Here is a 144179-nt window from a genome sequence, read left to right as displayed (position 1 = left end):
TGTTAGACAAGAGCCCACTCTTGGGCCCTGGCAGGGCTCCCCCTTCCTTTAACACTACTGTATATCACAGGGAACTATATTCAATATCCTGTGATAAACCATAAAGAAAAAGAAGGAGAAAGTATTCAATGTAGAATAGACAAAAAGCATGATTAACCAATTATTTAAGAACAAAAATAAATGCATATTAAGTGCATGAAAAATGTTTAAGGTGCACTGGTAATCAAAAAAAAAGAAAACAACTGTACAAATAAAAAGTGACATTATTTGTCACAGATCAGATAGTTCAAGGAGATATTATTCAGTGTTGTAGATGTGAAAAAATATATGTATTCCCATGTATAAGTCAAGAGGTACAAGTTGTTATTAAGTATAAATAAATAATATGTATATTTGTTTAATTTTAGAAAATACATAGAAGAGGGATTTCTAAGGAAGTAATTGGACAAGGAGCCAAAGATTTGAGAACATTTGTTGCAGCATTGTTAGATAATATACACAATTCACGAGTATAATAGATTAGTCTAGGTCTGGAGTTGAGTTCAATTCAATAAAAGAGATTGGTACAATGCTTTCCAAGTTTATGAGAATCCTAAGATTTCCCTTCTGTGTAATGTCTATATTATTGGAAACTCATTCACTGCCATCCACTACCAAGTCCTACCCCCAACTATGCCTAATTTGCTGGAAATCCTGTCAGCTGTTTTTGATAAGAACAAAAGAAAGTATCAAAGTTGAATAAGAAGGAAAGAAAAGAGGGTGAAACCAAGAGTAATCATCAGTTCTATTAAATGATAACTTGCTAAATAAGTAATAAACTGTAACCTGCTCTCACTGATCAAGCTCACTTTGTTTTTACAAAAACTTGCATATCCTCCAAGCATCATGTAGCCTAAACAATGTCCTGAGTCTTAAAAGGTTTGCCCAAGTTTGTTTTTCAGGAACTTGGAGTCAGCTGTTGTCCATTTTGAGCTGGTTAATACTGGCTGAGACCACGGATCCTCCAACTGGGCAAGTACAAGTGTCCAACTGATGACGTTTTGGTGACAGAGGGCCCCAAACTCCACCCTTAGAACATGGCTAATGCCAACATTTTCTGAACATTTGTTCCATAAAGAAGCCTGTAGCTTACTTTCACCTGTGTAGAACGATTACCTGATATTTTCCTTATTTCTAATTGAAGTGTTTGGTTTGCTGTGTGTCAGGCAAAGGAACTTGGTTTGGTAACAGGAAGAACTGGGATTTCTCAGTCTAAAAATTTTGACTTTGTCTGTGGCTATAAGGAACTAAAGGTCTTTTGTACTAACATGAGGGAAATTGTACTGGGCTTCACATGAAATGTAAGTATGATTTAATCATTTCTAGAAGGTAGACTCTTTACTGACCCTTTTCAGGTCATTACTAACAGCTCCACTTGGATCAGTTCATATGCCCTTGTTCTTTATGTATAAACAATATAATTTATCATCTAAGCCAAAATACTTGATGATGAAAGGGGATACTATTAATAATTATGCTGTGATTGTCCTGAGAAACTATTTATACACCATATGATTTTGCCATGTTTGGGGGGTGGGAAACAGGTCTAATTGACTGCAGATATTATTGGATGTAAATTGAAACACAAATCGGATAGACAGCTACCTCAGCTAGAGAAATAGATATTGATTGATTTGTGAAAGATATAGAGACACATGGCACAACAAATTTTAATAGATATCCATCTTATTTTGTAATATAGTCCACTAAATTTGCTTCTCACCTGGTTTCTGCTTCACAAATAGGCTGGTTTTATTATAACTACCTTTACAATTTTGAAAAATGCTGTTGCTAGTTATTTAGATCCTTATCCTTCTGTTACTGAACCAGGTTCATTTGCCAGGTAGATGCTGAGGTCTGCAGCAGATATAGGGTTTTATTCACCTGACAGTCAAGGAGGCAGGGGAACAAATCTCAAACCCAACTCTTTCAAAGACGAAAGGTTTCAAATATTTATGGGTAGAGGGCATAGGATGGTCAGAAGTGCAGGGGAAGGTGATTGGAGGTAAGAAAAAAGGAAGCAAAGTAACTGTTGCTCTGCACAGGTGCAGCTGGGCTTCATGCTCCTTCATAAGATGTGTGTTCAGAAAATATCAGTTTTGGTGTGATCCAAGGCTGGAATTTTTAGCCTTCTGACTCTAAAGGTCACCTATGGAGCACATGAGCAGGCCCAGTTAATGGGTCCATGGTCTCAACCGGCTAGAACTGGACAAAAGCTGACTCAGAGTTCCTGAAAAACAACTTGAACACACATCATGCCAGAGACGCTATCTGTAGCAGGCGGTGAAGTGAGTCTTATAATTCATTGTCCAAGCTACGTGAAGCTTGACGAGTATGCAGTTTTGCAAGCTTGATCAGTGAAGACAGATTATAATTTACTATTTACTAGACAAACAAATTATAATTTAATAGATTTAACTAATAGCCATCCTCAGTTTCGCTTTTACATATTTTAAAATCTAAAAGGGAAGGAGTGGCAGTTACAATAGGTTGGCTCATTCAGCCTTCCTTTTGAACTCTTTTTGCTTTCCTTCATCTAACTGTAGAGGCTTGTGCTCCCAGACCCTGTTGTTGCTGAGTGTGAGGGTGCAACTCAATTCAGGCTAATGAAATTTAAGTGGAAGTCTGCTGCTGCTTCTTTTTTTTCCTTCTTCCTATTTGGAATGTATAAAATATTTGATGCACAGCATTCATTAGTAAGAAAGCAGAAATAGGACTGCTAGGAACTGTTTTCTTCCTGCTGCATATGTGTGTTGGTTTTGTTTTTTTTGGGGGGGGGAAATTTGTACTTATTCATATTTCTCCTTTTTTATTATACAAAACTTAGCACACCATATATATTATTTTGTGGCTTACAATTTCTCTCCTTGTTAGTACATAGAGATCTTCTTTATTCTTTTTAATGGCCACATATTATTCCATTGCATGAACTTTAAAAGCAAACCTCAATTTTTAATAGAAAAACAAACTTCTAGTCCTTCCCTCTCCCACCCCTGGAAGGACTGGAAGTTTGGGATTAGCAGAAGCAAACTATTACTATATACAGGATGGATAAACAATGAAGTCCCACAGTATAACACAGGGAACTATATTCAATATCCTGTGATAAACCATAATGGAAAAGAGTATATACATATATATATGTATAAATAAGTTATTTTGCTGTACCACAGAAATTAAACACAACATTGTAAATCATCTATACTTCAATAAAATTTTGAAAAAGAAAACTTAATTGTATACCAATGATATAACCTCAGAGAGAAAAATAATTCAAGTAATTTTGAGTACACATTTCTCACTGTATACATTTAGTGGGATATGATTTGAAGACAAACAGAACTACAATGAAATCTTAAAATTTCACTTAGAAGATTTGTTGTTGGTAGTGATATTGGTGTTGTAACTCTGAAACTCTTGTGTGTGACATAGGGAAGAGAAAATAACTGAGACTGAAACCCAGAGTTTTCTCTGCAAGAGAAGGAAAAGGAAATATGGAATGGGGGAAAGTGAGGAAAGACCTTGTGATGTTTGATTAAATTGGAGGGGTCTATGTAAACTGATGGTTTTGTTTTATTTATTTTTTATAATTTTATGTATTTATCTATTTTTAGCTGAACTAGGTCTTCGTTGCTTCGCAGGCTTTTCTCTAGTTCAGTGAGCAGGGGCTATGTACTCTCTAGTTGAGTGCACAGGCTTCTCGTGTCGACGGCCTCTCTTGCTGCAGGGCCCGGGCTTCAGTAGTTGGAGCGCCTGGGCTCAGTAGTTGCGATTGCCAGGCTCCAGAGTACAGGTTCAATTTTTTTTGTTTGTTTTGTTTTTGTTTTTTAATTTTATTGAAGTATAATTGATTTACAATATTGTGTTAATTTCTGCATAGCTAAGTGATTCAGTTATACACACATGTATATATTCTTTTTCATATTCTTATCAGTTGTGGTTTATTACAGGATATTGAATATAGTTCCCTGTGCTATAAAGTTGGACCTTGTTTATCCATGCTAAATGTAATAGTTTGCATCTACTAACTCCAAACTCCCAGTCCATCCCTCCTCTTTCCCTTTTCTCCTTGGCATTCCCAAGTCTGTTCTCTATGTCTGTGAGTCGGTTTTGTATGGGCATGCTCAGTTGTGTCCAACTCTTTGCAACCCCAGGGACTGCAGCCCACCAGTTTCCTCTGTCCATGGGAATTTCCAGGCAAGAATACTGGAGTGGGTTGCCATTTCCTACTCCACAGGTTCAATTTTTTTTTTTTTTTCCCCACAGGTTCAATTTTTATGGCGAACAGATTTAGTTGCTCCACGGCACGTGGGATCTTCTTGGACCAGGGATTGAACCTGTTGTCCTCCGCATTGGCAGGCAGATTCTTTACCACTGAGCCACCAGGGAAGCCCCTGTTTTAAGTTCTTTTCCTAGCTTTTGAAAAGGCCACTGAAAAGGCCTAGAAGCAATGACAACTCAGAACAGTTTCTATGTATTATTCTCCACTATGAAGAACCAGAACTCCTTAAAGAAATGGCTGAATTGAGGTCTGGGGCAGAGAAAGCACAAGATAAGCCTGCAATGTCTGGTTGTGCCAGAAAGCAAGGAACTGTTCAAAGACTACTGGGAACAAAAGGACAAAGGAACCAATGTTAAGGGTCTCCCATTGTCCAGATTTGAGGCAATATGGGAGTCAAACAGCATAATGATGGGAAAGGGTTATAATATACTGAGATTATTTTTTAATTCCACAAGTTCACAGTGATATGAGAGCAAGAGGGAGAGAAGCAGATGCTGCTGAATCCCTGTTCACCTTACCCTCACAACCCACTTACATTTTTATTCTAGCCACAATTCACATCATCCTGACAATTCCCATCTTCTTGCCTGTTTTCTTTATCCTCTTCTTGAGATCTTTCTCAGGGACCACTTAAAGTACATGGCTTCTGAGGGATGAGGAAGGTGGGGTCACTAATACCTCCAGGACATGTCTTAAGTAACGGGTGTTGGGGTTAGTGAGACAATTCTAAAGCATTCCATGTGGTTTCTCCATGGGACAGAACCTCAATTATCCACAGCAGAACTGTTCATTGATACACTGTTTACTAACTTTTCTCCTTACCCTAACTATCCCCATTTTCTCTGTTCCTCCAGTATCATCTCCCAAATAAACTACTGACAACCAAGTTCCTATGTCAGAAACTGCTTTGAAAGATACAAAAAGTAGAAGAGTTAAAGAGGCTAGATAAAGGGGGACAGGGTAACTTTGCTTTATAAAAGAATGCCTGCTAATACATATAAAAGGAATAATAGAATTGGGAAAATCACCATTTTGCAACCTCAAATTAAAATTTGATTCAGGCAAGAACTATTATTAATTTATATTTATATTATTATGAAAGGTTAATGGGGAACAAGATATTCACAGTCTCAAAATATCACCCCTCAGTTTACTTAATGATTACAAGGAGATATACATGTTATATGGAGGAACGGGTCACCACCTCTAACAAGTGTATTAGTCTGCTGAGGCTGCTATAACAAAATACCATAGATTGGGTAGCTTGAACAACAGAAATTTATCTTCACCGTTCTGCAGGCTGGGAAGTCAAAATGAAGGTTCTGGCCAATTTGGTTCCTGGTCAGATCTCTTTTCCTGACTTGCACATGGTCACCTGCTTGCTGTATCCTCACATGACGGGGAGAGAGAGAGAGACTGTGACTAACTTCTGATGTTTCATTTTTTAATGACACTAATCCCACAATAAGGACTTCACATTCATGAACTTATCTAACTACCTCTTCAAATATCATCAGTTTATGGGTTAGGGCTTTAATTTATGCATTTTAAGTAAGTTTTATTTGTTTACTTTTGGCTATGCTGGGTCTTGGTTACTGCACGTGGGCCTTCTCTAGTTGCAAGAAGCAGGAGCTACTCTCTGGTCGTGGTGCACAGGCTTCTCTTGTTGCAGAGCTCGGGTTCTAGGAGTTGAGGCTTCAGTAGTTGCATCACATGGGTTCAGTAGTTGCCGCACACCGGCTTAGTTGTCCCTTGGAATGTGGAATCTTCCTGCACCAGGGATCAAGCCCATGTCCCCTGCCTTGGGAGGTAGATTCTTTTTTTTGGGGGGTGGGGGAGGTGGATTCTTAAGCACTGGACCACCAAGGAAGTCACAACTTATGAATTCTGGTGGAACAAAATTCAGTGCATTCACCTGAGATCACACTTAACATCACAATAGTTGAGCAAACTGACATTATGTACCTTCTAATGTTATGCAAGAAATAAATCCTGAATGTGGAACATTCAAGAAAACTGCCCCAGACTCTTCAAACAGTATAATTATTTTTAAAAAGCCAGGAGAACCGTTCTAAAAAGTTTCAAAAGTGAAGAGACATAACACCAGATGCAAATTGTGAACCTTGAAAAAAAAGCAGCTGTAAAAAAGATATTTTATAGACAATTGTGAATATTTAAATATGAACCTAATATTAGATGATTAGACACTATTTATTGTTCATTTTTCTAAAAGTGATAAAAGCAATGTGGTGGTAGGAGAATCTCCTTATTCCAAGGAAAAGGATTCTTTACCCGATTTACTTAGGAATAAAGTAACATAATACCTATAAATTACTTCCAAAAGGCTTAGCAATAATAAATGAAGTAATACAGAGTTTGAAAAGTAATACATAGATTAAAATTTTTTAAATAAGGCAAGTGTGGCAAAATATTAGCAACTGGTGAATCTAGGTGAAAAATGTTCATTGTGCTATTCTTTCAACTTTTCGATAGGTTTGAAATTAAAAAAAAGAACTGAGTTAACTATTACACGGAAGCCGTATGAATGTGGTTTTTTGTTGTCAAAGTGGAAAAATGGATCCTTGTGAATGCCTTCATTCCAAGTCTCCCAGGCCAATGTGTCATTTCTTTCATGCTCTATGATGCAGAATTCTAGGACTTTAATAAAATGTTTGCCATACTTCTTGACCACTCCTCTTAAAAGGTTCTAGGTCATTTCTAATGTTTCAGTATTATGAATATATTTTATGTATTATTTTTATACCCTTAAATAGTTGCTTAGAATCAGTTCAGTTCAGTTACTTAGTTGTGTCTGACTCTGCGACCTCATGGACTGCAGCACGTCAGCCCTCCCTGTCCATCACCACCTCAGGGATTTTACTCAAACTCATGTCCATTGAGTTGGTGATGCCATCCAGCCATCTCATCTTCTGTCGTCCCCTTCTCCTCCTGCCTTCAATCTTTCCCAGCATCAGAGTGTTTTCCAATGAGTCAGTTCTTCACATCAGGTGGCCACAGTATTGGGGTTTCAGCTTCAGTATCAGTCCTTCAAATGAATATTTAGGGTTGATTTCCTGTAGGATGGACTGGTTGGAACTCCTTGTAGTCCAAGGGACTCTCAAGAGTCTTCTCCAACACCACAGTCAAAAGCATCAATTTTTTGGCGCTCAGCTTTCTTTATAGTCCAACTCTCACATCCATACATGACTACTGGAAAAACCATAGCTTTGATTAGACAGAACTTTGTTGGCAAATTAATGTCTCTGCTTTTTAAATAGCTGTATATGTTGGTGATAACTTTTCGTCCAAGGAGCAAGCGTCTTTTAATTTCATGGCTGCAGTCACCATTTGAAGTGATTTTCGAGCCCCCCAAAATAAAGTATGTCAAGTTTCCACTGTTTCCCCATCTATTTGCCATGAAGTGATGGGACCGGATACCATGATCTTATTTTCCTGCGTTTTGAGCTTTAAGCCAACTTTTCACTCTCCTCTTTCACTTACATCAAGAGGCTCTTTAGTTTTTCTTCACTTTCTGCCATAAGGGTGGTGTTATCCGCATATCTGAGGCTATTGATGTATCTCCCAGCAATCTTGATTCCAGCTTGTGCTTCATCCAGTCCAGTATTTCTCATGATGTACTCTGATTAGAAGTTAAATAAGCAGGGTGACAATATACAGCCTTGACATACTCCTTTTCCTATTTGGAACCGTCTGTTGTTCCATGTCCTTTTCTAACTGTTGCTTCTTGACCTGCATACAGATTTCTCAGGAGGCAGGTCCGGTGTCTGGTATTCCTATCTCTTGAAGAATTTTCCACAGTTTGTTGTGATCCACACAGTCAAAAGCTTTGGCATAGTCAATAAAGTCAAAGTAGATGTTTTTATGGAACTCTTGCTTTTTCAATGATCCAACAGATGTTGGCAATTTGATCTCTGGTTCCTCTACGTTTCCTAAATACAGCTTGAACATCTGGAAGTTCATGGTTCATGTACTGTTGAAGCCTGACTTGGAGAATTTTGAGCATTGCTTTGCTAGCATGTGAGATGAGTGCAATTGTGCAGTGGTTTGAGCATTCTTTGGCATTGCCTTTCTTTGGAATTGGAATGAAAACTGACCTTTTCCAGTTCTGTGACCACTGCTGAGTTTTCCAAATTTGCTGGCATATTGAGTGCAGCACTTTCACAGCATCTTCTTTTAGGATTTCAAATAGCTCAACTGGAATTCCATCACCTCCACTAGCTTTGTTCATAGTGATGCTTCCTAAGGCCCACTTGATTCACATTCCAGGATGTCTGGTTCTAGCTGAGTGATCACACCATCATGATTATCTAGGTCATGAAGATCTTTTTTGTATAGTTCTGTTGTATATTCTTGCCACCTCTTCTTAATATCATCTGCTTCTGTTAGGTCCATACCACTTCTGTCCTTTATTGTGCCCATCTTTACGTGAAAATTTCCCTTGGTATCTCTAATTTTCTTGAAGACTTTCCAATTCTATTGTTTTCCTCTGTTTCTTTGCATTGATCACTGAGGAAGGCTTTCTTATCTCCCCTTGCTATTCTTTGGAACTCTGCATTCAAATGGGTATATCTTTCCTTTTCTCCTTTGCCTTTCACTTCTCTTCTTTTCATAGCTGTTTGTAAGGCCTCCTCAAACAACCCTTTTGCCTTTTTACATTTCTTTTTCTTGGGGATGGTCTTGATTACTGCCTCCTGTACAATGAGACAAACCTCCATCCATCATTCTTGAGGCACTCTGTCTATCAGATATAATCCCTTGAATCTATTTGTCACTTCCATTGTATAGTTGTAAGGGATTTGATTGAGGTCATACCTGAATGGTCAAGTCGTTTTCCCTACTTTCTTCAATTTAAGTGTGAATTTGGCAATAAGGAGTTCATGATCTGAGCTACAGTCAGCTCTGGTCTTATTTTTTTGCTGACTGTATAGAGCTTTTCCATCTTCGTCTGCAAAGAATATAATCAAACTGATTTCGATTTCAGTATTGACCATCTGGTGATGTCCATGTGTAGACTCTTCTCTTGTGTTGTTGGAAGAGGGTGTTTGCTATGACCAGTGCATTCTCTCAGCAAAACTCTGTTAGACTTTGCTCTGTTTCATTCCATACTCCAAGGCTAAATTGCCCGTTACTCCAGGTAGTTCTTTACTTCCTACTTATGCATTCCAGTCCCCTATAATGAAAAGGACATCTTTTTTGGGTGTTAGTTCTAGAAGGTCTTGTAGATCTTCATAGAACTGTTCAACTTCAGCTTCTTCATCATTACTGGTCGGGGCATAGACTTTGATTACTGTGATATTGAATGGTTTGCCATGGAAATGAACAGAGATCATTCTGTTGTTTTTGAGATTGCATCCAAGTACTGCATTTCGACTCTTTGTTGACTGTGATGGCTACTCCATTTCTTCTAAGGGATTCTTGCCCACAGTAGTAAATATAATGGTCATCTGAGTTAAATTCACCCATTCCAGTCCATTTTAGTTCACTGATTCCTAAAATGTTGATGTTCACTCTTGCCGTCCTTTTTGACCACTTCCAATTTGCCTTGATTTGTGGACCTAACATTCCCGGTTTCTATGCAATATTGCTCTTTACAGCATCGGAATTTACTTCCATCACCAGTCACATCCACAGCTGGTTATTGTTTTTGCTTTGGCTCCACCTCTTCATTCTTTCTGGAGTTAGTTCTCCACTGATCTCCAGTAGCATACTGGGCACCTACCGACCTGGGGAGTTCATGTTTCAGTGTCCTATCTTTTTGCCTTTTCATACTGTTTATGGAGTTCTCAAGGCAAGAATACTGAAGTGGTTTGCCATTCCCTTGTCCAGTGGACCACGTTTTGTCAGTTGCTCAGAATAGCTGCCATTAATTCTAAGAATCCTTAATTAAATTATTGTTTCTACTACAGAAGGCAATGAATACCACAGGTCCATGGTTACCAATGACACAGTTCCTTCCTGATCTGGTTCTGTGCAGGTTCATCTTACCCTAGCTTCGAGTTCATTTTCCATGCTGTTCAGCAGTTCTCTAGTTAGGTTCATATTAAGAGAACCAGAGTTCTCTTTTAACTCACTGTAAAGCAATCAATATATTTTCTTAAGATATGAGTTCCTGGGGGATCGGGATGGGGATTCATATGGGCTGATTCATATCAATGTATGACAAAACCCACTGAAATGTTGTGAAATAGTTAACCTCCAACTAAAAAAAAAAAAAAAAACGATATGAGTTCCTTAAGCCCTCATTACACAGCCATGCATTTCTTTTCCTAAAATTAATATTTATTGACAAGTAATACAAGAACATGTTATCTTTATAAGATGGTAGAACATTACAAATTTAAGCAACTTGTGAGAATTTATATCTTCTGCTTATTCTGTGCTAGGCACTGTTCTAGTAATAAATACAAAAGACAAAAATCCTCACTCTTGTAGAATTTATATGCTAAGCTGAGGGAGCCAGACCCCAAAATATTTAAAATACATAACTCATGATTGTTTTACGAGCCATATGGGAAATAAAACAGGGAAGAGGAAAATGGACAGCAGAGGAGATTATTTTATGCAATGTTCTCTAGTTTTCACAGTATAAGCCTTTTACCTCTTTAGTTAAATTTATTCCTCGGAATTTTATTCTTTTGGATGATATTATAAATGAAATTGTTTTCTTAATTTTCTTTTCAGATTGTTTATTTCTGATATATAGAAATGCAACAGATTTTTGTGTATTGATCTTGTATCCTGCAACTTTACTGAAATCATTTATTAGCTGTAAAAGTTTTCCTGTGGATACTTTAGGATTTTCTATGCATAAGATCAAGTCATCTGCAAATTTACTTCTGCCTTTCTGATTTGGATGCCTTTTATTTCTTCTTCTTACCTAATTTCTTTGGCTGGAACTTCCAGTACAAGTTTGAATAGAAGTGACAAGTATACTTGAATTGTTCCTGATCTTAGAGGGAAAAGCTTCCAGTCTTTTACCATTGAATATGATGCTAGATCTCAGACTTTATAAATGTCCTTTATTAGGTTGAGGAAATTCCCTTCCATTAGCAATGTATGCTCTTGGGTTGGATTATTTTTTTATAAAGTATATTATTGGGACAACTGGTTAAATTTGAATGGGGCCTGGGGTTTACATAGCATTAATTTCCTGATTTTGATTATTGCAGTGTCACTATATTGGAGAACATCCTGTTTGTAGGAATCACATGCTAATCTATTCAGGAGTGTTGTGCATCATAGGCTCAAATGAAAGTTTTCTGAAGTATTCTTGCTATATACTTGAAATATATTTTTCTGTAAGTTCAATATTATTGGGTAGGCTAAAATGTTCATTCAGGGTTTTCTGTAAGATCTTATGGGAAAACCTGAACGAACTTCTTGGCCAACCCAATACTTCAAAATAAGTACCTTTTTTTTAGGTAAACATTTTTGTTCGAAGAAGCCCACCACAGACAAATTTAACAAATGACTGAATGAGATATTTGCAATTTAAATTCAATAAGGGATAAACATCTAGAATATAAGTAAACTCTGGTAAAGCAACAGGGAACATTGGTAACTCCAACAGAAGAATGAACAAAGGATACCAACAGATAATTCAGAGAAAAGGAAACTCAGAAGGCTACTGAGTATATGAAGAAATGCTCAGATTCATTGATGATCAGACACATTTAATTTGAAACAAAATAGGTATGTCTTTTTAGTTATTGTATTAACCAGGAACTTCATGCCCTGCTGGTGGAGAATGTAGCTTGGTGCACACTTGTGGAGAGCATGTTTGCTCAAATTAGTCAACCTAAGGATATCTACCCTCCAACAGGTTCCCTCTGGGGAGTGTGTATATATATATATATGTGTGTGTGTGTGTGTATATATGTGTGTGTGTGTGTGTATATATATATGTGTGTGTGTGTATATATATGTGTGTGTGTGTGTGTGTGTGTGTGTGTGTGTGTATATATATATATATCAAATTGTCCCATGGGACTATGCAAGGAAATAAACAAAGATATTCACTGCAGTGTTATTTGTGATCATGAATAACTGGAGGCTGTCTGGATGTCCCTGGCTGGGAGAGGGGTTACTCACCATGAAGATTCATGTAGAACTTGGTAGCAATAGGCTAGATACATAATTAGCAACATGGAAGGTTCTTAAAAACACATTTTTAAGTAAACAATTGTAAGAAACTGAATGATACGATACACTTTTAAATAGTGAAGACAGTAAATTTTTTTTTACCACAATAAAAAAATGAAATCAGAGGTATGACCATACGTGATTCTCTATCTTTGTTACTCATACTAAAAAGCTGTATACATTTTGTAAAAACAACTACAAAGATGCACTTTTCAAAATATTTATTTAGATTATTTAGCATCTGTTGTAATTTCTCTGCTTCTTTTGATAGGTGTGTTTTCCTTCCCTACTTTTCCTTCCTTTTGGGTCAGTTCTGTTCTTTTTATTTTACCCTGTGAGTACGTATTTCCATGAGTATGTTGGCAAGTCTTTTTGAAGCTGCCTATTGGAAAAGGTCGGAAAGCCAGGCCATAGTCTTTGTCAACCCGAAGAAATATAAGTAGATAGAAATGGAGAAGTCTTAGGATGTAGAGCCATAGGTACTACAAAGCTAGTGGATCACACCACCTTCCCTTGCTCAGTCCCAGCATACACACCTATTAAAAGTTCAAAACAACCTTTTATCTGCTCAGGGGGTTCTTATGATTTGCTGTTATTCCCTGGAAACCCATAGTTTCTCCAAGGTTAATCCCAAGACTAAGAGCCAACAGCCTATCTATTTTACCATATCTGTCAAAAGATGCCATTAAACACATTAGAATGTGAGAAAAGGGGAGTTGGGGCTGGGTGATGGAATTTAAAGGGAATGAATGAATAAATTAAACAGGAGAGGGGTCTTGAATGGGGCAAAAAGCCACACAGTACTCTGAATTTTATCATTAAAAATAGTAAGTTCTGCAATTTCCACAATCTCGAGTATTCAACTCTTTCAAATTTTTCTTCTGGTACTTATCTTGTATTTCTAAAAAAAAGTTTAAAGCTCTTATTTCTTCTTTTTTTTTTAGTTCTTTTTTTCTCTGGCTGCACCACACAGCTTCTAAGACCTTAGTTCCCCAACGAGGATTTCAACCCAACCATCAGCAGTGAAAGCATAGAGTCCTAAGCACTGGACCATTTGGGGATTCCCTAAACTCTTATTTCTTAATTTTCCAATTTTAGATGCTTTCCATTGACCATAGAGGTAAATTTTTTCTTATACTAATACAGTTTGAGTTTGATTACCTTACTTGTTTAGATCTTTTAAAGGCCCCGTTCTTAACTCAAACATGTAAGTTTGTATTATTTTTCTTAAAGATCACCCCTCACATCACGGGTTTCTCTGACTCTACAAAACTCAAATGCATCCCTGATTTACTGCTGAGGCTTCCCTGGTGGCTCAGACACTAAAGAATCTGTCTGCATTGCAAGAGACCCAGGCTCAGTCCCTGGGACAGGAAGAACCCTTGGAGAAGGGACTAGCTACCCACTCCAGTGTTTTGCCTGGAGAATTCCATGGACAGAGAAGCCTGGAGGGACATGGGGTTGCAAAGAGGCAGATACAACTGAGCAACTAACACTTTGATTTTTGGGACAGTGAGGTCTTAGCTAACTTATATCCCATCCCCTTCAACACCCACCAAAACACACACTTTCCCCATTCTCAATATTCCATAATTATAGTCTGTTTTTACTGTGGGCAAGAATCCCTAAGAAGAAATGGAGTAGCCATCATAGTCAACAAAAGAGTCTGAAATGCTGTACTTGGGTGCAATCTCAAAAACAACAGAATGATCTCAGCTGGCTTCCAAAGCAAACCATTTAATACCACAGTAAACCAAGTCTATGCCCCAACCCCTAATGCCAAAGAAGCTGAAGTTAAACAGTTCTATTATGATCTATGCAATATTGCTATTTACAGCATTGGGCCTTGCTTCTATCACCAGTCCCATCCACAACTGGGTATTGTTTTTGCTTTGGCTCCATCCCTTTGTTCTGTCTGGAGTTATATCTCCACGGATCTTCAGTAGCATATTGGGCACCTACCGACCTGGGGAGTTTCTCTTTCAGTATCCTATCATTTTGTCTTCTCATACTGTTCATGGGTTTCTCAAGGCAAGAATACTGAAGTGGTTTGCCATTCCCTTCTCCAGTGGACCACATTCTGTCAGACCTCTCCACCATGACCCGACCATCTTGGGTGGCCCCACATGGGATGGCTTAGTTTCACTGAGTTAGACAGGACTGTGGTCCTGTGATCAAGTTGGCTAATTTTCTAGCCACAAGCTGGAATTAAGATTGCCGGGAGAAATATCAATAACCTCAGATATGCAGATGACACCACCCTTATGGCAGAAAGTGAAGAGGAACTAAAAAGCCTCTTGATGAAAGTGAAAGAGGAGAGTGAAAATGTTGGCTTAAAGCTCAACATTCAGAAAACTAAGATCATGGCATCTGGTCCCATCACGTCATGGCAAATAGATGGGGAAACAGTGGAAGCAGTGTCAAACTTTACTTTTTGGGGCTCCAAAATCACTGCAGATGGTGATTGCAGCCATGAAATTAAAAGATGCTTACTCCTTGGAAGGAAAGTTATGACCAACCTAGACAGCATATTAAAAAGCAGAGACATTACTTTGCCAACAAAGGTCTGTCTGGTCAAGGCTATGGTTTTTCCAGTGGTCATGTATGGATGTGAAAGTTGGACTGTGAAGAAAGCTGAGCGCCGAAAAATTGATGCTTTTGACTGTGGTGTTGGAGAAGACTCTTGAGAGTCCCTTGGACTGCAAGGAGATCCAACCAGTCCATCCTAAAGGAGATCAGTCCTGGGTGTTCATTGGAAGGACTGATGCTGAAGCTGAAACTCCAATACTTTGGCCATCTCATGTGAAGAGTTGACTCATTGGAAAAGACCCTGATACTGGGAGGGATTGGGGGCAGGAGTAGAAGGGGACGACAGAAGATGAGATGGCTGGTTGGGATCACCGACTCGATGGGCATGAGTTTGAGTAAACTCCGGGAGTTGGTGATGTACAGGGAGGCCTGGTGTGCTGCGATTCATGGGGTTGTAAAGAGTCGGACACGGCTGAGCGATTGATCTGAAGTGACTGAACTGACGGCAGAAAGCGAAGAAGAACTAAAGAGAATCTTGATCAAAGTGAAAGAGGAGAGTGAAAAAGTTGGCTTAAAACTCAACGTTCAGAAAACTAAGATCATGGCATCCCATCCCATCAGTTCATGGCAAATAGATGGGGAAACAGTGGAAACAGTGACTGACTTTATTTTTTGGGGCTCCAAAATCGCTGCAGATGTTGACTGCAGCCATGAAATTAACAGACGCTTGCTCCTTGGAAGAAAAGCTATGTTAAACCTAGACAGTCTATTAAAAAGCAGTGACATTACTTTGCCAACAAAAGTCCATTTCGTCAAAGCTTTGGTTTTTCCAGTAGTCATGTATGGATGTGAGAGTTGGATCATAAAGAAGGCTGAGTGCTGAAGAACTGATGCTTTTGAACTGTGGTGCTGGAGAAGACTCTTAAGAGTCCCTTGGACTGCAAGATCAAACTGGTCAATCCTAAAGGAAATCAATCCTGAATATTTATAGGAAGGACTGATGCTGAAGCTGAAGCTCCAATACTTTGGCCACCTGATGTGAAGAGCTGATTCATTAGAAAAGATCCTGATTCTGGGAAAGATTGAGGGCAGGAGGAGATGGGGATGACAGATGAATAGATGTTTGGATGGCATCACCGACTCAATGGACATGAGTAACCTCTGGGAGATGGTGAAGGACAGAGAAACCTGGGGTGCTGCAGTCCATGGGGTCTCAAAGAGTTGGACAATAGTGAGCGAGTGATCAACAATATTCTGTTTTTAAATTTTACATCGTCTGCCATGTTTTAACCCACAGACGTTCTTCTGTGCTATCTTTTCCACATTATCCTGTTTTGTCTTGTGGATCTGAAACCAAGCAGGACTCTGGGTCTCCTGGGCACAGAAGCCTTTCCATGTCCCCAATCTTTGTAGAGATCAGGCTCCAGCCTGCATGACCTTCTTTTAGTTCCAAAGGGCAGATTTGAACAGTTGCTATTCAGAGAAGGGAGGAGATATAAGACAAGGGTGGAGCAGCCAAGAAACAATAGTGCAGCCTTGGGGCAGAGTACTGGTTCTGCCTCCAGGGATACACATAACAATATCTTTGAGCTCTTTATAGAACTAAAAGCAACAGGTGGAAGATATCAGCATTCTTTATACCAGAGAAGACCTCCTGAGGTTGGGTTAAGGGAACCAAAGAAGCATGTCAGGAGATTACCTGTGATCAGATTAAAGAAGTGCAGGCCCTGTACACACACTAATCTTGTCAGCAACCCCACCCTTGAAGTGTTGCTATAAAATTCCTCACCAGATCCTGATTTGGACAGTTTTGGAGTCTGCTACATCCCTCTTTGCCTGGTAAAGCAATAAAGCTACTCTTTTCTACTTCATCCTAAACTCTGTTTCTGAGGTTTGATTTGGCAGTGGTAAAAAGAGGCCTTTTTGGACATCAGATCAATATTTTATCTCTCTAGTAATATTACAGGATTTGGTTTGTTTTGTTGGGCAGTTGGTTGGTTTTACAGTTTGATTTAGTTTAACTCCCTAAATTGTCTCTGTTTCTTCGAAGTTCCTTCCTTCTTCATGGTATGTTTAGGTCTCTCTCTCTTATGTTGTAGGCTTTCCTTAAATGTATGGTAATCCAATCACATTTAAAAATGGGGTACTTAAAAAATGATCAGGAACAGAGATGGGGGAAGTTTTGTAAACAGTGGGTGTGGCTGTTGTTGTTTATTCACTAAGTCATGCTCAACTCTTTGGGGTTGAGCCCACCAAGCTTCTCTGCTAATGGGATTTTCCAGGCAAAAATACTGGAGTAGGCTTCTATTTCCTTCTCCAGGGGATCTTCCCAACCCAGGGATCAAACCCACATCTTCTGCATTGGCAGGCAAATTGTTTATCACTGAGCCTCCAGGGAAGCGTGTTCTTTCTCTTAGTAGGCAGGCTTTAAGATGTCTCCTAGTGATCCTCAGGTCCCTCCCAATGGTCCTGCCTTTGCAGTGAATGATCGTTACTGCGTCCAAGCTTGCTCTGCATGCTTCATGATAGGCCAGTAAATCCAAGAGATGAGGTGTTGAGGCAAGGAATATGACTTTATTCAGACAGTCAGCTGACTGAGAAGATGACAGACTAATGTCTTCAAATAACCATCTTATGGGGTCTGGATGCCAGATTCTTTTATAAAACAGAAATGGGAGGAGGCAGGGAAATACAACAAAAAGGCTAGTAATCTTGCAAATATCTCCTAGAATAGTAAGCCTCATGCAAAGGATGTGTTAATTTCTTCCTTCCTACCATCTACAGGTGCACAAGGTTCTGAACATAAGCACTTTAGTTTAACTGCCAAGCAGAGGGGCAGGATTCTCTGAGGCAGGTCATTATGTACAATTAGAATAACAAAAGCAACCAAAATCAAGTCGAAAAAACAGTTCCAACACAGAGTCAGAATTGGCTTTTCCCTGCAACAGGATTATTTTTTCAAAGAGAGGTTGATCTTCGCCCTCAGTTCCTGGGAGGTAATTTCTGAGCTCTTGACATTTTCTGCCTGATAAGAGTATCTTGTTTATCTGGGGCCTATGGCCATGCCACATAGTCTATGCTAACAGTGTGATTTCTAATGGTGGCTCTGGACCATGTTCAACCTCCAGAGGGGCCAGAGATTAAGGTTAGCCAGACAGGCAATCAAGTTTACATGATTGAGTCCCAGTACAAATTCTGGACACCAGTGTTGGGGTAAACTTCCTCAGTTGGCAGTGTTACATGTGTATTGTCACACACTGTTGCTATAAGAAGTAAGCAGTATCTGTATAACTCCACGGGGAAAGGAAGACTGGATTGACTGCACTTAAAATTGCAGTGTCTCCTGGACACTGCTTTATATGCCTCTTCCCTTGGGTGATTTTGATCTCTCTCCTTTTGCTGTAATAACTCGTAGCCATGATTGTAATAGCTTTCAGGGAATTTTGTCAGTCCCAGCAATTTATCAAACCTGAAAATTTTGGAGACCCCTAAATATGCAATGCCTTTGTGTAATCCTCTCCCTTTGAGTGTGGATTGGATTTACTGTCTCATTTCTAGCAAAGAAAATATCCCAGGAGTGCTGGGATGTCCATTCTGAGATTAGTTTATACATGGGTTGAGGCTTCCATCTTGGGTGCTTCTTCTTGAATTTCTTGCCCAGGGAGAAGACAGCAGTCATGTCCTCAGACACCTCCAAGGAGAAGCTCACTTATGAGAGTCCAGCAACCACTGATATGTGCTTGGAAGTGGATCTCACTTCAGTTGACAGCTTGATTGCAGTCCCACAAGAGACCTTGAGCCAGAGGTACTCTGTTAAGCTATGCTCTGATTCTTGGCCTGGAAAATGGTGAGATAATAAATTTTGTTGTTTTAAGCTGCTGAATTCTGGAGCAATTTGTTACACAGTGGGTGACCATAAAGGTGATTAGGAGGATCCTATGTATTGAGTGTCCAGAATTGTTTTTAATCTGTAGGTATTTTTCCTGAGGCCATTCAATTTCTTTGAAGAAGAATCCTCCAATCTCTCAGAGAATATATGCCTGGCTCTCTGAGTTCAGGGGCCAGAGCTGGAAAAGGGCCCAAAGTTTCACTTATTCCCCCCATTTTTAGCCCCAAGGCAAACCTCTGCCTTCTAGTGCGTTTGGTGTACCTAATTCTGAAGTCTTTCCCTTGCCATCTGTCTGGAGAAGTTGTTGTAGCTACATCTAGGTGGAAAAGGGGCCTGGTGGGTCTAATTGCTTTGCATGTAGACTTTCAAAAAATTTCCTTATTTTCAGCCCAGATCCTTTTTCTCACCTTTTAAAATAACTATTATCATTCACAAAAATCAACCCCAGAACCGTTACAGATCTACCACGAAAAACAAAGCTGTAAAATTTTAGTATGTAACATAGAAGAATATAATGACCTCAGGATAGAGAAAGACATCTTAATGTAATTTTTAAAAATATAAATTACAAATAAAAAAATATAAATTGGCCTCCATGAAATATAAGAACTTTTGTTCATCTAAAAACATAATAAAAAGAGTAGAAAGACAAGACATATAGAGTTACAACACATATAATCCACAACAGGTTCATAACCAAACTATAATATACAAAAGTATTGCAAAAATCAGTTAGAAAACAAAGGCAACCCACTGGAAAAATATGGGCAAAAAACCCTCAACAGGCAATTCACAAGTGAGGACATTGAACAAACATGTGAAGAAATACTTAATATTTTTAGGAATCAATGAAATACAAGTAAAAATCTAAGTGAGGTACCACAACATATCCATTGTAAAAAATGCAAATATCTATGAGCAGAAGCATCGTTAGTAAATTGTTGTTATGTTTAGACAATAGAATATTATACATCCAAGAAAATGCACAAATTAAAGATACATGTAACACAATGGATAAATTTTGAAACACATTTTTAAATAAAAAAGAAGCAAGATATGAAAGAATAAATATAATATGAGTCTATTTATATAAAGTCCCAAGTCAGGAAAAATAAGGAATGTATACATAAATTGTAAAATTTCATATAGATTTTATATGTATAAAATATATGTGTAGGCACACCTCATAGATATTGTAGGTTTGGTTCCAGACCACCGCAATAAAGTAAATATCACCATAAAACAAGACATATGAACTTTTTTTGTTTTCCAGGGCATATAAAAGTCTATTAAGTTTGTGCAATAGCATTTGTCTAAACCAATGTACATACCTTAATTTAAAAATATTTTATTGCTAAAAAAGGCTAACCATCATCTGTGCCTTCCACGAATCATAGTTGTTCAATGAAAGATCACTGATCACAGATCACCATGACAAAGATAATAAGAGTGTAAAAGTGTGAAATATTGTGAGAATTACCGATGTGTGACCCAGAGACACAAAGTGGACAGCTGTTGGAAAGATGGGATTGACACATCTACAAACATGGACAGACATAGAGGGCATGATGCTAAGGGAAATCAATCAGACAAAGACAACTACCTTAGGACTCCACTCACATGTGAAATCTAAGAAAACTGAACACTCGCAGCAAAACAGAAACATAGTCAGATACAGAAAACAAGTGGTTGCCAGAGGGGAAGGGGTGGAGGAGAGGGAGGATTAAGTTCCTCAAGGGAGGGAGATTAAGAGATACAAACTTCCAGTTAAAAAATATATGAGTTATGGGTATCATTTTTAAGGTGGGGACAATATGGGCAATGATCAAGTAATATCTTCGTATGCTTACCTATTGTAACGTGAGCATTTTTGAAACACATAGAAATATCAGATTACTTTGTTGTGAAAAAGGAGCTATAGTAGTGTTGTAGGTCAACTGTACTTCAAAAACAAACTCAAAAAAGAGATCAGATTTGTGGTTACTAGGGTTCAAGGGAGGGAGAACTGGATGAAGGCAGTCAAAAAAACACAAACTTCCAGTTAGAAGATAAATAAGTCCTAGGGATGGAATGTACAACAGGATAAATTAACACTGCTGTATGTTATACATAAAAGCTGTGAACAGAAAAAATCTTGAGTTTTCATCACAAGGAAAAAAACGTATTTTTTTCTGTTTATTTAATTCTGTTTCTATATGAGATGATGAAGGTAGACTAAACTCACTGTATTAATCATTTTATGATGTAAGTCAAATCATTATGCTGTCACACCTTAAACTTACACAGAGCTATATGTCAATTATATTTCGATAAAGCTGGAAGAAAATTTTTAAAATAAATAAACTGAGGAGAAAAAAAATGAGGCTGATAGACTTGTTTGACACAAGGTTGCCACAAACCTTCAATTTGTTTAAAAATAATTTTTAAAAAAACCACAATATCAGCAAAGCACAATAAAGTGAAGTACAATAAAATGAGGTATTCCTGTGAAAAAACAGGTAGTTACCATAAAAGTCAGGAGAGTGGTCATCTGCATGGGGAAAGAGATTATGATCAGTAAGGAATGCTAGTAATGATGCATTTCCTGACATGGATAGTGTTTAAGGAGTGTGTGCTTTATAATGATTGGTTATTCTGTATATTTTATGTATTTTTCTGTGTGTGTTATATTTATAATCAGAAGTTTAATTCCCCCCCCCCCCCTTTTTTTGTCTTCTCGGCATTTTTGGTTACTGTAGTTCTGCTATTTAAAATGCTCCTATTTTATTTTTCTCAAGGCTACCTTTATCATGGGCTTCCCTGATAGCTCAGTTGGTAAAGAATCTGCCTGCAATGCAGGAGACCCTGGTTCGATTCCTGGGTTGGGAAGATCCCCTAGAGAAGGGATAGGCTACCCACTCCAGTATTCTGGCCTAAGAGAACCCCAGGGACTGTATAGTTCATGCGGTCGCAAAGAGTCAGACACAACTGAGTGACTTTCACTATCTTTATCATTGCACCTTTACATGCTATCCGTTCCCCCTCTTTGTTTAAGCAATATTTATTACTTCCCTGCCTTGCACAACGTGAGCCTGGGTGTTCTTGCTCTCTCACCTCGTTCTCTTCATCCAGGTTCAGTTAGTAATGTTACCTGACTCGTCTTAGGTTTGTGACATTAAATATGTTTATCCTATTCCTAGGCTTCCCTGGTGGCTCAGACGTAAAGAATTCACCTGTAATGCAGGAGACCTGGGTTCGATCCCTGGGTTGGGAAGATCCCCTGGAGGAGGGCATGGCTACCCACTCCAGTGTTCTTGCCTGGAGAATCCCCATGGACAGCGGAGCCTGGAGGGCACAGTCCACGGGGTCAGAGAGTCAGACACAGCTGAGCAACTCAGCATAGCACATCCTCATCCTGCTCAATCTGTCGCCCTTAAATGACACCTTTTTGATTCTGAGCTATTACAGATGAAGTTTTTAAAAACTTATTCTTCTTCCAAATTGTCTCCTTCCATTGTGTAATGGTTCTAGTTTTCTTACACTGTCAGAGCATGTAACACTGCATCACCCTCACTCATAAGTTTATTTTTCTTATCTGTACCTTTATGTTTGTTTATTTGTTTTATATCTGAGATGATTCTCACTGACAGCCCTTCAGCTAAAGTTTGCCCATGTTCTCTGCTGTTAGTTCTTGAGCAGTTTCCTTAAGAAAGGTTTGCATAACCAACATCCTTTGGGTTCCTGCTGACTTAAAGCTGCTCATCAGTAACTTTTATGTGTAAAGAACAGTTTGGCTCAATAAAAAATAATCTTTGCTTTTCTTTACTTGAGTATATTGTAGTTATTACTCTTGTGTTTTCTGGCATTCAGTTTTGCTGTTTGGGGAACTCTATGCCAATTTGTTTTTCTTTCCTTTTAAATGACTTTAACATTCTATGTGCGTGTGTGCATGCTAAGTCACTTCAGTCTAGTCCAACTCTTTGCGACCCTATGGACGGTAGCCTACCAGACTCCTCTGTCCATGGGTCCTCCAGGCAAGAATACTGGAGTGGGTTGCTATACCCTCCTCCAGGGTGTCTTCCCAATCCAGGGATCGAACCCATGTCTCTTATGTCTACCTGCATTGGCAGGCAGGTTCTTTACCACTAGCGCCACCTGGGAAGTGCTATCATTATGTGGCTCACCAAACAATTCTTCCTTGAAATTTGGATAAATTCACTTTTTACTAGAATTTACTTATTGATCATTGGTTCTAGCAGTTCTTCCGATAGTCCCTAAAATGACATTGCCAAGAATAATAACAGAGGTCAAGGAAAGGCCTTGATTGCTTATTTCTTTGAATACTATTATTACCCTGGTCAAACTTAAAACTCAACATTCAGAAAACTAAGATCATGGAATCTGATCCCATCACTTCATGGCAAATAGATGGGGAAATGATGGAAACAGTGAGAAACTTTATTTTGGGGGGCTCCAAAATCACTGCAGATGGTGACTGCCCCCATGAAATTAAAAGACGCTTGCTCCTTGGAAGAAAAGCTATGACCAACCTAGACAGCTTATTAAAAAGCAGAGACATTACTTTGTCAACAAAGGTCCATCTAGTCAAAGTTATGGTTTTTCCAGTAGTCATGTATGGATGTGAGAGTTGGACTATAAAGAAAGCTGAGTGCCGAAGAATTGATGCTTTTGAACTGTGGTGTTGGAGAAGACTCTTGAGAGTCCCTTGGACTGCAAGGAGATAAAACCAGTCAATCCTAAAGGAAATCAGTCCTGAAGATTCACTGGAAGGACTGATGTTGAAGGTGAAACTGCAATACTTTGTCCACCTGACTCATTGGAAAAAACCCTGATGCTGGGAAAGATTGCAGGCAGGAGGAGAAGGGGACGACAGAGGATGAGATGGTTGGAGGGCATCACTGACATTATGGACATGTTTGAGTAGGCTCTGGGAGTTGGTGATGGACAGGGAGGCCTGGCGTGCTGCAGTCCACGGGGTTGCAAAGAGTTGGACACGACCAAGTGACTGAACCGGCCCTGGTCAAAAGTAATCCTGCCCCTGTTAACTCTATTTTTCTAGACCTTTGATAGGTAGCAACCCAGAAAAAAAAAAAAAAGAGGCATAATTCACATCCAATAAATGCACATATTTAAAGTGTACTATCTGATGGGTTTTGACATAGACAGTTTTGGCATACATAGGCCCCACAGTTTTGGCTCCCAAAGTGTGTGAATACACACAATTCTCTTTGACAGCCTCATTTGATGACTAACTTTCTAAAAAGAAAAAGAAATTTCAATCTTCCTCCAAAGGAAAACTAAACAATACACACAACAGGATGCCTAGTATATCAGCTAAAATCCCCAAATACACATCTGAGGTTTTGTCTAAATATTTTTTAAAGTCTTTTCTTCGTCTTCTTCTTCTTATTTTTTTTAAGGGGGGACTCTAGTGTCTTTTCTTGTATTTTATCCTGAACATCTTTTTTTTTCCTTTAATATAATTTCTTTATTTAAAGTGTTTGGATAAATAATATATAATTTTGAAAAACTCTATAAGAATTTAGAAAATACAACCCACCACAATGACAAAACAATCATTACAGTCCTTTAAAACTGTTCAAAGATCCATATTTTTATAGTGTTAGTGTCTAGTTCTGAAAGAACCAGCTCATAGAGGCCACATAATACAGATTACAGCACATCTAAGTTATAATTTTATGTTCACATTACATATAGGTATTCCCCAATATATTCATAAGTAATCCCTGGACATTTTTTGTTCATCCCTGAAGGCTTTCATCCTTTTATAAAATAAATACTTTATAGTGGAGAATCCTGGCAGATATGAAGTGATCAAGGTTAACATTACCAGCAAGATATCAAAACATCATGTTGTATCCTCAGATATGATCATTAAGAAAGGTACATAACTTTGTAGTATCCTTCCGAATAATGCAGAGCCTTAATAATTGTAAGAAAATGTCAGAAAATTGTGGGATGATTGTCCCAATTGTGGGATAGTGTATAAAATAACTGTATTCTTCAAAAGGGCGTCCCCAGTGGCTCAGTGAGTAAAGAACCCGCCTGTGACACAGGAGACACGGAAGACACGGGTCCAGTCCCCAGGTTGGGAAGGTCCCCTGGAGGAGCGCATGGCAACAGACTCCAGTATTCGTGTCTGAAAAATCCCATGGACAGACGAGCCTGGAGAGCTACGGTCCATGGAGTTGCAAAGAGTCAAACTTGACTGAGCAGGAGCACAATAGATAGAGAGAGATGATTCTTCAAAAGTGTCAAATTTTGAGAATTCCCTGGCAATCCAGTGGTTTAGACTCCGTGCCTTCACTGCCAAGGGCCCAGGTTCAGTCCCTAATTGAGGAACTAAGATCCCAGAAACTGTGGTACAGCCAAAAAAAAAACAAACCGCCATCCAGTTTTGTGTGTTCATTATTCTTAACAGTTGCACTGTATTTCATTGTATGAATGCTGTATAAATTATTTAACCAGTTCTCCATTAACACACACTTAGGATATTGCCAGTTTTTCTCTAGTATAAACAACGCTTCTGTGAATACTATTCTATATATTTTGGGTCTTTTTGCAAGTAAATCTGTAGAACTCATTCTTGGATCAAAGACTATATGCATTCAAAAAATTTTTATAGGTATTATCAATTTCTTCTTAAGAAGCTAAAGCAATCAATAGTACTTTTTGCTCCAATCTGACTTTCAGCATTATTAAAGTTCCTTTTCCCCCAAATCATCTACAACACTGACTATTATCAATTACTTTTATATTGACCAATTTAATAGAATAAAAATTGATGCATTGGAAGGAGGATTTAGAGAAAAAGGTGAAGTACAAAGCACCAGAAATCTGTCTCCCTAACTGCACTGGCAAAATCTGTCTGGTGTAGCTATTTTGGAATTCTGACATCTATAGAAAGGCTCGCAACTTCCATGGGAAGACTTGGAAACTGTGGTTAATTTTGGTCAAGTTAAGCTCCTAGCTCAGCAGCAGTCACCTATCTGTATATCCTAGTCTCACAGCAGGCAGCTGTACACATGTTTCAGAAGGAACTTGGATGGAGCTTGTGGGAACCAAGGTAGGTAATAGGATGTTGTCCTCTGCTGCTGCTAAGTCACTTCAGTCGTGTCCGACTCTGTGTGACCCCATAGACGGCAGCCCACCAGGCTCCGCCGTCCCTGGGATTCTCCAGACAAGAACACTGGAGTGTATTGCCATTTCCTTCTCTTGTCCTCTAAATGTGGGGAAATCTGTGTTCTGACTGATGATTGCTGCTTTTCTTCAAGTAAGTGCAGACACAGGGTTGGGCAGCCATTGCTACATTCAGCCCCACATTGTTACAAGCCTCTCCAGCTCTGTCTGAAATGACTTCCAAGGTATTTAAAGGACTGATACTCTTTTTTTCTTACTCTTTATTTTTCTATTGTTTCCCTTTTGGGAGTCAGACTAGGACATTTAAGGACTAGGATATTCCAAAGCAACCACATATACAAAAGAATTTATAGTCATGCCGAGGGGAAGGTACAGGCTCAGAAGAGATAAACGGTGCTGCAGTATATACGTGGGCACATGTGTCTTTTCAAAATCTGGTTTTCTCACAATATACTCTCAGAAGGGGCCTGCTGGATCACCGGGTAGCTGAATTTTTACATTTTACAAGCACTTCTTTTTTTTTTTTTTGCATTTTATTTTATTTATTTTTTGTAGCTTTATTATTTTTTAATTAATTTTTAAATTTTACATTGCAGGTGGACATGACTGAGTGACTGAGCTGAATTAATTTATTTTAATTGGAGGCTAATTACTTTACAATATTGTGGTGGTTTTTGCCATACATTCACATGAATCAGCCATGGGTGTACATGTGTTCCCCACCCTGACCCTCCTTCCCACCTCCCTCCCCATCCCATCCCTCAGGGTCACACCAGTGCACCAGCCCCAAGCACCCTGTCTCATGCATCGAACCTGGACTGGCGATCTGTTTCACATATGATAATATACATGTTTCAATGCTATTCTCTCAAATCATCCCACCCTCGCCCTCTCCCACAGAGTCTAAAAGACTGTTCTTTACATCTGTGTTTCTTTTGCTGTCTCTCATATAGGGTCATTGTTACCATCTTTCTAAATTCCATATATATGCATTAGTATACTGTATTGGTGTTTTTCTTTCTGACTTACTTCACACTTAGAGGCACTTACTTCTTTACTGTTCTTTACAATGGCTGTTACCATTTACATCCCAGCAGCACCATAAAAGTGTTCTCTTTTCTCCACACCATCACCATCATTTGTTTTTTGTCAACTTTTTGATAATGGCCTTTCACACTGGTGTAAGGTGATCCCTCATTGTAGTTTTGATTTGGGTGTCTCTAAGAATTCATGATGTTGAGCAAGTTTTCATGGGCATTTTAAAATTTTCAACAGTGAGTGAAAGTAGAATTTACCTGTTGAAGTTGTCTTTTGAAAATCTGCCTATTTTGAAAACAATTATTTTCAACGACTTGCCATGGAAATTCTTTGAGAGCAGGTATCATTTACAGCCCAGAAGTCCTTGGGAATCTTGAGTGCCCATAAGCAATAGGTTTCAGGTGGAGCTTTTTGATAATGGTCATTTTGAGTGGTGCGAGGTGATGCCTCATTGTACTTTTGATTTGCATGTCTCTAATAATTCACTGTGCAGTGTCATTTAGTGTGCTTCTTAAAAAAAATCTTGTGGGTTATATTTACCTCTTGATGATTTCTTCATCATAGTTAGCCCTGTCTTTAATCAGCACAGAGATATCTATAATGATAAAAAATAAAAACAAAAGTTCAAAACGCAAACCCTGCAGAAGGTAGAGAATCTGATTTTTAGAATTACCACGTTACTAGGTTCAAAAGTTCAGTTTTCAACAAAAAGTCACAAAGCATACAAAGAAACCAGAAAGTACAGTCACTGAAAGGAAAGAAATGAATCGACAGAAATGTCCCTGAGAAAGACAAAATGGCAGGCCTATTAGTCAAAGACTTTAAAATAACTGTCTGAAAGATATTCAAGGAGATACGAAACATAAAATTAAACCAAAAAGAAATTCCAAAGCCAAAAGTTACAATAAATTAAACAAAACAGGTGGGGCTTCCCCAGTGGGTTGTGGTAAAGAATCTGCCTGCCAGTGCAAGAGACACGGGTTTGATCCCTGGTCTGAGAAAATCCCACAGACTGAGGAGCAGCTAAGCCTGTGTGCCACAACTATTGACCTGTGCTCTAGAGCCAGGAACCACAGCTGCTGAAGCTTGCGAGCCTGAGAGCCTGTGCTCTGCAATGAGAGGCCACTGCAATGAGAAGCCCGCGCACCACAACTGGAGCGGCCCCTGTTCTTTGCAACTAGAGGAAAAGCCCACAGCAACAAAGATCCAGCACAGCCAAAATAACTGAGCAAATAAATCATTTAAAATATGAGGGGAAAAAACGAAACAGTAACTAGAGGAATTTAAGAGCAGACCAGGTGGAGGAAAGAATCAATGAACTTGAAGATAGGATAACAGAAATTATCATGTCTAAGGAATAGAAAGAAAAAGAGGAAAATCTGAACAGAAAATCTAAACAGAATCTAAAGAACCTAGGTAACAACATCAAATAGACTAATACAAACATTGTAGGAATCCAAGAAGAGAGAAAAGAGGGCAGAGAAATTATTTGAAGAAATAATGGCCCCAAACTTCTCAAATGGAAAAGCGCTAAGTATAAACATCCAAAAAGCTTAATGAATCCAAGTATGATATAATGAACACAAAGAGACCCACACCAAAGTACATTATAATCAAACTGTTAAAAGATAAGGGCAAAGGACAAATGTTGAAAGCAGCAAAAGAGAAGTGATTGGTTCCAAACTTCCCTCAATAAGATTGTTAGCAGATTTCTCATCAGAAACTTTGGGGACCAGAAGGCAACAGGCCAATATATTTAAAGTGCCAAAAGAAAAAAAACACTAAACCAAGAATTCATGGGAAAACTGTCCTTCAGATGTGAGGGAGAAGTTAAAACATTACTAGATTTAAAAACAAACCAAAATTACTGAGGGGGTTTGTTATCAGTAGACCTGCCCTATGAGAAATGCTAGGAGGACTTTCCTGATAGTCCAGTGGTTAAGATTCCATGCTTCTACCACAGAGGGCACAAGTTCGAGACCTAATCAGGGAACTAAGATCACATATGGCGAGCCGTGTGGCCAAAAAAATAAAAACATGGCCTCTAGGAGCCACATTCTGATGCCTACCTAGCAGGACTGACAAATAAACAAGTAGTTCTAACATAAAATGTGATAAGTAAGTATAAAAGTATGTCTACAACTTAGAAAACAGGTACAAAAGAATGTAACTGCTACATGGTGATGGATATTAGGGAAGATGGCAAGGAGACTAAGACCCTTGCCTGCTCCTTGAAAGATAAGCATGAATTCATCAGCAGCAAGTGGAGAAAGTATTCTAAGGAGAGGAAAAAGCATATGAAAAGAGATAAAATAATGAAAGGGCATGTCATGATAGGTTTGGAGAATGATGAAAATTTCACTATGGCTTAAGAATTGCATTCAGATAATGAATTGGTAGATGAGACATAAAAGATAACTTAATTTTAGAATCTGTAGCAGAACTTAACATGTGCCACATATTGTTCCATGCATTCTATGCACTTTATGTATATTAATTCACATATTCCTTACAACAATCCTGTCAGACAGGTTCGATTGTTATATATATTTTTCACATGGGAAACAGACACAAAGAATAAATAAACTTGCCTGAGGTCACATAGCTATAGGTGCACATCAAAATTTACTCCTGAAGTTTGACTTAAGCACTAGGCTCACTATCTGCCTCTCTCTGAAAAGCTTTGTATGCCACTGTAAAAAGTTTAGGTTTTAATTATAGATAACAAAGGGCCAATTAAGAATTTTAAAGAAAGGAATGACTTATTAGGCTAACTTTGGAAGGACGATTACTTTGGTAGCAGCTTTGAGGGTGAGTAGTAGGAAAAAATGGTTACAAGGAAAATAGGGAAGAAGTTATTCCTATAGAGATAAGGAGGACCTGAATTCATGACAAATGGCAGTGAATACAAAAGAAACCAGGATTAGTGTGACATGTCCAAAGTAAATGAATAGGATTGGGTGGCCAGTTGGATATAAGGAGTACAGAGGTATTAACACCTCTCTTGCAAAACATCCAGGTGGAATTGTCTCAAGGTTACTGTGGAGAGGGAATTCCCCAGCGGTCCAGTGGTTAGGACTCAGCACATTCACTGCTGGGGTCTGGGTTCAGTCCCTTTTTGGGGAACTAAGATCCTGCAAACCAAGCTTCTTGGCTAAAACAAACAAACAAATAAATAAAAAACTGCTGGGGAGTCAGGCTTATTGACCTCTGACCCAGATTACTGAGTCATCAGCTTATTGGTAGTAGTTGAAGCCTATGGGAATAGTAACCTCACCTAAAACAACACAAGAGAGCTTTAGGGAATACCAGAATATAAGCAATAAGCAGAAGAAGAGAAGTAGTCCCTAAAAACACAGAAAAAGACTGGTAAAACAGGTAGGAAGATAATTTTAAAAAATAGAAAGCAATAAATACCATAAAAGAGTTACAAACAAAGTAATGTGGGAGTTCAGAGGAAGATTAAACATAATCTTTCTGAGCCTCTGTTAAGTCATCTGTAAAATTAAGTTGGACTAAATGGTCTCTGAAATCTCTTTTGTCTCTAAACCTCTGAATCTATTCAATGTCTATCATACACCCACTAATATGGTAGATGAAAAACATTGGAAATGACATTTATAATTAAGGAGTGAATTTTGTGGCAAAACCTGTGGGATGCAAATTCAGAGATGAGAGTAAGATAATATGTGTACAAAAATTAATGGAGAGAGTGGAATTGGGATTCAGATAGAGAAAAAAGTGTGGACAGAAATAAAGATGTGAGCCCACTTACTTGACTGAACTTAAAAGATCACAGTTGGGAATTCATGGGAAGTAGGGTTTTACTGGCTAGTGTAAGGTCAAATTATGGTGGTTCTTATAAACCAGAGAAGGGGGTTTAGAATTGACCTGGAGTGAGCAGAGAGCTACTGTAGATTCTTAGGGTAATTTTTGCACAGAATGTTTACTGCTGTCAGTTTCAGTGTGGTGGAGGCTGTGGTGAGCTTCCCACATCACCCTCCTCTAGGTCTGAAGCATTCCAGCTTCTGGGAGAGTAGACAACTGGTAACTCTCGGCTAAGTCCTTCTCTGGATCTTGCCTTGGGCTGAAGACAGTCACCTTGTCCAATGTAATGCTACCTCACAGGGAGCAGCCCACATTCAATAACTAGTTGACAGCATTTACAATGACCCAACCAAACCATCCCAGTTCAGAAAAGTCCAAAAGTGTCACCCCAGCTCCAGAGCTCCCAGTAGGGATTGACCGAAGTCTTTATTGCAACAGTTCAACTTCTTTTCCTGCCCAATACTTCTTTCACTCTCTCACAGGCGTGGATCCCAGGAATACTCCGTAATAAACTTCTTGTATGCTAATCTCCGTCTTGGACTTTTTTCCTGGTGAACCACATTGCAACATCCAAGATAACTATATTTTCACTCAACTTTTCATCTACGCTATTTAACAATAGAACTGAAGAAAGTTTTTGAACCCAGATTTTGATTTGAGCAGTTTTCCTCAATAATGTTGACATCTGTAGTCTAGAACACCAAGAACTACCTTTTATAAAACCTGTAATACCTATGATCACATACCTTTTCTGGCAATGTACATCAGTTCAGTTCAGGAAGAGAGTATAGCTACAGCTAAGCATAAATAATAAACACCAATCAAAAGGAAATATTGAGTTTGTTGTAACCATGGCTTGGCAGAACATACGCTTGGCTAATGGAGCACATTGTTGGGTGCCTTGTATAGTAATATTCTTGCAAGTCACAGGTGCTCTGCAGAGGCAGTCCATAGCTGAAGATTTTACAGAATGCTATTTCAGGTCACATAGAAATTGCAACACCATTTGATTTCTTTTTTTTTGCAGTTGTCCAAAATATCTTACTTTTATGTATTTTGCACTTAGCACTACTTAAAAAAAATCACCAACAATTATACTGCCAGATGGCTCTCAGCTAAACACATTACTGTCCTTCAATTTAAAAGCATCAAGAAAACAGTTCAGAAATTTAAAACTTGGAATAAAAATGGGCAACAAAAGACTGTCATTCTAAAATTGGTGGTAAAGTGGTTAGCATTGTTAGAAAGATTGCCTCAATGTGTCCACACCATCAAAGTGCCTGTGAAACGTATCTTGCTAAGACAATGACTGGTCTGGCAGCTTTTGGTTCTTTTGGCCACTCTGCATAGCTTGTGGGACCCTAGTTACCTGACAAGGGATTGAACCCAGGCCCACGGCAGTGAAAACTCAGAGTCCTAATCACTGGACTGCCAGGGAATTCTTGGCCTGTCAGTGTTTGAAGGAAAGAAGTGGTATGGACAGGGGATGGAGAGATTGGCCATCTATAATGCTGATGGGCTACAGACACTTTTTTGTCCTTAAGATGCCTTGTTTTTCAAAATGTCTTTTTCTAAACAATATTAATAGATATAGTTTAGAAACAAGTAACATTCATTGCTCACTGAAATTATCAAGTTTTTAATACTGAAGTAAATAGGCTTACATTGCACTCTTTGTAATACATACAAATTCAGTAAAGGGAAACATCTATTGAAAATGCTGGGTCTGCAATTGACATATTGCCAAAGAATAAATTATATCCTGTGCTGTAATTATGTATTCAGCAATAATGAATACTAGGAGAAAATAGCAAAGTAGTAATTATACCAATTACAATTGATTAGTTGGTATTAACATTTAAAAATGTGCTCATTTTATTATACTGTACTATCTTATGCCACAGGAAGACTCATGTATGAAGATATCTTGTTCCTCTTTAAAATCCCTTTTTATAGTTGATTAAATTCAGTGAACTTGGAAGAATACTGGGAATTTGTATTACCCATGATGAAATTTTACTTAGTTACGCCCACAACTTTCATTGTTTGATGTTACCATGATTTCTAATTTTCTAATCTGTTTCTCCTGTGCTTTTGGAATACTACCATTGCATTTTTTTAATCAATAAATTGCTATAAAGAACAAAATAACACAAAAGAACTGTAATAAATAGAGTATATCAGTATCCACTACTGTTAATTTTTTGTTAGAAATTGACATTAAAGGTGGCAAAGTAATTCTGTTCTGTATAAAGTAGAACTCTGCTTCTTTGCAGATCTATAAAGTATGCATTTGACTGTTTAGCAGAACAAAGTCATAATCCAGGAGTTATCTTCATAGTTTTTAACCCTGAAGTAAATAGATTTACCTTGTACTCTTTATAATACATACAAATTCAGTAAAGGGAAACATCTATTGAAAATGCTGGGTCTGCAATTGACATATTGCTATCATCAATAGCAATTAGTGATGAGCATCTTTTCATGTGCCTACTGGCCAGCTGCATGTCTTTGGAGAAGTTTCTGTCATGGACACACTTCATAGTTTTAACATTGAAAGTGAAGTCTTGAAATTAAATTTAACCTCTGAAAAAAACAGAAGGATCCTTCAATATGTGAAACATCAGAGTAAGTTAATTATCTCCATTTTCTCAAGTCATAAAAAGGAGAGCAGACAGGTATTATGAATTGCTGCATAAATAATTTACTTAACTTTTTATGACCTTGTGCCCTCTATGGTCAGACAAAAATATTACAAGAAATAAGCAGTTTCTCAAATTAAGAGAGCATAACAGAATGTGGATTGAAGGAAAGACCTTCAAACTTAGCGAAAAGTACAAGATGTAACATAAGGCAAAGAATATTTAAGCATGGCTAGAGAGATGTTCTTAGGGCCAGTTTTAGTGAGTGGTTAAGATTTAATTACGTATGAGTGCTCTCATGGCGCTAGTGGTAAAGAACACGCCTGCCAATGCAGGAGACACCAGAGATGTGGGTTGGATCCCTGGGTCAGGAAGATCCCGTGGAGGAGGGCATGGCAATCCACTCCGGTATTCCTGCCTGGTAAATTCCATGGACAGAGGAGCCTAGCAGGCTACAGTCCCTGGGGTTGCAAAGAGTCAGAAACGATTGAGCACACACAAGAATACTAGAGTGGGTTGCCATGCCCTCCTCCAGGGGATCTTCCTGACCCAGGGATCCCATGTCTCTGGATCCCATGTCTCTGGATCTTCCTGACCCAGGGATCCCATGTCTCTGGATCTTCCTGACCCAGGAGAACCCATGTCTCTGGTGTCTCCTGCACTGGTAGGCAGATCCTTTACCACTGCACCACCTGGGAAACCCAAGATTTAATTACAGCTATAGCAAAAGCCTAACATATATGGCCATTAACAGAATTCAATTTAACAAAGTTATTTCCTACGCTGTACATACATCTTTCCTTTGAAAGAGTTTGTTTGTACAGTATGGAGGATAAAAGGAAGACTGAGGGGAAATGAAGGTGAGACTTTCCCGCTAAGGTACAGTTGATTTACAATGTGGTGTCCATCTCTGCTATACAGCAAAGTGACCTAGCTATACACATACATATTGATACATTCTTTTTAATATTCTTTTCCATTACAGTTTATCACAGTATATTGAATATAGCTCCCTGTGTTATATATTAGGATCTTGTTATTCATGCATTCTAAATGTAATTATTTGCATCTACCAACCCCAAACTCTCAGTGCATCCCGCCCCCTTCCCTCCTCTCTTTTGACAATCAAAAGTTTGTTCTCTATGTCCATGTGTCTGTTTCTGTTTTGTAGATAGGTTCATTTGTGCTATATTCTAGATTTCACATATAAGTGATATCATATGGTATTTTTCTATTTCTGATTTGCTTCACTTAGTATAATGATCTCTAGTTGTACCCATGTTGCTGCAAATGACATTATTTTGTTCTTCTTCTTTTAAAAAAATACCTATTTATTTCTCTGCATCAAGTCTTAGTTATCCTTTATTTCAGAGCTCGGGCTCCAGACTGTGTGGACTCAGTAGTTGTTTACTATTATCGATGATCCTCTTTTTGATGAACCTCCATGCTGTTTTCCATAGTGGCTGTATCAACTTACATTCCCACCAACAGTGTAAAGAGGGTTCCCTTTTCTCCACACTTTTTCCAGCATTAGTTATTTGTAGACTTTTTAACGATGGCCATTCTGACCAGTGTGAGATGGTACTGCATCGTAGTTTTGATTTGCATTTCTCTAATAATTAGTGATGCTGAGCATCTTTTCATGTGCCTGTTGGCCATCTGCATGTCTTCTTATCTGTTAAGATCTTCTGCCCATTTTTCAATTGGGTTTTTTTTGTTGTTGTTCAATTGTATGGGCTGTTTTATATTTCAGCGATGAAGCCTCTGTCTGTTGCATCATTTGCAAATATTTTCTCCCACTCTGTAGGTTGTCTTTTCATTTTCTTTAATGGTTTCCTTTGCTGTGCAAAAGCTTGTAAGTTTGATTATGTCCCATTTGTTTAATTTTGTTTTTATTTCTATTACCCTGGGAGACTGAGCTAAGAAAACATTGGTACGATTTATGTCAGAAGATGTTTTACCTATGCTCTCTTCTAGGTGATTTATGGTGTCATGTCTTATGTTTAAGTCTTTAAGTGAGTTTATTTTTGTGCATAGTGTGAGGGTGTGTTGTAACTTCACTGATTTACATGCAGCTGTCCAACTTTCCCAGCACCACTTGCTGAAGAGACTGTCTTTTTTCCCATTTGATATTCTTGTTTCCTTCATTGAAGATTAATTGACCATAGGTGTGTTTCTGGGCTCTCTATTCTGTTCCAATGATCCATGTGTCTGTTTTTGTACCAACACCACACTGTTTTGACTACTACAACTTTGTAGTTTCGTTGTATTGTCTGAAGTCTGGGAGAGTTTTCCCTCCTCTTTTTTTCCCCCCTCCAGGATTGCCCTGGCAATTCTGAGTCTTTTATGGCTCCATGTAAATTTTTGGATTATTCTATTTCTGTGAAAAATGTCACGGGTAACTTGATATGGATAGCATTAAATCTGTGAAGCTGAGCTTTTCACTGTCCTGAATTATGTAATCTTAAACTCTATATCCAAATCACTTGAACAAAAAATTTTAACATCTAGAGAAAGAAAATCTCATATTGGGGGTATGAACACCCTTCCTTCTCCTCTTGTATTTAAAGCATTTCTTTTCACTTACTGAGATATAATAGTACATTTGCATTACCATCCATGTCATTGCTAGCTCTGCAGAGTGAGATTATACACTCACATGAACAAGATTTGGTTGTAACAAATGATGATGCCCATTTTAAAGGCATTTTTATCTGTAGCAAATTTTATATAAATTAATATTTTGAGCATACTTCTTTCTATTCTCAATTGGTTTGACATTCTCTTGTAGTCAATTTTTAACTGATGGTGCAAAATCAACTTTGGGAAAGCCAAAGTATAACCAAAGGTAACTCAAAACATTGCAGTTGACAGTAATGTCAGTTACTGTGCAGTAAAATCCCCTTTTAATAAATATGAATTGCTATGTTGTAGCCAAATCTTATTAAAATGAAAATTTCCTGCTACTGTACACAGACTATTTAATCATTTAAGTAAAATAAGTACTAAGCATATCATTCACATCATATCTGCCCAGAATTCTCCTTTTTCCTTGTCTGTATACCACCATTTCTTCTAATGTAGCTTGACAGTAATTTATGGTGTGATATTAGATATGCCATCACTATTCAGGTGCAAGATTCCTGGTTGGTAAAAAATTAAGAGCATGACTTGTACCAACAAGGACCTACTGTATAGCACAGGGAGCTATACTCAACATTTTGTAGTAACTTATAAGGGAAAACAATTTGAAAAAGAATATATGTATTCAGTTATATATACATATATATACAATTGAATCACTGTGCTTTACACTTGAAACTAACATGAGACTGCAAATCAACTGTACATTTAAGGAAAGAGCATGACTGGCAAGTTGTAAACATTACTCAGGTCCTATTTCACTGAACACAACCCAGTCACACGGCATACCTGAATGATGGGATAGGAAATTGGAAAATCAGTTTTTAATTGAGCAGCTGTGTGCCCAGCTAAAACTTCTTTATAGGAGAGGATAACACATACCAGAGAGACAAGTTATCCCTCCTACAGTAAGTCACTGCGAGAGGAAACTGAGTTTACCCCTTTCGGTTTTCATTCCAATCCCAAAAAAAGGCAATGCCAAAGAATGTTTAAAATACCACACAACTGCACCCATTTCACACGCCAGCAAAGTAATGCTGAAAATTCTCCAAGCTAGGCTTCACAGTACGTTAACCAGTGGGAGGAGAGTAGAGGTGAGGGAAAAAAAACAACAAAAAACAGTACGCAAACTGAGAACTTCCGGATGTTCAAGCTGGATTTAGAAAAGGCAGAGGAACCAGAGATCAAATTGCCAACATCCACTGGATCTTAGAAAGAGCAACAGAATTAAAAAAATAAAAAAATCTACTTCTGCTTCATTGACTACACTAAAGCCTTTGACTATGTGGATCACAACAAACTGGAAAATTCTTCAAGAGGTGGGAATACCAGACCACCTTACTTGCCTCCTGAGAAATTTGTATTCAGGTCAAGAAGCAACAGTTAGAACTGGACATGGAACAATGGACTGGTCCCAAATGGGAGAAGGTGTATGTCATGGCTGTATATTGTCACCCTGTTTATTTAACTTATATGCAGAGTACATCATGAGAAATGCCAGGCCGGCTGAAGCACAAGTTGGAATCAAGATTGCTGGGAGAAATATCAATAACCTCAGATATGTAGATGACACCACCTTTATCACAGAAAGCGAAGAGGAACTAAAAAGCCTCTTGATGAAAGTGAAAGAGGAGAGTGAAAAAGTTGGCTTAAAACTCAGCATTCAGAAACTAAGATCATGGCATGCTCAGCATTTCATGGCAAATAGATGGGGAAACAATGCAAATAGTGACAGATTTTATTTTCTCGGGCTCCAAAAACATTGCAGATGGTGACTGCAGCCATGAAATTAAGACACTTGCTTCTTGGAAGAAAAGCTATGACCAACCTAGACAGCATATTAAAAAGCAGAGACATTACTTTATTGACAAAGGTCCATATAGTCAAAGCTATGGTTTTTCCAGTAGTCATGTATGGATGTGAGAGTTGGACCATAAAGAAAGCTGAGCACCAAAGAATTGATGCCTTTGAACTGTGGTGCTGGAGAAGACTCTTGAGAGACCCTTGTACCACAAGGAGATCAAACCAGTCAGTCCTAAAGGAAATCAGTCCTGAATATTCATTAGAAGGACTGATGCTGAAACTGAAGCTCCAATATTTTGGCCACCTGATTCGAAGAACCAACTCATTGGAAAAGGCCCTGATACTGGGAAAGATTGAAGGCAGGAGAAGGGGACACAGAGGATGAGATGGTTGGATGGCATCATTGACTCAGTGGACATGAGTTTGAGCAAGCTCCGGGAATTGATGATAGACAGGGATGCCTGGCATGTTGCAGTGCGTGGGGTCACAGAGTCGGACACAACTGAGCGACTGAACTAAGTCTTCAGAAGTAGGACACAGCAGAACACTTCCAGTAGGTCAAGGAGGAGGAGAAAAGGAATTTCATCAGGACATTGAGCAAGTCAAGTGTAAGTTAGAAATGTGTGCCAGCTCACCTGGGCATCCTGCTCCTCGAGGTATAAAGATGGCACCATGGTAGTGGGCATATTTGTGATAGCTCTCTAAATGCTTGTCTCGAGTCACACCATTCCAACCTGAACTGGTTACCCTCTATAGAGTGTACAAATATAATCCTGGGGTCTTTTCACCCATCTCCTTGGAAGCGTCCCTCTACCCTTCTCCTGTGTTAGATCAGAAGAGTTTATCTTCCAGTAGCTCCTTATGATGCTCAGGAAGTAAATGTTTTTAAGATCTCATTTGACTGAAAATGTCTTTATTCTGTTTATTCTTAACTGATAATTTGACCACCTGATGAGGCCTAGATTGTAAACTTTTTCTAAGAATTCTGAAGGCATGGCTCCATTTTTTTCTTTCTAGTTTCCAGAAATGATGTTGAGTGAGCTGGAAGATACTTTGACTGATTTATTTTTAAATATGTAACAGATCTCTCCTCCCTGCGATCTTGCAGGACAGGCTTTGCTGTCATTATATCATAATCATAAACTTACCTCTGCAATCCAGAAGGTAAAGAAAACATAGAACCCAAGGAACTGCAACAAAAGCACAAAGATTATAGGAGACTGTGAGCAGATGGGGGTAGAGGGTGCTCTCCTGAGCTACAGAAGAAATGGTCTGGGAGTCAAATTTTTGAGTTGTCCACAGTCAGCAATGGTGATCTTCCTGCTGGTCTCGCTATTATTACTGGACCCAAAATACTCCATGGCTTCCACAATATTCATATGCTTTTCTTTTTTTTTAAATTAATTTGGCTGTGCCAGGTCTTAGTTACAGCACTCAGGATCTTCCATCTTTGTTATGGTGTGTGGAACGGGCACGTGGGATCTAGTTCCCTGATCAGAGAACCTGGGCCTCCTGAATTGGGAGTGCAGAGTCTTAGCCACTGGACCACTGGTGAAGTCCCTTACTCTCTTTTCACCTTGCCAAAAATCATGTGCTTCCCATCCAACCATTCAGTCTTGGCAGTGCAGAAGAAAACTGGAGATGATGGACTTCTTATTAAAAAATTATGTAGTTCAGCTGAGGTTGAATCTGGGGAGAAGGGAGAGAAAGAATGAAGGAGAATGGAACTTGATGTGACAGAACAGTCATGTCTACCAGGGGAGGGATCTTTCTTGCATTATGAACCCCTTTGGGAATCTGATGCAAATTATACTCTATTAAAAATGCATACACACATATAAAACAGGATGTGAAGCAGTTCATGGAAACCTTGAAACTATTTATAGATCTTGAGCCAGTTAAAAATAGTGTATAACCTTTCAGATATTTGCCCATATGATAGAAAGTCACTTCCTTTTGTATATAAATTCCTAAGTAAATTTAGAAAAGTTAGAAGTGGAAATGGAGAGGGTGGGAGAAGGATGCTGTTTCCAGAAAACTAGAACATAGAAAAATCCTAAATCATACAAGTACTTTTCCCTTTGAATGTGGCTAACTTTGAAAAGTATACTATCAACCCATGGTGCTCAGTCATGTTTGACTGAGTTATGTTCAACACATCATAAAATTTAAAAAAAAATTGTTGAAATTAAAATGCAATTAATTCCCCTTCCCATCATAAAGACATACATAGCAAGCTTTATCTTCAACAATTTTAACATGTTACTGAACTTTTCCTAGGGTTTGGGCTATTGAGATGCATTTTAGATGCTGATTCTAATCTTTAAAGATTTTTAAACTTCACCACTTTACCTTTTTTTTTGGACATGTTTTCTAAGTACTTCATACATTTCTCTATTGTCCTCTAATTAAGCAGTCAACAGCTCAAGACCACTGGGCTTCTGACTGAAGTTAAAGACTTGCCAGTTTCAACAAATATCATATATTCATTTTCCAGTCACTTTTAAGAGCAACGTATGAAAATATTCAACACATTATATACATACTGCTATATAAAAGATGAGTAAAGCTGATGGTATAAGCTCTACCTAGTAATACTGAATATTTGATAGATAACAAATGAAACTCCATACTATTATATAGAGAGAAAAAGTATGAGTGTATAAACACAAACATTTTGATTTAAAAAAAATCATATACAAATTACAGACTTAGCTTTAAAACCACTGACCCTTAATATTGTCAATTATACCCCACCCCCCAAAAAAGCACTATACCTTCTGTAGAGTCAAAGCTATCGTTTTTCCAGTAGTCATGTATAGATGCAAGAGTTGAACCATAAAGAAGGCTGAGTCCTAAAGAATTGATGCTTTTGAACTGTGGTGCTGGAGAAGACTAAGAGTCCCTTGGACAGCAAGATCAAACCAGTCAATCCTAAAGGAAATCAACCCTGAATATTCGTTGGAAGGACTGATGCTGAAGCTCCCAATACTTTGGCCACCTGATGTGAAGAGGTGACTCACTGGAAAAGACCCTGATGTTGGGGACGATTGAGGGCAGAAGAGGGCAGCAGAGGATGAGACAGCTGGATGGGATCACCGACTCAATGAACATGAGTTTGAGAAAATCCCAGGAGATGGTAAAGGACAGGGAAGCCTGGTATGCTAGTCTATAGGGTCACAAAGAGTTGGACGTGACTTAGTGACCGAACAACAAAAAGCACTATTAATGTAACAGGTACGACAAGTTCTAGGTTTTAATGCTAAACATCTTCTAACTTTTTTCTGGTGGGAGTTCATCTCAGTGATTTGTAAAAGGTCTCTGTACAGGCAGACTATGTATCCTTTGATATGTTGCAAATATTTTTTTCTGAATTGGTTAGGAATCTTTTATAATTTAATTCTTTACAAGTGGAGGGATAAGAACACAACTATGGTGCTAACTACTGGTTTCAAAACCTTGATAACACTTTCTAGCTAAAAAACTTTAGCAAATTACTTCATCAGAACCTGTCAGTTTGTATATGAGAAGAATATATAATTCCATAGGCTTTTGTGAGGATCCATTTTTTTTTAACTCATGTAAGTTTAGTTCATCTATCTAAAGTGCTTAGAACAGTGCTCAGCACATACTAAGCTTTATGTAACTGATGCTTACAGTGATGATGATCACAGATAACATAATGGGAGCCACTGTATTAGTCTTATTTGGTAATTAAAAATTTGTTTAGAACTACCTCTTTATTTGAAATATTAATAAATCAAAATTTCCAACTTCTTGTACATGTTGAAAACTTTCAGTAAGGATCTCTTGGGTACAAAATATGGTCCCAGTGACTCAAAATTTATTTTATGAACATTATTCTAAAGCCATACTAATCTTGGAAGTCTAAAGTTCTCTTTTTTTAATAGCAAAAACACAAAACAAAACAAACCACCACCATGTTGAAGTTTTTTATTTTGCTAAAATGTACAAACAGAATACAACTATCCACATTTTATGGTTTCTAAACATATAACCACTGATGGCTTCCAAAAGATGCTGATGTTCTTCACAGTTAAGATGCCTGATGTTCTGTGAAAGCCCAACGTACCTTCCACTCTACCCACCAAGCCAGTCTACTTCAGAAGTCCTGCCGTATGTTTTCTTTGTTTGCCTCTCCGTGTTGCTGCTTCATTTGAAAGAGCTCATTTTCTAATTGTACAATAGTCCTTTCAATCTCATAATTCTTACTGACCAGGGATACCCAGCTAGAAAAGAAAACAGAGGGGAAAATTACCTAAAGCGAAATTTCTCTTACAAGATGTTTATAGTATACACAAAACTATACACATTTATCGTACACACATTTTCAACCAGTATATACATTTTTAACCATAATACTAACCTTCACTTTTAGCTTTACATTTTCAAAAGCTGAGGCACAATTAGGGGGAAAAGTGAGTAAAGGGTATGTATACAGGACTGCTCTGTACTACTTCTTAAACTGCATGTGAACCTACAATTATCTCAAAATAAAACATTTAAAAAAAGAACAAATTAGAAAGAGCTGAAGAGATATGAAAGAGTGATTGAAGTTAGTATTTAATTGGGTTAGAAAAGGATAGAAAATAAGGCAAAGGCAATAGTTAAAAATGAAGAAATTTCTACAGCTGCTAAGACAGAATTCCACAGATTCAAAGAATCTTCCCCTTCTCTCAGAAAAAAATCTCTAGGACAAATGAAATGAACACACATGTACATGCAGAAGATTATATCAATCTGAAGAAGAGTGTGGAAAGATGCAGTAATAGACTGATAACATGGGGTACTCAGAAGATGAGGGGAAGGTGGAATAAGGACAATGGTGTGGGTAATGGAGGCAGAGAGATTAGGGAAAGAGCAAGTCAAAAAAGAAAAGAAACGATTAAAAAATGACTATATTCAGAGATTTGTACAAATTTATTTGAATATATGAAGAACAACGTTGAGAAAACAAAATATATAAACAAGGGGGGAAAACTCCTGAGATATACACAAATGATCAAGAAAGTAAGGAATTTCCCTCCCATAAGAGTTTAAAAATAGACTTTTTATCCTTTTAAAGGGTAGAATTCTATTCAGAAGTAGTGGATGGAAAACAGGGGACCCTAAAATAAGGATAAATTAGCAGTGGTTCAATTTTTTGTTTGTAACTCTAACTTCCTTTCAAGCTCATACTTCAGAAACAGGCAGAAGCAGTGAAGACTGGGATTCCGGAAAAGCATTTCTTTGATACTTGTGGCACTCTATTTGAATACTGTTTGAATCATATTGTTGAATCCTGATCTTAACACATGCCAAACAATTTAAAAGGTGATGGAATTACAGATACTCACGTTGACTCCATTTCTCTTAATTTAGATCCAGCTGTGAGTTGCATGTTCTTTCGTTGCCAGTTTAAGTCTTGAATATGTTTCCTGTTAAAAAAAAAACAAAAAAGATATTTATACAGCCCACCTAATTCTAACATAAGATTAAAATCAACAGAAAAGTCTATAATTAACACGTCTTTAACTGCTTAAGAATGGACAGTCCCTCCTTTCCTGTGCTTTTCCTTCTCTCTGATAGCTTTCGTTCAGTTTTGGTGAGTATTCTTTCAGATACTTTTCTGTATGTATATATACATACAGAGGTTAGGGTGTGTGTGTGTGTTTAATTTAATATAAATCATATTATATGTATTATTCTACTACTTTTTCCTTCTAAAAGTATCATTTCAATAATTGCAAACTGCAAATGACCCCAGAGAGATGTTTTCAGATCTCACGTCTATTTCTTTTCAACTCAGGTAGGGCAAACCCAACACTAAACACTGGACAGAGTGGATCATCAATTATTTACTCTCATATGACTATAGTCCAGTGGTTCCTTTTTCTTCTCATTGTATTTACTAAGGATTCACCTAAAATTCATTCTAAAATAGAAAGAAAAACAATTTACCTTAACTTCTGAAGCTCTTTCTGTGCGTGCTCAATCATATGAACTAGATTTCTAAAAAAGAAAATCAGATTAATGTACATTAAAATCAAATAGTGCTAACTGAAAGTATACTGTCTAGTTGACACAAGGTCAAGTTTTTTTGCTAAAAATAAGCCAGTATTTTTTGAGTTCCCTGTGCCAGACATCATGTTAGACACACTACAATACTAACCTAATTCTCACAAGAGTTCTATGAGGTAGACATTATTATCCCCATTTCACAGGTTAGGACACTATATTCAGATTAAGTAACTTGGTCAAGGTAACAAACATGATTAAGTCTCAGAGGTGAATTCAGGTCTTATAAACTCTTGAACCCAAGCTGTTTACTAGAATTATGCTTTTGTTACTTGTATCACATCTTAGGGAATATCTCACGAGTGCACTCATTTTACCACTCATGAGTACACCTCCTTTTATCTCTATTTCTTCACCTACATTTAGTATGTCACTCTCTCCTCCTGTCTACTGCTAACCAGAGAGAAGAAAAGAACTGTTGTGGAAGGCTGCAGATTCAGATTCCAGTCCAAATCAGCTCTAACCAGCAGAGGGGAGAAGTTGAGTTATACAGAGTTCCCTGCAATTATCATTAGAGAAATGGCTCAAGGGTAGAGTTCAGTCTCTTTCTTAAACTACAGCTTTACTAAGATATAATTCATATACCCTATCAATTTCCTCTTAAGGCAGGAGAGTCCATTTCAACCATACTGGCTCTATTATGCTCTGGCTCTAGATCCAGTATTATTTTCGGGCTTTGTGACTCAAATTTCCTGCTTCTCTTCTGAGTTAATTCTCCTATCTCTACCAACTGATTTTCAAAAACTAACTCTAATTCTATACAAATTTGGTCTCCAAACAGTGGTGCCTCTCCAGGCTTTCTTTCAGCTCATCCCACTTTGACAATTATTCCACCCTGAAGACAATAAAGGTTAGTACTCTATTCCTGACCTCTGACCGTTAATAGGGAACTTTTCTTTGAATCACCTCTTTCTGAAAGCCCAGCTTATTTGTTGTCTTCTCCCTTCTTCTAGCTTCCCTCTTAAACACTCAGGTCCCTCCTCAAGTATTAAGAATGCTGAAATTGACCACATCGTACCATGGGAATCAGAAGACTTGGGGTCTAGTCTCAGCTCTGCCTTAAATAGCTATGCTTCCTTGGATGAGTCATTCGATATCACAAGGGCTAAATCTGTTTATCTGTAAAATTAGGGGCTGACCTTGAAGGTTTCCCTTCAGTTTCAAGTAAAGAATTCTCTCCTTATTAGAAACATCCATTGGGTTTGGAGGAGACAAAATAATGGGCAAAAGAAAGACCGACACTACAAAGTGTTATGCAATTAAATGGAAAACAAGTGATGCGCATAGTGATTTGTATAGTTACTCAAAAGATGGAGAGTACCAGAGGCAGAATTTTAATCAGGGAAGAAAAGGAAACAGATTAAAGTCATGCCTTGAATAAGCTGAATTTGGGTAGAATAGTTAAAAGGTATTTCAGGAGGAGGCAAGGCCTGAGTAAAGGCTCAGAGGCAGATTTTATGACAGTCACCAAAGAGGGGACTAGACTTTTGCTTTGAGTATCACGTTAAATAGCCTGGACCTTCCTTGGTCCACGCTGCCCGTAGCCGCAGCCCATTGGCCAACCCAGCGTCTGCTGCTACTGCAGCCGTGGGAGCGCAGGTGGAGACCATCTCTCCCGCAGACGGGCGCACCTTCCCGAAGCGCGGCCAGACCTGCGTGGTGCACTACACGGGATGCTTGACAGTGGAAAGAAATTCGATTCCTCCCAGGACAGAAACAAGCCCTTTAAGTTTGTTCTGGGCAAGCAGGAGGTGATCTGAGGCCGTGAAGAAGGGGTTGCCCAGATGAGCGTGGGTCAGACAGCCGAGCTGACTATCTCCCCAGACTATGCCTATGGTGCCACTGGGCACCCAGGCATCACCCCACCCAATGCCATGCTCATCTTTGAGGTGGAACTTCTAAAACCGGGGTGACAGGAGTGGCCTCCTCCCTGAGCTCCCCATTCTTGGAGGTGCCACAGAAGGATCTGGCGCCTCCAGACGCACACAGCGAGTCTGTATTCCACTACACTCTTTGTATAAACATCTTCCCAGACTGAATGTGTCCTGTCACCGGCTTTGCTCTTCCCCTTTCTCCTCGTATGTGTGTTGACCTGAAGTATATGCCATAAACCTCAAATTACTCAGTTTGTTTTTGTTCTGGGGTGAAGATTGAGTTTTAGTCCTTTGGATCTAGGTTTCCAATTAAGTATTAGTCAAGTATTAACAACACAAGTGATGAGTTAACTTTAGACTAGGAATTGGTGTTGAGGGGGTGGGGTGCAAGAATCTTTATTTTATTGGATGGAAGTTTTATCTATTATATATTAAATGCTCTTGCTGCTGCACTGCAAAGCCATAGCAGATTCAAGGCGCTTTTGAGGGCCGAATTATTCTCCAAGTTGAGAGATGTCATCGGGTTGAATTGAAAGCCCTACCCAAAACTGCAGTGGGAAGGGGGAGAGCACTTGCCTCCACTGCCCCACCCTCACCCTCCTTGTAGACCCTCTGCCTTTTGAAAGCAGATCGTTTTCACTGAGATGTTGAACATTGCAGATGTCTGTTCCCTGAGATCTCTGAAACCTTCATGGCCTGGCCTTTGTTTTTTGCTTCCATCCTGTGGTTTTTCTAATGGATGGATATCCAGGGTTTTTGTAACTGCATAGCTATCCAAGCTCTACTTCCTAATTTTTAAGAACTTTAATAGAAAGTTAAATTGAAGATGCTGTTTGTAGACACTTAACTCCCATGAAAGCCAAGCCATCATGACAAATCCTTGAGTGTTGTCTTAAGAAAATGATGCTGGTCACCACAGCTTCAGCAACTCCTGTTTTTTGATGCTCAGCTTCCCATGCTGATCTCAGAGTTTCCTGGCTTCTCCTTGCCCCCTTTCACCCCTTTGCTGTCCTGTGTAGTGATCTGGTGAGAGAAATTGTTGCCTACTCCCCCAGCCTACCCCTATACCCTGCACTTACATGATTGCAATAAAAGTGCTTTATGCTGGCTTTTCTCAAAAAAAAAAAAAAAAAAAAAAGCCTGGACCTTAAGTAAAGAATAATTATTAAAGCTTTACAGCTTTAATTATGAAAGCAATGTTCAATCCGCGGCATCTCTTTCCCTTCTGGCCCCCATCTGTGTTCTCCTCCATTCCTAGAATGTTCTCACTCTCCTCTAAACATCCATATTTCACCCTTTTCTGAAAACCTTGTACACTGCTGATGGGAATGTAAATTGGTGCAGCTACTATGGAAAACAGTATGAAGGTCCCTCAAAAAATTAAAAGTAGAACTATTAATACCATATGATTCAGCAATTCCACTCCTGGGCATATATCTGAAAACAAAATGAAAACTGTAATTTGAAAAGACACATGCATCCCAATGTGTGTAGCAGCACTATTTACAATAGCCAAAACATGGAAGCAACCCAAGAGCCCATCAACAGATGGCTGAATTTAAGATGTGGCACATATATACACATCAACAATGGAATTACTACTCAGTCATAAAAAGGAAGTATTGCCACATGCAGCAATGTGGATGGTGCTAGAGAATATTATGCTCAGTGAAATAAGTCAGAGACAAATACTGTATGATACCACTTATATATGGAATCTCAAAAAATAATACAAATAAAATATACACACAAAACAGAAACAGACTCACAGATATAGAAAACAAACTTGTGGTTAACAAAGGTGAGAGAAGCGGAGGAGGGACAAATTAGGGATAGGTAACAGATACAAACTATTATATGTAAAGGAGATAAGCAACAAGGGTATACTGTATGGCATAGGGAATTATACCCATCGTCTTGTAATCACCTATAATACAGTATAATCTGCAAAAATACCAGATCACTATGCCATACATCTCAAACTAACACAAAACTCAACTACACTTCAATAATCCCCACCCTCACATCTCATCTTTTTACAGTGGACCTAATCCTTAATGTCCCCTTCTCGGATCTCTAGTTTATAGACCACAATGCAGCACATGCCTCCATACTGCCAAAATGAACTCCTTGGTTATCTGGCCGAGAATATCTTGCCTCCTCAAGTAGACAAAGAAAGCTTCTTGAGAACAAAAATCACATTTTTCACTTTGTGAAATACATGCTGTTTTGGATTGATTTGTTCTCTTAAACTTCTTAATCGTCCTAACTCCCGTGTTCCTTTGTTTGCCTTGCAATGTTCTCAATAGAGACTAAACTGTTCTGCAGTTTCTTACATTCTGGATTTTGCCCACAGATCCTTATGTGACCAAAGAAGTTTAAACATGATTCTGAAAACTTGAGAAAAGCTATTTATCATTTTGTGATTTTTGCTTTACTGTTTCAGGAATCATACTCTAACAAACGGTTTTATACAGTCATGAGAGTCAATGGCCTTAAACTGTTAATAGAAACATGGGATTTTAGGACTCAAAGAAGCCATGGAGATCATCTAACCACTAACTTTTACGAATTGGAAACTGAACCTTAAATACCATAGACAGCAAAACCTAAAGCTAAAGCTAGTTCTGTGGGAATAAATAGGAGTTCAGTAGCACTCTTGTTTCTGGTGTTAATTCTCTGCTTACAATCAATTCTCATTATCTGCAGATTCTGTACAAATGAATTTGCCCATTAACTCAAATTTATTTGTAACCCCCAAATCAATCCTTGCAGAGTTCTGTGATCATTCATGGATGTGCTCAGAGCAGCAAAAAATTCAGAGTTGCTGAACATGCGCATTTCCAGCTAAAGAAGAACAAAGGGATATTCCACCTTCTTGTTTCAGGTCTCATGCAGAGATAACCAGAGGAGAGAGTTTAATTTCCAACTCTGGCAAGCTACTTAACACTTCTGAACTTTGCCTTCTCTTTTATAAAATAAATAAAATACAGAATCTGTCAGGGTGAGTTGTTATAAAGTGTGTAAGATTATCATCTATGTGAGATGTGTATATATACACACGTACATATTTCTCCCAAATACTGAAATGGTTCAGTATTTACTAATTCAGTATTCAAGGCCACTTTAAAAAGCAGAAAGCACGACTAATGAGAGCTGACTGTAAAAGCACCGCCCCCGACATTAAGGATTATAGTCTACTACCAAGCTGTTTTGTAAATCAGACCTCAGAACTTGTTACCGCAACGTTATACAATAAATGTGTTAGGTTTAGGTCCCCTTAAACAGGTGGGATGGGTTTTAAAAAAAAAGGTTTCTTACTCATTATACACTTTCCAGGCATTGCATCCATGCTGGGACATTAGTTCCAAATTCTCAATTCGGACTGCCTGATGCTCTAACTGCGCCATAGAATTGTTTACGCACTCTTGCCATGCAGTGATGTCATTTTTCTGACCGGAGGAAGGGGCTGGAAGTTCATATCTGAAATTAAACAACAATGAAATAAAACCACATATTCCTCCAACTCTTTCTCTCTACTCCCAACAGAATGCCTCGTAGGTCTACACACACTGTAAAAACAGAAGACTGGAAAAAAAACAAACCAACCAGAGATAACATGTAGGCCTTGCAATAATAAGAAGCCTATTTATCCTAAGAATCAATTTACAAATAAGATCTAGCATTATGATATACAGTAACAAATAACTGTTCACTTCAATGTGAAATGATACAATAAGCTAAAGTATGCATTCACATAAAGGACTGTTATATTAGCTATTAAATGTTACTAAAGAATACTTAGAATATTAAAATGTTTGTAATACATTAAGGGAAAAAATCAGGATATGAAAAACTATGCTATCATTTTGTAAAACACACCTACATCTATCCACCTTCCTACCCACATATCTACACCCCTCTAGAGAAAAAAATGGCAAAGGTATACAATGATTTTTACATTTCACACTTAAGTCTTTTCTCTATTTTTAATAATACCCAGTCCTTCAATACTGCCAATATAGCCAGCAACATACACTCTTCATAAATCCCAGCTCCTTACTGAGTTGCTACAAACTAACTTTCAATTTCCATTTTCTTATTGTTATTAGATATTGTAAAAACTTCACATCATTCCTATGAAAAATTGAGGGACATGCAGCTGAGACTAAGAAGTGATAAACTATTTTCTTTTTTTAAAAAAGCAAACTTTACACATGCATCATAAATGTAGCATTTTGAGAACTTCAAATCATAACCCACAATAAGAAATATTTTACACTGTGACACAGTATACAAATACACATAACTGAACAGAAGTTTCACAAAACAGTACTTAACTTTACATGCAACGCGTTTTGATACTTTTTTATCTTCCTTAAAAAAAGTTCTATGATGTCCTACTATAACTTCACAATCAACTGCTTAATGCATTATAACCTACTTATGGGTTTAAAATATGCTGTTATGAAAGAGCTACCATCGTGAAAACCTTTAGAGCAGAAGCACCTAGAAATGTGAGAACTAAAGAGTCTTAGAAGTTTTTGTGCTTTTATCATGTCAGGCCACATAGGAAATGGAGCACAAGAAAAGACGAAATCTGGTCCTTTGGTTCTATAGGCTCAAATCCCTCTTATAATCTGTATGTATGCTGAGAGGATAACCCCACTGTTCATGTGGCCCTCTCCGCTCTGCCAGATTATATACTGGTTCTCATTTCATGGTTATCTCAGAGCTGAAGGGGACCTCAGATGGTAAGCAACCCAATTCTCCATTTTAGAGAAAGTAACAAAAGAATGTTTCGGGTTTTTTCCCTGAGGAAGGAGAAACAGTTTTGTAGTAAAGTGGTATGGGAAGGGAGATAACAGAACCAAAGTCAAACTATGCAGGCACTCTGAGTTTACTAACACTGTCTGTGTAACAGTGAAGCACTACATGTCTAATCAGGAACATGTCCTTGGGAATTCTTCAACATGAACTTATTTTTCCATTCTCTTGTTATTGGATTTTAAAGAGTTTACATTTTAATGATGGTGGAAAGAACATTTTTGAACATTAACAAGATTATATAAGCCACGAGTGTAACTATTATATGAAAAAACATGTATAATATAAAAGCAGACAAGTTTTTTTCCTTTTCCACATTTATTTGAACATGCTACATAAGTTATCAGTAACCTCAGATGTGCAGATAACACCACACTGATGGCAGAAAGTGAAGAACTAAAGAGATTCTTGATGAAAGTGAAAGAGGAGAGTGAAAAAGTTGGATTAAAACTCAACATTCATAAAACTAAGATCATGGAATCTGATCCCATCACTTCATGGCAAATAGATGGGGAAACAGTGACAGATTTTATTTTTGGGGGCTCCAAAATCACTGTAGATGGTGACTATAGCCATGAAATTAGAAGACGCTTGCTACTTGGAAGAAAAGTTATGATTAACCTAGACAGCTTATTAAAAAGTAGAGACATTACTTTGCCAACAAAGGTCTGTCTAGTGAAAGCTATGGTTTTTCCAGTAGTCATGTATGGATGTGAGAGTTGGACCATAAAGCAAGCTGAGCACTGAAGAACTGATGCTTTTGAACTGTGGTGTTGGAGAAGACTCTTGAGAGTCCCTCTGACTGCAAGCGATTCAACCAATCCATCCTAAAGGAAATCAGTCTTGAAGATTCACTGGAAGGACTGATGTTGAAGCTGAAACTCCAATACTTTGGCCACCTAATGTGAAGAACTGACTCACTGGAAAAGACCTTGATGCTGGGAAAGACTGAAGGCAGGAGGAGACAGGGATGGCAGAGGATGAGATGGTTGGATGGCATCACCAACTCAATGGACACTGAGTTTGAGTAAACTCACCAGGAGTTGGTGATGGACAGGGAGGCCTGGTATGCTACAGTCCATGGGGTTGCAGAGTCCGACACAACTGAGCAAATGAACTGAACTGAACTGACAGTTGTTTTACTAATAAATTAAAATTAAAGAATGATCTGAGCCCAGCTGAACCAAGAATAGGACTTACCGTTTCATACTGAGCAATTCAATTGGTTGTCGAGCAGCCAGTCTTTCAAATTCATTTCTCATTATGTCTGTCTGATATATAAATTGAAGAAAGAATTATTTCCAAAATCCTATCAACAAACAAATTAAAAACCACCAAACAAATAATGGATCTAACCTTCTTAAATACTTATACTTTACTACTACCTATAATAATGGATCATCCCCCCATCATCGACTCTTCTCTGGAGTCAGTGCTCTCTACAATGTGGAAAAGTGCACAGGCACACACCCATTTCATATGTAAAGGGCCCCCCAAAGAAAAGCTGTTTTTCTTGTTTAATCACCAAGTCATGTCTGACTCTTTTGTGACCTCATGGACTATAGCCCTCCAGTCTCTTCTGTCCATGTAATTTTCCAGGCAAGAATACTGGAGTGGGTTGCCATTTCCTTCAGGGGATCTTCCCGACCCAAGGATGGAACCCATGCATTGGCAGGTGGATTCCTTACCACTGAGCCACCTGAGAAGCCTCTAACAGTTTTACTATTTTCAAAAAAATTTGGTATAGTTCTACCACTTTAGGTCAACATCCTATTTCATTTAGACTAAAGAGTAAGCTAAAAAGGTGTTCTAGAAGTCCACATTCACTGTTTAAATGCAAAACTTAATGCAAAACTGTTTAAAAGTTTTGCATTAAGTATGTCTTCTTGGAGAAAGCCTTTTTAGGACTACTGCTGAGCTTCACAGGACTCTAAGAAAATATGGTTATTTAGCTTCCTGTAGAAACTAAGGCATTCTAGATAGAACCCTATGCACAGTGACAGAGTAAAAATTAACAATTAGGTAAGAAAGAAACTACAAATATACAGTACAAGCTATCTTCAGTCATGTAACCTCAGAGCCCTTACCTAACTCACGTGACAAGCAACAGATCTGAAATTTTAACTTAACTCTCTTCAAAGACTGAGACAGCACTCACAGAGCTAAGTTATAAAAGGAATTCTAGGCATAAATGGCATACATTAAGCATTCATTAAACTGGCTTAGAAGCTCTTCATACATTCAGTGATAAATATTTGGGTGCCCATTTTCTGTTTTAAGTGAAAACACAGTGGTGAAGAAGATGAAAAAGATCCCTGCTCATGGAGCATTCTCATCTCAGTTTAGACAGCTGTTCCTCAATCAAACTTTCTGAAGCAGTCACCGAGTCACTCTACATCATATTATTACTTTAATTCTCTGTATAGCTTTATCAACAATCTCATATTTTCTGATTTATCTGTCTCACACTTTAGAATGTAAACTCCTGTTCTCTAATAATTTGTGAAGAATCAATCTTCAGAAACAGTTGTTAAATGAACTAATGAAAGAGCAGTTTCAAAAGCAGTTTGAGGAGTGCTTAAGGTCTTGGGCAAATTAGCCTAAGCTCCAGTTTTCCCATCGAAAAAATTGGAATATTAAACATATATAGTTTACACAGTTTTTTTAGGACTGAGATAGTGAGCACAGTATACTATTAGCTCCCACTATAAAAAGTGCTAAATAATCAGTATACTAATTACTAAGATAGGAAGCACAGAAATAATCAGTATACTAACTATAAAGATAGGAAGCACAGGTTATATCTAAGAGAGCTAAACACAAAACTGGCTCAAGTATTTGTGACTGAATGCAATTATCTGAAACTTTCAGAAATCAAGCTAGTAAGGACTCATTGCTGTCCTTAGTTCTTAATGTGGTAACGTCTATATTTGGGTAACAACATTTAGAAAAAGCATGGGAAAACAAGTGTGTCAGTAGGAACATCTCTCTTCTACTTAAAACTTAACCACTATTTTTTTGAGTCCGTGATGCTACCCAACCATCTTATCCTCTACCGCCCACTTCTCCTCACCAACTCAATAGACAAGAGTTTGAGTCAGTTCCGGGAGACAGTGAAGGACAGGGAGGCCTTGGCGCTGCAGTCCATGGGGTCTCAGAGTCAGACACGCCTAAGCGACTGAACAATTAGACCCTGAACAGTATTTTGGATGGGCTTCCTTGGTAGCTCAGTTGGTAAAGAATCTGCCTGCAATGCATAAGATTCGGGTTCGATTCCTGGGTTGGGAAGATTCCCTGGAGAAGGAAATGGCAACCCCACTCCTGTATTCTTGCCTGGAGAATCCCATGGGCAGAGGAGTCTGGCCGGCTACATATAGCCCACAGGGTTGCAAAGTGCTGGACACGACTTAGCGACTAATCTACCACCCACAGTATTCTGGGTGCACTTCTAGGCAAAATATCTAAACGGTTTAGTATGGTTCACTTAGATATTATTTGTCTCTACAATCAACGACATACATTCAGTAAATATTTAGGCTTTGAAACAAAGGCCGCAATGCTGTGGCTCTCAGAAGCTTAGGTAATTAGGCTTTTGTGTATTTTAAAAAACAGCCTAGATCACTTGTTTTATACTTAGAGGAAGAGGATCCCTTTGAGAATTTACGCAAAAACCTATCTTGGAAAGACGTAACACTAATTTTTGCATTGTTAGGTCAGTCTGTGGAGCCCTAGGAAGTCTTGTGGGTCTTAGAACTCTGGAGGAGGCTTATCTATGCAGCTATTTTCAACTGACTGACAATACTGACAACAGGGTAAGTAGTAGTGAAGCAAGTAACACTTAAGCTGGAATTTACAATTCACTTTTAAGTGAAAGCTTTTAAGGTAAAGGCTCTCGATCCAAAGGGGTTCACTGTGCGCTGGGCTCAAAACATCACTTACCTCAAAAGCAGAATAATCTGGGGCCGTCAGGTAGCTTAGATAGTTCTTCGTAGGTCGGTATCTACGAGTTTCCTCCTCCACCAACGCCGCAGCCTAAGGACGAAAAGAAGACAGGGTACGAGCAGCAAATTGTTAGGCGCTTCTTCCGGCACTATGGGCCAGCCAGCGCTGAGCCAGTTACACAAAACCCCGAACTTACCGCTTCGCGAACACCAGGCGCTTCGTAACCCTGATCAAAATACGGCAGCGCATCCACCACAACCTCCCCGGCCACCAAACCAGTGCCCGCCATCCTTAGATTCACTGGAGCTTTCTAAGTCTGCGCCGGTTCAGGTTCACTTCAATACGCCAGTGCCCGACGCTAACGTAATCACGTCACCTGCGCCCGACACTAACGTAATGACGTCACCTGTGTATCTGCTTTGGCGCATGCCCAGTTGTTAATTCTGAGGGCGCGCCGGCTAGAAATTGCCCGGCCATTTTTGTTTTGGTCGGATATGACGTCACTTCGTGGTTTCCCAGAGTCCCCGGTACGTCTGTTTCCTGTCCCCGCTTGCTCCATCTTTTTGCCGTCGACTGGCAGCCAAGTGCGTGGGATTTGGGGCTTTCGGTTTCGACCAGGATTCGAGTATATGGAAGTGTAATCCTTTAAAATCTTTGGAGGGAACTGGCTGCAGGATTTGGCAGGGAGAAAGATACTGGGTTCCCACCTCGGCATTACTCCCCTAACCTTCCCCCTTCTTCCCTTAAACTTCTTTCCCTTTGCAGTTCCTTGCTGTGTTCCCACTATTCTTTGTTCTCGGCGTCCTGAGAAGCTTTGCAGTGACTAAATGCAGGGAGTGGGCTCTAGTCTCCCGTTAAATTGCGAAGCTTTAGGTCTGCAGTAGGAAACGAACCTGATCTCCCCGCCCCAGGGCGAGATGGGTGACTGCACGTTAATCCCATCTTTTAAAAAGGCTGATTTTTGCCTTCAGGGCGTGTCTAAAATCCAGTCATTTTGCCTTTACACTCTTCTCATTGCCTCCAGCCACTCCTGCTATTGCTGATGCCCAGTCCCTGGTCCCTGGCTTCCAGTTCCCTTTGATAGTAGCACTATATACTGTGCCCGGTGTGCAAATCTAGACCCCGACTTCGCCAAGAGCTTGAAAATGTTGGCCACGGTTATTAGGCTTGGTTACTCTAGGACTGTTTATCCTTTACCTACCTTTAGATAAGTGTGTTAGCTATAGATTTAAATGAAGTAAAAGATCTTTACAATTTAAGCAATTTTATTTCAAATTCTCCAAGAGACCCATGGTATTTTTTTGTGTTTATTCATTAAAAGATCTGTGAACAACATTTTATACAAATCTTACAAACATGTCCAGTATTCGTAATTCTTTACAAAAACAAAACAAAACAGACTTAAGGAAGCAGCTTCAGATGGGAGGGATAAAAATAAGACTCCCATTCCTGAAGTAAAGGGCTCCTCACAGAGGGATAAACACTCAATTCCCAGTTACTGATTGTTCCCTCAGGGTGGGAGTGTCAGAAGAGACCAAATGGGGAAATGTCTGGTAAAAGTCCCACTGGGGTAAGCTGCTTAATAAACTTTTTTTTTTTTTTTTAAAGACAAGGGCTCAGTTCTATTTTCTGGACCCACATCTGTAGGAATTGTATTATACAGCACCCATCTTACATGTTGTCTGCTTCAGATCCATCCACACACACCTGAATGGGTTGTAATGACAATACTGTACAAGTCAATAAGTTGTATCATAACACAACAATGTTTTAAGTTTGAATATTTTTTATGCAGTTAAAGCCATCAGCAGGAGTTGAAGAAAACAAACTGACACTTGCTATAACATTTATCAATTAAAATTACACCATGGCTGACAAATTTCTCTTTCAAATCACTGCTACTACTTTAGATATTAAAAGTTGGGGTGATTATGTGGTGTGTGCCCAGGAAATGTCCATATTCTGAGTCCAATTTAGAGAAAAAGCCCAACATTTCTAAAAGAACCAAGAAGAGAGTCTCAGCTGGACACCTGTAGCATGACGTCCTGTATCCTCAGAGCTGCAAGTTGGCTCTGGCGCACTTCAGCTTAAAAAACAAAACAAAACAAAAAAAACCTTTTCCAATAGCTATAATCCCACAGAGCCCAATTTTCTATCTGTAGGAATAACCAGCTTTGTGTTAAAAAATGAATAGTCCTGGCTTCAGTTTATTGAAACTCTGAATTCCACTTTCTTCATCAGTGAAATGAGAGATGCAAACAGTTGATTTAAAGACTAAATTAAAGATGACGTACACACACATACCATTCATGGCCCAAGAAGGACCCTGAAAAAGAAGGTAGTTTTCATGCCCTTGAGACAAAATTTTCCTATTAGCTATATATATTTTTTCTCTTGGGCCATGTCACACAGCACGTGGGATCTTAGCTCTCTGACCAGAGATGAAACTGTGTCCCCTGCAGCGGAAGTGTGGAGTCTTATGCACTGCACCACCAGGGAAGTCCCCCTATTAGCTATAATTTCCCAGTGTTTAATGTTGATACATGAGGGACAAGTTACCCAAGTGCCATACAATGTGGAAGGAATGTTGTAGGGTGTCTATTTTTATAAGATACTCAACAACAGTGTTAATAAATAGGACTTCCATGAGAGATTCCCCTAGCTTTAAACACTCCTCCCCCACCCCCGCCCCTAAAAAAAGAGATGAGTATATTCCTTAAACAGCCCATAGGTTTAAAGCTGCCATGGAATTTCAGTGATGAGAATTATGTGTGAAGGGCTTGTGTCGTCTACTTCTATCATGCCTCCCTAGTACCTTAAATGCAACACTTTTCTCGCTGTGCTCATCTTTGAGCTGTTTTTAAAAATGCAACACCATGTCCTTCTCTTGTATAAAAGATAAGTGCCTTCATCGGCTAAACTCAAAACACAAAGAATGAGCCAAGACTCAAAAGGCCACTTGAAAAAATCTGGAGGCAGACAATAAAGGAAGTATAGGTTCCAGACTACTCCCAACAATTCTCCAGTGATTCTACAGCAGCAACAGGAGAATCCTCCAAGAACCTGGCCCACTCTGTAACCTTTCAACATTCTGTAGAATACTTCAGGGCACCCTGATTCTTGGAAAAATAGTTTCTTTGGCACTTTCTGTTCTATTCAGGATGGAGGCAGTCAAGATTTCATTTCTTCTGCAGAAATTTCATTTTACTTCCTAAAGGAAAAAAAGAGTGAACTCTCATTAGTTCATTTTTATTTAGGATACATTATTTGATGCAAGGGATTAAACCTAGTCATTCAGAACAGCCCAGGAGTAAGCTGCCATCTCAAGTTATCAGTTGATGTGTTTAACCACCAAAAGACCCAAACCAAACATAAACACACAGAACCCCCAAATGTCTAATTCTAGACATAGAAGGAAACTCAGACATCATCTAATTCCGCCATTTTCAAATCTGACTGCAGGTTAAAATCGCTTTTCCTGTTCTCCAGAGATTTCCTGGAGCCTGGTGAGGGGTGGGAGTGGATTTTATTAATTGTTTCTTTGCTGCACCTTGCAGCCTTCAGTGTGGGATCTTAGTTTCCCAAGAAGGGAGTGAATCATGCCAACTGCAGTGGAAGCTCCAAGTCCTAACCATAGGACCTCCAGGGAATTCCCTGAAGTTTCATTTATGTTCTCCAGAGAGTATAATATTGTAGTCAGTTGAAAACCACTGATCTAATCTAACACTGTGGTATAAAGATGAAGTAACAGCCCTAGGCATAATTTGAAGTGTAAAATTAAGAGACTTGCAGGAAATCTTCTTTTGTTTCAGATGCCCACTGAACCAGGTATTTGGTTTTTTTTTTTTTTGCAAATAGCTCAGCTTTTTATTGAATGTGTTACTAAAGAGGTTTAGTCAAAAAGACCAAAGCCCATGTCATCATCAGACTCTTCAGATTCTTCTTTCTTTGCTTCTACTTTCTTCTCCTCAGCTGGGGCAGCAGCGGTGGCTGGAGCAGGACCTCCTGCTGGTGCAGCACCAGCTGCCGGGGCAGGTCCACCAGCCCCCACGTTGCAGATGAGGCTCCCGATGTTGACATTGGCCAAAGCCTTTGCAAACAAACCTGGCCAGAAAGGCTCAACATTTACACCGGCTGCTTTAATGAGGGCATTGATCTTATCCTCCGTGACCGTCACTTCATCGTCGTGCAGAATGAGGGCAGAGTAGATGCAAGCGAGCTCCGAGACGGAGGCCATGGTGCAGGCGAGTGCTAGGTGGGGGCTGCTGGGCGCGGTGCTAGTCGCCGGATGAAGTGAGGGCCTCACCCCAAAACGGCCTTAGCTTCCTCGGAAGAACCGAGCACCTTAGCGGCAGCGGAGGAAAGATGGTTTTTTTTTTTTTTTGAACCAGGTATTTTTAACCTGGAGTGCATGGATGGGCTTCAAGGGGGTCCATGAACACCCTAAAAGTATATGCAAAATGTGTTTATATGCTCTAAGGGTATTCTTCTGAGAAAAGGTGCAGTTTTTAATAAGATTCTCCATGGGCTATGGCCTAGAAAAGATGAATAACTATGATATGCAAAATTCTTATATCATGAGGAAGCTTCATCTGATGAAAACAGTCCCATGGAAAACTCTGATGGAGAATCCTAACCTCTGAGAGTCTTGCCATTCTCCAAACACTGTGGAAATAGGGTCATGATTTCTGGTCACTGTATGTGAGGTTATGTTGTTGATGTGATGGTAAAGCTTTTGTGATGAGGCATGCTTACACAAAAGTTTGTTATCTTGTTTGTTTTTAAACTATATTTATCTAATAATAATAGGAAAACACAGCAACTTACCAAGACTTCGCAAAATTCTATTCACTCCACTGGGCTCAGACTCAGGAATTGTTTCCAAATACTGCAGCGCCCGGACCTCAAACAAACCTACAAAGAAAACTCATGCTGTTCAAACTGTCATACACTCAAGACTGAAAATCAACTGAATAAAACTCTGTGCTCATTACCAGTGTACTTCCGGAGCTAAAACAATATCACAAAATAAAAATTTTCCCATAATAAACAACTGATCGTGAGTCCTTGTAGCCTTATGTTATTTTTTGTTTATATTATCTTCAAATCTTTCAAGTGCTCACTAAATACAGAGGGAGACCTTTATGATGAAACTGACCTTTCACCCCACTTTTCCGAAGCTCTCGGTCCTGGATGAATCCTGCAAACATCTGAGTTTCCATGAAGAGATCCAGGAAGTGGCGTACACTTCGGGAGGTGTGAGATTTACGAAATGGCTCCCTTTGGAATACACGCTCCCCACGCTCAGTGACAGTCATGCTCAAAGAATAATGTCCCACCAGCTCCACAAAAAACCTGACAAATGCTTCGGACACCAGAGAGTTGAGTGTCACATCTTCTGCAAAATGAAAGAAAAAAGAAAGGGGAAAAAAAAATCCCCTAAGTTTTGTGTTTATAGGGACACTGGCTCTGGTTATAAAAGTGACACCTAGGGAATCATAGATTAAAGGTCAGAGAATAAATGTAGGAATCCTCATTCTCAGCTTTCTTGCCCTCTTCATGACCTGAAAAATAGCAAATGGCTTATATCCTTACCTTCACTGTCTTCCCACACATACTGCAGTCTGCACATCTGTAATTTCCCTGGAACTGCTCTTTCAAAGACCACCAGTGAGAACCAGCTGAGTTTAATCTACTCTTCAGTTTTTATCCTGCACTTGTGCTGCCCTCATCCTCATTCCTTCTGTCTCCCACAATTTGATGCTCCTCCTGAGTCCTCTCCTGCCTTTATGACCAAATGTTTGTTTTACTCTTGACTGTTCTTCCTCTTCCTGGGATTGGTCTTTGGACCCCTTCTCTTCAGCATTCCTTTCCTTAGAGAGCTAAGTGGCATGGAGAGAGAGCTGACCTTCTTTGTCAGTAATTCTCAACTTCAGATCTCCAGTCCTGATATTTCACAAAAATTCACCTTCCACACTTTCAGGCTACATATTAGGTGAGCATCAACTGGCTGTCCCATTAGTATTTATATTCCTTTTGTCTAAAAGTCACCATCTAGGGAATTTCCTGGCAGTCTAGTGGTCAGGACTCTGTGCTCTCATTGCCCAGGGCACGGGTTTGATCCCTGGTCTGGGAACTAAGACACTACAAGCCGCATGGCTCAGCCAAAAAAAAAAAAAAAGTCACCATCTCAGGTCCTTTCAGGAAATTGGTAGACTGTGAATCACATAAATAAACAATGCATGTCAAAACCAAATTCATTGTATTTCTCCACCAAATCAGTTTCTCACTCAACTTTCTAATTTCATATTGTATCATGATTATTCCATAATAAATAATAATTTAATGAGTGGTTTTACAAATGTAGTAATAAATAGTGAGGCAGACAGATCATTTCCATTTTACAGCTGAGGAAAATCAAGCTCAAATCAAAGACATTCTCAGGTCACCTCACCCAGTACCAGAGAGAAGCTGCAGGACTCCCAAGTCGGGTGAATCTTAACCACTGTAATCTAGCACAATGTGTTGCCTTCCAGGTTCCAGGCTCAAACCCCAGGATCAGCTTAGACTCCTCCTTTTCCCTCTCATATCAAAATAGTATTGTTTTCCCCTCACAGTGTCTCTTGCTCTTTCCCATGGGCTGACTGGGAATCTGGGACTGAGGTTTAAGCAGGTTTCTACCATGAAACAGCTGTATAATAGTGGGCAACTTGTTTTACCTCTCACAGCCTCTCTCTCTGTAACTGCATAATGAGGTGGCTGATAGGCAGTTTCTAAGGTCTCTCCTAGCACTACATCTTTTTAAGTTTTTTATATTGGAGTACAGCCAATCAGCACTGTTGTGACAGTTTCAGTGCACAGCAAAGTGCCTCAGCCATACATACGTGTGTATCCATTCTCCCCCAAACCCCTCTCTTGACATTACATTTTTAATTTTTTTTAAGTTATTTATTTATTTGGCTGTGGTGGGTCTTAGTTGTGGCATGTGCGATGTAGTTCCCTGACCAGAGGCTGAACCCGGGCCCCGTCTATTGGGAGCGCAGAGTCTTAGCCTTGGGACTACCAGGGAAGTCCTTATGTTTTTATTCTAATCTAGATTTCCATTATATTTTGTTCAACAGACTTTCTTCTCATCTGTTTTTTTTTTCCTGCAACTGAGAATCCATCACTGCTTTTATGGTCAACACTTTTGCCCCACTCTCTCATCCCTTCCAGTTATTGTCCCATCCCTCCTCCAGTTTACAGCAAAAAATTTCTTGAAGATTTGGTTATACTTAGGGAGTCCTGTGGCTCAGCAGTAAAGAATCGCCTGCCAATGCAGGAGACTTGGGTTCAATCCCTCGGTTGGGACAATCTCCTGGAGAAGGAAATGGCAACCCACTCCAGTATTCTTGCCTGGAGAATCCCCACAGACAGAGGAGCCTGGCGGGCTACAGTCCATAGGGTCACAAAGAGTAGGACATGACTTAGCGACTAAACCACCCACTTTCTTACACCTAATTCCCCTTCTTTTAAAAATTATGCTTTTCAATACCTTATCTCCCATTCTTTGTTTCTCTTTTAATGTATATACATCATACATTCTTTTACATGCATGAATATTCCATAAGTCCAGCAGTGAAATGACCACACAAATGCGCACCATCAAGCTTAGAACAGAACACCACGTGAATCTCTGAAGTTCTCTGTGTGATGCCCTCTCAGTGGTGTTCTTCCCCTACTTTCCAATAGAGGGTGACCTCATTTGGAATTTTGGTATTTCATTTACTTTACATACTCTTACTACACACATGCAACCCCAACAACATATTGTTAGGTTCTGTATGTCTTTGGACATTATATAAAACATTATATTCTACGGAAACTTATTATTTTATTCAGTGTGTGTGTATGTTTAAACTAATCTTTTAAAAAAATTTTTTTTATTTTTGGCTGCACTGGGTTTTCGTTTCTGCACAGAGGCGTTCTCTAGTTGCGATGAGTGGGGGCTACTCTCTAGTTGAGGTGTGTGGGCTTCTCACTGCAATGGCTTCTCTTATTGCAGAGCGCGGGCTCTAGGGTGTGCAGTCTTCAGTAGTTGTGGCCCACAGGTTTAGTTGATCCACAGCTTGTGGAATCTTCTGGGACCAGGGATCGAACCGGTGTCCCTGCATTGGCAGGCAGACTCTTAACCACTGGGAAGTCCTCAGTGTGTGTTTTTAAGATTCATTTTTAATGCTATATTCTCTTGTCAGTGGACATTTAGGTTGTTTTTAGTTTTTGCTATCACATACAATACCACTACAAAAATTAGTGTACTTGTTTCCTTGTTATCATGTGCAAGAGCTCTCTTGTGTATATATTTAAAATGGAATTGTTGGGTTGTAGGATATATACACCTTTACCATTATTAGATGATACCAAATTGTTTTTCCAAAGGTATTGAACTAATTTAAACATTCTTATCAATACTTGATATTGTCAGACTTTTAAATTTTTATAAATAAGATAGATATAAAATGGTATCTCAGCGTGGTTTTAATTTACATTTTCCTGATTTTGATAAGGTTGTGTATCTTTTCATATATTTGTTGGCCTTTCATGTTTCCTCTTCTATGAAATGATTGTTCATATCTTTCCCCCATTTTTCTCTTGGGTTGATCATCTTTATACTTTTAACTTGGAGGAATTTTTAAAACTAAGGTCTAGATACTATTCCTTTGTTAGTTATATTTGTTGAAAATGTGTTCATTTAGTTTGTATCTTGTTTTTTATTCCTTTTCCATGGTGTCCCTTGATGAACAGAAAATTTTAAAATTTAACATAGTCAGGGACTTTCCTGGGTGGTCCAGTGGCTAAGACTCCATGCTCCCAATGCAGGGGGCCTGAGTTTGATCCCAGGTCCAGTAACTGGAACCCAACAGGCGGCTGCAACTAAAAAAGACCTCATATGCCACAAAAAAGTTCCATGTGCTACAACTAAAAAGAAAAAAAAAAAATCCCACCTGCTGCAGCTAAAGACCCAATGCAGCCAAATAAATAAATAGTTAATATTTTTTAAATTAGCAGAGTCAAATTAACCAATCTCATCCTTTACAGTCCGTGCTCTTTGTGCCACATTTCAGAAATCCATTATTGTCCCCAAACATAAAATATTCTCTATCATTTTCTAAACATTTTTAATGTTTTACTTGTAACATTTAAGTCTTTAATTTATCGGAATTAATTCTGTGTATAACGTGGAGTACAGATCCATCTCTGTTTCTTTTCATGTGGAACACCAGTTGCCCTAGAATTGTTTATTGAATGGATCATTCTTCTCCCACTGCTATTCAGTGCTGGTGCTGACAGACAAATCAAGTTTCCTTAGGCATGTGCATTCTCTATTCTTCCCATTTTTATTGCTCTATTTGCTTATTTCTGAACCCAAACCAAGTAATCTCAATTACTGTGATCTTATAGTTACTCTTGATGTTCTGTAGGGCAAGCTCGTCAATCTTGTTCTTTTTCAGGAGAGTCTTAGCTATTCTTGGCCTTTTGCACTTCCACTAAAATTTTACAAAAAGATGAAGGTCATTCTAGTTTTCTCTGGAACTTTCCTGTGTCTCACTTTCTTCCCACCATTTCATTGAATCTGCTGTTACCAAGGTCTCCAGAGCCCTTCCCATTGTAAAATCCACTGGTCAGTTCTCAGTTTTCATATTATTGGCCTCTTTGCAGCATTAAATATAACTGCTTACTCTTTCCTTCATGGAATACTTTCTTCACTCAGTTTCTGCAATCCGTACTCCTGTGTTCCCACCTACTTCACTAGCTGCTCCTTTTAGTCTCCTTTGCTGGATTCTTCTCTTCCCAACTGCCAAAAGTTGTAAATTCACGCACATCATTCCCAACCAGGGCTCAATCCTTAAATCGTTTAAATTTTCTACTCATACTCACTCTATTGGGTTATCTCATCTGGTTTCTCAGCTTTAAAATAGCAATGTAAGTCTCTAGTCTAAATCTTTCCTCTGAATCTCAAATTCTTGTATATAAATGCCTACTTGATATCTCCAGCTGAATGTCTGCCAGATATTAGATAGGTATCCAATAGGTAGCTCAAGGGGCTTCGCTGATAGCTTAGTTGGTAAAGAATCCACCTGCAATGCAGGAGACCCCGGTTTGATTCCTGGGTTGGGAAGATCCACTGGGGAAGGGATAGGCTACCCACTCCAGTATTCTTGGGCTTCCCTTGTGGCTCAGCTGGTAAAGAATCTGCCTGCAATGTGGTAGACCTGGGTTGGATCCCTGGGTTGGGAAGATCCCCTGGAGAAGGGAAAGGCTACCCAATCCAGTATTCCGGCCTGGAAAATTCCATGGACTGTATAGTCCATGGGGTCGCAAAGAATCAGACACAAATGGGCGACTTTCAGGTATCTCAAACTTAATGTTCAAAACTGAGCTTTTGGTTACTCCTCTAAACTTGCTCCTTCTCTAACAGCCTTTGAGTTCTCATCTGTAAAATGGGGATTAAATAATAACACCTGCTTCATACAGATATTATGAGGATCAAATAAGATGTATGCTAAGTGCTTAAAACAATGCCTGACATACAGTAAGCCACCCAATAAATATTATTCATCTTTTTATTCAACAAATACTTATTGAGTGCCTATTTAGTGAATGCTGTTCAAAGTATTGGAAATAGAAAACAAATAGACAGTCACTGTTCTCATAGAACTTACATTCTAGCACATCAGATGGTGATGAAGGCCATGGAGAAAATTAGGTCAGGAAGGAGGACAAGAAGTGCTAAGGGAATGGGAACAATTTTAAACAGTACAGTCAGGAAAAGCCTCACTAAGAAAGTGACATTTGAGCATGGACCTACAAGAACAAAGAGCAGGAGCCATGTGCCTAAGGGAATAGCATTCCATACATGGAACTGAGCAGTGCCAAAGTCCTGAAATAGAAGGGGACTTGGCACATCGAGGGTGAGCAAGGAAGCTGACTATCAGCTTATGAAGGCACAGGCAATCTTATACTATTTTTGTATATGCTTTGGCAGGATGCTGGGCATTTGGTTTTTACTGTCTTGACCTTAAACTCTCAGCCACTTGTCTCATACCTTGTGAAAAATTCTGCTCCTGAGCCAATATTTCATTTCGTTCTTCCAAAATCTGTATCAGGGCAGCTTGTAATTTAGGTGGTAGAATTTCATCTTCATCAGATACCTTAAGAGAAGAAAATTGAGATTTTCATGAGCTTTGAGAGAGAAAGTCTCAAACTTAGGGCCCTATTAAAGTCCCCCAAGTTCCACAGGTGGCTTTGTATGTATTTCGGCTAAAAAGAGTCTGTCTGAAGCTTCCTTCCCTACACTGAACAGAATCCATGATGTTTATGGTTAGTCGCTCAGTCGTGTCCGACTCTTTATGACCCTGTGGGCTGTAGCCTGCTAGGTTCCTCTGTCCATGGGATTCTCCAGGCAAGAGTACTACGGTAGGTAGCCATTCCCTTCTCCAGGGGATCTTTCTGACCCAGGGATTAAACCCTGGTCTCCTGCACTGCAGGCAGATTCTTTACCATCTGAGCCACCAGGGAACATCTTAATTAAATTTAAGAAAACAAATATGTCTTATAAGACTCTTTGGAAGTTTCTATACCAAATAGTTCTCATCTCCAAGTCTTATAATATATTACAAAGATCATTCCCAAATAAATGATGCTTCAAATGTGATGAGCTGACTGATTACAAAAAAAGAAAGTCTCGGGAAACATTCTTTTCACCCTGTGTTCAGTGCTCACAAACCTATATATAGGCTACATACAGAAGGTTGCTCTAAGGCTTTTCTAATTCTCCTCTTCACTATCCAGAATAAGTGACCATTTCTTTTTTGTCCCTACTGTACCTTGTGCAAATTTCAAATATATATCATTTCTAAAACTTTATGGCTATATCTACTCCCTCTCCCCCTTTAAACTGTAAGGCCTGAGGGATCAAGCTGAGTGTCTTACTCATCTTTAGTTTCTGACTGACTAGAAGTATATCCAGAAATAATTGGTGTTGAATGCTTGTTAAATTTAATTAAATTAGAGGCCTATACATCAACCCATAAGACTTGAAGGGAGGGTTACCTCTTTTGAGAATGACATTTAATCTGTTTCCTCCTTCCTTAAATTGAGACAGACAGCTATGAACCCAAGACAAATTTTTCAGGTCAATCTTGTATGATCGGCCACAGTGTCAAGTCAAGTGTGTGTGTAGGAACTATAGGTCTTGCCTGAGTCACCTTCTCTAAGTACTTTCACATATTTTCTGGCCAATTATCCCTAAACATTATGTAATCACCTCCTTTGTCACTCACCTCCTGTAAAAACTTGTCTGCACAGAGGTCAACTATCAGCACCTGTGGAACAAAGGAGCCAGACAAGTTACACCCGAGGCGTTCAGAGAGGATGCACCAGACATCGTTAGACCAGGAGTAACGCTCTGATTCTTTCATGCAATGGGAACAGTTTTAAATAAACTTAAAGGGCTTTTTGGTTTTGTTTTTAGTTGAAATATAACTGACTTAAATATTATAATAGTTTCCAGCATATAAAGTGATTGGATATTGTTATGCATTAACTTAAAGTTTTAGCCCATTTAAAAGCTAACTCATCAACACTAGTAAAAAATATTTCAGGTTAAAAAAAAAAATGATGGTGGCACACCTAGAGATTAAAAGAGACTAAAAAAACCACACCAACCAAATACAGTGCATAGACTTTATTTGGGACCTAATTCAAGCTGTTAAAAATTTATGAAATAATTAGAGATCTGAGTATTGAATTTTTCTGATATTAAGAAACTGTTATTAAATTTTTTAGGTATGATAATGGTATTGTGATTATGTTGAAATGATCTTAGGCTTAGAGATTTACATTATAATATTTAGAATTATGAAATAACATCAGGATATGCTTCAAAATATTATGGGAGAGAGGTAGTACAATTAGCCTAAACTTTATAAGTATTTAAGGAGGGTAATCAATTTTACTCTTTTTTCATTTTTACATATGTTTAAAATTTCCATAGTAACAAGTTAAAAAATAGGTTAATACCCAAATTAGAAATGTTTCTATACACTAACAATAAGGTATCTGAAAAATAAATTAAGAAAACAACTTCATTTTCAACTACATCAAAAAGAATAAAATACCTAGGAATAAATTTAAACAAGGAGGTAAAAGATGTCTATGCTGAAAACTATAAGATACTGGTAAGAGGAACTGAACAATACACAAATAAATGGAAAGATATTCTGTGCTCATGGAGTGGAAGAATCAATATTGTTAAAAAGTTTGTACTACCCAAAGCAATCTACAGAGTCAATGCAATCGCTAGCAAAATTCCAATGGCAATTTTCACAGAAATAGAACAATTCTAAAATTTCTGTGGAACCACAAAAGACTCCAAATAGCCAAAGCAATCTTATGAAAGAAGAATAAAGGTAGAGGCCATCATACTTTCTCACCTCAAACTATATTACAAAGCTGTAGGTATCAACAAAGTGTAGTACTAGTATAAAACAGACACATAGCTTCATGGAACAGAATACAGGGTTCAAAAATAAACCTCACAAATAGCTGATTAGCTTATGACAATGGAGCCAAGAATACACAACAGGGAAAGGACAATCTCTTCAATAAATGGTTACAGGAAAATTAGCGGCATGCCAAAAAATAAAATTGGATCCCTATCTTATACCATACATAAAATCAACTCAAAATGAATGAATGACTTAAACATAAGACCTGAAATCATGAAACTCGTAGAAAACATAGTGGGGTAGCATCTTTACATTAGTCTTGGCAATGATTTTTTGGATTTGACACCAAAAGCAAAGGTAACAAAAGCAAAAATAAGCAGGTGGGACTACATCAAACTAAAAAGCTTCTGCAGAGCAAAGGAAACCATCAGTAAAATAAAAAGAAAACCTACAGAATGGGAGAAAATACCTGAAAATCATATACTGGATAAGGGGTTAATATCCAAAACAGATAAAGAACTCATACAACTCAACAGCAAAAAAAGAAACCCCAAAGAATCCAATTTAAAAACAGGTGGAGGAAAAAAAAAAAATAAAAACAGGTGGAGGAAAAAAAAAAAAAACAAAAAATAGGCAGAGGAACTGAATAGACATTATTCCAAAGAAGGCAAGCAGATGACTAACAAACATAAGAAAAGGTACTCCACATCAAAGAAATGCAGACCAAAAAACCATAATGTGATATTATCACCTGTTAGAATGATTATTAATAAAAGACAAGAGATAACAGATACTGGCAAGGCTGTCCAATGATAAAAAACAACAACAACAACAAAAAAAAACAGATACTGACAAGAATGTAGAGAAAAGGAAACTATTGTGTACTCTTTATGGAAATGTAAATTGGTTCTGCCACTCTGGAAATATAAGGAGGTTCCTCAAAAAAATAAAAATAGAACCAGTGCATAATTTAACAATGCCACTTCTGGGCATGTATCCAAAGTCACTATTTTGAAGAATAGCTGCACCCCCATGTTCACTGCACCATTATTTACAACAGCCATAACAATGAAACAACCTAACTGTCCGTTAACAGATGACTAGATAAAGATGTGGTACATATATACAATGGAATATTATTCAGGTATAAAAAGAAGGAAATCCTGCCAGTGGTAACAATGTGGATGCTAAGTGAAATAAGTCAAGCAGAGAAAGACAAATCCCATATCATCTCACTTACATGTGGAATCTAAAACAACCGAATTCACAGATACAGAGAACAGATTGGTGGTTGCCAGAGATGGGTTGGAAGATAGATAAAATGGGTGTAGGGAACCAAAAGGCACGAATTTCCAGTTACAAGGTAAGTAAGTGCTGGATATGTAACATACAGCATGGTGACTACAGTTAACAATACTATATTGTATATTTGAAACTTGCTAAGAGACCATCTTAAAAGTTGTTATCACAAGAAAAAATTTTTTCTAACTATGTTAGGTGATGGATATTAACTAAACTTACTGTGGTAATCATTTTGAAATATATGCATGTGTACTAAGTCGTTTCAGTCATGTTTGACTATTTGTGACCCTACGGACTGTAGCCTGGCAGGCTTCTCTGTCCATGGGATTCTCCAGGCAAGAATACTGGAGTGGGTTGCCACTTCCTCCTCCAAGGGATCAGCCCGACCCAGGGATCAAACCCATGTCTCCTATGCCTGCTGCATTGGTAGGTGGGTTCTTTATCACTAGTGTCACCAAGGAAGCCCTCAAATAAATGCAGGTATCATATCATTATGTTGTACACTAAAACTAATACAGTGTTACATGTAAATCATTTCTCAATAAAATTGGAGGGGGGAGGTTAACCCATCAGTGTAATAGAGAAGAAGAGTTTTTTCAATAAGTGGTACTGGGATAGTAGGCTATCCATATTAAAAAAATGAAACAATCCCTACCTCCTTTCTTTTTTTTTTTTTAATTTGGTCACATGCGCAGCTTGCGAGATCTTAGTTCCCCAACCAGGGACTGAACCGACATCCTCAGCAGTGAAAGTGCTGAGTCCTAATCACGGACTGCCAGGAAATTCCCCCTACCTCCTATTATATACAAAAAAAAATAAAATAAAAAATCAATCCCCAGGCTTAAGAGCCAAAAATTAAAGGCATAATAATAAAGCTTCCAGGAGCTAACAGAGGAGGCTATTTCCATGAAGCTAATATTAAGAAAAACTTAAGCAGTTCACACACACACACAAAAACACGAACCATAGGAAAAAAAAAAAGATTGACAATTCTGGCCACATTAAAATTAAGAACATTTCCATATTTAAAAAAAAAATCTTTTTGGAGAACAAAAAGGCAAACCACAAAGGAGTTCACATTCAGAGTATGAAAAGGCCTCTTACAAATCAGTGAAAGTAAATAATTCAGTAGAAGGATAGCCTATGAATTTTACAAAAGATGACACTCAAATGGCTAATAAACATATAGAAAGATGCTCACTCTCAACCATAATCAAGGAATACTAATAAAATCAAAATAAAATACAACTATCTGATAAGCTAAATGATATGAAGTGATCACAACAAGGGCTGACAAGGATATGGAGCAACAGGAACTCTCATCCACTGCTGGAGGAAGTTTAACTTGGCACAACTACTTTGGAAAAGCTTGACTTTACTTACTAAAGTTGAAGATATGTTTGCTCTATGACCCAGCAATTCCATTTCCAAATATTTGCCCATAAAACTGCATGCACATATGTATCAAGGGTCATGAACAAGAATATTTATAGCAGCATTATTAATAATAACCCCAAACTAGAAACAACTCAAATGTCCATCAACTATAGAATGGATGAGAACATTGCAGTACATTCACACAATGGATTACTATACACAATCAGAATGATGAAACTACTGATAAACTCATCAACATGGGTGAATCTTAAAGATATAATGTTGCTTGAAAGAAGCCAGACTAAGAAAAAAAAGAAAAGAAAAATATTGCTGTATGAATCCATTTATGTCAAGCTTAAAACCAGGCAAAACTGAACTATATTGTCTAGGGATAGATGCCTAGGATGTTAAGTTATAAAGAAAAACAAGAAAATGAGCATCAAAAAAATCAAGATAATAGTTACCTTTTGCAAGGAGTGGGGAAGAGAACAGTGATTAGAGGAAAGCATGATGGGGGACTTCCCTGGCAGTCCAGGGGTTAAGATGCTGAGCTCCCAGTGCAGGGGCAGAGGTTTGATCCCTGGTCAGGGAACTAAGATCCCACATGCCACACAGTGTGGCCAAACAATAAGTAAGAATAATTTTTAAAAATTTAAGAAAAACACCAATACAGTATACTAACGTATATATATGGAGTTTAGAAAGATGGTAACGATAACCCTATATGCGAGACAGCAAAAGAGACACAGATGTAAAGAACAGTCTTTTAGACTCCATGGGAGAGGGCGAGGGTGGGATGATTTGAGAGAATGGCACTGAAACATGTGTATTATCGCATGTGAAACGGATCACCAGTCCAGGTTTGATGCATGAGACAGCGTGCTCGGCCCTGGTGCACTGGGATGACCCTGAGGGATGGGATGGGGAGGGAGGTGGGAGGGGGGTTCAGGATGGGGGACACATGTAAATCCATGGCCGATTCATGTCAATGTATGGCAAAAACCACTACAATACTGTAAAGTAATTAGCCTCCAATTAAAATAAATAAATTTATATTAAAAAAAATTTTTAAAGCAAGAAAAAGAAGGCATGGTGAGGGCTTTGTTTCCATGGCTGTAATGTCTCTATTCTATCCCAGTGTTGGTTACCATTAGCACTCACTTTGTGATAATTAACTGAGCTGTACATTTTGTTTTGGGAACTTATCTATATGTGTGTTATATTTGAAAGAATTTAAAAATTAACCCAGAGTAGTGTTTTGTATGATTTTTTTTAAAAAAAAAGACCTACTCTTCAGAATAACACAAGAATTAGCCCATGGTTCAGTGCTGTAAATAAGATATAATTTCAGATTCATATGTACTATAGTATTTTTCTCATTTTAATAAGCATAAAAATATGATAACATAACAATAATAAGTACATGTTATTATTAATTAATGACATATCCATCACTGTTAAAAATCCCTTGTTTTCATTTGCCAGTGCGCCAATCTTTTTCACAGGTACTAAATCTCCCATATTACCTCTTCAATGGGTAGGTCCTGGAGCTGTGGTAAGGAGCAAGACAGGATTCCAATAAGGAACGGAGTAGGTGAACACACGATGTCAATCATAGATGCTGGCAGGACCGGGATGTAGGTATGCTGCCAGGTGAACGGGTACAGCGTGGCAACCACGGCATGACCACACTGCGACAGGGTGCTAGCCAGAGGAGAGAGCAAACAGCGACACACGGTGGGCACGTCAGGTGTGAGCACAGGACGACAGACCGACGCCAGGATCGCAGGTTAACAATGCTGTGGGTGCTCATTAACAGCCTATTTAATTTTTAACTTAATTTTCTGAGAATCGTTAATCTCAATCCAGTTGTTTCCCACAATTTATATTGCTAAAAACTAGTGTATACTCAGAGAAGCAATACCAATTTTTAACAAGTTTCAACAGAACACATTTGGAAGGTAAATTAATTGCAGCCCTCAAAAGAAACTGGTATAGCTGAACGCAAATAGCTTTTGGATTATCCATGTCGCTACAGCATTAAGTAATTGAGATCCTACCTAAACGTTTTTTTTAATATGGCCAAATTCTAAAACACTAAGAACAAGTAAAACCCCAGTCTGAAGTGACATATCTTACTTATTTCTCACCTTAGGCTGTTGGCAACAAAGATTACCCTCCGCTCCAAAAGGAGAGAGGCACAGACTCGAATGAGATGGCACACACTGAGGCACTTAAAGAGACACTCAAAATCAACATGTTCCAGTCGCGAGTCCAGTGGCCGGCACAGTTCAATAGACTGAAATGCAAACATTTCAATCAGGGGAGCTGAGGTGGGGAAAGATCCCTAGTGACAATACTAATGGACCCTGCCACTCTTTTACAGATTAAATTCAAGAGAGAGGGGCTGCTGCAGAGTTTGTGAAGCAGCCTACACTGATCTCAAGACTTAATACTTTAGTTTCATGCGATAAATTTCTGATGAAATCTTTCATCCCACCGGACAACATTTATCATATTGAAATTGACCTCATGCAGGTCAATTTATGAGTGGTTCGGTCTATGAATGGTACAGAAACCTCTGGTTCTTGCGTCTAGGATCAACAACCTCACAGATGAACTGGATGTTTCTCTAGTACTTCTGTGACTGAAACACACTCTGTGCAATTTATGAAAAGGAGAAAGGTTTCTATCACGTAAGGTCCACTAGCATAAGGACTGCTTTTTGGCAGCTAGTGAGTCTCCTCAAAATTAACTAACTTACCCCATCTCCAGCCCCAGGGAGGTAGCTCTTCACTGTGATGGTGCGTCCAGGAGCTGGGAAAGGAGCTTCCATGACACTTCGCATGAAGGGGTAAACCAAAGCTGGAGACATTTCTCTTCTTTTCTCTACTTCGTCCAGAATCTACATACACAAAACATATCTTTTTTTTTTTTAAATTAAGGACTCAGTTCAAAAACAGAAAAGAATTCTATTAAAGGAACTGAAAAACTGGGTACACAAACTTGAAAATAATACAATCACTAATTTTAAGACAGATAAGCTTCTGCCACACTTAATGAAAGTTCATTAAAGGCCTCCTTTCTCTTGGAGGTATCTTTAAATTTCTAAGAAAAGTTATTAAAATAAATCACTTTAATTTTAGAAAGCAGCCCCTTTTTATATCACCAAGGAAGGGGCAAAGAAGGTAACACAATAATATCCTGCAGTTCGGTGTCTGGGAAAGACATGAGACAAGATAAACTTCAGGCAAAGTTCCGCTTTAAGCAGCAAGGTTTAGCAAACCAAAATGAGAATTATAGGGCAACATCATGTGGTTTAAGCCTTCAAACCTGTAGTTGGAATCTACTAATGGAAAACCCTTTCTAAAGTAGAATGTTAAAAGTCTATGCAACTTAACACTGCCTAGTGAAGTCATCAGAAACAAAGACATACTCAGAGCTCAGAAGGGACACCACCTTTCAGAGCACCCATTCTCCACTCACCTTTGAAAAAAGGTTGAAGCAGCCTAGGCGACTGACCATGCAGTATACCTCAGGGAGTCGCTTTCCTTTGCCTTCTGGCTAAACAACAACAATAACAACAAAGCAAAAATTAAGTAACACAAGTCTTTACTAATTTGGACTATTAGTACCTCTTAATACTCCTTAGTATAGAGTAGGAACCAAAGGTCTCATTCTCAATGAACACTGAAAGATGGAAAAATGCTAAAAAAAAAAAAATGGTATGATTTATTCCAGCTTAATGAAGGCATCTAAGCAAGAAGAAAGTAAATCAGAGCTCCCTCGACTTGTTCATTGTACTCCATTCCTCAAACATAAGCAGACTGACTTCAGCTATAATGTCAGTGCTTTCACTATCTATTACAGACAAACAAATAAAATAAATCCATACCCTTTCTATTCTGAAACACTCTGTGGCTAACCTCCACCCTGCTCTTACTATTTAAAGCTAACATAGTTTCTTTGTAATACACAGATCAATGAGTGGTCCCCAGACTCATCTAGAGATTATGCTTCCAAAGTTCCTAGTCTGACTTTATTGTTTCTCGACCAAAGCTGCCTGAAGCACAGGTCCGGTACTTACCAACAGTTTCTTACAGTAACCAAACCACCGGCTCCCATCTTCACCAGTTAAGACAAAGGAGAAGGTTTCACTGAAAAAACAGTCAATAGTTTGAGATTCAAACAACTACTTATGACATTCCTTGGAACAAGCTATTAAGAATTAGTGTCTCACAGCAGCCATTTTGTGATGTAAGAGGAAGCATCGATATTATATTTATTGCAAGTCCTGTTCTTCCTGAGGGAAAACTCTCAAATTCTCAAAGGTCCAGCCCTTGAGAATATCTTGCTTTGCACTGGAGTGAGAGAACAGGTATCAGATGAGCTGTTGAAGCCACTGCCTCCTGTCACTTTCTTATTTATTTGGGCAGCTATTAATCAAGTCTATTTGCCTTTTGTTGAATGTTCAGCTTAGCCAAACACATAGGTAAACTAAAAAGGATTTTAATAAGCTATTCTTCCTTTCCAAATTCTTCTACTTAGTTTTGAGAGGTCATATGGAACAGTGATAGACAAAAGATTATACCCTTAATATATAAAAATTAATAGGAAAATAATCATCTCATTAGAAACATAAGCAAAAGATAAAATGCATAGATAACTCACAAAATGAAGACCTAGAGAGGCCCAAGAAATAAATTCATTAACAATCAAAAGGAATTCAAATCTGAACAACATTATATACATATGTTTATATATGGCTAAGAATAAAGATTGGAAGGGAACATCTCAAAACACTTACAGTGATTATCTCTGAGTAAACCAGAATGCCAGTGACTTCTAATTTTTGCTTTTTATTTACTCCTCTGTATTTTCCATATATTTTAGAATGAACACACATAACTCCTGGGGAGAGGGAAAAGCCAACCATGGAGCAGCCAGGTCCATTTGAAAGAAGCTGCCTATGTGGTCAGCAGTGCAACTGACAGCACAAAAGCATCAGGACTGATGGCGCAGAGATGAGAGTGGCGATCAGGCTAAACTGGTTGTGAGAGGCAGCAGCTTAGTCTGGAGGCAACGCGGCGTGGAAGGGCACAGCCACTTAGGCAACAGCGGAGGCTGTCTTCCAGCAGGTCATCAGCATGTGACATGGTTCACATAATCATGCTTTTCAGCCTAAATACATGACCAGTAATTCCAGTTTTGAAAGAAGCAGTCATCTATTTACAAGCAGGATATGAGATGATGATGTCTTATTAATTGAAATAGTAATTTCCTCTAGATACTGGGAAGAAATTTCTTATAATTCCTTTCCAGTATACTTATACCTTCCAAACTCCAGCCTCCTTTTTGTACAAGTTTGATAGGGGAACATACAGTCTGGGCTACAGCTTTTTCTAACAATTTGAGGGAGATACAAGATGCTGACACTGCAGTGTTTTGTTTCTGAGTTCTTAAGTTCAGTATTTGTTTCCTTTTATGTCCACTTGGTGGCATTTCTGATTGTATATAAAGTGGAACGTTTTTTCCTGCAGAATTGGCAAATTGAAGAGACTTTCAAACTTGTTTTCCCGTTGACACTGTGCTTTTCTTTTGGGAGCCCCACATAGGAAATGTCCTAATTCTGTTTCTTCCTTCCCTACCACAGAGTACACATAGCTTTACTACTGGTTCTATCTGTTTCTCGAACATTCTGATTCTACTTTTGCAGTTTCAACAAACAGAAATCAGATAAAGTAGTCTATTTACCTCTTGAGTTCTGAGGTTGGCACCCAGTCCTTTGAATCAGGAAAACAAAATTTGGGGATAACTTTGAGCCTCTCTTCAGTGTCTCTGGATTGCTTAAAGCCATGATCACCCTGAAAAAAAAAATAACACTGGAAGTGACTAATATTCTATGTAAGTGGAGTGTAGAAATAAAAAACTCAGCCTGTTCTCAGGAAAAGAGGTATCCAATAAGTCAAGGTAGTTATCTCAGAGTGGTTTTGTGCAGTTTAATAAAACAGGAGGGCCAAGACTGTTAATCACTGAAAATTTCTAAGGAACAGTTTCTAAGTAAAAAAAATTCTGTTTTTATATAGAGAGGGTACTTGAGGAGATCCTATAATCTGATGTAAGAGAGAAATTATTGAAAACAGTTTCTTATCTAGAGAAAGAATCTTAGTTCAAGTATTCACATACTAGTCAGAATATTTTTGTGAATCATGGAATATAAAATAAATGAAAATCTATTTTATAATATATTGATAGCAAAAACCTAGTCAGCTCAAGATACTCTCTGATCAATAATCCAAGATGTTTCGAAAAGTCAGATGACTGTTACTTAGAAAAAATAGTATTTTTAGAATCCACTCCACATATAATCATTTCCCTTAGCATGTAATCTTTGCTACCTAATTATGGGTTTGCGACTTCCTGTAAAATTCAAGCATGGAAGACCCTTTTGTGCAAGTTTGGTATTATACTTTAAAGAATAGTCTAAATCTAGTTAAGTCAAAAGACATTTAAAAATTAGTACAAAAATAAGCAGATAAGTCTAATTACCATATTGCCTTCATGTAACTAATATCAATGACCTATCTTTTAATTTCTAAAACGAAACAGGGTTTTTGATTTTGTATTCAGAGGCATGCTCCCTCAGGCACAAGGATCTTGGGGATAAGTGTGGACATTCACAGGTGCTCAGGGACCCTGGCCCACAGTCTGGTGCACAACTGACCCACCAGCTGCGGGGTTTCCCCTAGGGCCAGGCGCAGGACTCAAACCCTTTGTCCTAACTAGGGGTGGAGAAGTTGAGCTGGGGTAACTCCCTTACCATGAGCCCGCCACTCCAACCCATAGCAGCTGGGTGACCCTCAAGGGGCTGTAGCCTTCACACAGGCACATGCTCAGTACTTAGATTGGGGGTGATGAAAAGGCTTGCCCCTCTAGACCACCCTTTGAATAAGTGTAGCAATGCCCAGGGCAGGGCATTAAGACACTGCATTAAGGCATTAAGCAAGACCATGCATTGCTTAAGACACTGTGGGGTTAATGCTTGCCTGATCCTGACTCTCCCCATGCATGCCGCAGAGGGTGGCAGCAGCCAATGAGTGAGGCTGGAAAGGGGGGAGCCTGACAGGACCTGGGGAACCAAGAAGCAGGAGTGAGGACAACTAGAGAACCCATTTTGGGGAGGAAGCAGGTGAGACCATGCATGAACCCAGGCTTTAAGACCTTGGCACACGCCCCACCGTCTCATCAGACCTCACTCCTCACTTACAAAACACAAATTCAAGTATAAATTGAGAGCTTCCTGTGGAGCAGGGCCCTTCTAGGGGAGAGAGGCCTTTTGTGACTGCACTGGTCACATACCCATGAAGTTAGTCCTGCTCCTTACTCAGCTTCAGCCAATTCATGCCACTTAGGAATGTGGGCTGAGTGCCGGCAGTCTTTCTAGTTTCTCAGGAAAAAGCCAAAATACAAATTTCTATGTGAAATTTGACTTTTAAACAAAAAACTGACAACAAAAACTTTATTATTATTTTATTACTATATTACAGCAACCCCCCCAAAATATGTCTGTGGGCTCAATAAGCTCAGAGCCTATCAGTTTGTAAGTCCTGATGTAATGATCATGTTCTTTATTTTTACAGTCACAAAGCTCAGAGCCACATTTATGGTCTATTTTGTAAGCTCTGTGAGGGCAGGGACCAAGAAGATCTATTTTAGTTGTGTTCTCAGCATGTAATCTTGGCAAATAGTAGGTATTTATGAAATACTGATGAAATAAATGAATGAATGATTTTGTGGAAAAGGCAGAGTAAAGGAAATAATACTGTTAATAATAGTAACCATTTATCACATGCTTACTATGAGCCAGAAACTGCATTAAGCATGTTACATAATCTCATTAAATCCTCACTAATACGGGATAACATTATATTGTGCTACTATATACTAGACACTGTTCTAAGTGCCTTATATTAATTATTACATAATGAGCTCATTTAATCCTCACCATATGGGGTAGACACTGTTAGGATTACCCCTCCTTCACCAACGAAGAAAACAAGACGCAGACCAGTTTAACTGCTCTAAGTCACAGAGTTAGTAAGTGGCAATGCAGACAGTTGGCTCACAGTCCTTGCTCAGAACTGCTACCTTATTCTGCCACATTTATCATTCCCCTCATTAAGACTGGGGCTTCCTCAGGTTGGATGCATGAGACAAGTGCTCGGGGCTGGTGCACTGGGAAGACCCAGAGGGATGGGGTGGGGAGGGAGGCAGGAGGGGGGATCGGGATGGGGAATACATGTAAATCCATGGCTGATTCATGTCAATGTATGGCAAAAACCATACTTAGGAGGCTAAAGTAATTAGCCTCCAACTAATAAAAATAAATGGAAAAAAAAAGAAAAAAAGAATGGGGCTTCCCTGGTAGCTTAGAGGGTAAAGAATCTGCCTGCAATGCAGGAGAGCTGAGTTCAATCCCTGGGTCGGGAAGATCCCCTGGAGGAGGGCATGGCAACCCACTTCAGTATTCCTGCCTGGAGAATTCCATGGACAAAGGAGCCTGGTGGTCTACAATCCGTGGGGTCAGAGTCACACATGACTGAGCGACTTTCACTCATTCACTCGCTCTCATTAAGAAGGGGAAACCTGAGGCTTTGTAACTTGAGTTGGTGATGGATAGGGAGGCCTGGCGTGCTGCGATTCATGGGGTTGCAAAGAGTCAGACACGACTGAGCGACTGAACTGAACTGAACTTGCTAAAGGTCACTTAGCAAGCAGTAGAGCAAAAAATAAAAACCCAACTTGAATAATGACAAGATATCATCAGATCCATGTCCTACAAGAAGTACAGCGTTAATAAAAGCTGATGGAGACCACAGTAAACAGGAGGAGAGGGATAAACACACAGACACAGGAATGCCGTCCACTTCTGGATGCCTCATGGCCTCTGTGCACCTACCTTGCTAGGGAATTGTTGTATGACCTGGGGAACGTAGCTTCCTTCTGACGGCTTCTTCTGTAGAGACACCACCACAAAAAGTTCAAAGAGCTGCTGCTCCTGTAATTCAATCAGATCCCGCTCTAAAGTCTGGTAGTGTGGATTCCTCTTGGACGACTGCTGCAGTTGTGCTATGCGCTTGTGGCGACCTGCGATGAGATCAGGGAGCATTGTCTTCCTTTGTAGCCCTATCTTCCCCCTAGCACCCAGGGGTCATGACCCATGTGGGGCTAATCTTCACTCAGTCGTTGTTATGAATGTTACTAATGAACGTCTGCCACCCAGACAAGCTTGTTAGGGCTGTGACACGCGTGGAGGACAAGCGCAGATTCTCACAGGCCCCTGGGCGCTCTGCAGTGGGACTGATGCTCTGTGTCCCAACTGATACCCGGGCATGTCCCAACACATGCTCTGCGTTAGCCCCTGTTTCACGGCATGACACCAGAACACACGGCCAAGGTCAGGTAAAAAGCACTGGCCAAACCACAGATGCCACTGCTGAGACCATGAAATCACAGGTGGGGGAAAAGATCTGATAAAATAGTTGAGTCCTATAGAAGGTAAGTACATAAAGAGGCAATTTTTATAAAATTAAAACAAAACTATTCTCACATGAAACAAACTGTTGTTTTCCCTTCTCTCTTTGGCATGTATTATGAATGATGGACATATATCAATAAATGGTGCTAAACACAAGAGGAAAAAATGAAGAATAAGGAGATATTCATTAGCAGATTGTTTCTCAAAAGAAAGAAAGTATAGATGCGTACTATTTAGACAGTGTGAGCAATCCCACTCAAAAGTGGATAACATTTATCCTTTATTCTCATTGCTGTAAATTCTGGATAATTTGGGATAGTCTCCACTAGGGGGGACGCAGTACTTGCAGAAGAAATAATCTAAGCATCCCAGAGATTTGCTTATGTGTCATTCTAAGCCGGAGAAGGCAATGGCAACCCACTCCAGTACTCTTGCCTGGAAAATCCCATGGATGGAGGAGCCTGGTAGGTTGCAGTTCATGGGATCGCTAAGAGTTGGACACAACTGAGCGACTTCACTTTCACTTTTCACTTTCATGCATTGGAGAAGGAAATGGCAACCCATTCCAGTGTTCTTGCCTGGAGAATCTCAGGGACGGGGGAGCCTGGTGGGCTGCCGTCTATGGGGTCGCACAGAGTCGGACATGACTGAAGCAACTTAGCAGCAGTAGCATTCTAAGCCAATGACTGAAAGACTCACCCTCTAATTGTTTTGCTTTTCTTTCGAAATGTGATGAATTCTGCCCCAAAGAAGTTATGATGTGGATCAAAATATTAAGAACACTTAAAAAGGTGCTCCAGGCAAGCCTTCTTACTTCCAAAGGGCTTAGCTCAGATCAAGAAAATTTTAGGGCCTGATTCTCAGTAGCAACAGCACTAAGTTAGTCATCTTTACACATCCAAGTTGAACTTGATGATGACTTAAGTTTCACCTTAAATCAGGCTACTGAATCAAACACCTGAAGCAACTGAAGCTACTGGGAGGAGCACATGATTATTAATCATAAAGTCAGAATATCAGACTTGGAACTGCCCTGTTCTTGGCTTTGATAATTCATGTCTCCTACTTTTTCCATGCCTCAGTTAAACAGAAACGAAATAATTTGCTGTGAAAATCCACTAGATGCAGGATACAGAGCCTTTGAGTACTTGAACAAGTACAACCAAAAATGCATGGAATAGTTTATACTCTTAACTGAAAGTAAATGGCACAGTAATTTAGAATATAAGTGCCTATGAAAAAGAAACAGATCAGTGTTGCCTATCTCAATGTCAGAGGTAGCTAAGACACTTAAAGAATTACACCTGAGTGACTATGAAAAAATCAGATATTTTTGTCTCAGAGGATGACTCACATGCTCTGTTGTGGCTGCTGGGAAATGGCTGCATATGTGTCTGAACACGCAGCTCTGCCACTCCCCTCAGAACATTCCATCTTAAGAAATATATAGGTTTGCCTCACACCACCATGGGAGAGTTTTTATTTAAACTTTTTATTTTGTATTGGTGGATAGCTAATTAACAATGTTATGACAGTTAACAGCAAAGGGACTCAGCCATACATATATATACATGTATCCATTCTCAACTATGGGAGATTTTTAATGCTGTCACAACATCTGACAGTGTATTGTTTAGTTCCCTAAATCTCAACAGGATCTTATAATGAAGAAATCACCGACAAAGTGAAACTTGGTGTAGAAAACACATGCTTCATCGCAAAGGTAGGTGCCACTCCACCTAAAACCAGGATCATCACGCGAAAGGGAGCAGCACCACTGACTCACTCACTCTTTGGTAGATACTCAGCATCACTTTCGTACCCACTGGGTTCACCTGAAAAAAAAGAGTTTCCATTTGTATTGTCCAACAACAGCAGGAGGAACATGAGGAAGAGAATAATGTAAAAGTTCCACAGACCTGGGGACTTAAGAGCAAGGAATAACAAGGAGGCTGAAACTTTCTCCAAACCACTTAGCTGTATCAGGGCAGGACAGTTGTAAAAAGAATAAAAGGCTCAGAGAAGAAACTACTTTCCACCTTCTTCCCACACCCATTTCCCTCCTTAATTCCCCTCGCACCCGTAAATCTAGAATTTAACAGCAGTCCAAACTAGCTGCAGGAAGTCTTGGTTAGAGTAGATTCTATTTCTACATTCATAGAATGTAGACATATTTATCTTTTGACTCCCAAATAAAGAATCACAGGTAGAAGCATCAACCTGGCTAACCAAAAGTCTCAACATGGAACAAACTATGAGTTTAGATTAACAAGAAAATGTGAAGTTAAGAAAGATTACCAAATGAGTTTATGAAGTAGCATTCTACCTCTTTTAAGATGCTTCTAAGCCACCTCAAAGGCCAAACTGAACTGAACTTTACTCTGAATTCTTACAGTACTCAGACGGCTTTGAACTGCTCTTATTTTCCACAATTGAACTTTAAGCATTTTGGGGCTAAGGGGCTTTGCTTTCAGAAGGGAATATTCTGTACAATACTAGGTGTATTGTCAATTTATAAAACAACAACAAAGAAACCAAAACATAAAACATTGTAAACAAGAGAATGAAAAATTTCTAAATTAAATCTAAAAAGTTAAAGTGAAATTTTAATATGTAAAGAAAGGGGTAAAGTTTTAAGTATCAGGAAAAACGAGGACTAGGGAGTTATAAATGAAAAATGTATGTAAGTCTGATTGTATAAAAATGTAAAATTTCTAATCTAACAAAAAATCATTAGTAAATTCAAAAGGCAAATAACCTGGAAAAATATTTGTAGTATACATTGTAGACACCAGACTGTCTTCTTAATATTCAAATAGTTGTCATAAATGAATATGGAAAAACACAGCACAACAAAAGATGAATAAAAGGGTAGGAATAGGCAATTTATAGAAAAAGACCGATAAATCTTGATAAACGTAACTGTCCAAATTAATAATTAAAAAATGTAAATTAAAACAATAAGTAAGATATACTTTTCAACCATGATACTGGTAAAAAAAATCTCTAATAAAACACAGTATTAACTAAGATAGTGAGGGAAATATCATTTTCAAAAGTTGCTCATAGAAATGTAAGCTGTTAAAATCTATTTATGAGACAATTCAGTAGCAGTTATAAAAATATTAATTTATGCGTTCTTTAAAGTATTTGATTAAGTCTACTGCTAAGAACTCGTTCTATAAATATATTCTAACCAATATACAAAAATATATATAAGTAAAAAATGTACATCACAGCATTGTTTGAAGAGAAAAAAACCTATATCTATTTATAAACCTTAATTATCCACAGGTTAAATAAAATGTTAGAAACAGCTAAATAAAATTCTTTTACATTTATACAAAGAAATGCAGTGTAGATATGTGGATCTCTGTGTGTTGATACTGAAAGAGCTCTAAAATATATTAATTATACTTTTTTTTAAAAAAAAGCAAGACATAGTATAAAGCTATGTGGGGAGAAAAAACATTTGCATGTACATAAAATTTTCTGGGAGTAGTAGCAGGAAATTCTGGAAACACTGGCTTTCCATTTTATCTTATTCTATATTATTACAATTTCTTGCTGTGCTCATTTTAGTTTTGTAATAAGGGAGAAGAGAAGATAAAAAAATACTGTCTCTCCATAAGATAGGCATGAAAAGTACACAAGAGATGTTACAGAAAAGGTAGCTATCTAAATATTGTGTACTATCTAGGTTCTATAACTTCAAACTAACTACAATGGCACAAACTACAGTGGGGCTCTTCCTAGTGATCAATAAGTAAGAATAAACACTGCGAGCTACTGAACCCTATCTATATCCTTGGCACCAGGCACCTCTTGGGAGCCTGTGAGGTGTCTGGGAAAAAAAGAAAAGAAAAGAAGGAGAAAATGGGAAGGGAGGAAAGGTAATTTACCTGGCAAAGACCTTAGAAAAGATCATTTATATGGCTTTAACATATTCACCTCTGGGTTTTGATGACCTGCATTCCAAGACATGGAATGAAGGTTAAGGGGTTTATAAGCCAATATTGAGAATCTATAAGGATCAAAAAAGTACTAGGTTGTCCCTTTTTGATAAGTGACTTCAATACACAAAATTGTACTTTTGAAGAAGGGCAGTAAATCATTTTGTGATACTTGAGAATCGAGAGTTAAGAAATGTTTAGGCTGGAATAGATTCAGTAAAACCTAGCATGTACTGGCAGAGTAGGTAAAAAAAATTATCTGGTTCTACGAGGCATTGTTGATACACAGACAAAAGCTTAAGGAGGAAAACAAAAACCTGAGAACTGTGACTACTGAGCCAGAGTCCTCAAGCATGAGAGAAATTCCTCCTGTCCACTGAAGAAGTTGGTCACAGAGATTGGGTAAATGCACATTTCCTCTGAGTCATGCAAAAGAAAATAAACTTGTCGGGACTCCCCCTTTCGTGTGTATGTGTTTCAAGTTGGCAGTTTATGCTGTTGATCTTTTGTTCTTTTCAATAAAGACAGTGAAAAAAAGGATTTGACGCTTCAAAAACTTTTCTTAGAGTCAACTTTACTAAAATCTTCCTAATCCATAAAGCATACAAATAACAGATCACTGATAATCTACCTAGAGTAGCATATCTGGTGAATATACTTATCAACATATTGCTGTTAATCTGGGAAAACTGACAATCTTTTCTAAGAATTTGTCCTTGATATTTCATATAATTTGCAATTTATAATTTATTTCCTTATCTATAAAAACAATAATATTTGCTATATACAGTTATTTAGAAATGACAATCATAATGTATCTGAAAAGATCCAGCAGAATATCTAGCATTACTTTTCATCTTCTGTATCTCTTTTTTGTTTGTTTTGTTTTTTGTATCTCTTTTTGAATTATACAAATAAAGAGCATTTGACCATATCTTTACTGGATATATGAAAACATCTAGAGAGGAGATAGTGAAACTGCTAAAAATCAAGACTTATGACAAAAACTGAGTAACTCTTGGTGATAAAGAAGAATAAGACTTTGTGGTGTCATGTTCCTTGATTCAAATAGATGCTTCCTCTTCTCGCTCAGCTTCTTACTCTGTAAAATCAGGATAGTCCTACACCTCCCAGTGTGGTCATATGTTATACACCAGATAAAGTACATAAAGAAACCATTACTTCATTCAATTAAGTAGTAGCTATTATTACTAACAATAACTAGAAGTATTTCTTCTATAGAAGACTAAAATGTTTTGATAATTGCTTCTGAAAATATGAAAATTCACATTTTAAATGGTGACAGGATGATTTTAATCATCACAAAGTAAGAAGAAAGAGTTTTGAATTGTTGAATGCGGAAGTTTAATTTCACATAGTTCAATTGTAGAAAGAGGAATAGATTTTTAATGGAAATTAAGAAATTTTTGTCTTTGGAAGTCTTTGCAAAAATATGAAACATTATTCTCTGGTATGATTTGGCTGTTGTTTCTCACTTATGAATCTCATATATAAAAAATTGCTAACTTCTACATATTCTGTGCCAGACAAGTAAGTTAGCTGTAAAGTCTAATAATTCATTATGAATGTTGAAAGGTTCTCAGTCAAGACAATCTAAGTTTTATCTAGGCATCTTAAGGACAAAACTACTGAACTTATTAGATGACTATAGGTTGAATACCACATACCTTCAGTATATATATACTTAATATTTTCATTTCTCCACTGAACGAGTCTACACTGACAAAAGACTATAAATCAAAGGATTACAAAATAAGGATGAAATCTATGAAAAATCATTCTCATTGGTCTATAACTATTTTTAAATTTATGTACTTATTCATCCAGTAGCTATTACTTGGCAAAGAGTCAGACATGACTTAGTGAGTGAACAACAACCAGAACTAAATAAAAGGGATTTGAGGAAGAACAAGAAATAATTCCTTAGGCTAAAGAAGTTTTATGTTTAAGTGGGAGAGACAGGAAAGTAAACCAAAAATTATAATTCACATCAAACATTAAATTATGTAATCATCTGCCTATCATATTCTAATAGCTACAGACTGCTGGAACAATTCTTACCTTTAGAGGGAGGTACATCTTTTCCAGTGTAAGGGTGTAACTTTACCCTTTTCTTCCCTCTCTTAGACTCAAATATATCATCTATTTTTAATACAAGCTAAAAGAAAGACCAGAATAGTACAAGTTAAAATAAACACCAACAAGTTTTGCAGCTTGATGATATTAACTTATTAGTGATTCTCATTCAGAGAAAGATCCATTTTATAAATAAAACCTTTACAGTTTTCAATTTTTAATCTAAAATTATCTTTAGTAAGATGACATGCTGTTCTAACACAAAATCCATTTAATATAGGTAAGAGAAGTGGGAAAGGATATTTCCTTTCTAGATGAATTCAGCACAGGCTCCTACAGAGATTGCTTGTATTTCCATGTCACAACATGCAGGAAATCTGGCTACTGCACTCTCTGTGTTGACCAAGCCTCACCAACAGGCTCAAGTTTTTGCATGCCCAGAGTAAGAAGTGAGACATTTATTCATTTGGAAGGCAGGGTGAGGCGCAGTTAATTTTGCTCCCATGAACTTTTGCAAAAAAGAGGATAATCTCACTTAGAAAGTTTTAGTTAAAAGAAATATTCTCTTTACTACTGGGAACACTAATATTACAATTTATTTTAGAAATATGTCATAAAAGTAGGAGATTCTCAAATATGCCCAAGTACAAAAACCATGTTACATTTAACATGCATTATTCATTACAATTCTTTCTTTGCTTCTGGGAAGTGTGTATAAAAGACAGCAAGAGAGAGATACAGACTGGGCTTAAAAAGGAGGAAAGATCAACAGCTACTTTTAAAAGGAGAAACTGATTAGGTTTTCTATGTATATTTTTCTTTTTTCTTAAAATTCCAAGTTTTTTCTTAACTATTAATTTTTTTTTACATTTGAATAGAAAATTTATTATTTTCATTTTCCAAGTGTTTTCTTTTTCTATCAGGGGAAAAAAAAAAGAAATCTTAAGGACAGTTGTCACTTGCTGCCAAATTGAGGGTAGTCTTTCTCCAGTGGTTTAGTCGCTAAGTCATGTCCAACTCTTGCGACCCCAAGGACTATAGCCTGCCAGGCTCCTCTGTCCATGGCATTCTCCAGGCAAGAATACTGGAGTGGGTTGCCATTTCCTTCTCCATTAACTATTAATCTTGATTTAACATATTTAGTGTCCAGAATTAACAACTGCTAGGAGCATTATATTAATGTAAGATGATAACCAACAAAGTTGCTTGAGAAAAATGCTCTTTTCTCCTTTGTCCTTGTCTCTCTAGCAATCCTGGCAATCCATAAGCAGTGAGTCAGTCCACTGCAAGAAAAATAACATGTGAGAAACATGTGCTTTAAATACACAGATTATTCCCACATTTTTGGATGAGTTTATTCTTTTAAAGATTTTTCTTTAATGATTTTTGTAGTTGTAATTCAAATGAAAAGTTACCCATATTCTTAAATATTAGCATTATAAATATGAGGGTCCAGACATATAAAGTTATTGTTAGGGGCTATAGGAAAGATGTTTGAGAGTAAACATGCATTTTGGGTACACAAGGTCCAAAAACAGTAAAAATATTCATGTACATTTGAGAAGTATACTCAAAAGTACACTGAAATGTTATAAAGGAAAGGGAACTATCTATTCCAGAAATATGAGATAAAGTAATAAAATTAAAATTTTGATTGTGAACTAGGAAGAGGAGCCTATAATTACCTTCTAGTTATAGAAAATATATTCTTAGGAATATTCTTCCTAAGAATGATGGAAACCATATTGCTATGTACACACTAGAGACAAACAACATAAAACGTTAGGAAATCTACTCCAGCAAACAATCCCACACAGATTTCCACAGCAGAGAAAGAAAGGAAGGGAGGGGAAGAGGCATATGGACTAGATCAGTTATTTTCAAACTTTGAAACCAGTTTCCCTTCCAGGGAAAGCTCTAGTCATCAAAGAGGAAACAAGCAAAAACTGCTTTCCTCATGGAATGTTGTTCCCAAAGACAGTCCAAAACCAAAATTTGTATTGCGAATGGAATATCCTACAGGGGTTTAATCCAACAAGGCTTACAAACAGAAATGCTAACAGTTTGTTCCTGCCTGACAATCAAGAATTCCAAAAACCATTTTGTCTTCCTTACTTCTCAACAATATCTTTGGGAAAATATTAGAACAGGAAAAGTTGAATCATCTCACCTATAATCAGAAAGAGAGCAAGCTTTGAGTACTCAAGGGATCCACAGTACATAAACACCGAGGGATGAAATCAAAAGCACTGCAAAGCTCCTCGGGTCTCATCAAACCCCACAATCCACGATTTCTAAATATTTGCTAATGTTATTCCAAGAACCACATCTTAATACAATTCCGTATGTGTCTGTGTTCTAGCTCATGTGAACACACGATCTGTTGTTTCTGTAACATGTGGGAGGCTGCTTTGTTGTGCCAGCATGATTTATCAAAGAGAACTATGCAGAATGCCTGGCAATTCTATTTTTTTTTTTTTTGGAAGTATAGCTGATTTACAATGTTGTGGGCTTCCCTGGTAGCTCAGCTGGTAAAAAGTCCGCCTGCAATTCGGGAGACCTGGGTTAGATTCCTGGGTTGGGAAGATCCCCTGGAGAAGGGAACGGATACCTGCTCTAGCATTCTGGCCTGGAGAACTCCATGGACTGTTTAGTCCATGGAGTCACAAACAGTCAGACACAACTGAGTGATTTTCACTTTCATAGCTGATTTACAATGTTGTGTTAGTTCCTAGTGAATAATAAAGTGATTCAGTTATGCATTATATATACATTGTTGTTGTTGCTGAGTCATTAAGCCCTGTTGACTCTGTGATCCCATGGACTGTAGCCCATCAGGCTCCTCTGTCCATGGGATTCTCCAGGCAAGAATATAGGAGTGGGTTGCCATTTGCTCCTCCAGAGGATTGTCCCGACCCAGGGATCAAACCCGCGTCTCCTGTATTGGCAGGTAGATTCTTTATCACTGAGCCACCTGGGAAGCCCTATATATTATGTATATCCTGGCAATTCTTTAAACCTCTGATTTTTAAGTAGTCCTCACCATACATGGGAGAATAAACACCTGAATTTTTTTTTTTCCAGAGAGATCAGTTTAATGCTTAGAAAAACTCTGTGTCTTTAACACCTCACATGTTAAAGAGGGAAGGGCAGGAAATGAATCAGAAGAATTAAAGTAACTGTGGAAAGACTATTTCCTAAGGAACCAATCAGCAGTTACTAAACCAAGAAACAGCTATGACTTTTGTTTAAAGTTAAAACCAGATGCAAAACTCATGGGCTAAATAAATACATGTAACTAATTGAGATGGGGTTAAGGGAAGAAATACTATTTAAAAGATTTTATTTCTTCATTTCAGCATAGTAATCCTGAGAACATTCTGAATTACAGAAGAACAGAGTAACATAAAGAGTTTTTAAATATTTTTATGTAATTTCTAAAGTGTCTCTCTTAAAAATATTATGTATTACAAATAACCCAAATTTCTTTACTTTGGTTCAATGGCTCTCATCGAGATGATTTACACATTTACTTCCTTTTCTCCTTTGAGACAGAAGTCAGTGTTTCAGTATAATTGGCAAAAATTTATATTTCCAAGAGTAAAATTTCTTTTTTCCTTCCTCTGAATGGAAATATTTGGCATATACTTTGTCACTACTGAAAATTTATAAACTCAAGCACAAAGCTGAGTTAACTTTGGCTATTACATAAATGAGTGACAATCACTGAAGCCAGCCTAATAGAAGGCTCTTTTACATGAGATTCGAGTGCTTCCTTAACATGGGCAGCTGATTTTACTGAGAACTAAGGTAACTGGAAAAGGTCAGTTTTCATTCCAATCCCAAAGAAAGGCAGTGCCGAAGAATGTTCAAACTACCATACAATTGTATTCATTTCACATGCTAGCAAGGTTATGCTCAAAATCCTTGAAGGCAGGCTTCAGCAGTACATGACCTGAGAACTTCCAGATAAACAAGCTGGGTTTGAAGAGGCAGAGGAATGAACCAGAGATCAAACTGCCAACATTCATTGGATCATGAAGAAAGCAAAGGAGTTCTAGAAAAATCTATACTTCTGCTTCATTGACTACATGAAAGCCTTTGACTGTGTGGATCACAATAAATTGCGGAAAATTCTTAAAGAGATGAAATACCAGACTACCTTATCTGTCTCCTGAGAAACCTGTGTGCAGGTCAAGAAGCAACAGTTAGAACCTCTCATGGAACAGCTGGTTCAAAATTGGGACAGTATGAAAAGACTGTAAACTGCCACCCTGCTTATTTAACTTATATGCAGAGTGCTGTGTGCTGTGCTTGGTCGCTCAGTCGTGTCTGACTCTTTGCGACCCTATGGACTGTAGCCCACCAGGCTCCTCTGTCCATGGGGATTCTCCAGGCAAGAATACTGAAGTGAGTTTCCATGACCTCCTCCAGGGGATCTTCCCAGCCCAGGGATTGAACCCAGGTCTCCTGCATTGCAGGTGGATTCTTTACCAGCTGAGCTGCTAGCGAAGTCTACATGCAGAGTACATCATGTGAAATATGGGGCTGAATGAATAACAAGCTGGAATCAAGATCACTGGGAGAAATATCAACAACCCCAGATATGCAGATGATACCACTCTAATGGCAGAAAGTCAACAGGAACTAAAAAGCCTCATATGAAGGTGAAAGAAGAGTGAAAAAGCTAGCTTAAAACTCAACATTAAAAAAACTAAGAACATGGCATCCCATTCCATCACTTCATAGCAAATAGAAGAGGGAAAAATGGAAGCAGTGACAAATTTTATTTTCTTGGGCTCCAAAATCACTGCAGAAGGTGACTACAGCCATGAAATTCAAAGGTGCTTGCTCCGCAGAGGATAAGCTATGACAAACCTAGACAGTGTATTAAAAAGCAGAAACATCACTTTGCTGACAAAGGTCCATACAGTCAAAGCTGTGACTTTTTCAGTAGTCATGTATGGATGTGAGTGCTGGACCATAAAGAAGCTGAGCGCTGAAGAATTGATGCTTTCAAACTGTGGCGCTGGAGAAGACTCTTGAGAGTTCCTTGGAGAGCAAGGAGATCCAACCAGTCAATTCTAAAGGAAATCAGCCCTGAATATTCTTTGGAAGGACTGATGCTGAAGTGAAGGTCCAATATATTGGCCAACTGATGTGAAGAGCTACCTCACTGGAAAAGACCCCAAAGCTGGGAAGGATTGAAACCAAAAGCAGAAGGGGAAGCAGGGGATGAGATGGTTAGATAGCATCACTGACTCAATGGACACGAATGTGAGCAAACTCCAGGAGACAACAGAGGACAGAGGAGCCCAGCATGCTGTAGTCCATGGGGTCGCAGAGTCGGAGATGACGGAGCGACTGAACAACAACAAAGATAACCAAAAGGAAGCCCTCTAAGGGCTTCCCTGGTGGCTTATGTGGTAAAGAGTCTGCCTGCAATGCAGGAGAGGAGGGTTTGATTCCTAGGTTGATCAGATCCCTTGGAGAAGGGAATGGTAACCCACTCCAGTATTCTTGCCTGGAGAATTCCATGGACAGTGGAGCCTGGCAGCTACAGTCCATGGGGTCACAAAGAGTTGGACAAGACTGAATGACTTTCACTCACTCACTCACTCACCTAAAATCAATTTCACAAATCCACACACATACACACAAAAACCTTGGCAAAAGCCATTCATTCATTTTTCTTGCATGAGCAAAACTTAAAACTTAAGTCTGCTTTCCAAATCTTCTAATTCCAGTAGGTCAGTTTTAACCTGCTATTCATTTCAGTCTAAAGTTTATTTATTCTCATTTGTGGAAATGCTGAAATAAGAGTCAAAGAATGAAAATATTGGAGTTCTTACCCTTGGAAGATTTTTCCTTTTCCTGTTTGCAACTTCTCCAGCTCGGAAAAGCTTCCATTCAGTTAACGTGACTGGCAATGTAGTATCCTTTGTGAGCTTTGACCTTATATAAGCTTGTGAGTTCTTCAGTTCCATAGTCTTCCGGTGAAGGAAATGAGGTTTGGGAGGAAGCTAGAAAAGAAGAGGTATTGGTAAGGGTAAGATTATCTAGGTAATGCCTATGTTCTCAAAGTCAAAGCTATCCTCTCCCAAATATTTATCTTTCCTTTAAAATCATCTCAAGTGAGGATTCTGCCTGCAAGGTAGGAGACCCAGGTTCAATCCCTGGGTCAGGAAGATCCCCTGGGGAAGGAAATGGCAACCCACTCCACTATTGTTGCCTGGAGAGTCCCATGGACAGAGGAGCCTGGCAGGCTACAGACATGGCTTAGTGACTAAATCACAACTACCACCACCACCAAGTGAGGATACCATACTTTCTTTTCCACTGTAAAGAAATTTCTCAGGATTCGAATCCAAAGTTCTTCTACAACAATGTAATTGAATTTACAGAGAACAACAGTTCAGAGTCCTCATTAGGTCAAGGCAGCCTTTGCTTTTGGGAGTGGTGAGTGCTCTCAGGAACCAGACAGGTAATTTAGGCCACAGGTGATGGAGCTGTGGTAACCAGAGTGAACTGAAAGGTTTATGGCTTGTCCAAAGGTGTTTACATTCAAGTTTTTTGAAGTGCTAAAAAGCAAACAAAACCCCTCCCCAAAACCAAATTTAAAAGATAGTTTTGTGCTGCTTCCCCCAAAACAAAGAACAATAAACCCATATTTCAGTGCCTTTCAGTTTCGGCCCTAACTAAACCATTTTAACCTTTTTTTGTAGGGATCATAAATAAGATTCTAATGTTTCTTATATTAATTCTCTGGTTATACCTTGGGTGTTCTGAAAGCACTTTTAGGGGGTGGGAGCTTCCATGCTGAAGGGGATCTCCACAAGGGCAAAGGCTGCACTGGAATGTCTTCATATGGATTTTCTTTGGTGGGATCTTGAAAAAAAAAAAAGGAAAATAAGAAAGTTTAGAGGAAGGTAATTACATGAGAACAAAGTGACTACACGTAAAAGGAAAAGAAAAAACTGACTGGTTCAGCTCTCTACTCTACGTTGCTTTAGGGATATAGGTCTTAAAATCAGTGGTACTTTACACTTACAAACCACTCAGGCGTCTAGCCAATCTAAAAGAATTCGCAAGGTACCACGCTGCAAAAGTCTACTTCTGAACTGAAGAGTCCACTAAACTAGATGTAAAATCCATTCAAGAATAAAGGAATTTATACAACAAAGTTTTCAGTATTAAAAAGGAAAATCTACAGCAAGACATGCTTGATTGTAAAAGAAAATACCACACTCTACTTAAGGGCTGCCCCAACTACATACTCATTAAATTGAATTTTAGAGTTTGTGAACACCTACATATGATATCCTCATAGATATTGTCCTCAGACTGTGTGTAATAAAGTGCTGAGCCAGAATTTCTTCCAAGTTCTTCATGAATCTTCCGTGAGTTCCGATTTCGAAAGTGCTGAATGTCCTCAAACTCAAAGGATTTCCTTAAGAAAGGAGATACACTTTAAGGTTGTATCTTTTAAAACTATGGCATGACAAAAATTAACAAGTAAAGGATTTGTGTGAAAAATTACAAAGATGTTTTTATCATATACCTAAAAATAATAAATTAGGCTGGAGCCTTATATGAACCATGAGAAAATTGAATGTTTTTAGCCAATTGCATGGGCTTCCCAGGTGGTGCCATTGGTAAAGAATCCATCTGCTGATGCAGGAGACAAGGGACGTGGGTTCAATCCCTGGGTCGGGAATATCCCCCGGAGGAAGGCATGGCAACCCACTCCAGTATTCTTGTTTCTAGAATCCCACGGACAGAGGAGCCTGGCTGGCTACAGCCCATGGGTTGCAAAGAGTCAGACAGGACTGAAGCAACAACTTACCACGCACACAGCCAGTTACATTCATGTTCTTCTTTGGGTACTTTATTAAATTTACTCTCTAATAAAAAGTGAGACTACAGCCAGCATGCCCCAAATGAAATAGAAGAACGTACTAGCTTCCCTATATATATATATATATATTTTTTTTTTTTTCCCCTATATATTTTTAAAGATAGAAAATGGAAGTTTTTCAGAAACAGACTCACAGACTTAGAATGAACTTATGGTTGACGGGGAGGATGAGGGAAATGAATAGTTAGGGAGCTTGGGGTCGACATGTATACACTGCTATAATTAAAATGGATAACCAACAAGGACCTACGGTATAGCACAGGGAACTCTGCTCAATGTAATGCGGAAACCTGGCTGGGAGGGGAGTCTGGGGAGAAGGGATACATGTATATGTATTACTAAGTCCCTTTGCTGTCCACCTGAAACTAATATAACATTGTTAATCAGCTACACTCCAATACAAAATAAAAAGTTTTTAAAAAATAACTTGGCTAACATGTAGATCCACTGTCTTCCAGGTACATACATTTTATGAATATTACTTGATATGATCATTAAACTATCTCAGCACCGTAATTACTTTTTTTCCCTTGTGATGAGAACTCTTAACATCTCTTAGCAACTTTCAAATATACACTATTATGTTATTAACCAGCTTTATTGTGGCATATCAAATTGCTATGTTGCACACCTGAAACTCATATAATGTTACATGTCAATTATATTTCAATAAAAATTTTTAATTAAAAAACGTAAGTTTTTCTACGGTTGTGTCAGAAGATTGTCTTAGATATTACCTGCACTCCTAATACTCTTGTAGGTATTTTCCCCTTGGGTCAATCAACATTTGTATATCAAATTAGAGGTGTAACCCACACATGGAAATGGAAATTGGCTTGAAAAGGAAAAAGCTCAATGGTTCTCAAAGGAGAATACTGAAAATCATTACCTTTCAAATAAAAACATACCTTTTAGATCTCCCTCTGATTTTTCCACCATATTTCTTTGGTTCAGGTTCCTGAGAAGAGGCCACAGAAGATTCTGCACAAGAATTATTTTCACAGTATTTTTCGTCACAGTTTCTTTCTTTATATGGCATAACGCCAGATTCAGATAAATATCTGAATGTCCTACGAGGTTTTGGCAAAGGATTTATCGAAGGTCCACATTCTTGTCCCTCAGGCTCAGAGTAAATGTTTTCTAAGCTCTTCGTTACTCCATATGAACTATTCAGAACTCTGAAATTCAGTTCTTTTTCTGAAGAGCCACAATGCTCTAAAGCCAAATTTAAGACTTTATCTGGGGAAAGTGCTTCTATTTTCTTCCACAATATTTGTGAGGTATAGAAATTTCCCGGAGGTAATGAAGTCTCTGGATCTAAAACTTCTTTCCAATTTTCAATTTGTTTGACCCGAGAACACACCCAGTTGGGTTCTGATTCATTTTTAAATAAGCGTGTATCATCATATTCACGTTTTTCACTTTCATCCTCACTTTGATTGTGGCTTTTGACATCTTCATTAATACTCTGAACAACATTTTGAGTGTTGGTTACATCCAACTTTTTGCTCTTTCCCTCAGCAATAGGCGTTTTCTTAAGAATCTCTTGATTACAGTTATTATATCTCACTCCAAAGTCCTTTGGATGCCACTTATCTGGGTTAGATATACCATTAGTTCTTCCTTCCCACTGGGAAATTTTTTGCTTGATGTTTTTGCAGTGGCTTCTTGACAGTGTATGAACAGCAGAACGAGAAAAGCCAACATCCATGTTCCCAGTTGGGTGCATGACAAACAATGAATTTTACTAAGGTTCCATCAGAAGTCACTGTGAAAAACTATATTCATTATCTCACGAGTTAGAATCCAAAATATTCCAGTATTTTCCTTTCATCTTTAACTTGAAAATCTTTTTTTAAAAAGAAAAATTCTTATCATCGATCCTTGTTGAAAATGGCTACAGCTCTATCTTGAATAATCCTATTAAAATGAGATGAATATGTTAACACAGTTTTATAATTTCCTAATTTAAATTCCACTAAAACACTGCCCACCTATCCCTAAATAACTCACTTATATTTCATATGTAAAGATGTGCCTGTCATCCATTAAGTAATTCAACTTCATTAAGGCATTCCTAAGATAGTGGCATAATATTACAGAGAAAATATTATTTATGGTATTTCTCAAACTACCTGCTTTCATGTTCTGCATATTTCCTAATATTAAATAGAATGAGGTTTTATAAGAGATTATAATAGTAGTATACAACATTATTTTGTAATAAATCAATTCTTTTTTTAAAAGAAACTTTAATATTTATTAGACTGATTGATTTGGCTGCATATTGGGTCATGAGGGTTTAGCTGCCCTGTGGTATGCGGGACCTTAGTTCCCTGACCAGAGATTGAACTTGCATCCCCTGAATTGAATTTTTAACCACAAGACCACCAGGAAAATCCCCATAAATCAATTATTTATGAAACTTTCACTTAATGAAACAGGAGCAACAGAGTACTATCAGAAATACATCTCAAATACCAATAGTTTATGTATAATTTCAGAGGAAGAGTCAATTAGTCTGGAAACACACCAATAGCTGATTTCCTTTTCTAGTCCTATGTTGAGAGATAATATTAGTTCATCACATACCCTTATTTCAACCTTGCTATTAGCAGCCCAGAATTTCATATTGTTTTGTTTTTTAGTTGCTAAGTCATGTCCAACTCTGCCACCCCATAGACTGCATCCCGCCAGGCTCCTCTGTCCATAGAATTTCCCAGGCAAGAAGACTGGAGTGAATTGCCATTTCCTTCTCCAGGGGATCTTTCGGACCCAGGATTCAAACCCACATCTCTTGCATTGGCAGGCAGGTTCTTTACCACCAGGGAAGAATTCCATATACACAGAGCTGAAGACAATCCAAGGTGCCATCAACTACCAGTTACTTTGAAATGTAATTACTTATTTCATCACTAACTGAACTTTCCGCATCTCTGCCACCACATCCTTGACCCAAGTCAGCAAAAATACTTACAGCTACTGTCACATCCCTTCCTTTCATGCAGAGGCTTCACTCATTTAGGCCCATTAACTGTTTCCTCAAATGCAAAGTTTGGCAGAGAACTTTTCCTAGTAACTGAGTAAGGACCTGGTCTCAAGTTCTACTGTATACTGGTTAAAAATAGCAACTGATTCAATACTTCCTGAGGCAGGGGTCATCCTTCCTTGAGCTTTGTCTGTGTGGCCTTGATTAACAGGCAGGAAAAAGTCTTGGCCCAGCTCTGTCAGTGTCCCTGACCAAACCGATACATATACGACACACACATACACAATTTATTGTAGGCAGAGCAACTGCTAATCAGGATTTCTATCAGTTTAAACTATTTCTTCAAGTTTGTAGAAAAACCAACTCTGCTAGCAAGTAAACTTTGATGAGGGTCTGATGCAAAGAAAAAGATGTTTAAAAATCTTAAGAAATTAAACTCACATGAGTGAACAAAAAAAAAAAAAAAAAAAAAGCATAGCACCTAAATATAAAAGCTGTTGTGCAGAACTCTTGACAAAAGACGAAAGCATAGACTCTGAACCTCAAATCAGCTTCTACTGCTCATTATTAAAACTCTGAAAATCCTCTCCTACTTTCTGATGTTTACAGAGGATTCCTAAGGCTTTTTAAAGGTGTCTTTGAGGCTCAGGTTTTCTTCACTACAGACAAAATAGGAATTTTTTTCTCTTTACTGTGAGACTAGTTGAGGTTTTGATACTTGTTAACTTTTTCATTACTCTTCCCTTGTTAATGTGTTTTAGGTATGAATGGGTCAAACTGAGAAGAAAAAGATGAAAACTGGTTTGGGCTAAAAAAAAAAATGTTTAACTCGAAAAGTACTGGCAACAAATGGAATTTGTTGTCTATGGAATCCACATACAAATATAAATGATGTGTGTTCATGGTGTTTCAGGGGCAACAGAGCAGCATAGCACCATGGAACTCCTAATGTATTAATTGGTAGGCAGTATGCAGAGAAATACTACTTTCTCCTAAATGTGTGTATTAATACATGGCAGCTTTTTAAAATTGATAAACTATATCAAAGCCAAAAATTTTTAATGTATTCTAATTAGATTGATGCCTTCATTGATATTATAGAGAATCTATCTTTATACATCAATGCAAAGCTCTAATTTTTGCCAAATTAAACTTTTTGGAATGTGACTTGCCTAATCTTATATATAAGCTGTGATTTTGTCCTATCCAAAAAATAAGAATCACCAAACCAAGAGTTGCCTGTTTTTTCCTTACAGGCATCTCACATCTGATGGTCCTTTTTAGCCTAATTAAATTGAGTTGCTTTGCTACCCACCTCTTCCTGCCCCATGGCTCTCCTAGCCTGCAAGATTTATATCCCTTCCCCCACTCCTCTAGTTTCTTGCCTTGACCTCCACTACCATTAGACATTCTAATCTGTAAGTGCTGGCCCAGCTTTCCAGTCCTAGACCTCTCCAAACTTCATCTTTAGAAAACTTCCTAAAGCCAACTTATTTACATATTTGTTCATAGAGGTTGCTCTCTCAAGCTTGCCTCAACAGTTCTAACAGAAGCACAGATTAAGAAAATGTAACAGCTTCAACAATTTTTAAAATTTTGCTTCTTCTCTTAATGCTACAAAATGAGTCAAAGGCTTCTCCAACTATTATAGACCATTAAGTCAGGCAGGACTCACACAAAGAGAAACTAGAGCTCATGAGAAGCACAACGGACAACCTCAGCAGAAGAAACAGCAACTCACTCCCTCAGGGGAGCAAAAGTGTAAATGTGACAAACTAAGCATGATTTTAAAATATAATAAAACAGAATATTTGGAGTAAATACTAGGAGAAAAAAGGTACTAATCAATTTTCCCCCTATTCTTTTTCCCAAAGAGGTGATTCTTAATCATGTCCCTTTGTTTTTATTTTCTATTGCTTCTATGAGTGTTTACTTTGATCCAAGAAATACATCAACTATAGTTTGTCAGCTTAAGATGTAATTCATAATATAAACTATCATATATAGGATTTGGTGTTCTTAGCCTTTTAAGAGAAACCAACCAAAATCTATTCAGGTAAGTGAAATTCTCTGTAAGAAAGAGAATATTAATGTTCTATTTTACTAAATTCACGTCTACATAAGAAAGTTTCTCACTCCAAACCCTTTAAACTATTTTATTGATTAAATACAATCTGGCAAAATAGGAAGCATTTGGAATATTCTAAGTGTTAGTTGCTCAGTTGTGTCCGACTCTTTGCAACCCCATGAACTGTAGCCCGCCAGGCTCCTCTGGCCATGGAATTCTCCAGGCAAGAATACTGGAGTGGGTAGCTTATTCCCTTCTCCAGGGGATCTTCCTGACCAAGGGATCAAACTCAGGTCTTCTGCATTTCAAGCAGTTTCTTTACATTCTCAAAGTTGATTTTAAAACTGATAAAAGGGTATACTTTTATTTTTGGCTACACTAGGTGGTATGCAGGATATTAGTTCCCCAATCAGGGATCAAAGCAGTGCTCCCTGCATTGGGAGTGTGGAATCTTGACTACCGGATGGCAGGGAAGTCCCTAAGAGTATATTTTTAAATGATTAACGTTTTGTTATGTGAATTTTACCTCAATCAGAAAGGTTGATGAAAGGGACCAAGAAGACTCCCACTTTTGGTATGACATAATAATTGGACTAGACTTGCTTTCTCAACATAGATAACAATAAAACTGGTTACTAAATAAATGCTTTCAAATATTGGATAACAGCAAAGAACTCTGATTCTTGAAAAAGAAAAACAAATGAAGTGGACACCACAATGGCCCAGTTTTCACCTTCAAGGTTCTTTTCAAAAAACAGCATAGAACATGGTAATCATGCCCAACCAAGGAAAAAGAGACCAGCGTGTGGAGGGGCAGAGGCAAACGGAACCTTCAGGGTACAGTATCAGAGAGGAGGGAGCAGCACAGCGGAAAAGCTCCAGAAATCTAGAGGATCTACTTGAGTCATGGGCTGAGTATGTACAGGGTGATGTGCAGGGTAACACCGCACAAGGCTGGACAACAAATTACTGGGAAAGAACAGCTAATTACCCAGTAAGCTGACTAATACCCAGAGTTAACAAAGGTCTGGGCAATGTTCAACTTCAATGATCTACGCGAGGAGGCCTTGTCAAATAGCCAGTAATTCAGTAGAGACAGTAGGAGGTCACAGCTTCCCAGTTGGACTACACCAACCCTAGAGTGAAGGATGCTTTGCAGCAACCACAGAAAAGCTTTAAAAAAGCCTTAAAAGGATCAAGTTGACTCAGAAGTAATTTAAATACCCACATAAACAAAAGTCAATAATTTTTACACGACACCAAAATCTAGACGTGCTGCAATATAACATTTACAATATCCAGCATCCAATAAAAATCACTAAACATGTAAAGAAGCATGAAAATGAGACTCCTAATCAGGAGAAAAATCAGTTAATAGGAACAAAACCAAAAGTGACAGACATGATAGAGTTGGCAGAGAAAGGCTTTAAGTCAAATATTTTAAATATATTCATAAACTTAAAGAAAAATATGAACATAATGAGTAGAGAAACGGAAGATATAAAAACGAAAACAAAGAGATTAACTTCTGGAGCTTAAAAACACTTTATCTGAAATGAAAAGTTTGCTGGGTTATTTGAACAGCAGATTTATATACTGTAGAGGAAATGACCAGTGAAGTTGAGTAAGTAGTAACAGAAACTCAAAAACTAAAACAAAAACTGAAGCACAGAGAGCAGAAAAGGTTGAAAAAAAAAGTCTTACTAGAAATAAGGGGGTGGGAGTCAGGGGACAAATATTCAAGAAACAACAGCTGAAATTTTTCTAAATTTGATGAACACTCTTATCCCATACAGCCAAGAGGCTCAAAAAGTGCCAACAGGATAAATATAAGGAACGCCCTGCTAAGGCAAACCATAATCAAGCTGCTGAAAACTGATGATTGAAAATTCTTAAGAGCCAAAGGAAAGGATATATCTTATATACAGGAACAACAGGGTATATCAGAAAACAATGGAGGGATTTCCCTGGTGAGTCCAGTGGCTAAGACTCCAAACTCCCAATGCAGGGGGGGCTTGGTTTGATCCATGGTCAAGGAACTAGATCCCACATGCTATGACTTAAGCGTTCACATGCTCCATCTAAAGACCCTGCATGCCACAAGGAAGATCGAAGATCTTGCATGCCGCAACTAAGACCTGGTGCAGCCAAACAGATAAATTTAAAAAAAAAATTTTTTTTTTTAAAGGAAACAATGGAAAATATTTAGGGACTTTCACAGAAGCCTAGAGGTTAGGACTTGCCAACTTCACTGCCGCAGCCTGGGTTCAGTCTCTGGTCTGGTCCTGTCCTGCGTGCTCAGTTGCTCAGTCGTGTCTGACTCTTTCGCGACCCCACGGACTGCAGCACGCCAGCTCCTCTGTCCATGGAATTTTCTAGGCAAGGATACTGGAATGGGTTGCCATTTCCTACTCCAGAGGATCTTTCCGACCCAGAGGTTGAACCTGAGTTTCTTGTACAATCTCTGGTCAGGAAACTAATATCCCACAGGCACGCGGCGAACCCCCACCCCTTAAAAAAACACACAAAACAAAAATTTTAAATGCTAAGGGGAAAAAAAAACTGTGAATCTAGAATTCTAGACAAATCCTTCAAGACTTGTGAATTTGTCACTGCTGATCTGCACTCAGGGCCAGTGACATAATTTGTCGGCCCCAGGACAAGATGAAAATGTGAGGTCCCTTATTCAAAGTGCTTTAAAGGTATATACGAAGCTTCTTCCTTTTTCCTGGAAGTCTCCCTTTCAACTTGTCTCAGTTTTAAATTGATTACTTAATGTTTTCTGTAAAAAAAATTTTTAATTTAAATCATTTGCAAGCTTTTACCATTCATCTATATATTATAGAACACCATTTTAAATGCAAATATCAAAGCATGTAACTTGAATGCAGAATCAGTGAACATACAATTCCTATTTTGTGGCCTGTCCTGATGGGTTACTCCAGCTGGCCACAAGAGACAAATGTAGCCAGATTCAGGAAGGTTGGAAGGAGGATGAGAAGGTCCCCTCAGGCATGGTATCTAGCCAAGAGAATGCTCTCAAGCCTAGGTATACTTGGGAGGCGGGTGCAGATCCTCACAAGAACCTGGGAGCCCAGTCGTGTGATGTGGGGCGTGCACATGCTAACCTGGGCCTAATGGCTGCTGGAATCCCCCGCCTGCTACCCACCAAACCAAGAGGCCACGCTCTAGCTGAGGCAAGGTCTGGGCAAGTACAGTCAGGTGTCTCCCCATTTCACAGGCCTGCCTCTTTAACTCATGACAGACAGGTAACCCCTGAGAGTCTCTAAACCTCTACCAGAACACATTTGATTTCTGGATGGCGGTGGGCAATAGACTTGCCCCTGCAAAACCAACACCTCTGTTTGGTGGCTCGCTAGATATACCATGGTGCTGTCAGTATGGGGTGGGACAGCCATTTATACATCCAATTTCAACCCTCAAACACCCAAGCGTCTGCTGAGAGAGTACAGGGTGGCAGTCGTCAGAGGGTACAGGTGAGAAAAAGGCAATAGGGCAGGGCCAGATATGCCAGGGAGTCAGAGAGAGAAAGAAGACAGCTGGAATCCATACTAGCAAGATGGCAGGAAGGCAGACTGTTTATGAAGTGTGACTCCAAACCCCTAGTGCACACTATATTGTCTAATTAGACTTCACTTACAAAACTCAAATTCAAAGATAACATTTATCAGAATTTCTAGATGGCTACTGCACAGCATAAAATCCCACAGGGCCCTTCTAAGTGTGGGAACCTGTGTAACTACATTGATCATATGCCCATGAAGCTCGACCTGCTTACACCATAAGAAATGTTAAAGAAAGTTATCCAAATTGAAGAAAAATGATACCAGATGGAAATCCAGATATAAACAAAGAAATGATGAGAATCAAAAAATGCTACACATAGATAAATAAAAAACACATTGGACTTCCCTGGTGGTCCAGTGGTAAAGAATCTGCCTGCCAATACAGGGGACACAGGTTTGATCCCTGGTCTGGGAAGATTCCGCATGTCACAGGGCAACTAGGCCCGTGATTCACAACTAATGAGTCTGTGCTCTACGGCCCTTGTGCAGCAAAGACCCAGCGCAGCCAAAAATAAATAAATCCATTTAGAAAAACACATTTTTGCCATTATTAATCTCTAAAAATGATTGACTATTTACAGTAAACACAATAAGGTACTGTGGAATTTAAAATAATGTCAAAATAAATGTAAGACAAGAACACAAAGGAGGGAAAGAAAAATGGAAGTACAGAACTAAGCTTCTTACTTTACATATTAAGTGGCACATTACTTGAAGGGGATAGGTTGAAGTAGTATGGTGTAAATTCTAAAGCAACCACTAAAAGAAAAACAAGGAATAGCCAAGAAGTTAATAAAAAATATTAAATGAAATTCTAAAAAATACTCAACGCAAAAAAAGATGTGGGAGTGAGAAGAGACACAAAAAAAACAGCAACCACAAAATAACCACATGGGACAAACAAAAAATGAATAACAAGATGATATACTTAAATATGACCATACCAATAATTATGTTTTATAAATAAGCTAAGCTTTAAATAAAAGGCAAAGATGATCAAACTTGATAAAAAAGCAAGACCTAATTCTACACTTCTATAAATTGCACTTTGAATAAAAAGACATAGATCAAGTTAAAGTAGAGACAGAAATACTGAACACTATAATAAGAACACTGGATTGTCTATATTAAGATCAGACTCCTGGGCAAGAAAATTAGCACAAGTAAAGAGAGACACTTCAAAGATAATAGAGTCAATTCATCAAGAAGAACTACAATCCTAAATGTTTATGTACTTAATGATAGAATTTCAAAATGCAAGAACCAAAAATGTCAGAGCTAAAAATGACAAATGGACAAATCCACAATTTTAGTAAGTATTTCATCACTGTTCATCAGTAGTAATTGACAGAAAAACAGAAAATCAGTAAATATATACAAGACTTGAATACTACTATCAACCAACTTGACTTATAAGTGATATTTTAGAATACTACTCCCAACAATATAATTCAAATACACATAGAACATTTACCAACAGACCGTATGTTGAGCCATAAAATAAGACTTGATAAATTTAAAAGGATTGAAATCATTTTGAGAATGTTTTCTAACTCACAATGGAACTGAATTAGAAATCAGTTATAAACCAAAAGGAAAATCCCCAAATGCTTGGAAATAAACACTTATATTACAAAAGGAAAAAGAAGTTTAAAAACAATGAATGAGGATATTATGTCTTGGTGTTTTAAGTTGGAACACATTTTACCCCATTAAGTTTCAAGTTATATTTTAATTTTCTCTCCAGATTAAATGCTCTAGTTTAACATATGTCTAAATTATTTTACAGCCAATCCAGCACAAAATCTACCATTCTTTTCAAAGTTACATTTTTTCTAAACCATGCAGTGAAATTTGGGTGTCATCACTTCACCTAAGACATGAACAATAAATGATTTAATGTTCTCCCTCAAAAAGGAAAAAAATAAACCCAAAGCAAATGGAAGAAAAGAAAGAATAGTGAGTACTGATGAAACAGCAACACATGAATAATGGAAAAGTATTAATAAGACAAAAAAGTTACTTAAAAAGGTCAATAAATTGATAAACCACTAGGTAGACGAAATAAATAAAAAAGAAAAAAAGGACAAATTAGCAATATCAGGAATGAAAAAGGGGGCATCACTGCAGATCCCACATTAAAGGACATAAAGGACTACTATGAATAAGTTTATGCTAGTAGATTTGACAACTTAGACAAATTTCTTGAAAGAAGCAAAGTGACAAAACTGAAGTAAGAAGATCTAGGAATTCTGAATACCTCTATACTTACTTTAAAATTAATTTAAAATTTTTAATTAAAAACCTTTCCATAAAGAAAACTCCAGGTCTAGAGAGCGTCGCTGGTGAATTTCATTAATCATGTAAAAAATAATACCAATCTTATACAAACTCTCTCATAAAACAAAGAGAAACACTTTCCAACTCATCTTATAAGGCCAGCATCATCCTGTTAGAAAACCAGACAAAGATTTTACAAGAGAAGAAAAGTAAGACTCATGAAAAAAATGCAAAAATTCTTCTAAAATATGAGCCAGAATAATCCATAAATATAAAAAAGTGACTAAGTACAATTTAACAATGATGCAAAAGCCATCACATTTATGACATAAAGGGAATAAAAAACACTCACACTGGTCAAAATGGCCATCATCAAAAAGCCTACAAATAACCACTGGAAAGGGTATAGAGAAAAGGGAATCCTTGTAAACAGTTATTAGAAACATAAATTGGTGCAGCCACTATGGAAAACAGTATGGAGGTTTCTTTAAAAAAAAAAACTAAAAATAGACATATGCATCAGCAATCCCACTTCTGGGCATACATCTGGAAGAGATGAAAACTATAATTCAAAAGGATACATGCACCCTTATGTTCACAGTGGCACTATTTATAATAGGGAGATACGGAAACAACCTAAGTGTTTATCAACAGATGAATGGATAAAGAAGACGACTTGTGTACACACACACACACACACACACACACACACACAATGGAGTACTACTCAGTCATAAAAAAAGAAAAAAAATTTGCCATCTGTAACAACACGGATGGCCTTGGAGGGTATTATGCTTAGTAAAATAAGTCAAACAGAGAAACACAAATACTGTATGCTATCATTTACAGGCAGAATCTAAAAACTGAAACAAATGAATGAATCTAACAAAGCAGAAACAAACTCATAGATAGAGAAAACATCAGTAGGGAGACGGAAGGAGGGGCAAAATAAAGGGAGGTAATTAGGAGGCATAAAGTACTATGTATAAAATAAACAAGCTACAAGGTTATATTGTACAGTACAGAGAATATAGGCAATATTCCATAGTAAGTATAAATAGAGTATAATATATAAAAATTTTGAATCAGTTTCACACTTGAAATTAATATATTATTATATACCAACTATATCTCAATTAAAACAAACAGATGCAGAAAAAACATTTGAAAAAATTCTTACCCATCCATAATTGGAAAAAAAAAAGAACTCTTTAGAAAATGAGTAATCAAATTTCTATTATGTAATAAAGGGCATCTATGAAAAAAAAACTGGTATTATCATACTAAGTGGTAAAAGACTGAACACCTTTCCCTTAAGACTGGGAAAAAGGCAACAATGCCTTTTTTCCCCACTTTTATTCAACCCTATGTGAGAAGTCTTAATGCCATAAGGCAAGAAAAATTTTTTTAAAAGTTTGGAAAAGAAATAAAACATTTCTGGGGCAAACAACATGATGATATATTTAGTCAATCCCAAGAAATCCACTATTACAAGCTAGTAGAATTCATGAGAATTTAGCAAGGTCTCAGGTGACTTCCCTGGTGGCTCAGATGGTAAAGCGTCTGCCTATAATGCGGGAGGACCTGGGTTTGATCCCTGGGTCGGGAAGATTCCCTGGAGAAGGAAATGGCAACATACTCCAGTACTCTTGCCTGGAAAATCCCACGGACAGAGGAGCCTGGTAGGCTATAGTCCATGGGGTCTCAAAGAGTCAGACATGACTGAGTGACTTCAATTTCGCTTTTCAGGATACATGGTCAGTATTTAAGATTTAACTGTATTTATAGATACTGAGAGTGCTAGAAAATAAAATTTAAAATAACATTTATAGCAGCATGAAAAACAGGAGATAAATACTTAGGAGTAAAAGACTCACACACTGAAAAGTACAAGATACTGCTGAGAAAAATCAAAGAATAATTTTAAAAAGAGATATACCACATTAATGAACTAAAAGCTTTGATTTTGTTATGATGTCCGATTCTCTCAAAATTGAGCTGCAGATTCAACACAATCCTAATCAAATTCACAGCAGGCTTTGTAGTAGAAACTGACAAGTTGATTTTCAAATATATATGGAAATTTAAATGACCTAGAATAGCCTAAAATTTTCAAAAATAATAAAGTGATTTCAAGGCATCATAAAGCTGTGGTAATCAAGACTATGCGTATCAGTGAAAGCAGAGATAAATGGATCAATAGAACGGTGCAGAGCCCAGAAACAGACCCACATGTATTTTAGACAATTGATTTCCACAAAACTGTAAAGGAGTAATCTTTTCAGTAAGTGGCACTGGGACAAATGGATATTCATATGGAAAAAAATGAACCTCAACCCTTACCCATACCATATACCAAAATTAACTTGAAATGTACAAGAGTCCCCTCCCTATCCATGAAGGGTACATTCCAGTGGATGCTGAAATGGCTGATAATACCAAACCCTATATATATTGTTTTGTCCTGTAATGGGTGGGTAGCAGAAATAGTGTGGATTCTCTGGACAAAAAGATTATTCATGTTCCCCAAAGGACACAGCAAAACGGTGGGATATTTCGTCATGCTGCTCAGAACAGCATGCAGTTTTAAAATTATAAACTGTTTATTTCTGGAATTTTCTATTTGGTATTTTTGGACCACAATTGACTGTGTGTAACTGAAGTCGCAGAAATTGAAGCCACAGATAAGGGAGGATTACTGTATTATAAACCTAAGCCTAAGAGCTAAACCTATAAACCTTCTAGAAGAGAATACAGGAAAAAAAAAAAAAATCTCTGTAACTTTAGGAAGGGAAGAGATTTCTTAGAATACAAAAAGGCAAAAACTTGCTAAAATGGACTTGCAAAATGAAGATCTTCTGCTCTTCAAAAGATGTTTTAAAAATGAAACGGCAAACCACAGTGAGAAGTGTTATACACAATACATACATCTGACAAAGATTTAAATTCATTACATAAAGAACTATAACAAATGAATGATAACTCACTCAATTAAAATGTACATCAGATATGAATAGACACTTTACAAAAGATTTTAGGAGTAGCCAATAAGTACAATAAAGCACCTGAAACATGTACACTGTTATTAGTTGTCAAAAACATGCAAATTAAAACACAAGATACCACTGCATACCTATTAGAATCACTGAAATTAAAAAGAACTGCAGTACTAAATATTGGAGCTCATGTTACTCTAACACTGCTGGTGTAATATGGCACAACCAGTTGGAAACAGTCTGGCAGCTGCTTATAACATTACTAATAACCATGACTGCCTTGTGTGTGTGTGTGCGGACTCAGCTGCCCAGTCATGTCTGACTCTTTGTGACCCCATGGACTGTAGCTCACCAGGCTCCTCTATCCACGGAATTTTCCAGGCAAGAATTCTGGAGTGGGTTGCCATTTCACACTCCAGGGGATCTTCCCCACCCAGGGATCGAATCCATGTCTCTTGCATTTCCTGCACTGGCAGGTGGGTTCTTTACCACTGTGCCTCCTGCGAAGCCCAACGAGTGCCATATGAGATAATTATCACACAGGCTGGGGGCTGGGACCTGGGACACTGCTGCAGTCCTTAGGACTGGAAAAATGTCTCCTAGAGCAACAGAATACAAAGAAATTATAAGGAACTAAAAATAACTGTGTGCATAAGCAGTTGGGTTAAATAAGGAACAAGATACAAAATGAGCAAATATGTAACTGCCACATCCAAGGTGCTGGGAGCAAAAGCAAGGTACAGGGCATGATCCCTACATAATGCATCACCAAGAGGGTGGGCAGACCACCAAAGCCACCCCCACCCTCACCCTATTTAAGCGACCAGCTCCCTCTCTCACCCATCCCCCAACCTCAGGGAGCAAGCAAGGAAACCTGTTACTTGTTTTTGTTTCCTCCTGCTGCTGCTTCAGGACCATTAAAGCCTTGCCCGAATTTCTTATCTGGCCTCTCATCAACTTCTCTATTGATTAAAGGGTCCAAAAACCAGGCTCTATAAAAATCTCACTTAGGCATTTCATATGAAAGGAAAATATATGTTCACGCAAATATTAATACTTTTATATGAATATTCATAGCGGCTTTATTCATGCTAGTCCCAAACGAAACAACCAAAAGGTCATTAAGAAGTGAATACACAAACAAATTGTGATATAATCATACAATAGGATATTACTCATCAGTTAAAAAGAACTAATGATATGAGCAATAACTTGGATATCTCTCAAAAGCATTATGCATAAGTGAAAGAGTCCATACAGTATGATTCCACTTATATGAAATTCAAGAACAGGCGAAATTAATCTATTACGAAAGAAAGCAAATCAGTGGTTGCTTAGGGCCAGGAGGGTAAGCACTAACCACAGAGACATATAAGGGAACTTTGTGGAGTGATGAAAATGTTACACATCTTGATTGGGATAGTAGTTACACAGCTGTATACATCTGTCAAAGCTACTGATCTTATATGTGTTATAAAATGGGTATATTTCACTGTTTGAAAATTTATCTCAGTGAAGTTAGTTTTTAAATGTGAAAAAAAAGGTGAATGGTAAAATATTTAATACACTGAAAATCCTATGTATTTTTGCCCTTAATTTGAATGAGAAAAATCATCCTGACTTTTAAGACATTTAAAACATGTCATTTACTTCAGAAATATGTATGACATCCCTTCTACGTGGAATCTAAAAAGAAATGATACAGATGAACTGACTTATAAAACAGAAAGAGACTCACAGACTTAGGGAACGAAATTATGGTTGCTGGTGGGAGGGATGGGGCGAAGGGAGAGAGGGAGTTTGGGATGGACATGTATACCCTGCCATATTTAAAATGGATAACCACCAAGGACCTACTGTATAGCACATAGAATTTTGCTTAATGTTATGTGGCAGCCTGGATGGGAGGGGAGTTTGGGGGAGAATGGATACATATATGTGTATGACTGAGTCCCTTCACTGTTCACTGAAACTGTCACAGCATTGTTAATTGGCTATACCTCAAAACAAAATAAAAAGTTAAAAAAAAACAACAAAAAAGATAAGACATGTCATTTACTTCAAAATTAATTTCCACAGTAGTTCAGTTACAAAACAGTTTCAGTTAGCCTACCTCCTTTCCTCCTCATAACAACCTTGATTATTATATTATTGGACACATTTTTGTAGGTGAGGATACTTGTGCTCAGAGAAGATAAATGAACTGCCCAGGTCACAAAGTCCAAGGTTTTCTTTTATATCACTGCTATTATTAAAAACTTGACAGGTCAGTTCATTTCAACCTGTTTTTCCTGTGCCAAAGCCAGAGACACTGAGCTCTCTAATTGTATGCCATTCCAGAAAAAAAAAAAAGCCAACAAGATTTAACCTCTTGAATCTGAATACTTTCAGGGAAAACACTGCCAATATCAAATTTAAAAACAAAAGTTCTCCTCTTTGAAGTTAACGCCCCTCAAAAATGGTGTTACTGATCTTCTTTATCCTTAATAATGAAGTGAGAATCTTTTAATTAAACAGTGTTAAATTTGTTACTAAAGTAAACAAAACCCAAATACAATGAATTTCAATTTAGGGACAATTTAACTTTGACTAAAATAATCTTCTATTCAATTTTCACATAAGGCTTGCTGCTTGGATGCAAAGCAAGTTCTCTACTTAATAATGGTCTATATTTGTAATGAATTGCAGACCCATATATGTGTAATGAATCTTAGACCTTTTGGAAACAGTGAATGTATGCTGAATAAGATATGTTAGTAACTATAAACAAAAATCACTCTTTGTATTCAAGCCTAAATTCTGTAGGATCAGTATTACTTTTCTCTGAACAAGACTGGTCAGGAAATCTAAAATGAGTTGTCATACAACTGTATTCTTAAACATTTAAATAATCTGACTTTTCTTTCTCATAAATGCATTTAGCTCCCAATAATACTACACTATTCACTGCAAAACTTCCGTTAAGCTTTTAGCTATTCCTTTGTTCGAAGAAAGAAGGGGGCTTAGGTATAGATGCCTATTTTTTAAATACCAGTTTGAGGTGTAATGCCAGAATGACTACTGCTATCTGAAGAAAATGGATGCCAAAAAGATTCTAACTACTCAGACACTAGAAGGAACACAGCCAAATGAAAATAGAATCACTACTGATGTCATAAGGGTGGCTTATTTCAGAAGAGATAAGACTAAAGATAAATTCTCTGAGAAAGACGATTCCCTCCCCCACCCAAAAATAACCTCTACTGATTTTTCAAAATGGTATCATATTACAAAGAGGTGAAGAGATTGATTCATTTTATGCCTACAGCATACAAGGTCCTTTAACAATTATAGTGCTCCTCTCAACCAAATGAAGTAGATATTAATTGCTCTCTGCATATTCTCCATTTGAAAAGTAGAGATGAGCGATTTTCTCAACAGTCCAAGGTTTCAACAGCTGGAGGAGCTAGGATTCAGACCTGAATGTGCCTACCCCGACATCATTTGCTTTTCCCACTCAGTATATTACACTGTTCCCCAAGCAAAGAGTTTGTAGAAATCAGAAGAAATGGAGTACAGTCCTAACCCTGTAACTTAATTGGCTGTGTGACCTTAGCTGTGTGACTTTATCTTTTGGGGCTCCAGTTTTCTCATCTGTAAATTCTGATTTACCACTGATCTTCATGTACTTTCTTTAATATTTCTTGTAGTTCAGTTCTGTGGTGAACAAATTTCCTCCTCTTTTATGAATCTAAAATAACTTTATTTCACCTTCATTTTTTAGAAGGATAATTTTGCTGGATACAGAATTCTAGATTGATAGTATTTTTCTTTAGTTATCATTCTTCTGACTTGCAGTCAGCATTGTTTCTACAGAATGAGAATTTTGCAGCCATTCTTATGTTAGTTTCCCTGCATAATATAGCTATTTTTTCCTAACTTCTTTTCAGATTTACTCTTTATCTTTGCTTTTCAGCAATTTGGCCCAAGTGTTGTTTCAGTTATATTTATCTTGTTTGAGGTCTACAGAGATTCTCAGATTTTGAGAATTCTCTGCTTTTCTCCCCCTGGTTATAGTTTCAGGTATTTTTGGTTCACCTTTGGACTCAATTCTGGCAGAGCATCAATGCACAATTTCTCTATGCCTCCGACACTCACCTGCAATGCTGCTTTCTTAGTAAAAATATGAAGATGGCAGACACAGCAGATAAGTGTTGGGCCAAGTGGTTTATTGTTGCATTTGGGATTCTTCCAAATTCCAATCCACATTCCAATTCCAAGAGTCCATATGTTAACTAAGGCTCAGCAGATCTCCCCTTGACTTTGTAAAGCCTCACCATCTGTGTCAGGGTTCCAATATCCAAACCATATGCTTGTCCCCAAGTATGAAAAGTTGCTGTGGCTTTCTACTCACTTATAAACAATTCATTTTGGAATTCAGTTCACTGAAGTTTCTTTATGCACTTCTCTATCTGTGTTAGCCACTCAGTCATGTCCAACTCTTCACAACCCCATGGACTGCAGCCCACCAGGCTCCTCTGTCCAAGGAATTCTCCAGGCAAGAATACTGGAGTGGATAGCCATTCCCTTCTCCAGGGGATGTTCCCAACTCAGCAGTTGAACCCAGGTCTCTTGCATTGCAGGCAGATTCTTTACCATCTGAGCCACCAGGGAAGCCCCAGAGAAATATGTGATTTTTATTTTGTCCAAGATTTTCTTGCTACTATGGCAGCAAATGTTTTCTGAGTCCTTCTAAACCTAATTAGAAGAGAAAGTCATAAAATGTTTTTAATGAAACAGAATAGTACGAAATAGAAAAAATCAGAATACACTGCATGTAAATAAGGAAAAATATCACTTCAGATATGTTTATTTCAGATGTGTGTGTGTTCTTAATAGTTTACAAATGTATTTATCATGTTTTTGGAAAGTTTCTTCTCTAGAGACATTGAAGTCTGCCTCAGAATAAAGCACAAGTTTAGAAAAAGGATATTAGGACACCAATGTGCAAAAAAAAACGGTCTAGTCCTAGATCAACTTCATGTATTCAAACTTTTCAGAAACCCAAAGGCTTTTACGTATCAACACAGAACAAAATAAGTCCCTGTAAAAATATATAAAACTCAAAATTATCATAATAGGCAACTGCTGTTAGAGAAGACTAAAACACATTCAGATATTTTAATAATAAACAGTCTTTGATTTTTTAATTAAATCCAGTTTCTGGACCAATGTATTGTAATTCAATTTGTTGTTACTGATTCCTATTATTAGGTTAAGAGTGCAAAGAAAGATTCTGGAGAGAAAATACGCTCTTTTAATATTTTGCTTCCTTAATAAAAATCTTTTCAAAATCTCTTTTTTAAGCGAGGGAGAAAGAGCCAAGCATATTCTCTCAATGTAGGAAAGCTATTCCTGGGGAACAGAATAAATAGCTTTTAACTCAGTAATCAATGAAATAAACCACAGAAATGTTGTAAACGTATATGGAGACTCCAATAGTTAATTTATATGGGCAGCATCATGGCTTATGGTACAAAGAGGGCAGGTTTTGGAGGAAGACATCTGGATTTAAATTCTCTACAATTTACTCTGTGGTATGGCCTTGTACTCTTAACCAATCCAGCCTTAATCTATAACAAAGGAATAAGACTTACCATCAGTTATTGGAAGGATAAAATGAAATAATATATTAATATAAAGTATCTTGCACAAAGTATGCAAAAATGCCTATGATATTACTGTCACAACTTACTTAAATATTGTATGTGTATGGGAATCAGTACAGAGCCTCACCAACCTAACCTCCTGAATGCTTCTTAACCTCCTGAATGCTTCTCTTCTTTTTTTTCCCTCCACCTCTCTTCATTTTTATCACCATTACAACCATCTTAATTTATGCTCTTATCACTCTCCTAGATCTAATTCTTCTAAGCCTGCTTCTTCATCTATAGAACAATCATAATGATTATAGGTAATAACATAGTGGGCACTTACTATGAGCCAGGCATACTGCTATTTGCTTTACCAGTATTAATTCATTTAATTCTTGTGACAATACATAAGTAGGTTAGTAGTACTGTTTTTCTCATTTTTCAGAGGAAGAAACAAGGCACAAAGAGGTTAAGTAACTGATAGAGGTTAAGTAACTGATGTTATCTTAGCACTCTCTGCCAAAAGACAGAAGTATTTATTTGTTCTGTAAGGTTCTTGTGGGGATTAAATATGAGATAATGTAAATGTTTAAAACAGTTCCTGGCACTTAGTAACTGCTCAGTAAGTAACACGTAACTATCAATTACTTCATGAACATACCATAAACTTTCAACACCAGTTCAAAACTTCCTGTGAGATATTCCTTACCCCTTTACCCAGAGTTAATCTCTCTTTCTGTGCGCTCCCATTACACTTAACAGTATTCTGTAATTGCTTCCCAATATTGAATACTCCTTACAACAAATACTTCTTCATACTGCTCCATGACCTCAAGAATCTTAATATTCTGGAGTCATTCTTCCTGGGTATATTTAGGGAAAAAAGGAAACTCAGGGATGAAAATGAAAAGAGAGATAGCATTAACAGCCAAGAGGAGCAAATGCTTCTGCAATGCTGCCTTTTTTTTTTTTTTTTTAAAGATTATTTATGGCACGTGGGCTCAGCAGTTGTGGTGCACAGGCTTAGTTGCCTCATGGCATGTGGGATCTTCCTGGACCAGGGATCACACCGATGTCCCCTGCACTGGCAGGCAGATTATTAACCACTGGACCACCAGAGAAGCCCCTGCAATGCTGTCTTGAAAGACCTAATGTCTTTAATCTCAGAAAGTCACTCTTGTACTTGTTATAGCAGAGGATGCTAAGACATGCATCAGAGAAAACTGAACATCATAAAATCTGCTCAGGAGGATGGGTAGGAATTTGAACTGCACATGGTATTTGCTTTTTTAAAATTTCTATTAAGTATATTTAATTAAATATTAATATAGTATTTAATCTGTAAAGCCTCAAGATAAATTTTTAGTAAAACCCACAGGAAAAAAACTTGCCTAAAATTTGTCATTAAATTTAGCAAAAAATACTTTAAAGCAAATGATAAAGGAATAAAGCAACAAAGGAAAAAAAATTAAGTGTCAGACTGGCTTCTGCCTTTCAAAACTTTTACCATTTTGCTGTTTCTTGAAAAACAAATCTTCAAAGCAAGCACATACAGGATATCAGCCTTTTTTGGGGGGAGGGGATATCAGCCTTTTATCTCACTCCTATCAGAGGAAACAGCCTTATAGGTAACTAAAAATGATTTCCAAAATAGCAAAGAAATGTAAAAAACCCCAACATTACTAATAATAGACAACATAAACATCTCCAGTAGTTATTCTGCCTAACCACAAAGCAAGAAACATGATTCTTCAAAAAAACTGAATTTTAACAATTCTATAAACTCTGTTGAGACATCTGTCATGGGAATTTTTGAGATTTTTCTAAACTGAAAGAATAAAAACTGATAGTTGATTTGATGCAGATTATATTCAGAATTCTGAGGCACAAGTCAAAGACTTAGAATAATATTAACTTTGGGATAGTGTTATATAGTTGGTTATCCACATTACTCAAAAAATATCCAAATGATTATAATTCTTCTTTGCTGTTCACTGATTTTACTGGGTACTATTGGAGGTTTTACTTGCTACAGCTGTGTGACCTTAGGGGCTATCCCTATAACTAACCCAAATGATGAATGTTTATGTTTCCCCAAAATTCGCAGGGCTTCCCTGATAGCTCAGTTGGTAAAGAATCCACCTGCAATGCAGGAGACCTGGGTTCCATTCCTGGGTGGGGAAGATCCCTGGAGAAGGGATGGGCTGCCTACTCAAGTATCCTTGGGCTTCCCTCTGACTCAGCTGGTAAAGAATCTGCCTGCAATGCAGGAGACCTGGGTTCGATCCCTGAGTTGGGAAGACCCCCTGGAGAAGGGAAAGGCTACCCACTCCAGTAACGTGGCCTGGAGGATTCCATGGACTGTATATTCCATGGACCATGGGGTCACAAAGAGTCGGACACGACTGAGCGCTTTCACTTTTCAAATTCATATGTTGAAGCACTAACTGCCATTATGATGGTATTTGGAGGTGTGACTTTGGGAGGTTAATTATGAGGCTGAAGCCCTCATGAATGAGATTAGTGTCTTTGCAAAAGGAGACACAATAAAGACGATCTCTTTCTCCACTCCGGGAGGTTTCAATGAGAAGACAGCCATCTGCAAACCAGAAGAAGACCCTCACCAGGAACTAGATTGGATGGCATCTTGATCTTGGAATTCCAAGCCTCCCGAAAGGTGATAACTAAAATTTTGTTGTTCAAGCCACCCGGTCTACGGAAATTTTGCTATACAGCAGCCCAAACTTACTAGGACAAATGGTAACTCTTATTGGCTCCTCCTTCAAACATATCTGTAACTCTAACCATTTACCATCTTCACTGCTATCACATTAATCCATGTCACTGTCATTTCTCCCTCTCTCATTTTTCAATTTTTACTCAGTTTTCATAGTCCATCTTACCCATATTTCTCTATGCCTTCACCCTGCTATAGTTTCTCCATACAGCTTATTGCTTAACTGAAATTGTTATTTACTTGTTTGTCTCCCCTATTGGAACATAAGCTTTTTCACTACTATATTTCAGCACCTAGAAGACTATGCACCAGACAGTAACCGCTCGGTAAATACTTGTTAAATGAATGACTGAATCCTGATATAAGAATATATAATAAGGAAAGGTTTATGAAAATTAGCAGTGCCTATTACTTTAAGGGCCTCTAATGATTTGAAGTTGCTCCATTCATTGAATACAAAAACATCTTAGAATACTTTGAAGATAAATGTGCATACGTGCTAAGTCGATTCAGTTGTGTCCGACTCTTTGCAACCGTTTGGACTATAGCCTGCCAGCGCCCCTGTCCATGGGATTCTCCAGCAAGACGCTAAAGTGTGTTGCCATGCCCTTTCCAGGGGGTCTTCCCAACCCAGGGATTGAATCCATGTCTCCTGCAGTTTCTGCACTGCAAGCAGATTCTCTACTGCTGAGCCACCAGGGAAGCTCTTAAAGATAAACAAATAATACCAAAACAACTTACTTAAATAATTATAAGCATCACAATAAAGACTTTTTTGTATATTTCTATTTGCCAGGACTACATGTATAATCTCATTTAATCCTTACAATAATACTTAGAGGAAGATATCTTCATTTTCTAGATGAGGAAACTGAGGCTTAGAAGGTCAGACAACTTTTTAAGCTCATATATGTTGTTATAGGGGCTTCTCTGGTAGCTCAGCTGGTAAAGAATCTGCCTGCAATACAGGAGTCCCCAGTTTGATTTCTGGGTCAGGCAGATCCCCTGGAGAAGGGATAGGCTACCCACTCTGGTATTCTTGGGTTTCCATGGTGGCTCAGATGGTAAAGAATCTGCCCTCAATGTGGGAGACCTGGGTTCAATCCCTGGGTTGGGAAGATCCCCTGGAGGAAGGCATGGCAATCCAATCCAGTTTTCTTCCCTGGAGAACCCCCACGGACAGACAAGCCTGGCGGGCTACTGTCCATGAGCCCACAAAGAGTCAGACACGAATGAGTGCCTAAGCACAGCACAGTGTGTGTTACTTTAAGTAGGAAAAGTAGAATCTGAACCCCAAAACCCTTGCTATTATTAATAACATGTAACATACTCCTTTCATGATAGACATTTTAAAGGGGGGCAATATCTAAGTCAGGAGTCTCTAAATTTCAATTCTAAACCCCTATGAACAAGAAAGAAGGATTTATTTTATAAATTATAGACATACACAACTATAATCACATCATGCATATTATAAACATAAAAATGAAAACTTTAAAAGCATGAGGTATTTTAAAAATCATGTTATTAGTTTTCTTAAAAATTAAATATGTAAAAGGAGGGTAAAATAACCATATCACTCACTAAAATATGATTAATTACAAATATTAGTAAAAGCAATGTGATTAAACATGATGATTTTGCCTTGAAACAGCAATCCAAAGATCTAGTTCTAAATTCAGTTTATTTCAATTCCTGGTTCTAAGGGTATATGAGCTGAATTATGTCCAAATTCACATGTTGATGTCCCAACCCCTAATACCTGAGAATATGACTATATTTGGAAAGAAAGCCTTTAAAAAGGTAGTAAAGTTAAAATGCAGTCACTAGGGTGGGCCTTAATCCAATATGACTGGTGTCTTTATAAGTAAAGAAAATGTGGTCACAGACAGCAGAAGACTCTGTGAAGACACAGGGAGAAGGCAGTCATTTACTGATTTAAAGCCAAAGAGAGGCTTCAGAAGAATCTCAGACTTCTAGCCTCCAAAAGTGTGAGAAGATAAAATTTTGCTGTTTAAGCCATTCAACCTGTGGTACTCTGTTATGGCAGCCTGATCTGACTAACATAAATTATATAAACAGTAACTGAATAGGATTAACTCCCCACAATACATAGAGTCAATGAAAGAAGAGCTTCACAGACAGAATCAAAATACTCATTGGTCAATTTCATTCACCAATTAAGCAAGGATTTTTATTGAAATCTGATTAGTAACCTCCATCTTAGCCAATGTTTGTCAACTATACTTGCAAACTAATTGGAAAGTATTATACTATTTAAACTTTTAAGAAACTGATTAAAAATCCCCTGAGATTACTTTGAAAGATTTCAAAACAGACTAGAAAATTGTTTCCAAGCATCCTAAGTGTGCAGATATGGAAGTTTTACAGATGACACACATACTTTGTCTTGGGCAACAATAAATAGCAATGGGAATATTCTCAATGACCAAAATTCGCTCTCCAAATTTCATGAGTTTCTTTAGAAAACAATTGATTTCTCAGTGATTATTAACTTTTGTCTTTAGGAAGACATTAAATGTGTTTATATTCAATTTTTTTGCTGATTAAGACTTATCACAGAAAACCAACAATTTCTGAATCCTTACAGTAAAGGAAAATTGTGTGACATTTTAAGTTTGGCAACTTCATGCCAATGTTCTTCTTATATTCAAGGACTATAATGACCCTATCATTTAAAATATAATTTCTAAATCCACTTAAACATATATAAACTGGACACATATGACCATTATTATTTGCAATAACTAAAAGTGAACAACAGCTAACAGACAAGTAAGGAATGCACTTTCAAGTCCTTTTTGTTGGGGAATGACCATTTTCCCCTCGGGATTAACACCTTAGATGAAATCTGATGAGACTGGATGCAGTAGTGTCAATCTGTATATTAAATATTTAACAAAGCCTAACTTACTACATTTTTCTTTTTTAACTTACTACTTTTTAAGGTGAAAACAAATATAAATAACAACTGAAATGCTCTTTTCACATCCTAATATATCATCTTACACGCCCCCAAAAGACCTTGAGTATAGAGTAAGATATTCCAACTTCTATACGCATTAGCTTTAATGCTCACCATTTTACAAAGGAACCTGAGAATATTTAGGAGTCTGCTAAAGTAACCAGGTGGCTCTAAATTCTATGAATAGACAATATAAACACTCTTCCCTTTGAAAATCAAGTAAGAACAGTCAGAAGAAGCAATAACTGTTTCCCACCCCCTCAGGTTTATTGAGATACAACTGACATAAAACACTGTATAAGTTTAAGTTGTACAACATGATGACTTGATACATACATAGTATATATACACATATATATACTGTGAAATGATCAGCACATTAAGTTTGGTTAATAGTCATCACCTCACATAACCTCTTTTTTTTTTTCTTTTTTAGTGAGACCATCTAAGATCTACTCTCTTATAACAGCATTGTTAACTACAGTCACCAAGAACTATTTTTTTGAAAGGTGTATATGCCCACAGAGGTCATTTACATCTGGATAGGTCTCAGGCTTTCCTGAATGACAGTAAAACATAAAGGAGGTCTATAATAGGGGAGATATTTTAAAACACTACAGGCAGAAGAAAAGATGAACGTGATTTGGGAGAACTAAACATCGAGGAGGTTAGAAATTACAGCAGTAGCTATACTTCTATTGCAGCTGGACCTTAATCTAGTGCTCCAGTTACTAATCTAGCTTAGAGACAATCAAGGTATGGTGACTGCAAATTAGGCCCTATCCAGAAACGTACTGGTCCCAAAAGGCTATATGGGCCACTGGAGAACCAGACCTTAAATAAAGTTGAAAAAGAACTGACTTCCCAAACCAGCTTCTTACACTATGACTTTGTTTTGTTGCTGTTGCTGCTGTTCAGGCCATAAATCGTGTCTGACTCTTTGTGACCCCATGGCCTGTAGCCCACCAGGTTTCTCTGTCCATGGGATTTCCCAGGCAAGAATACTGCAGTGGGTTGCCATTTCCTTCTCCAGGGATTGAACCCACATCTCCTGCATTGGCAGGCAGGTTCTTTACCACTGAGACACCAGGTTAGCCAAGACTGTATCAGGATTTACAGAAAAACTAATTTTCTTGTTGTAGAACCAGTGTTATATATGCTAATTAGCAAATGGATTAAATCACATCCTTGAACTGAAAAATAACAATTATATTGAATAAAAGACTAGTGTAATGCAGTTAACCTATAACGTTTTACTAAATACCAGCGTTTTGAAGATATTCAACTAAATTTATCCAAGAAAGATAAATTTATAAAGTTTATTTGAAAAACTGGAAAACATATAATCTAAGTTTAAAAAATAGTTTTTAAATAATCTGACATGGTTCATCATCTACATCAATGTTCCTCTCCCATAAATAAGGCTTTAATTTAACAGGCAAGTATTTAATGTTACCTAATGGCATGGCTGAGGTCAAAGCAGTTCTCTAATTTAGTTCCATATTTTTGATCTGCAGTAGAACCTAATTATCAGTTTAAATATTTTTAAACTGATATATTTAAATAATTATCACTGTTTAAATATTTTCAATAAGAAAATATAGAGGAAAAATTCAGGTGGTACAGAAGAGATACATTTGTATAGTAATATTTTAAATATTGATACTGTTCTTAGTCACTCAACTCTTTGAGACCCCATGGACTGTAGCCCACCAGTCTCCTCTGTTCATGGTGATTCTCCAGGCAAGAACACTGGAGTGGGTTGCCATGCCCTCCTCCAGGGGATCTTTCCAACTCAGGGATCAAACCCAGGTCTACCACACTGTAGGCAGATTCTTTACCATCTGAGCCCCCAGGGAAGCCCTAAATATAGATAATCAATTATTTATTAAGTGACTATATGTGTCAAGAACTGTGCTTAGTACCTGTTTTCATTATTATATTTAATTTTCAAAACTCTTGACAGTCATTATCACCTCCCTTTCGTCAGTGAAGAAGCTGACACTGAACAGGTTAAGTATTAAAAGATTACTGAAGGTAATACAAACTTAGCTCTGCTTTACTCCAAATCTTGTGCATTTAACGACTATATATTACTTGCTTTTGTAGACATAACAATATCAGCTAATATAACAGGATGTCAAATGCAACTCTTCCTGTCCTCTCTGTTCAGCAGGGGCCTCAAAGGCCAAAATCAAAACAATAGAAGTCAAGTACTTCCCTATTCTAAAGAGACGTGCAAGGCTCACAAGCAGGGCGGCCAAAACCTGGCTCTGCTGACATCAGTACAGTACCCTTGCCAAGAAGATATGAGATGAACTTCACTTCTTTAATTATAAGGATTTCAAGGGACAATAGAGAGCACTTCTAAAGAAACCAGGTGGTGTATGTTTCTCTGCCTCCTGAGGGAAAAGGGGGAGATACTTCCTGCCCACCTCAAGCCAAGGAACTGAAACCTCCAGATAACCACTCAGAGTGCTTTAACATGTATCCTGAAGTAGGAGGGATGGGACAAGTACCAAACCTGCCTGGGGGTGGGGGTGGGGTGGCGTGGGTAAGAAAAGAACTGGCTCAGAGTTACATTTTAAAAACTGTTTAGGTATACCACAGTTAAATATTTCAATAGAAGAGGAAGTTTTACAAAATGCCACGTGTGGAAAAACACACGTAAAATTAACTGTAAGAGCATGAAACTACAGAATTTCATTAATTAATGCATTAATTAATTCATTTAATTAATGCAATGTTAGTAACTATCTGCATAATTAAATGAAGTTTATCTTCTTTTTTATTGCAGTATAATTGACATGTAACATTAGTTTCAGGTGCATAACACACTGATTCGCTATGTCTATCATTGTGAAAAGATCACTACAATAAGTCTAGTTAACATCCACCCACATACATAGTTACAAAATTTTAAGAAATCTTTTCTTGTTATGAGAACTTTTAGCTACTTTCAAATATGCAATCATATTATTAAATATAGTCTTCATGCTGTACATTACCTTCCCACCACTTTTTTTTTAATACCTGTAATTTGTAAGTACCTTTGATCCCTTCACCCATTTTGCCCACCATCCCCACCTCTCCTAACCACTAATCTGTTCTCTGTATCTATGAGCTTGGGTTTTGCTTATTTGTCTGTTAGATTCCACATATCAACAAGATCACACAGTATTTTTCTTTCTCTGTCCGACTTACTTCACTTAGTACAATGCCTCAAGATCTATCCATGTTGCAAATGGCAGAATTTCATTCTTTTTAAAATTAAAGACTAAGTAATATTCCACTGTATATGTATATACCACATCTTATTTATCCATTCATCTATCAATGAACACTTTGGTGTTTCCATATCTTCATTATTGCAAACAATGCAGCAATGAACATGCGGGTGAAGATATCTTTTCAAATCAGTGTTTTCATTTTCTTCAGAAAAATATCCAGAAATGGTTTTGCTAGATCATATGGTGGTTTTATTTTTAATTTTTGAGAATCCTCCACACTATTTTTCATAGAGGTTGCACCAATTTACATTATTACCAACAGTGCACAAGGGTTCCCTTTTTTCTATATCCTTGCCAACACTTGTTATTGCTTATCTTTTTGATAACAGCCATTCTAACAGATATGAGGTGGTATCTCATTGTGGTTTTGACCTACATTTCCCTTATGACTAGTGATATTAAAAATCTTTTCATGTGCTTGTTGACCATCTGTATATCTTCTAAATTAAGTTTTATCTTAACCTGTCTAACAGATATGAGGTGGTATCTCATTGTGGTTTTGACCTACATTTCCCTTATGACTAGTGATATTAAAAATCTTTTCATGTGCTTGTTGACCATCTGTATATCTTCTAAATTAAGTTTTATCTTAACCTGTTTGACCTAATTATTCTTTAAAAAATCTTAATGTAAGAAATCACTGTCCCAGATCTTTTCACCTTTGTAAATACTTAAAATAAATAACCTAGTTTTTAAATCATAAACTCAAAGTTGGTTAAGTTCTCAGTAAGACATTAGAAAAATAAAAGCAAAATTCTCACTTCCTAGAGTGTTCAAAGGTTGAAACAAATTTCTAAAAACTAAAAAGAAACTAAAAAGAAGCAATTTTTCAAAAAAGGATTTTAAAAGTCATAAAGTAATACTGCTACTTTTCAGCAATTTTGAAGATATAGAAAACAGGGGGGAAATATCTATAAGCCTACCACATCCAGCATAATGGTATATTTTGGTATATCTCCTTCCTGTTTTATTTCATAAGATATTTTTATATAGATGCAATTATAGTACATATATAATTGTATCCTGCTTTTCTTTTTATGGTTGTATAAAAAGATGTACTTTTCAAGGTTTAAAACTGAAATATAACAAGCTCTCCTAAAAGCATACATTCATATCCACTGTACAATGCAAATTTCCATTTTATACTAAAGCTTTTTAAAAAGCAAGAAGACAGATTTCTCAGGTTTTCAAATCACATTCCCAAATTATACATTCATTGGGTAAAACTGCATTCACATGGTTATTAAATGTAACTGCTATTCTTCAAATTACCATTTAAAACACATAAAAGTATTAACTCTGCAATAAATTAACCCTCAAGCCCAACAATATCATTTAGAAATGAAGTTATTACTAAGATAAAAAATTATCACCAGCTCTTCCCGGTCTTCCTGAACAATTTAGCTGAGAGTCATGAAGTGGAACAGAGTGAGGCAGGCCTCCCTGCCTGATGCTCCGGAGCCACGATGGCAGGACAGGTCACCAAAGCACTAGAGCAGGAGTAGGAAAAGCATCTGCGCGGCAGGGCTGTGAATGTGGGCTGCCAGGACTCCCAAAGGGTAAAGGGGCGACTCCACAAAGGGGCAGCCTCTGCGAAATGCCAGTGATGGAGCAGAACAAGGGGCTACCAGCCTGATGGGTGGCATGGTGTGGGCCGTCAGAGTCAGAGCAGGGTGAAGAGAGGACCCTTGTGGGAAGGGGCAGCTAGTCAAAAGTGCTGACAAGTAGACTTTCAACCCTTCACCTGGGTGTCTACATGTAATATAGAAACTGCTCAATTACATAGGACATCCTGATTAACTACTACACAAGTATTAAAAGAATAAGGTAGAGAAAAAAAGAAAAAGAAAAAAGAAAAAAAAAAAGAAGAAGAAAAGAAAAAAAGAAAAAAAAAAGAATAAAGTAGAGATTTGTGTGCAGATATGGAAAGATATCCTCAAAACAGTGGGGAAAAACATTTCTCAATTATGGTTCCTTTTCTATAGAACTTAAAAAAGGATACACATATATCTATATATACCCACTCACACACATACCTTGCAATATGTGAGTTTGGATGTTACACAGCTGACCTCTACCCTGTGGAGTCCCCTTTTCTAAAATGGGGGTGGGTGAGATAGACCTTTTATCTTCCTCAAAGTGGAGGAAGAAGGTGGTTAGGAAGTGATCATTCTATGATCATCTGGATATTCTCACTTCTGTATGTGGCTGATTGTGTCAACAGAAGTTCCATTATCTTCACATTGGTGCTTTTTACACAATCAGACCGTATTTTTAAAAATATTGTTTTTGATTATCCTTGTAATAACATGACTCAATGTTTTACAGGACTGAATTTTATAAATCCTGCTTATTGAATTAAAGTGGATATGGAAGAAACTGACAACAGTGGGACCAGTGACAAGAACTTGGGAGTAGGGGAGAAAGTTTTTTATTTTTCATTTTATAGCTTTTCTCAATGTTTGACCTTTTTTTTTTTTAAACTAGGGTTATGTATTTCTTGTTGTTGTTTTTAATTTTAAAACAGGACCTATCTGAATGGTCAAATAAACTGCATTCTAGATATACCTTTATACATATACATATGTATACACACACATGAGGAGATTTAGAATACGGCACAATTTAAAATAACTTCTATTTCCAGGAGGGGACTTAAATGTATTATGAGAAATCCATCAGTGCAGTTCAGTTCAGTTGGCTCAGTTGTGTCCAACTCTTTGCGACCCCATGGACAGCAGCATGCCAGGCCTCCCTGTCCATCACCAACTCCCGGAGTTTACCCAAACTCAGGTCCATTGAGTCGGTGATACCATCCAACCATCTCATCCTTTGTAGTCCCCTTCTTTTCCTGCCTTCAATCTTTCCCAGCATCAGGGTCTTTTCAAATAACTCAGCTCTTCGCATCAGGTGGCCAAAGTATTGGAGTTTCAGCTTCAGCATCAGTCCTTCCAATGAACACTCAGGACCGATCTCCTTTAGGATGGACTGGCTGGATCTCCTTGCTATCCAAGGGACTCTCAAGAGTCTTCTCCAACACCACAGTTCAAAAGCATCAACTCTTTGGTGTTCAGCTTTCTTTATAGTCCAACTCTCACATCCATATATGACTACTGGAAAAACCATAGCCTTAACTAGACAGACCTCTGTCGGCAAAGTAACGTCTCTGCTCTTTAATATGCTGTCTAGGTTGGTCATAACGTTCCTTCCAAGGAGTAAGCATCTTTTAATTTCATGGCTGCAGTCACCATATGCAGTGGTTTTGCAGCCCCCCAAAAATAAAGTCAGCCACTGTTTCACTGTTTCTCCATCTATCTGCCATGAAATGATGGGACTGGATGCCATGATCTTAGTTTTCTGAACGTTGAGCTTTAAGCCAACTTTTTCCACTCCTCTTTCACTTTCATCAAGAGGCTCTTTAGTTCCTCTTCACTTTCTGCCATAAAGGTGGTATCATCTGTATATCTGAGGTCACTGATATTTCGCCTGGCAATCTTGATTCCAGCTTGTGCTTCTTCCAACTCAGTGTTTCTCATGATGTACCATGGATATAAGTTAAATAAGCAGGGTGACAATACACAGCCTTGACGTACTCCTTTTCCTATTTGGAACCAGTCTGTTGTCCCATGCCCAGTTCTAACTGTTGCTTCCTGACCTGCATACAGATTTCTCGGGGCAAGTCAGGTGGTCTGGTATTCCCATCTCTTGAAGAATTTTCCAGTTTGTTGTGATCCTCACAGTCAAAGGCTTTGGCATAGTCAATAAAGCAGAAATGGATGTTTTTCTGGAACTCTCTTGGTTTTTTGATGATCCAGCGGATGTTGGCAATTTGATCTCTGGTTCCTCTGTCCTTTCTAAATCCAGCTTGAACATCTGGAAGTTCACAGTTCACGTACTGTTGAAGCCTAGCTTGGAGAATTTTGAGCATTACTTTACTAGCGTGTGAGACGAGTGTAATTGTGTGGCAGTTTGAGCATTCTTTGGCATTGCCTTTCTTTGGGATTGGAATGAAAACTGACCTTTTCCAGTCCTGTGGCCACTGCTGAGTTTTCCAAATTTGCTGGCATATTGAGTGCAGCACTTTCACAGCATCATCTTTCAGGATTTGAAATAGCTCAACTGGAATTCCATCACCTCCACTAGCTTTGTTTGTAGTGATGCTTCTTAAGGCCCACGTGACTTCACATTCCAGGATGTCTGGCTCTAGGTGAGTGATCACACCATCATGATTATCTGGGTCGTGAAGATCTGAAGACCTTTTTTGTACAGTTCTTCTGTGTATTTTTGCCACCTCTTCTTAATATCTTCTGCTTCTGTTAGATCCATACCATTTCTGTCCTTTATTGAGCCCATCTTTGCATGAAATGTTTCCTTGATAGCTGTAATTTTCTTGAAGAGATCTCTAATGAAATATTATGAAGTCATAACATGTTCATAGTAAAAGAAGAATGTTATAAAACATTGTATAGCATAAGTTAATTAAAAATTCCCTGGCAGTCCAGTGGTTTGAACTCCACACTTTCAATGAAGAGGGTTTGGGTTCAATTCCGGGTGGGGGAACTAAGATCCCACAAGCCATGTGTTATGGCCAAAAAAAGAAACTCTATGTATAAATAAATAAAATTTAAAAGTAAATATGTACATATACCAAAATGTTAACAGTGATTATCTCTGGGTATTAGAACTATGGCTGCATTTTCTTTTGGCTTGTCTAATTTTAAAAAATAAATATAAATTACTCATATAGCACTTGTTCTGTTCTGAACACCCACTTCATAAAAGACATTGTGGGAAATACAATAGAAAGAACAATAGTTAAGTTTTTAAAAATAAATTCATTTCTTACCATATCATGTCACAAATCCTTTATTACTAAATAATTATATATATTTTACTTTTAAAATGACTTTCACAGATCACTATGCTCTGTTAAGAGTTAGGCTTTATAAACTCCAAAAACATTACTAATCCAAAACAGGTCAGTTCTAGAACATTCAGGGTCAGACCTCTTCTATCATAGATAGTCATTTAAGTCATAAAAATAGATAACAGAAAGGAGAAAAATACATGGGGTATGTGGAGTCATGGGAGCCAAAGGAAGAAAACCTTTCAAACAGAAAAGAAAGGTCAACAGTGGCTGATGTGCCATCAGAAGTTAAATAAGGTAAAGACTTGAGTGTTTCCTGGTCCTTAGGACATTGGCAAGAGCAGGTTCAGTGGCATGGAAGAGACTGAAGGAAGAGCACAGTGAACTGAGAAGCTGATGGGAAAGAACAAATGGAAACAGCACCTGTAGAAAACCCTTTCAAAGAGTTCAACCAGGTAGGCAAGTGGACATCAGAGTAGTAGCTAGACAGGAACATGGGGTCCAGGGAAGTTTGTTTTTTTTTTAAGAAAGAAAATACCTTTCTTAAAATGCTTGTTTAAACATTGGTGGGAAGGAGTTGGTAGAAAAGAGAGAAGAAATAAAGGTAGAGAGCAAACCCCAAACGGGAGAGAAGGCTCAGACCTCCAAACGAAACCAGAGGAATCAGCATCTGACAGGAAGAGGGACAGCTCTTCCACTGGGACAGAAGGTAATTAGGAAAGAAAGGTAAGGATGCAGGTACATTTACAAGTTTGGGGTCTGTATGCTTATTAACATGCCCCCTAATGGATTCTATTTTCTCTTTGAAATAATAATGTCCAATTATTTGCTGAGAATAAAGTGAGAGAAAAGTCAAAGGGTTAAGGAAAGTAAAGAAAGTTAAAAATAGACATCTTGGGAAAAAAATACCAAGAAGACATACAGTTACTTACATATACATTACATAAGCAGAGAGTTTTTAAAAGGCAAAGAATTAGCGACTAAACCTTTGAGGACATTAAACATTATTAGGGACCACAGATGAAAAGAAAAGGGAGAATCAGATAAGGAGTGGAAAAAAGAGCAATGAGTGGTAACAGAACGAGGAAAATATGAATCATGGATAATCATTAAAGGAAAAGGTCCTACAAAGAAAAGAAAGTTAAGGAGAATAAAGACTAAGAAAGCGTCCTTGTATCTGGTAACAGGACATTAAATAAATGCCAAAAGGGCAGTGAGGACAGATAACAGCTAAAGTTTAGGGAGAAAATTAGGGAGAAAAGGGATCAAGTATGAACACAACATTTATTGTAAAGTCAATGAGAAGAGTAAGGTCAAAAAAGAGAAGCAATTTTAAATACAGCGCTTTTATATGTGGAATCTGGAAAAAACAGTACAGACAACCCTACTTCCAGGGCAGAAACAGAGATGCAGACATAGAGAAATGGACACGTGGACACAAGAGGGGGGCGGGGAGGCTGGAGTGAACTGGGAGATTAGGATTGACAGACATACACTACCATGTGTAAGACAGATAGTGGGAACCTCCTGGATAGCACAGGGAGCTCAGCTCAGAGCTCTGTGATGACCTACATGAGCAGGATGGGGTGGGGATGGGAGGGAGGTCCCTGAGAGAGGGGATATACATATACGTATAGCTGATTCATTTCACTCTACAGCAGAAAATAATACAACATTGTAAAGCAATTATATTCCAATAAAAATAAATAAATATAATGCTTTAAAGTTGGGGGGGAGGGAAACTATGTATTTTAAAACTGTAGCAAACAATTAATGAAGGATATAATAAATACAAGGAAGAGGGAAGGGAAAGTTAAGTCACATGGAAGAAAGAGGTGTCAGGAGTTTGAGAAAGATGACCGCTCTTATGGAACTGGAAAAAAGATAAGGTTTGTGTATGCTTAAGACCCAAACCAGGCTTCCCTGGTAGCTCAGCTGGTAAAGAATCCACCTGCAATACAGGAGACCTAGGATCAATCCTGGGTTGGGAAGATCCCCTGGAGAAGTGCATGACAACCCAGTCTAGTATTCTTGCCTGGAGAATCTCCATGGACAGAGGAGCCTGGTAAGCTACAGTCCGTGGGGTCGCAAAGAGTTGGACATGACTGAGCGACTAAGCACAGCACAGCACAGCACAAGACCCAAGCCAAATTAGTTAAGGTTGTATTATATGACTTTAATCTATAAAAATTACAACAACCATATTAAGATTTAGAGAAAAAGCCCATCTACTTGAGGATAAAAGTTTTAAGAGCTGCTCAACAACGAGCTCGGTAATTAATAGATTAATGGTAGTATAATCAATTGAAGTTGGAAACATGATTCACAGAGGGTCTGGCCTACATGACTGTTCGTCTGTCTCCCAAACCTGGGCACAAGAGTGAACAAAGCAAACTGGAGTCAAAGACAGGAAAACCAGCAATTAATCCAGCAGGTGGAATACCTTGCTTCTTGGTGTGCAAAGAAGTAAGTTATCACCATGGGTTATCACCAAAACCCATGATAAGAAATACATCTGAGTCACAATACACGCACACACACAACTGAAACAGAAGTTTCACGAAACAATTAACCTTATTACACATGATAAAGTAAAACATAAAGTTAACATCAAGTATTATTTATTATTTAAATACATTTAAAATTCCAAAATTAATACACAATATAAACATTAAAATTAGAAAAGTCTATGTAATGCAGTGAGTGACCTTTCCTGTTCATAAACTAATTCCAGTCTGGAAAACACAAGGACCATGTTACATACTTAACAGGTTCACAATAGAGTCTTGTACTCTTGCTTGAAATTGGGTCAGGGTTGAAAACCCTAGATGAAACAATAAGTTGTTGTGAAAGGTAAAAAATAGTACTGAACTTAATTCTACTTAGTAACGGAAATTCTTTGGTCTTAATACAATATGATGGTCAGCAGTATCATTCATAATCATTTCAGAGTACATTAAGAACTAAGCTGTAAGAATTCATTTTCTCTTTGGAATACACACTGAACTCAATCATTGATGCAGGGCAAATGGATCTTACAGCCAAATGTTTTTCTTCAACGTTTTAAACTTCCCCTGAGGAAAATAGTAGTTAAAAGTCTGGAGATGAGAGAAAATTTTATAATATCTCTACATTTTATTCTGTCCAAGTTTTCTTCAGTGATGATGCTCTCTTTCAGATGTAGCAGCATGTTTGAAAGAGTAAAACCGCAGGGGTATTACCTGCAGAAACAATGTTTTGGAACCCTGAGATACAGAGCTTCCAATTTAGTTCACTCGGTTGCGAAAAGTATCAGCTAAATATGCAATTTTGTTATCCAAAAATATTGGAAAACATCTTCCAAATGAGAATGTCTTTCAACTAGAAAAATTCTAGATCCATACAATCTGCTTAGCTCTTTATCTCTTAACAGCTATCAAACTCTGCTGTGACACAGTGAATGGGTACACTTAGCTCTGAATAATACATTTTAAAATCTTGGCTACTCATCAAGTCTCCTTTACAACAATGAATAACGTGCAGTGTTTTTCAATATATCCAAGAGATTCGGAGGGTTTTCAGCATATACCAAAGCTCTGTATACATAAAACAGTGATTTCAGAGAGGACTCTTAAGTACTTAGAACAAACGAGATAGAACGAAGAGTCTAGCAATGACCTGAGCAGCGTGCTCACTCATGATCAGTCTACTGCTTTTGCCTCAAGCTTCAAGGAGACCAGTAGAACAGCTGCCCTGGACATTCAGAAGAAAGTAGGAGGATGCCTGCACTGCCAGTCGTGCTGCTGTGACTGTCATCCCTATGTCCATCTCTGTCTCTGTCTATCACTGTCTCTGTCTCTCCCTTCCTCGCTCTGCTTGAGTGTTGGAAGGGTACTTTGAGGAAATAACAAAACATAAGTGTGGATCTTTGGGGGTGGGAGAAAGCACTATTATCAGTAGCTTCAAACAATGTTTAAAATAACTCCTCTATGTTTTCTAACCGTATCTGCAATTCTACTACTTTAGTTCAGTTCAGTCACTCAGCTGTGTCTGACTTTGCGACCCCATGGACTGCATGCAGCACACCAGGCTTTCCTGTCCATCACCAACCGACAGAGCATCAAAATCATGTCCAAGTCAGATGCCATCCAACCATCTCATCCTCTGTCGTCCCCTTCTCCTCCTGCCCTCAATCTTTCCTAGCATCAGGGTCTTTACCAGTGAGTTAGTTCTTCGCATCAGGTGGCCAAAGTATTAGAGCTTTAACTTCAGCATCAGTCCTTCCAATGAATATTCAGGACTGATTTCCTTTAGGATGGACTGGTTGGATCTCCTTGCAGTCCAAGGGACTCTCAAGAGTCTTCTCCAACACCACAGTTCAAAAGCATCAATTCTTTGGCGCTCAGCTTTCTTTATAGTCCAACTCTCATCTTCATACATGACTATTGGAAAAACCACAACATTGATTAGATGGACCTTTGTTGACAAAGTAATGTCTCTGCCTTTTAAAATGCTGTCTAGGTTGGTCATAGCTTTCTTCCAAGGAGCAAGCATCTTTTAATTTCATGTCTGCAGTCACCACCTGCAGTGATTTTGCAGCCCAAGAAGATAAAGTCTGTTGCTGTTTCAACTGTTTGCCCAACTATTTGACATGAAGTGATGGGACTGGATGCCATGATCTTAGTTTTTTGAATGCTGAGTTTTAAGTCAGCTTTTTCACTCTCCTCTTTCACTTTCATCAAGAGGTTCTTTAGTTCTTCTTCCATTCTACCATAAGGGTGGTGTCATCTGCGTATTTGAGGTTATTGATATTTCTCCTGGCAATCTTGATTCCAGCTTGCACTTCATCCAGCTGAGCATTTCACATGATGTACTATGCATATAAGTTAAATAAGCAGAGTGACAATATGCAGCTTTGACGCACTCCTTTCCCTATTTGGAACCAGTCTGTTGCTCCATGTTCTGTTCTGTTGCTTCTTGACCTGCATACAGATTTCTCAGGAGGCAGGTAAGGTGGTCTGATACTCCCAACTCTTGAAGAATTTTCCACAGTTTGTTGTGATTCACAAAGTCAAAGGCTTTGGCATAGTCAAAGGCAGAAGTAGATGTTTTTCTGGAACTCTCTTGCTTTTTTGATGATCCAGTGGATGTTGGCAATTTGATCTCTGGTTCCTCTGCCCTCTCTAAATCCAGCTTGAACATCTGTAAGTTCACAGTTCACGTACTGTTGAAGCCTAGCTTGAAGAATTTTGAGCATTACTTTGCTAGTGTGTGAGATGAGTACAATTGTGCGGTAGTTTGAACATTCTTTGGCATTGCCTTTCTTTGGGATTGGAATGAAAACTGACCTTTTCCAGTCCTGTGGCTACTGCTGAGTTTTCCAAATTTGCTGGCATATTGAGTGCAGCACTTTCACAGCATCATCTTTTAGGATATTAAATAGCTCAACTGGAATTCCATCACCTCCACTAGCTTTATTCTTAGTGATGTTTCCTAAGGCCCACTTGACTCACATTCCAGGATGTCTGGTTCTAGGTGAGTGATCACACCATCGTGGTTATTTGGGTCATGAAGATCTTTTTTGTATAGTTCTGTGTAGTCTTGCCACCTCTTCTTAATATCTTCTGCTTCTGTTAGGTCCATACCATTTCTGTTCTTTATTGTGCCTATCTCTGCATTAAATGTTCCCGTGGTATCTCTAATTTTCTTGAAGAGACCTCTAGTCTTTCCCATTCTATTGTTTTCCTCTATTTCTTTACATTGATCACTAAGGAAGGCTTTCGTATCTCTCCTTGATATTCTTTGGAACTCTGCATTCACATGGGTATATCTTTCCTTTTCTCCTTTGCCTTTTGCTTCTCTTCTTTTCTCAGCTATTTGTAAGGGCTCCTCAGACAACCCTTTTGCCTTTTTGCATTTCTTTTTCTTGGGTATGGTTTTGATCACAGCCTTCTGTACAATGTTACAAACCTCTGTCCATAGTTCTTCAGGCACTCTGTCTACCAGATCTTATCCGTTGAATCTATTTGTCACTTCCACTGCATAATCGTAAGGGATTTGATTTAGGTCATACCTGAATGGTCTAATGGTTTTCCCTATTTTCTTCAATTTAAGTCTGAATTTGGCAATAAGGAGTTAATGATCTGAGCCACAGTTGGCTCCCGGTCTTGTTTTTGCTGACTGTATAGAGCTTCTCCATCTTTGGCTGCAAAGAATATAGTCAATCTGATTTTGGTATTGACCATCTGGTGATGTCCATATGTAGAGTTTTCTCTTGTGTTGTTGGCAGAGGGTGTTTGCTATGACCAGTGCGTTCTCTTAGCAAAACTTGGCTAGCCTTTGCCCTGCTTCATTCTGTACTCCAAGGCCAAGTTTGCCTGCTATTCCAGGTATCTCTTGACTTCCTACTTTTGCATTCCAGTCCCCTAAAATGAAAAGACGTCTTTTTTGGGCGTTAGTTCTAGAAGGTCTTGTAGGTCTTCATAGAACCGTTCAACTTCAGCTTCTTTGGCGTTAGTGGTTGGAGCATAGATTTGGATTACTGTAATATTGAATGGTTTGCCTTGGAAACAAACAGAGATCATTCTGTCGTTTTTGAGATTCTACTACTTAAAAGTATTTAAAAGATAATATTATATTAGAAACTTACAATAGAGATCACATCAATTTGGATTGTAAAGTCTATATCAGATTTTAGCCACCTTATAAGCACTGTTGAAATGTCCCATAATGATAGAACAGAGATGTGTCAATACGAAAAGGTGCAATTTTTTATTTTCCACTGACTAAACACCAAACATTATACATGTAACATCCATGCATTATTTTTCATCCATGCATTTTAAACAAAAACTTTTTCCAATAAATATGTAGCCCTTTTTCTCTATGCCACTGATAATGCAACTAAATAAAACAATGAAATAAATAAAAAGGAAATTGACATAGTTTTATATTCTTTTCTTTCTTTGAAAATATCTGAAAAGGCCTCCTGAAAAGTCCAGAATGCTGCTTCCAAAAATCTGTTCAATGTTAAAGATCGTAACTTTCATTTGCAACATTAACACAAATACATGGAGTCATTTTCATGAGGTTTTGCACATTTGATACACCCATCTTAAAAATTATCTTCATGAAAGAGAAGATCTTCATGTAAGATATCTTACACTTTTTCTTGAGTCACCCTTTCCTCAACATTTTTGTACTTCCAGATGCAGCAAGCCTCTGTATTTTCTCACTTCATGCTTTCTTTCTTCTCCTAATAATTAGACAGTACATTTAGAGGGCAAATTGGTCTAATTTCTTTCTGAACAACCATTATCACTGAACTCAAAAACATCACACTTGAAGAACGTATTTAAAGTTAATAAATAAAATTTAAGAGTCTCACCATTTTTACCAACAGCAAAGAAAATCCTGCTACATTCTGCTTGACCTTTAATTACATTAATATAAATTAACTGTGCAATAACCATTGCATTACAATCATCACCAAACTGACCATCACTCTAATTCACATAATATTGCTCTTTTGTTCCATGGTACCCCTTATAGTTTAAGTAGGTAGCAGGGAAAAGATGATTTGCAGTAAATATTGTTGAAAAGCAGCCTGTGTCATTTCCTCCCAGCAGGCTCTAATAGCATCAGCCTTAATAGACTTTTATTTAATCAGAGTATCAAAGAATACAGATAAATATTTAAATATAAAATTATGCTTCATATTGCTAAGTAACCAACTCAAAAATATCCTAGACAGCTGGACTGTTTTGTTTTTTCACTCTAATGGAGAAAAAGAGAGAGAGAAAGAAAAAAAGAAAACGTCTTTTAAGTAGCACCAAGAAAAAAATCTCACCCTCCTCAAAACAGTCCTCTAACATTAACATCCACACAAGAAAAAAAAAAATCGCAAATATGTCACTTTTATGAATTTAAACTTCGAAGTAAAACTAATAATTGTCCCCCATGTCCTCTGTTATAAACATTTATCTCTGCTATGAAAACCATGAACGTCAGAAATCTAACTTAAAGAAATACAGGAGAGCATAAATAAAATATATAACTGATATAAATGGATTAATACTGCCTAAGTGGAATGTTAAAATTATACTTTCAGGTTGCTAACCAGGAATCTAAGATTTATAAGCAAAAAAATATCATAAATTTCCTCCTCAAAAACATGAGGTGCAAAAGAAACATCTCAGATGCCAAATGTGGAAAAGTCAGTCCTTTGAACTTCTTTATCTTATCTCACCATTATTTTTAATTCTTCAATCTTATAATCTCTTTAATGTCCCTGAAGCGAAGAAAAATTTCATGTTTCCTTTTTCTTAGGAGAAAAATTATTCATGCAGCTTTAAGAGGAAAAAGACAAGAGATTCCATCTTGTCCAATCCTCTGGGAACCAGTATAGGACACTTCCAATTTTCGTCTTTTATTCCACCCAGCTTTCAATGTCCTCGCTTTCACTGAGGAAAAAGATTGCCATTTTACTGGCTTAATAAGGAGTACTGAATACATAAAAACATTTTCAAACGTATTTTTGATTCTGACAGTGTACAAGCTTCCAGGGGCAGTGACTGCAGTGTGATGCTCATGATGCTGGGCAGGGCTGCAGCTCCCAGCAGGACATAAGATCCACAGGATCATAAGGCTGGAAATCCAATACACTCACAACCTTTCTGTATATACTGTCATTCTGTTTTTCATATACAGTACAGTATTCAATAAATTACATGAAATAATAAATGTATCATAAAATAGGTCTTGTGTTAGATGATTTTGCCTAATTTGGGGTTAAAGTAGGAGTTCTGAGCACATTTAAGATAGACAGTAAAGAATCTGCCTGCAATGTGGGAGACCCGGGCTTGATACCTGCGTCGGGAAGATCCCCTGGAGAAGGGAATGGCAACCCACTTCAGTATTCTTACCTGGAGAATTCCGTGGACAGAGGGGCCTGGCAGGCTACAGTCCATGGGATTGCAAAGAGTCAGACACGACTGAGCGACTAACACTGAACTGAACTGAAGCTAAGTTACAATGTTTGGTAGGTTAGATGTACTAAATGTATTTTCAACTTACGATATTTTTACCATATCATAAGTTTATCAGAACATAACCCCCCAGTAAGTTCAGGAAGATCTGATAAAAGCCCATTTTAAAATAAAATGTTAATATCTCATGTCGTTTATTGACTACTGAAAATTCAGAGAATGGTTGTATGGGTACTAAATGGTTATACGTGTATCAGTTGGTTGTCCTTCTGATTGTGTGGCTGACTAGGAGCTGACTTCCTGCCTCTGCCCAGCATTAGGAGAGAGTATCACATGGTATATTACTAGCCCAGGAAAAGATCAAAATTCCAAGTATAGTTTCTATTGAATATGCACCAGTTTTGCACCATCCTAAAGTTGAAATAACAGAAGTGGAACCAACTGAAACTGGGGTCCATCTATATAACCATAGAATTACAAAGTACAGAAGATGAAAAATAATTCTATAATAAAGAGGATCTACCTTCTTGACTACGCCAAAGCCTTCGACTGTGTGGATCACAATAAACTGTGGAAAATTCTGAAAGAGATGGGAATACCAGACCACCTGACCTTCCTCTCGAGAAACCTGTATTCAGGTCAGGAAGCAACAGCTAGAACTGAACATGGAACAACAGACTGGATCCAAATAGTAAAAGGAGTACGTCAAGGCTGTATATTGTCACCCTGCTTATTTACCTTATAAGCAGAGTACATCATGAGAAACGCTGGGCTGGAAGAAGCACAAGCTGGAATAGAGATTGCCAGGAGAAATAACAATAACCTCAGATATGCAGATGGCACTACCCTTATGGCAGAAAGTGAAGAGGAACTAAAAAGCCTCTTGATGAAAGTGAAAGAGGAGAGTGAAAAAGTTGGCTTAAAGCTCAACATTCAGAAAACTAAGATCATGGCATCTGGTCCCATCACCTCATGGGAAAGAGATGGGGAGACAGCGGAAACAGAGGCTGACTTTAGTTTTTTGGGCTCCAAAGTCACTGCAGATGGTGACTGCAGCCATGAAATTAAAAGACGCTTACTCCTTGGAAGGAAAGTTATGACCAACCTAGATAGCATATTAAAAAGCAGAGACATTACTTTGCCAACAAAGGTCTGTCTAGTCAAGGCTATGGTTTTTCCAGTGGTCATGTATGGATGTGAGAGGTGGACTGTGAAGAAAGCTGAGCACCGAAAAATTGATGCTTTTGAACTATAGTGTTGGAGAAGACTATTGAGAGTCCCTTGGACTGCAAGGAGATCCAACCAGTCCGTCCTAAAGGAGATCAGTCCTGGGTGTTCGTTGGAAGGACTGATGCTGAAGCTGAAACTCCAGTACTTTGGCCACCTCATGCGAAGAGCTGACTCATTGGAAAAGACCCTGATGCTGGGAGGGATTGGGGTCAGGAGGAGAAGGGGACAAGAGAGGATGAGATGGCTGGATGGCATCACCAACTCGATGGGCATGGGTTTGGGTAGACTCCAGGAGTTGGTGATGGACAGGGAGGCCTGGCGTGCTGTGATTCATGGAGTTGCAAAGAGTCAGACACGACTGAGCAACTGAACTGAACTGAACTTTCTTGACTGGCTGTGAATTTGCTTTTTTTTTTTTTTTTTACAAAGAGATACTCCAATAATAGTTTGGGCAAAACACTTTGGGAATAAATGAATGACTGTCAAGTGAAATTTTAAAAGAACAGGATTCATTTGGATGTAAAAACTATTTAATCTTCAAATAAAACCCATTTAATTGTTTTATAGTCATTATTAATAAGACGATAAGTATAAATGAATAAATAATCCCTTCCATTCATACAAAGCAAAATTCTTTGTGTCCCCGCCCTGCAGCCCCTGCCCCAGAGCAATTTCATCTGCTCTTAGGGCTTCAATTCCCACTCTGGCTAACTCCTAAATCTGAATCCCCAATCTCAGCCTCCCCTCTGGGCTCTGGATCCTCTCTTGCCATCTCCATCTGATGCTCCATAGACACTTCAAACTCATCATGTTCATATCTTAAACAATCAACTTCCCCCTCCCATTAAAAATTAAATCAAGCTCTTCTATCCAGTTTCCCAAGCTGAGACACTAAGTTTTTACTTTTCTGTTGACCTTCAATGCCAATCACTTTTTAAATTCTACATTTGTAAATGTAAATTCTACATTTTTATCATCTGTCCTCTCCTTTTCATCCCTATTACTATTTTCCTGCTTAGCTCTTATCCTCTCTTATCTGGGCTATTTCAATAGCACCAGCTTTCTAATTTATCTCTCTATCTTTTGCCTATCCATCCAATCCAGCATCTACATCATACCACCACCATGTTATCTTTCCTAATTACATAAAGTTCCTCACTGGCTTGCCATTGTCTTTAGAATCAAGTCCAAAGTCCTCAACATGATACAAAGGCCCTTCACCAAATGAAGACTCTATTTCTCTGAGTCATAACTTTTTATATGCCTAATCTGTATGTTGTTTTATAGTATATCCTATACTTCAAAGTATTAAAACCACCTTTAACACCATATTCTATAGTGAAAGATTATGTCAAACAGGAAAAAAACTTTATTTCAAACAAAAGGTACTGAAATCCCATACCTAACCTAATTTCTAGAAATTTCAGCAATCCTAACATGACTGGCAACCAAGCTCTGCAACCTTTTTATTTTTTCCAGTTTATTTACAGGCACCATCTTTTTTAGCCCAATCCCTCATCTCTATACACTCCGATGTTTAATGACAATGTGGACTACAACACATTCCTGAAACATACCATATACTTCCGCCTAATATTCCTGGATTGCATCCATATCTTCTGTTCCCTTCCCCAACTCAGCAAACTCCTATTCATCCCTCAAAGCCAAATTCAAATATGGTATCATCTCACTAATCCTCCTCTGATCATATATAGAATTATCTTCCCTCATCAATGGTCCAATCAAACTCTTAACTTTATCTCTGTTATGGGCTTCCCTGCTAGCTCAGCTGGTAAAGAATCCATCTGCAATGCAGGAGACCCCGGTTCAATTTCTGGGTCAGAAAGATCCCCTGGAGAAGGGATAGGCTACCCACTCCAGTATTCTGGGGCTTCCCTGGTGGCTCAGACAATAAATAATCTGCCTGCAATGCGGGAGACCTGGGCTTGATTCCTGGTTTGGGAATCCTTGGGTTGGGATCCCCTGGAAGAGGGCATGGCAACCCACTCCAGTATTCTTGCCTGGAGAATTCCATGGACAGAGGAGCCTGGCGGGCCACAGTCCATGGGGTCACAAAGAATGGGACACGACTGCGCAACTAAGCACAGCCCGGCATGTATCTCTGTTAGAACTCTTATTACCCTGAAACTGTAGGGACTTACTTACATGTCTGGTTATAAGCATATCGAAGTCAGGGAAACATTTTCTTGACTCTAACATTTAACTTATCCTCTGCAAAAAGACATTTTAAACTACTTATTGAAAAATAATCACCTCTCATAGTATTAAGATAATGCCATAATTGCAGTAATTGAGTGACTGAGAGAGCTCAAAAACAAAAAGAATCTCACGTCATTCACCAGGAAAAAAATTTTTCATATATATATAAAGCATAATTAAGTTGAAGCTTGGATATGCCTTCATCTATACTTTGTAATACTAGTTTCTCTCTCTCTTTCCTTCTTTTTGAAGAAGTTCTTCACAGAACTTTCTTTTAAGTACTCCTTGGATTTCATTTGTATCTCACTCACAGAATTCTAAACTCAGTATAGTGAAAGGGCAAAGATCAGGATTTTTGGAGTCCAACTGTCTGGTTTGAATCCTACCTAGCTCTGGCACCTAGGCTGTTTGATATGGGAAAGTCATTCAGCCTTTCTATGTTGCTCAAAGAGGACATCATAGTAATAACACCCCTCAAGGTGGTTCTAAGGATTCAATAAGCTGATACATGTAAGAATTTAGAACACTGCCTAGCCCAAAGCACATCCCAATAAATGCTAGTTGATGTTATCGTTATCATCAGTTTTTAAAAAACTTTCTCTGTACTTACGCTAGCCTATGGGGCTTCAGTCCATGGGGTCGCTAAGAGTCGGACACGACTGAAGCGACTTAGCAGCAGCAGCAGCATGGAATAAAATGTAATCTCCTAGATGGAAGGAATTAAATCCTGCCCATACAAGAATTGTTAGTCTCTCAGTTGGGTCCAGTTCTTTGTGACCCCATTTCTGTAGCCTGCCAGGCTCCTCTGTTCATGGAATTATCCAGACAAGAATACTGGAGTGGGTAGCCATTCCCTTCTCAAGGGAGAAGAGATTGACTTCCTGACTCAGGGATTGAACCCAGGTCTCCTGCATTTCAGGCAGATTCTTTATTGTCTGTTGATCTTGGCAGACTGAAGCCTTATACTCACGTTATTTACTGAGCACCTAATACATTCCAATGCACAGTTTTAGCACTTATATTAATGTATAGGTGGCTTCTCTGGTGACTCAGATGTTGTTGTTTAGTTCGTAAATCCTGTCCCAACTCTTCTGTAACCCCATGAACTGTAGCCCACCAGGCTCCTCTGTCAATGGGATTTCCCAGGCAAGAATACTGGAGTGAGTTTCCATTTCCTTCTCCAGGGGTTCTTCCCAACCCAGGGATCGAACCCACGTCTCCTGAACTGGCAGGCATATTCTTTACCACTGAGCCACCAGGGAAGCTGCCCATACCGGAACTTAAGTGCTAAAACTGTGCCTTAGAATATATTAATGCTTAATAAATAATGTGAATTTAAGATTTCAGCCTGCCAAGACCAACAAATTAGAAATCACAGCAAACCTTATATATGGAGTACATGCTTGAAACTGGTGTTTCAAAACATTCATCTTGCACTGAACTGTTGATACATGTAAAACTGTTAAAGCAAAACAAAAATTATATTCACTAGAAACTTTCCCTCTACTTCTCCATTTAATTTGGAGATCGTTTTAGATCACCCAGTGATCTAAAATTCTTGTCTATAATGTAAGACTAACTACAGATCATTTAAAATAAAATTTCCAGGGTTTCCCTGGTGGCTCAGTGGTAAAGAATCTTCCTGACAATGCAGAAGGCATGGGTTCGATCCTTGATCCAGGAGGATCCCACATGCCATGGAGCAACAAAGCCCATGTGTCACAACTATTAAGCCTGTGCTCTAGAGTCTCAGAGCTGCAACCGTGGAGCACATGTGCCACAACTACTGAAGCCCATGCAATCTAGAGCTGGTCCTCCACAACAAGAGAAGCCACCAAAAGGAGAAGCCCAGGCACTGAAACTAGAGAGTAACCCACACTTGCTGCAACTAGAGAAAAGCCTGTGCAGCAGGGAAGACCGGGCACAGTCACCAAAAAATTAAGAAACTATTTTAATAATAAAATATAATTTCCAGTTTTAGAAAACTGCCTATTGTCACATCAGAAAAATTAATATTCTTCCTTTATATCCTCATTAAAAAAAAATCTATCAACACACACACACAAACTAATGAAAAGCCAAGGGACACAATTACTACATTTCCTGGTTTCTGCCTGGGAAATGACTTCAGAACACGCCTACATTTATCCCTAGTCAAAGTGTCCTGGTTACAAACTGTTATTCCTTTTTTCATTTCCAGTCTTCCTCCAAAACTCTTCACACATTCACAAATGCACAGAAAAGAATGCAAATGTCTATAATAAAAGCTGTACCAAAAAATGCAGCTACATATTAATATATTTTGTTTTGGGAGACTTAAATCTTACAAAAGCTATTATCAGTCTTGATTTGAAGCAATACTCCTAGCTTACTTTACCAGGTAACTTAAACTACAACTATTTACCCAAAGCAAAGACACAGATTAACTGCTACCAAACTTCTTGGTAAATGATTCAGTAACAGTGTAGTGTACCATTCTAGAAAAATTCATTAATCAATGAAAAATGGACCACACTTCCAACAATGGTGATTTGTAAAACATGAGCTTAAACAATGTACACAGTAAACGGAGATGTACGACTTTATCTAAAACACCGTAGGTGAACCACTAGCTTTAGGGTAAAGGTTTACAAAGAGCCTACTACGTGCCTGGCGCTTAATAGTTGTTTTACAGAATATACGATACCTAACATTTATAGGACACTCTCACTCATCTCATTTGACCCTAAGAATACCGCCTGGCAAAAGCATCCCGATTTTACAGCTAAGGAAACGAGGCCCAGAAAAGTCGACTTTAACCGAGGTATCACATCTGGTACGTGGGTCCTGGCCGAAACTCCCGCCCCTGACTCATATTCTGATCATCTTCTGTCATACTATAATAGTTAGAAACTCTTAGATGTTCCACTGTCAGATTTTTTTAATCAAAATCCTACTTGACGATTTTACTGTGCTCGTCAGCTTCTGTTAAGGCTCCAAACACAAGAAAGCAAAAATGTTTGAAAAACCCACCGTCTCAGCCTGTCGCGGCTTAATACCGACGAAAGCCCCGCGTTTCCTCCTGAATGCCGGGAGCTCCCTGCCTCTCCCCCAGGACCGCCGAGCGCCCCCGAGCGCCACCCGGACGACGGTCCCCGCGCCCCGAGGTGAGCGGCGAGGAGACCCTCAGTCAGGCTCCATCACAGCCGCCTCCGCCGACCAGCGGGCTCCCAAATCAGCTGGGCGCGGGGCCGCACGCTCGTGAGTCCCTCCAGGCCGGAGAGGTGCCGATACGGCCGCCAGCCCGCTCCCGCTCTGCGGCAGGACGGTTCCCGACGCCCCAAGGCCCGGCTCCCAAAGTGCGACACCCTCCGCTGCGAGGGGCCGAAGCCCCTGCCTCACAACCCGCCCCAGGTCACCGCGCTCTTACCTGCGCTGGGCCTCGAGTCCGCCTCCGCCTCTGGGCTGCGGGGCTTAATCCTCTCAGCCTAGGCGCCAGGTCGGCTGAGTTCCACTTGGGGTGGGCTCTGTCCCGCCCCCGCAGACCCGGCCGCAGGCCCCGCCCCGGCCCGGCCCAGCCCTGTTCTTATTGGCTCATGTTCCGACCCCTCACCTTTGGGCCCGCCCTTGGACCCGCCCCCGGCACCGCCCGAGGACCTTCCTGCGGGGAACCGCCCCGGCTCGAGTCCTGTGTGGGGGCCAGAACCTTGCCCAGGAGCCTGGGCGCCTAGAGGCTGCGGCAGGCAAGCGGCAGGCACGGCTGTCGTCCGGCCGAGGCCTCTAGACAAAGCTCCTTAGTTGTCACCGTGCCTGCCGTCCAACAGGCTCCACGGCGATGGACAAGAACTTTACATAATGTTGACTCTTCACAGCTACCCGTGAGACAAACCCTAATCAAGAAATTCAAATGGCACCTCACTCAAGGAAACCGTACAACT

General features: G+C 38.3%; 3 protein-coding genes and 1 pseudogene across 5 annotated transcripts; 1 reads left to right on the top strand and 3 right to left on the bottom strand.

The window, feature by feature from the left end:
- Positions 1-39068: 39068 nt before the first annotated feature.
- Positions 39069-55106, bottom strand: BCAS2 (BCAS2 pre-mRNA processing factor). Of its 2 annotated transcripts, XM_061121088.1 has the most exons (8): positions 54935-55106; positions 54736-54828; positions 51997-52067; positions 49291-49452; positions 43979-44029; positions 43375-43455; positions 42111-42267; positions 39069-39706 (listed from the first exon to the last, which is right to left on the bottom strand). In XM_061121088.1, exons 1-7 carry the CDS (start codon positions 55025-55027, stop codon positions 42141-42143), a joined length of 678 nt encoding a protein of 225 aa, XP_060977071.1. In that variant the 5' UTR covers positions 55028-55106; the 3' UTR covers positions 39069-39706; positions 42111-42140. The 2 variants fall into 2 exon arrangements, with proteins under 2 accessions (XP_060977071.1, XP_060977070.1); XM_061121087.1 differs by lacking the exon at positions 39069-39706 and having other exon boundaries at positions 41957-42267; positions 54935-55105.
- Positions 44042-49284, top strand: LOC133040870 (peptidyl-prolyl cis-trans isomerase FKBP1A-like; annotated as a pseudogene).
- Positions 55107-55985: 879 nt separating the features above from the next.
- Positions 55986-143805, bottom strand: DENND2C (DENN domain containing 2C). 2 transcript variants are annotated; one of them, XM_061121084.1, is made up of 19 exons: positions 143672-143805; positions 95322-96333; positions 93809-93945; positions 93271-93383; positions 92348-92518; positions 86481-86577; positions 82236-82280; positions 79867-80054; positions 76662-76771; positions 74995-75064; positions 74394-74471; positions 73672-73812; positions 73058-73206; positions 72434-72611; positions 67062-67103; positions 65825-65930; positions 59897-60136; positions 59566-59652; positions 55986-57949 (listed from the first exon to the last, which is right to left on the bottom strand). In XM_061121084.1, the coding sequence occupies exons 2-19, from the start codon at positions 96140-96142 to the stop codon at positions 57918-57920; spliced, it is 2805 nt and encodes a 934-aa protein (XP_060977067.1). In that variant the 5' UTR covers positions 96143-96333; positions 143672-143805; the 3' UTR covers positions 55986-57917. The 2 variants fall into 2 exon arrangements, with proteins under 2 accessions (XP_060977067.1, XP_060977068.1); XM_061121085.1 differs by having other exon boundaries at positions 59897-60133.
- Positions 58593-59099, bottom strand: LOC133040188 (large ribosomal subunit protein P1). Its single transcript, XM_061119942.1, has one exon. The coding sequence runs from the start codon at positions 58973-58975 to the stop codon at positions 58631-58633; it is 345 nt and encodes a 114-aa protein (XP_060975925.1). The 5' UTR covers positions 58976-59099; the 3' UTR covers positions 58593-58630.
- Positions 143806-144179: the final 374 nt, after the last annotated feature.

Source organism: Dama dama, chromosome 20, assembly GCF_033118175.1.
Source record: "Dama dama isolate Ldn47 chromosome 20, ASM3311817v1, whole genome shotgun sequence".
Classification (NCBI taxonomy): Eukaryota; Metazoa; Chordata; class Mammalia; order Artiodactyla; family Cervidae; genus Dama; species Dama dama.
The sequence above is the reverse complement of the archived record's forward strand: the minus strand, read 5'-3'. Positions and strand labels throughout refer to the sequence as shown.

Bases quoted from the DNA above. Each gene is read 5' to 3' on its own strand.
- DENND2C (XM_061121084.1), bottom strand. From the start codon at position 96,142: ATGCACCCAACTGGGAACATGGATGTTGGCTTTTCTCGTTCTGCTGTT. The intron at 86,578-92,347 runs GTAAGAACTCCA...TCTTTCTTTTAG, and splicing joins AAAGGAAAAATCTTCCAAGG to CTTGTATTAAAAATAGATGA. The intron at 57,950-59,565 runs GTAAGTTGCTGT...TTTTTCCTTTAG, and splicing joins TAGAATTTTGCGAAGTCTTG to GAAGTAAAATGAAATTTCTG.
- BCAS2 (XM_061121088.1), bottom strand. From the start codon at position 55,027: ATGGCGGGCACTGGTTTGGTGGCCGGGGAGGTTGTGGTGGATGCGCTG. The intron at 52,068-54,735 runs GTAAGTGATGTT...TTTATATATCAG, and splicing joins CAGATTATTCTGCTTTTGAG to ACAGACATAATGAGAAATGA. The intron at 44,030-49,290 runs GTAAGAAACCTT...TTTCTTTTTTAG, and splicing joins GCCTGGAAAGTGTATAATGA to AAATCTAGTTCATATGATTG.
- LOC133040188 (XM_061119942.1), bottom strand. From the start codon at position 58,975: ATGGCCTCCGTCTCGGAGCTCGCTTGCATCTACTCTGCCCTCATTCTG.